The sequence below is a fragment of the Calliopsis andreniformis genome, unplaced genomic scaffold (genome assembly GCF_051401765.1).
Source record: "Calliopsis andreniformis isolate RMS-2024a unplaced genomic scaffold, iyCalAndr_principal scaffold0002, whole genome shotgun sequence".
Classification (NCBI taxonomy): domain Eukaryota; kingdom Metazoa; phylum Arthropoda; class Insecta; order Hymenoptera; family Andrenidae; genus Calliopsis; species Calliopsis andreniformis.
In genome coordinates this window covers 1331819-1475997 of record NW_027480423.1, presented here as the reverse complement: position 1 = coordinate 1475997, position 144179 = coordinate 1331819, and positions in this window count along the sequence as shown.

Genomic DNA, 144179 nt, shown 5'->3' with positions numbered 1-144179 from the left:
TCGGGCGTTGACTTCTAAGGCCCTAACAATTCGATCTAGTGGAGCAACGCCCTAGAGTGCAGCCTAGGTTGCACAGAACGTAGAAATGACCATAACTTTCACACTGGTTGCTATCATTCGTTTTATATGATGGAAAAACTGTTGTATTTATATTGTATTTTATGCTTCTGGCGTGCACTTCTTAGGCCCCAACTATTCGATCTGGTGGAACAACGCCATAGAGTGAAGCCTAGGTTGCCCGGAACGTAGAAACGACCATAACTTTCATACTGGTCGCAATTATTCGTTTTATATGATGGAAGAACTGTTGTATTTATATTGTATTTTATGCTGCTGGCGTTCACTTCTTAGGCCCTAACTAGTCGATCTGTTGGAGCAACGCCCTAGGGTGAAGCCTAGGTTGCCCGGAAAGTAGAAGTGACAATAACATTCACACTGGTTGCAATTATTCATTTTATACGATGGAAAAGCTGCTGCATCTTTATTGTATTTTATGCTTCAGTCGTTGACGTCTAAGGCCGTAGCTGTTAGATGTGGTGGAGCAACGCACTAGAGTGACGCCTAGGTTGCCCGGAACGTAGAAATGACCTCAACTTTCATACTGGTTGCAATTACTCGTTTTATATGATGGAAACACTGTTGTATTTATATTGTATTTTATGCTTCTGGCGTTCACTTCTTAGGCCCTAACTATTCGATCTGGTGGAGCAACGCCCTAGAGTGAAGCCGAGGTTGCCTGGCACGTACAAATGACCATCACTTTCACACGGGTTGCAATTATTCCTGTTATAGGATGGAAACGCTGTTGTATTTTTATTGTATTTTATGCTTCAGGCGTTGACTTCTGAGGCCGTAGCTATTCGATCTGGTGGAGCAACGCCCTAGAGTGAAACCTAGGTTGCTCGGAATGTAGAAATGACTTTAACTTTCACTCTGGTCCCAATTATTCGTTTTATACGATGGAAAAGTTGTTGTATTTTGTATCGTATTTTATGCTTCGGGCATTGACTTCTAAGGCCCTCACTATTCGATCTGGAGGAGCAACGCCCTAGAGTGAAACCTAGGTTGCCCGGAACGTAGAAATAACCACAACTTTCATACTTGTTGCAATTATTCTATTTATACGATGGAAAAACTGTTGTGTTTATATTGTTTTTTATGCTTCTGGCGTTGACATCTAAGGCCCTACCTATTCCATCTGTTGGAGCAACGCCCTATGGTGTAGCCTAGGTTGCCCGGAAAGTAGAAATGACCTCAACTTTCATACTGGTTGCAATTACTCGTTTTATATGGGGGAAAAACTGTTGTATTTATATTGTATTTTATGCTTCTGGCGTTCACTTCTTAGGCCCTAACTATTCGATCTGGTGGAGCAACGCCCTAGAGTGAAGCCTAGGTTGCCCGGAACGTAGAAATGACCATAACTTTCACACTGGATGCTATTATTCGTTCTAAACGATGGAAAGACTGTTATATTTATATTGTATCTTTTGCTTCTGGCGTTGACTTCTTAGGCCCTAACAATTCGATCTGGCGGAACAACGCCCTAGAGTGAAGCCTAGGTTGCCTGGAACGTACAAATGACCATCACTTTCACACGGGTTGCAATTATTCCGGTTATATGATGGAAAGACTGTTGTATATTTGTTGCATTTTATGCTTCGGGCATTGACTTCTAAGGCCCTAACTATTCAACCTGTTGGAGCAACGCCCTACAGTGACGCCTCGGTTGGCCGGAACGTAGGAATGACCATAACTTTCACACTGGTCGCTATTATTCGTTCTATACGATGGAAAAACTGTTATAATTATATTGTATCTTATGCTTCTTGCGTTGACTTCTTAGGCCCTATCAATTCGGTCTGGTGGGACAACGCCCTAGAGTGAAGCCTAGGTTGCCTGGAACGTACAAATGACCATCACTTTCACACGGGTTCCAATTATTCCTATTATAGGATGGAAAGACTGTTGTATTTTTATTGTATTTTATGCTTCAGGCGTTGACTTCTGAGGCCGCAGCTATTCGATGTGGTGGAAGAACGCCATAGAGTGAAGCCTAGGTTGCGCGGAACGTAGAAATGACCATAACTTTCATACTGGTTGCAATTATTCGTTTTATATGATGGAAAAACTGTTATATTTATATTGTATCTTATGCTCCTGGCGTTGACTTCTTAGGCCCTAACAATTCGGTCTGGTGGAACAACGCCCTAGAGTGAAGCCTAGGTTGCCTGTAACGTACAAATGACCATCACTTTCACACGGGTTGCAATTATTCCGGTTATATGATGGAAAGACTGTTGTATATTTGTTGCATTTTATGCTTCGGGCATTGACTTCTAAGGCCCTAACTATTCAACCTGTTGGATCAACGCCCTAGGGTGTAGCCTAGGTTGACCGGAACGTAGATATGACCATAACCTTCACACAGGTTGCAATTATTCGTTTTCTACGATGGAAATACTGTTGTATTTATATTGTATTTTATGCTTCCGGTGTTGACTTCTTAGACCCTAACTCTTCGATCTGGTGGAGCAACGCCTCAGAGTTAAGTCTAGGATGCCCGAAACGTCGAAATGATCGTTACTTTCGCACTGGTTGCAATTAGTCATGCTATACAATGGAAAAATTGTTGTATTTATACTGTATTTTATGCTTCTGGCGTTGACTTCTAAGGCCGTATCTATTCGATTTGGTGGAGCAACGCCGTAGGGTGAAGCCTAGGTTGCCCGGAACGTAGAAATGCCCATTACTTTCACACTGGTTGCAATTATTAGTTTTATACGATGGAAAAACTGTTCTATTTATTTTGTATTTTATGCTTCGGGCGTTGACTTCTAAGGCCCTAACTATTCAATCTGTTGGAGCAGCGACCTAGGGTGAAGCCTAGGTTGCCCGGAAAGTAGAAATGACCATACTTTCATACTGGTTGCAATTATTTGTTTTATATGATGGAAAAGCTGTTGTATTTATATCGTATTTTATGCTTCTGGCGTTGACTTCTTAGGCCCTAACTATTCCATCTGGTGGAACAACGCCCTAGGGTGATGTCTAGGTTGCCCCGAAAGTAGAAATGACCATAACTTTCACACTGGTAGCAATTAATCGTTTTATACGATGGAAAAAAAGTTCTATTTATTTTGTTTTTTATGCTTCGAACGTTGACTTCTAAGGGCCTAACTATTCGATCTGGTAGAGCAACGCCCTAGAGTGAAGCCTAGGTTGCCCGGTACGTAGAAATGACCATAAGTTTCATACTGGTTGCAATTATTCGTTTTATACGATGGAAAAACTGTTGTATTTATATTGTATTTTATGCTTCTGGCGTTCACTTCTTAGGCCCTAACTATTCGATCAGGTGGTACAACGCCTTAGGGTGAAGCCTAGCTTGCCCGGAACGTAGAAATGACCATAACTTTTACACTGGCAGCAATTATTCGTTTTATACAATGGAAAAACCGTTCTATTTATTTTGCATTTTATGCTTCGGGCGTTGACTTCTAAGGCCCTAACTGTTTGATCTGGTGGAGCATCGCCGTAGAGTGAATCCTAGGTTGCCCGGAACGTAGAAATGACCATAACTTTCACACTGGTTGCTATTATTCGTTTTATACGATGGAAAAACTGTTATATTTATATTGTATTTAAGCTTCTGGCGTTGACTTCCTAGGCCGTTGCTATTCGATGTGGTGGAAGAACGCCATACAGTGAAGCCTAGGTAGCCCGGATCGTAGAAATGTCCATATCTTTCACACTGTTTGCAATTTTTCGTTTTATACGATGGAAAAACTGTTTTATTTATTTTGTATTTTATGCTTCGGGCGTTGACTTCTAAGGCCCTAACAATTCGATCTATTGGAGCAACGCCCTAGAGTGCAGCCTAGGTTGCACAGAACGTAGAAATGACCATAACTTTCACACTGGTTGCTATCATTCGTTTTATATGATGGAAAAACTGTTGTATTTATATTGTATTTTATGCTTCTGGCGTGCACTTCTTAGGCCCTAACTATTCGATCTGGTGGAACAACGCCATAGAGTGAAGCCTAGGTTGCCCAGAACGTAGAAACGACCATAACTTTCATACTGGTCGCAATTATTCGTTTTATATGATGGAAGAACTGTTGTATTTATATTGTATTTTATGCTGCTGGCGTTCACTTCTTAGGCCCTAACTAGTCGATCTGTTGGAGCAACGCCCTAGGGTGAAGCCTGGGTTGCCCGGAAAGTAGAAGTGACAATAACATTCACACTGGTTGCAATTATTCATTTTATACGATGGAAAAGCTGCTGCACCTTTATTGTATTTTATGCTTCAGTCGTTGACGTCTAAGGCCGTAGCTGTTAGATGTGGTGGAGCAACGCACTAGAGTGACGCCTAGGTTGCCCGGAACGTAGAAATGACCATAACTTTCACACTGGTTGCTATTATTCGTTCTATACGATGGAAAAACTGTTATATTTATATTGTATCTTATGCTTCTGGCGTTGACTTCTTAGGCCCTAACAATTCGATCTGGTGGAACAACGCCCTAGAGTGAAGCCTAGGTTGCCTGGAACGTACAAATGACCATCACTTTCACACGGGTTGCAATTATTCCAGTTACAGGATGGAAAGACTGTTGTATTTTTATTGTATTTTATGCTTCAGGCGTCGACTTATGAGGCCGTAGCTATTCGATCTGGTGGAACAACGCCCTGGGGTGAAGCCTAGGTTGCCCGGAACGTAGAAATGACCATAACTTTCGCACTGGTTGCTATTATTCGTTTTATACGATGGAAAAACTGTTACATTTATATTGTATTCTATGCTTCTGGCGTTGCCTTCTTAGGCCCTAACTGTTCGATCTGGTGCAACAACGCCCTAGAGTGAAGCCTAGGTTACCCGGAACGTAGAAATGACCAGTACTTTCACATTGTTTGCAATTATTCATTTTATACGATGGAAAAGCTGTTGTATTTAAATTGTAATTTATGCTTCTGGCGCTGACTTCTAAGGCCCTAACTATTCGATCTGGTGGAGCAACGCCCTAGTGTGAAGCCTAGGTTGCCCGGTACGTAGAAATGACCATCACTATCGATCTTGTTGCAATTATTTGTTTTATACGATGGAAAAGCTGTTGTATTTATATCGTATTTTATGCTTCTGGCGTTGACTTCTTAGGCCCTAACTATTCGATCTGGTGGAGCAACGCCCTAGAGTGAAGCCAAGGTTGCTCGGAGCGTAGAAATGACCATCACTTTCAGACTGGATGCAATTAATCCTTTTATACGATGGAAAAACTGTTGTATTTTTATTGCATTTTATGCTTCCGGCGTTGACTTCTAAGGCCCTAACTATTCAATCTGTTGGAGCAACGCCCTAGGTTGAAGCCTAGGTTGCCCGGAAAGTAGAAATGACGTTAACCTTCATACTGGTTGCAATTATTCGTTTTATACGATGGAAAAACTGTTGTATTTATATTGTTTTTTATGCTTCTGGCGTTGACTTCTAAGGCACTAGCTATTCGATCTGGTGGAGCAACGCCCTAGAGTGAAGCCGAGGTTGCCCGGAACGTAGAAATGACCATCACTTTCAAACTGGTTGCAATTAATCCTTTTATACGATGGAAAAACTGTTGTATTTTTATTGCATTTTATGCTTCGGGCAATGACTTCTAAGGCCCTAGCTATTCAATCTGTAGGAGCAACGCCCTAGGGTGTGGCTTAGGTTGCCCGTAAAGTAGAAATGACCATAGCTTTCACACGGGTTGCAATTATTCCGGTTATATGATGGAAAGACTGTTGTATATTTGTTGCATTTTATGCTTCGGGCATTGACTTCTAAGGCCCTAACTATTCAACCTGTTGGATCAACGCCCTAGGGTGTAGCCTAGGTTGACCGGAACGTAGATATGACCATAACCTTCACACAGGTTGCAATTATTCGTTTTCTACGATGGAAATACTGTTGTATTTATATTGTATTTTATGCTTCCGGTGTTGACTTCTTAGACCCTAACTCTTCGATCTGGTGGAGCAACGCCTCAGAGTTAAGTCTAGGATGCCCGAAACGTCGAAATGATCGTTACTTTCGCACTGGTTGCAATTAGTCATGCTATACAATGGAAAAATTGTTGTATTTATACTGTATTTTATGCTTCTGGCGTTGACTTCTAAGGCCGTATCTATTCGATTTGGTGGAGCAACGCCGTAGGGTGAAGCCTAGGTTGCCCGGAACGTAGAAATGCCCATTACTTTCACACTGGTTGCAATTATTAGTTTTATACGATGGAAAAACTGTTCTATTTATTTTGTATTTTATGCTTCGGGCGTTGACTTCTAAGGCCCTAACTATTCAATCTGTTGGAGCAGCGACCTAGGGTGAAGCCTAGGTTGCCCGGAAAGTAGAAATGACCATACTTTCATACTGGTTGCAATTATTTGTTTTATATGATGGAAAAGCTGTTGTATTTATATCGTATTTTATGCTTCTGGCGTTGACTTCTTAGGCCCTAACTATTCCATCTGGTGGAACAACGCCCTAGGGTGATGTCTAGGTTGCCCCGAAAGTAGAAATGACCATAACTTTCACACTGGTAGCAATTAATCGTTTTATACGATGGAAAAAAAGTTCTATTTATTTTGTTTTTTATGCTTCGAACGTTGACTTCTAAGGGCCTAACTATTCGATCTGGTAGAGCAACGCCCTAGAGTGAAGCCTAGGTTGCCCGGTACGTAGAAATGACCATAAGTTTCATACTGGTTGCAATTATTCGTTTTATACGATGGAAAAACTGTTGTATTTATATTGTATTTTATGCTTCTGGCGTTCACTTCTTAGGCCCTAACTATTCGATCAGGTGGTACAACGCCTTAGGGTGAAGCCTAGCTTGCCCGGAACGTAGAAATGACCATAACTTTTACACTGGCAGCAATTATTCGTTTTATACAATGGAAAAACCGTTCTATTTATTTTGCATTTTATGCTTCGGGCGTTGACTTCTAAGGCCCTAACTGTTTGATCTGGTGGAGCATCGCCGTAGAGTGAATCCTAGGTTGCCCGGAACGTAGAAATGACCATAACTTTCACACTGGTTGCTATTATTCGTTTTATACGATGGAAAAACTGTTATATTTATATTGTATTTAAGCTTCTGGCGTTGACTTCCTAGGCCGTTGCTATTCGATGTGGTGGAAGAACGCCATACAGTGAAGCCTAGGTAGCCCGGATCGTAGAAATGTCCATATCTTTCACACTGTTTGCAATTTTTCGTTTTATACGATGGAAAAACTGTTTTATTTATTTTGTATTTTATGCTTCGGGCGTTGACTTCTAAGGCCCTAACAATTCGATCTAGTGGAGCAACGCCCTAGAGTGCAGCCTAGGTTGCACAGAACGTAGAAATGACCATAACTTTCACACTGGTTGCTATCATTCGTTTTATATGATGGAAAAACTGTTGTATTTATATTGTATTTTATGCTTCTGGCGTGCACTTCTTAGGCCCTAACTATTCGATCTGGTGGAACAACGCCATAGAGTGAAGCCTAGGTTGCCCAGAACGTAGAAACGACCATAACTTTCATACTGGTCGCAATTATTCGTTTTATATGATGGAAGAACTGTTGTATTTATATTGTATTTTATGCTGCTGGCGTTCACTTCTTAGGCCCTAACTAGTCGATCTGTTGGAGCAACGCCCTAGGGTGAAGCCTGGGTTGCCCGGAAAGTAGAAGTGACAATTACATTCACACTGGTTGCAATTATTCATTTTATACGATGGAAAAGCTGCTGCATCTTTATTGTATTTTATGCTTCAGTCGTTGACGTCTAAGGCCGTAGCTGTTAGATGTGGTGGAGCAACGCACTAGAGTGACGCCTAGGTTGCCCGGAACGTAGAAATGACCATAACTTTCACACTGGTTGCTATTATTCGTTCTATACGATGGAAAAACTGTTATATTTATATTGTATCTTATGCTTCTGGCGTTGACTTCTTAGGCCCTAACAATTCGATCTGGTGGAACAACGCCCTAGAGTGAAGCCTAGGTTGCCTGGAACGTACAAATGACCATCACTTTCACACGGGTTGCAATTATTCCAGTTACAGGATGGAAAGACTGTTGTATTTTTATTGTATTTTATGCTTCAGGCGTCGACTTATGAGGCCGTAGCTATTCGATCTGGTGGAACAACGCCCTGGGGTGAAGCCTAGGTTGCCCGGAACGTAGAAATGACCATAACTTTCGCACTGGTTGCTATTATTCGTTTTATACGATGGAAAAACTGTTACATTTATATTGTATTCTATGCTTCTGGCGTTGCCTTCTTAGGCCCTAACTGTTCGATCTGGTGCAACAACGCCCTAGAGTGAAGCCTAGGTTACCCGGAACGTAGAAATGACCAGTACTTTCACATTGTTTGCAATTATTCATTTTATACGATGGAAAAGCTGTTGTATTTAAATTGTAATTTATGCTTCTGGCGCTGACTTCTAAGGCCCTAACTATTCGATCTGGTGGAGCAACGCCCTAGTGTGAAGCCTAGGTTGCCCGGTACGTAGAAATGACCATCACTATCGATCTTGTTGCAATTATTTGTTTTATACGATGGAAAAGCTGTTGTATTTATATCGTATTTTATGCTTCTGGCGTTGACTTCTTAGGCCCTAACTATTCGATCTGGTGGAGCAACGCCCTAGAGTGAAGCCAAGGTTGCTCGGAGCGTAGAAATGACCATCACTTTCAGACTGGATGCAATTAATCCTTTTATACGATGGAAAAACTGTTGTATTTTTATTGCATTTTATGCTTCCGGCGTTGACTTCTAAGGCCCTAACTATTCAATCTGTTGGAGCAACGCCCTAGGTTGAAGCCTAGGTTGCCCGGAAAGTAGAAATGACGTTAACCTTCATACTGGTTGCAATTATTCGTTTTATACGATGGAAAAACTGTTGTATTTATATTGTTTTTTATGCTTCTGGCGTTGACTTCTAAGGCACTAGCTATTCGATCTGGTGGAGCAACGCCCTAGAGTGAAGCCGAGGTTGCCCGGAACGTAGAAATGACCATCACTTTCAAACTGGTTGCAATTAATCCTTTTATACGATGGAAAAACTGTTGTATTTTTATTGCATTTTATGCTTCGGGCAATGACTTCTAAGGCCCTAGCTATTCAATCTGTAGGAGCAACGCCCTAGGGTGTGGCTTAGGTTGCCCGTAAAGTAGAAATGACCATAGCTTTCATACTGGTTGCAATTATTCGTTTTATATGATGGAAAAACTGTTGTATTTATAATGTATTTTATGCTTCTGGCGTTGACATCTAACGCACTAACTATTCGATCTGGTGGAGCAACGTCCTGGAGTGAAGCCTAGGTTGCCCGGAACGTAGAAATGACCATAACTTTCACACTCGTTGCTATTGTTCGTTCTATACGACGGAAAAACTGTTGTATTTATATTGTATCTTATGCTTCTGGCGTTGCCTTCTTAGGCCCTAGCTGTTCGATCTGGTGGAACAACGCCCTAGAGAGAAGCCTAGGTTGCCCGGAACGTAGAAATGACCATAACTTTCACACTGGTTGCTATTATTCGTTCTATACGATGGAAAAACTGTTATATTTATATTGTATCTTATGCTTCTGGCGTTGACTTCTTAGGCCCTAACAATTCGATCTGGTGGAACAACGCCCTAGAGTGAAGCCTAGGTTGCCTGGAACGTACAAATGACCATCACTTTCACACGGGTTGCAATTATTCCAGTTACAGGATGGAAAGACTGTTGTATTTTTATTGTATTTTATGCTTCAGGCGTCGACTTATGAGGCCGTAGCTATTCGATCTGGTGGAACAACGCCCTGGGGTGAAGCCTAGGTTGCCCGGAACGTAGAAAAGACCATAACTTTCGCACTGGTTGCTATTATTCGTTTTATACGATGGAAAAACTGTTATATTTATATTGTACTTTATGCTTCTGGCGTTGCCTTCTTAGGCCCTAACTGTTCGATCTGGTAGAACAACGCCCTAGAGTGATGCCGAGGTTACCCGGTACGTAGAAATGACCAGTACTTTCACACTGTTTCCAATTATTCATTTTATACGATGGAAAAGCTGTTGTATTGATATTGTATTTTATGCTTCTGGCGTTGACTTCTAAGGCCGTAGCTATCAGCTGTGGTGGAGCAACGCCCTACAGTGACGCGTAGGCTGGCCGGAACGTAGGAATGACCTATAATTTCACAATGTTTGCAATTATTCATTTTATACAATGGAAAAACGGTTGTACTTATATTGTGTTTTATTCTTCTGGCGTTGAATTCCAAGTCCCTAGCTATTCGATCTGGTGGAGCAACGCCCTAGAGTGAAACCTAGGTTGCCCGGAACGTAGAAATGACCATAACTTTCTCACTGGTTGCTATTATTCGTTCTATACGATGGAAAAACTGTTATAATTATATTGTATCTTATGCTTCTTGCGTTGACTTCTTAGGCCCTAACAATTCGGTCTGGTGGAACAACGCCCTAGAGTGAAGCCTAGGTTGCCTGGAACGTACAAATGACCATCACTTTCACACGGGTTCCAATTATTCCTGTTATAGGATGGAAAGACTGTTGTATTTTTATTGTATTTTATTCTTCAGGCGTTGACTTCTGAGGCCGCAGCTATTCGATGTGGTGGAGGGACGCCATAGAGTGAAGCCTAGGTTGCCCGGAAAGTAGAAATGATCATAACTTTCACACTGGTTGCAATGATTCGTTTTACATGATGGAAGATCTGTTGTATTTATATTGTATTTTATGCTGCTGGCGTTCACTTCTTAGGCCCTAACTATTCGATCTGGTGGGACAGCGCCCTAGAGTGAAGCGTTGGTTGCCTGGCACGTACAAATGACCATCACTTTCACACGGGTTGCAATTATTCCTGTTATAGGATGGAAACGCTGTTGTATTTTTATTGTATTTTATGCTTCAGGCGTTGACTTCTGAGGCCGTAGCTATTCGATCTGGTGGAGCAACGCCCTAGAGTGAAACCTAGGTTGCTCGGAATGTAGAAATGACTTTAACTTTCACACTGGTCCCAATTATTCGTTTTATACGATGGAAAAGTTGTTGTATTTTGTATCGTATTTTATGCTTCGGGCGTTTACTTCTAAGGCCCTCACTATTCTATCTGGTTGAGCAACGCCCTAGAGTGAAGATTAGGTTGCCCGGAACGTAGAAATGATCATCACTTTCACACTGGTTGCAATTATGCCTGTTATACGATGGAAAAACTCTTGTATATTTATTGTATTTTATTCTTCGGGCGTTGACTTCTGTGGCTCCACCTATTCGATGTGTTGGAGCAACAGCCTACAGTGAAGCCTAGGTTGCCCGGTACGTAGAAATAAACATAACTTTCTCACTGGCAGCAATTATTCGCTTTATACAATGGAAAAACTGTTCTATTTATTTTGTATTTTATGCATCGGGCGATGACTTCTAAGTCCCTAACTATTCAATCTGTTGGAGCAGCGCCCGAGGGTGAAGCCTAGGTTGCCCGGAAAGTAGAAATGACGTTAACTTTCACACTGGTTGCTATTATTCGTTCTATACGATGGAAACACTGTTATATTTATATTGTATCTTATGCTTCTGGCGTTGACTTCTTAGGCCCTAACAATTCGATCTGGTGGAAAAACGACCTAGAGTGAGGCCTAGGTTGCCCGGAACGTAGAAGTGACCATAACTTTTACACTGGTAGCAATTATTCGTTTTATACAATGGAAAAACTGTTCTATTTATTTTGTATTTTATGCTTCGGGCGTTGACTTCTAAGGCCCTAGCTGTTTGATCTGGTGGAACAGCGCCCTAGGGTGAAGCCTAGGTTGCCCGGAACGTAGAAATGACCATAAGTTTCGTACTGGTTGCAATAATTCGTTTTATACAATGGAAAAACTGTTCTATTTATTTTGTATTTTATGCTTCGGGCATTGACTTCTAAGGCTCTAACTATTCAATCTGTTGGAGCAACGCCCTACAGTGAAGCCAAGGTTGCCCGGAACGTAGAAATGACCATAACATTCACACCCGTTGCAATTATTCCTGTTATACAATGGAAAAACTGTTGTATTTTTATTGTATTTTATGCTTCTGGCGTTTAATTCTAAGTCCCTAGCTATTCGATATGGTGGAGCAATGCCCTAGAGTGAAGCCCTGGTTGCCCGGATCGTAGAAATGGCCATTACTTTCACACTGGTTGCAATTATTCATTTTATACGATGGAATAACTCTTATATTTATATTGTATTTTATGCTTCTGGCGGTGCCTTCTAAGGCACTAACTATTCAATCTGGTGGAACAACGCCCTGGAGTGAAGCCTACGTTGCCCGGAACGTAGAAATGACCATCACTTTCACACTGGTTGCAATTATTCCTGATACAGGATGGAAAAACTCTTGTGCATTTATTGTATTTTATGCTTCGGGCGTAGACTTCTATGGCCCTACCTATTCGATCTGGTGGAGCAACACCCTACAGTGAAGCCAAGGTTGCCCGGAACGTAGATATGACCATAACCTTCACACAGGTTGCAATTATTCGTTTTCTACGATGGAAAAGCTGTTGCATTTATATTGTATTTTACGCTTCCGGAGTTGACTTCTTAGACCCTAACTCTTAGATCCGGTGGAGCAACGCCTCAGAGTTAAGTCTAGGATGCCCGAAACGTCGAAATGACGTTAACTTTCATACTGGTTGCAATTGCTCGTTTTATACGATTGAAAAACTGTTGTATTTATATTGTATTTTATGCTGCTGGCGTTGACTTCTTATGCCCTATCTATTCCATCTGGTGGAACAACGCCCTATGGTGAAGCCTAGGTTGCCCGGAACGTAGAAATGACCATAAATTTCACACTGGTTGCAATTATTCGTTTTATACGATGGAAAAGCTGTTGTATTTATACCGTATTTTATGCTTCTGGCGTTGACTTCTTATGCCCTAACTATTCCATCTGGTGGAACAACGCCCTAGGGTGAAGCCTAGGTTGCCCGGAACGTAGAAATGACCATAACTTTCACACCGGTAGCAATCATTCGTTTTATACGATGGAAAAGCTGTTGTATTTATATTGTACTTTATGCTTCTGGTGTTGACTTCTAAGGCCGTAGCTATTAGATGTGGTGGAGCAACGTCCTAGAGTGACGGCTAGGTTGCCCGGAACGTAGAAATGACCATAACATTCACACCCGTTGCAATTATTCATGCTATACGGTCGAAAAACTGTTGCATTTTTATTGTATTTTATGCTTCTAGCGTTGACTTCTAAGGCCGTAGCTATTAGATGTGGTGGAGTAGCGCCCTTTAGTGACGCCTAGGTTGCCTGGAACGTAGAAATGACCATTACTTTCACAATGTTTCCAATTATTCATTTTATGCGATGGAAAAACTGTTGTACGTATATTGTATTTTATTCTTATGGCGTTGAGTTCTAAGTCCCTAGCTATGCGATCTGGTGGAGCAACGCCATAGAGTGAAACCAAGGTTGCCCGGAACGTAGAAATTACCATAACTTTCAAACTGGTAGCAATTATTCGTTTTATACGATGGAACAACTGTTCTATTTATTTTGTATTTCATGCTTCGGGCGTTGACTTCTAAGGCCCTAACTATTCAATCTGTTGGAACAACGCCCTAGGGTGAAGCCTAGGTTGCCCGTGAAGTGCAAATGACCATAACTTTCGTACTGTTTGCAATTATCCGTTTTATACGATGGAAAAACTGTTGTACTTATTTTGTATTTTATGCTTCTGGCGCTGACTTCTAGGGAACTAACTATTCGTCCAGGTGAAGCAGCGCCCTAGGGTTAAGCCTAGGTTGCCCAGAACGTAGAAGTGACCATTACTTTTACACTGGTTTCAATTATTCGTTTTATACGATGGAAAAACTGTTGCATCTTTATTGAATTTTATGCTTCTGGCGTTGACTTCCTAGGCCGTAGCTATTCGATGTGGTGGAGCAACGCCCTAGAGTGAAGCCTAGGTTGCCCGGAACGTAGAAATGCCCATAACCTTCACACAGGTTGCAATTATTCGTTTTCGACGATGGAAAAGCTGTTGCATTTATATTGTATTTTATGCTTCCGGTGTTGACTTCTTAGACCCTAACTCTTAGATCCGGTGGAGCAACGCCTCAGAGTTAAGTCTAGGATGCCCGAAACGTCGAAATGACGTTAACTTTCATACTGGTTGCAATTGCTCGTTTTATACGATTGAAAAACTGTTGTATTTATATTGTATTTTATGCTGCTGGCGTTGACTTCTTATGCCCTATCTATTCCATCTGGTGGAACAACGCCCTATGGTGAAGCCTAGGTTGCCCGGAACGTAGAAATGACCATAGATTTCACACTGGTTGCAATTATTCGTTTTATACGATGGAAAAGCTGTTGTATTTATACCGTATTTTATGCTTCTGGCGTTGACTTCTTATGCCCTAACTATTCCATCTGGTGGAACAACGCCCTAGGGTGAAGCCTAGGTTGCCCGGAACGTAGAAATGACCATTACTTTTACACTGGTTTCAATTATTCGTTTTATAGGATGGAAAAACTGTTGCATCTTTATTGTATTTTATGCCTCTGGCGTTGACTTCTAAGGCCCTAACTATTCGATCTGGTGGAGCAACGCCCTAGAGTGAAGCCTAGTTTGCACGGCACGTAGAAATGAACATAACTTTCACACTGGTAGCAATTATTCGTTTTATACAGTGGAAAAACTGTTCTATTTATTTTGTATTTTATGCTTCGGACGTTGACTTCTAAGGCCCTAACTATTCGATCTGGTTTAGCAACACCCTAGGGTAAAGCCAAGCTTGCTCGGAACGTAGGACATACCATTACCTTCACACTGGTTGCAATTATTCCTGTTATACGATGGATAAACTGTTGCATCTTTATTGTATTTTATGCTTGTGGCGTTGACTTCTAAGGCTCTATCTATTCGATCTGGTGGAGCAACGCCCCAGAGTGAAGCCTAGGTTGCCCGGAACGTAGAAATGACCATAACTTTCACACTGGTTGCAATTATTCGTTTTATACGATGGAAAAACTGTTGTATTTATATTGTATTTTATGCTTCTGTCGCTGACTTCTAGGGCACTAACTATTCGATCTGGTGGAGCAGCGCCCTAGGGTGAAGCCTAGGTTGCCCGGAACGTAGAAATGACCATAGCTTTCACACCGGCAGCAATTATTCGTTTTATACAATGGAAAAACTGTTCTATTTATTTTGTATTTTATGCTTCGGGCGTTGTCTTCTAAGGAACTAACTGTTTGATCTGGTGGAGCAACGCCCTAGAGTGAAGCCTGGGTTGCCCGGAAAGTAGAAATGAGCACAACTTTCATACTGGTTGCAATTACTCGTTTTATATGATGGAAAAACTGTTGTATTTATATTGTATTTTATGCTTCTGGCGTTCACTTCTTTGGCCCTAACTATTCGATCTGGTGGAACAACGCCCTAGGGTGAAGCCTAGGTTGCCCGGAACGTAGAAATGACCATAACTTTTACACTCGTAGCATTTGTTCTTTTTATACAATGAAAAAACTGTTCTATTTATTTTGTATTTTATGCATCGGGCGTTGACTTCTAAGGCCCTAACTATTCAATCTGTTGGAGCAACGCCCTAAGGTGAAGCCTAGGTTGCCCGGAAAGTCGAAATGACGTTAACTTTCACACTGGTTGCTATTATTCGTTCTATACGATGGAAAAACTGTTATATTTATACCGTATTTTATGCTTCTGGCGTGGACTTTTTATGCCCTAACTATTCCATCTGGTGGAACAACGCCCTAGGGTGAAGCCTAGGTTGCCCGAAACGTAGAAATGTCCATAACTTTCACACCGGTAGCAATTATTCGTTTTATACGATGGAAAAGCTGTTGTATTTATATTGTATTTCATGCTTCTGGCGTTGACTTCTAAGGCCCTAGCTATTGGATCTGGTGGAGCAACGCCCTAGAGTGAAGCCTAGGCTGCCCGGAACGTAGAAATGACCATCACTTTCAAACTGGTTGCAATTAATCCTTTTATACGATGGAAAAACTGTTATATTTATATTGTATTTTATGCATCTGGCGGTGCCTTCTTAGCCCCTAAGTGTTCGATCTGGTGGAACAACGCCCTAGAGTGAAGCCTACGTTGCCCGGAACGTAGAAATGACCATCACTTTCATACTGGTTGCAATTATTCATTTTATATGATGGAAGAACTGTTGTATTTATATTGTATTTTATGCTGCTGGCGTTCACTTCTTAGGCCCTAACTATTCGATCTGGTGGAACAACGCCCTGGCATGAAGCCTAGGTTGCCGGAGCGCAGAAATGATCACAACTTTCAAACTGGTTGCTATTATTCGTTTTATACAATGGAAAAACTGTTCTATTTATTTTGTATTTTATGCTTCGGGCGTTGTCTTCTAAGGAACTAACTGTTTGATCTGGTGGAGCAACGCCCTAGAGTGAAGCCTGGGTTGCCCGGAAAGTAGAAATGACCACAACTTTCATACTGGTTGCAATTACTCGTTTTATATGATGGAAAAACTGTTGTATTTATATTGTATTTTATGCTTCTGGCGTTCACTTCTCTGGCCCTAACTATTCGATCTGGTGGAACAACGCCCTAGGGTGAAGCCTAGGTTGCCCGGAACGTAGAAATGACCATAACTTTTACACTGGTAGCAATTGTTCGTTTTATACAATGAAAAAACTGTTCTATTTATTTTGTATTTTATGCATCGGGCGTTGACTTCTAAGGCCCTAACTATTCAATCTGTTCGATCAACGCCCTAGAGTGAAGCCTAGGTTGCCCTGCACGTAGAAATGACGTTAACTTTCATACTGGTTGCAATTATTCGTTTTATACGATGGAAAAACAGTTCTATTTATTTTGTATTTTATGCTTCGGCCGTTGACTTCTAAGGCACTAACTATTCGATCTGTTGGAGCAACGCCCTAGGGTGTAGCCTAGGTTGCCCGGAAAGTAGAAATGGCCACAACTTTCATACTGGTTGCAATTACTCGTTTTATATGATGGAAAAACTGTTGTATTTATATTGTATTTTATGCTTCTGGCGTTCACTTCTAAGGCCCTAACTATTCTATCTGGTGGAACAACGCCCTAGGGTGATGCCTAGGTTGCCCGGAAAGTAGAAATGACCATAACATTTACACAGGTAGCAATTATTCGTTTTATACAATGGAGAAGCTGTTCTATTTATTTTGTATTTTATGTTTCGGGCGTTGACTTCTAAGGCCCTAACTGTTTGATCTGGTGGATCAACGCCCTAGGTGTGAAGCCTAGGTTTCCCGGAACGTAGAAATGACCATAAATATCACACTGGTTGCTATTATCCTTTCTATACGATGGAATAACTGTTATATATATATTGTATTTTATGCTTCTGGCGTTGCCTTCTTAGGCCCTAACTGTTCGATCTGGTGGAACAACGCCCTAGAGTGTAGCCTAGGTTACCCCGAACGTTGACATGACCAGTACTTTCACACTGTTTGCAGTTATTCCTGCTATACGATGGAAAAACTGTTGCATCTTTATTGAATTTTATGCTTCTGGCGTTGACTTCTAAGGCCCTAACTATTCTATCTGGTGGATCAACGCCCTAGAGTGAAGCCTAGGTTGCTCCGAATGTAGAAATGACCATAACATTCACACTGGTTGAAATTATTCGTTTTATACGATGGAAAAACTGTTGTATTTATATTGTATTTTATGCTTCTGGCGTTGACTTCTAAGGCACTAACTATTCGATCTGGTGGAGCAACGCTCTAGAGTGAAGCCTAGGTTGCCCGTAACGTAGAAATGACCATCACTTTCACACGGGTTGCAATTATTCCTGTTATAGGACGGAAAGACTGTTGTATTTTTATTGTATTTTATGCTTCAGGCGTTGACTTCTGAGGCCGTTGCTATTCGATGTAGTGGAAGAACGCCATAGAGTGAAGCCTAGGTTGAACGGAACGTAGAAATGACCATAACTTTCATACTGGTTGCAATTATTCGTTTTATACGATGGAAAAACTGTTGTATTTATATTGTATTTTATGCTTCTGGCGCTGACTTCTAAGGCACTAACTATTCAATCTGTTGGATCAACGCCCTAGTGTGAAGCCTAGGTTGCTCGGGATGTATAAATGACCATAACATTCACACTGGTTGAAATTATTCGTTTAATACGATGGTAAATCTGTTGCATCTTTATTGTATTTTGTGATTCTGGCGTTGACTTCTAAGGCCCTAACTATTCAATCTGGAGGAACAACGCCCTAGAGTGAGGCCTAGGTTGCCCGGAACGTAGAAATGACCATCAGTTTCAAACTGGTTGCAATTATTTCTGTTATAGGATGGAAAGACTGTTGTATTTTTATTGTATTTTATGCTTCAGGCGTTGGCTTCTGAGGCCGTAGCTATTCGTTGTGGTGGAAGAACGCCATAGAGTGAGGCCTGGGTTGCCCGGAACGTAGAAATGACCATACCTTTCATACTGGTTGCAATTATTCGTTTTATATGATGGAAAAACTGTTGTATTTATATTGTATTTTATGCTTCTGGCGTTGACTTCTAAGGCACTAACTATTCGATCTGGTGGAGCAACGCCCTAGGCGTGAAGCCTAGGTTGCCCGTAACGTAGAAATGACCATAACTTTCACACTGGATGCTATTATTCGTTCTATACTATGGAAGAACTGTTATATTTATATTGTATCTTATGCTTCTGGCGTTGACTTCTTAGGCCCTAACAATTCGACCTGGTGGTACAACGGCCTAGAGTGAAGCCTAGGGTTCCTGGAACGTACAAATGACCAAAACTTTCACAAGGGTTGCAATTATTCCTGTTATAGGATGGAAAAACTGTTGCATCTTTATTGAATTTTATGCTTCTGGCGTTGACTTCTAAGGCCCTAACTATTCTATCTGGTGGATCAACGCCATAGAGTGAAGCCTGGGTTGCCCGGAACGTAGAAATGACCATAAGTTTCATACTGGTTGCAATTATTCGTTTTATATGATGGAAAAACTGTTGGATTTATAATGCATTTTACGCTTCTGGCGTTCACTTCTTAGGCCCTAACTATTCGATCTGGTGGAGCAACGCTCTAGAGTGAAGCCTAGGTTGCCCGGAACGTAGATATGACCATTATCTTCAAACTGGTTGCAATTATTCCTGTTATAGGACGGAAAGACTGTTGTATTTTTATTGTATTTTATGCTTCAGGCGTTGACTTCTGAGGCCGCAGCTATTCGATGTGGTGGAACAACGCCCTAGAGTGAAGCCTAGGTTGCCTGGAACATACAAATGACCATCACTTTCACACGGGTTGCAATTATTCCTGTTATAAGACGGAAAGACTGTTGTATTTTTATTGTATTTTATGCTTCAGGCGTTGACTTCTGAGGCCGCAGCTATTCGATGTGGTGGAAGAACGCCATAGGGTGAAGCCTGGGTTTCCTGGAACGTAGAAATGACCATAACTTTCATACTGGTTGCAATTATTCGTTTTATATGATGGAAGAACTGTTGTATTTATATTGTATTTAATGCTGCTGGCGTTGTCTTCTTAGGCCGTAACTATTCGATCTGGTGGAGCAACGCCCTGGAGTGAAGCCTAGGTTGCCCGGAACGTAGCAATGACCATAACTTTCACCCTGGTTGCAACTGTTCGTTTTATACGATGGAAAAGCTGTTGTATTTATATCGCATTTTATGCTTCTGGCGTTGTCTTCTTAGGCCGTAACTATTCGATCTGGTGGAGCAACGCCCTGGAGTGAAGCCTAGGTTGCCCGGAACGTGGAATGACCATTACTTTCGCAATGTTTGCAATTATTCATTTTATACGATGGAAAAACTGTTGTACTTATATTGTATTTTATGCTTCTGGCGTTGACTTCTAAGGCCCTAACTATTCGATCTGGTGGAGCAACGCCCTAGAGTGAAGCCTAGGCTGCCCGGAACGTAGAAATGACCATCACTTTCAAACTGGTTGCAATTAATCCTTTTATACGATGGAAAAACTGTTATATTTATATTGTATTTTATGCATCTGGCGGTGCCTTCTTAGCCCCTAAGTGTTCGATCTGGTGGAACAACGCCCTAGAGTGAAGCCTACGTTGCCCGGAACGTAGAAATGACCATCACTTTCATACTGGTTGCAATTATTCATTTTATATGATGGAAGAACTGTTGTATTTATATTGTATTTTATGCTGCTGGCGTTCACTTCTTAGGCCCTAACTATTCGATCTGGTGGAACAACGCCCTGGCATGAAGCCTAGGTTGCCGGAGCGCAGAAATGATCACAACTTTCAAACTGGTTGCTATTATTCGTTTTATACAATGGAAAAACTGTTCTATTTATTTTGTATTTTATGCTTCGGGCGTTGTCTTCTAAGGAACTAACTGTTTGATCTGGTGGAGCAACGCCCTAGAGTGAAGCCTGGGTTGCCCGGAAAGTAGAAATGACCACAACTTTCATACTGGTTGCAATTACTCGTTTTATATGATGGAAAAACTGTTGTATTTATATTGTATTTTATGCTTCTGGCGTTCACTTCTTTGGCCCTAACTATTCGATCTGGTGGAACAACGCCCTAGGGTGAAGCCTAGGTTGCCCGGAACGTAGAAATGACCATAACATTCACACCCGTTGCAATTATTCATGCTATACGGTCGAAAAACTGTTGCATTTTTATTGTATTTTATGCTTCTAGCGTTGACTTCTAAGGCCGTAGCTATTAGATGTGGTGGAGTAGCGCCCTTTAGTGACGCCTAGGTTGCCTGGAACGTAGAAATGACCATTACTTTCACAATGTTTCCAATTATTCATTTTATGCGATGGAAAAACTGTTGTACGTATATTGTATTTTATTCTTATGGCGTTGAGTTCTAAGTCCCTAGCTATGCGATCTGGTGGAGCAACGCCATAGAGTGAAACCAAGGTTGCCCGGAACGTAGAAATTACCATAACTTTCAAACTGGTAGCAATTATTCGTTTTATACGATGGAACAACTGTTCTATTTATTTTGTATTTCATGCTTCGGGCGTGGACTTCTAAGGCCCTAACTATTCAATCTGTTGGAACAACGCCCTAGGGTGAAGCCTAGGTTGCCCGTAAAGTGCAAATGACCATAACTTTCGTACTGGTTGCAATTATTCGTTTTATACGATGGAAAAACTGTTGTACTTATTTTGTATTTTATGCTTCTGGCGCTGACTTCTAGGGAACTAACTATTCGTTCTGGTGCAGCAGCGCCCTAGTTTGAAGCCTAGGTTGCCCGGATCGTAGAAATGACCATTACTTTTACACTGGTTTCAATTATTCGTTTTATACGATGGAAAAACTGTTGCATCTTTATTGTATTTTATGCCTCTGGCGTTGACTTCTAAGGCCCTAACTATTCGATCTGGTGGAGCAACGCCCTAGAGTGAAGCCTAGTTTGCACGGCACGTAGAAATGAACATAACTTTCACACTGGTAGCAATTATTCGTTTTATACAGTGGAAAAACTGTTCTATTTATTTTGTATTTTATGCTTCGGACGTTGACTTCTAAGGCCCTAACTATTCGATCTGGTTTAGCAACACCCTAGGGTAAAGCCAAGCTTGCTCGGAACGTAGGACATACCATTACCTTCACACTGGTTGCAATTATTCCTGTTATACGATGGATAAACTGTTGCATCTTTATTGTATTTTATGCTTGTGGCGTTGACTTCTAAGGCTCTATCTATTCGATCTGGTGGAGCAAGGCCCCAGAGTGAAGCCTAGGTTGCCCGGAACGTAGAAATGACCATAACTTTCACACTGGTTGCAATTATTCGTTTTATACGATGGAAAAACTGTTGTATTTATATTGTATTTTATGCTTCTGTCGCTGACTTCTAGGGCACTAACTATTCGATCTGGTGGAGCAGCGCCCTAGGGTGAAGCCTAGGTTGCCCGGAACGTAGAAATGACCATAGCTTTCACACCGGCAGCAATTATTCGTTTTATACAATGGAAAAACTGTTCTATTTATTTTGTATTTTATGCTTCGGGCGTTGTCTTCTAAGGAACTAACTGTTTGATCTGGTGGAGCAACGCCCTAGAGTGAAGCCTGGGTTGCCCGGAAAGTAGAAATGAGCACAACTTTCATACTGGTTGCAATTACTCGTTTTATATGATGGAAAAACTGTTGTATTTATATTGTATTTTATGCTTCTGGCGTTCACTTCTTTGGCCCTAACTATTCGATCTGGTGGAACAACGCCCTAGGGTGAAGCCTAGGTTGCCCGGAACGTAGAAATGACCATAACTTTTACACTCGTAGCAATTGTTCGTTTTATACAATGAAAAAACTGTTCTATTTATTTTGTATTTTATGCATCGGGCGTTGACTTCTAAGGCCCTAACTATTCAATCTGTTGGAGCAACGCCCTAAGGTGAAGCCTAGGTTGCCCGGAAAGTCGAAATGACGTTAACTTTCACACTGGTTGCTATTATTCGTTCTATGCGATGGAAAAACTGTTATATTTATACCGTATTTTATGCTTCTGGCGTGGACTTCTTATGCCCTAACTATTCCATCTGGTGGAACAACGCCCTAGGGTGAAGCCTAGGTTGCCCGAAACGTAGAAATGTCCATAACTTTCACACCGGTAGCAATTATTCGTTTTATACGATGGAAAAGCTGTTGTATTTATATTGTATTTTATGCTTCGGCCGTTGACTTCTAAGGCACTAACTATTCGATCTGTTGGAGCAACGCCCTAGGGTGTAGCCTAGGTTGCCCGGAAAGTAGAAATGGCCACAACTTTCATACTGGTTGCAATTACTCGTTTTATATGATGGAAAAACTGTTGTATTTATATTGTATTTTATGCTTCTGGCGTTCACTTCTAAGGCCCTAACTATTCTATCTGGTGGAACAACGCCCTAGGGTGATGCCTAGGTTGCCCGGAAAGTAGAAATGACCATAACATTTACACAGGTAGCAATTATTCGTTTTATACAATGGAGAAGCTGTTCTATTTATTTTGTATTTTATGTTTCGGGCGTTGACTTCTAAGGCCCTAACTGTTTGATCTGGTGGATCAACGCCCTAGGTGTGAAGCCTAGGTTTCCCGGAACGTAGAAATGACCATAAATATCACACTGGTTGCTATTATCCTTTCTATACGATGGAATAACTGTTATATATATATTGTATTTTATGCTTCTGGCGTTGCCTTCTTAGGCCCTAACTGTTCGATCTGGTGGAACAACGCCCTAGAGTGTAGCCTAGGTTAACCCGAACGTTGACATGACCAGTACTTTCACACTGTTTGCAGTTATTCCTGCTATACGATGGAAAAACTGTTGCATCTTTATTGAATTTTATGCTTCTGGCGTTGACTTCTAAGGCCCTAACTATTCTATCTGGTGGATCAACGCCATAGAGTGAAGCCTAGGTTGCTCCGAATGTAGAAATGACCATAACATTCACACTGGTTGAAATTATTCGTTTTATACGATGGAAAAACTGTTGTATTTATATTGTATTTTATGCTTCTGGCGTTGACTTCTAAGGCACTAACTATTCGATCTGGTGGAGCAACGCTCTAGAGTGAAGCCTAGGTTGCCCGTAACGTAGAAATGACCATCACTTTCACACGGGTTGCAATTATTCCTGTTATAGGACGGAAAGACTGTTGTATTTTTATTGTATTTTATGCTTCAGGCGTTGACTTCTGAGGCCGTTGCTATTCGACGTAGTGGAAGAACGCCATAGAGTGAAGCCTAGGTTGAACGGAACGTAGAAATGACCATAACTTTCATACCGGTTGCAATTATTCGTTTTATACGATGGAAAAACTGTTGTATTTATATTGTATTTTATGCTTCTGGCGCTGACTTCTAAGGCACTAACTATTCAATCTGTTGGATCAACGCCCTAGAGTCAAGCCTAGGTTGCTCGGGATGTATAAATGACCATAACATTCACACTGGTTGAAATTATTCGTTTAATACGATGGTAAATCTGTTGCATCTTTATAGTATTTTGTGATTCTGGCGTTGACTTCTAAGGCCCTAACTATTCAATCTGGAGGAACAACGCCCTAGAGTGAGGCCTAGGTTGCCCGGAACGTAGAAATGACCATCAGTTTCAAACTGGTTGCAATTATTTCTGTTATAGGATGGAAAGACTGTTGTATTTTTATTGTATTTTATGCTTCAGGCGTTGGCTTCTGAGGCCGTAGCTATTCGTTGTGGTGGAAGAACGCCATAGAGTGAGGCCTGGGTTGCCCGGAACGTAGAAATGACCATACCTTTCATACTGGTTGCAATTATTCGTTTTATATGATGGAAAAACTGTTGTATTTATATTGTATTTTATGCTTCTGGCGTTGACTTCTAAGGCACTAACTATTCGATCTGGTGGAGCAACGCCCTAGGCGTGAAGCCTAGGTTGCCCGGAACGTAGAAATGACCATAACTTTCACACTGGATGCTATTATTCGTTCTATACTATGGAAGAACTGTTATATTTATATTGTATCTTATGCTTCTGGCGTTGACTTCTTAGGCCCTAACAATTCGACCTGGTGGTACAACGCCCTAGAGTGAAGCCTAGGTTTCCTGGAACGTATAAATGACCAAAACTTTCACAAGGGTTGCAATTATTCCTGTTATAGGATGGAAAGACTGTTGTATTTTTATTGTATTTTATGCTTCAGGCGTTGACTTCTGAGGCCGCAGCTATTCGACGTGGTGGAGGAACGCCATAGAGTGAAGCCTAGGTTGCCCGGAACGTAGAAATGACCATAACTTTCATACTGGTTGCAAATATTCGTTTTATATGATGGAAGAACTGTTGTATTTATATTGTACTTTATGCTGCTGGCGTTCACTTCTTAGGCCCTAACTATTCGAGCTGGTGGAACAACTACCTGGGGTGAAGCCTAGGTTTCCCAGAACGTAGAAATGACGATAACATTCACACTGGTTGAAATTATTCGTTTAATACGATGGAAAAGCTGTTGCATCTTTATTGTATTTTATGATTCTGGCGTTGACTTCTAAGGCCCTAACTATTCGATCTGGTGGAGCAACGCCCTAGAGTGAAGCGTAGGTTGCCCGGAACGTAGAAATGACGTTAACTTTCATACTGGTTGCAATTATTCGTTTTATACGATGGAAAAACAGTTCTATTTATTTTGTATTTTATGCTTCGGCCGTTGACTTCTAAGGCACTAACTATTCGATCTGTTGGAGCAACGCCCTAGGGTGTAGCCTAGGTTGCCCGGAAAGTAGAAATGACCACAACTTTCATACTGGATGCAATTACTCGTTTTATATGATGGAAAAACTGTTGTAATTATATTGTATTTTATGCTTCTGGCGTTCACTTCTTAGGCCCTAACTATTCGATCTGGTGGAACAACGCCCTGGGGTGAAGCCTAGGTTGCTGGAACGTAGAAATGACCATAACTTTCACACTGGTTGCTAGTATTCGTTTTATACGATGGAAAAACTGTTCTATTTATTTTGTATTTTATGCTTCGGGCGTTGCTTCTAAGGCCCTAACTGTTTGATATGGTGGAGCAACGCCCTAGGCGTGAAGCCTAGGTTGCCCGGAACGTAGAAGTGACCATAAATTTCACACTGGTTGCTATTATCCTTTCTATACGATGGAATAACTGTTATATTTATATTGTATCTTATGCTTCTGGCGTTGACTTCTTAGGCCCTAACAATTCGATCTGGTGGAACAACGCCCTAGAGTGATGCGTAGGTTGCCTGGAACGTACAAATGACCATCACTTTCACAAGGGTTGCAATTATTCCTGTTATAGGATGGAAAGACTGTTGTATTTTTATTGTATTTTATGCTTCAGGCGTTGACTTCTGAGGCCGCAGCTATTCGATGTGGTGGAACAACGCCCTAGAGTGAGGCCTAGGTTGCCCGGAACGTAGAAATGACCATCACTTCCATACAGGTAGCTATTATTCGTTTTATACGATGGAAAAACTGTTGTGTTTATATTGTATTTTATGTTTCTGGCGTTGACTTCTAAGGCACTAACTATTCGATCTGGTGGAGCAACGCCCTAGAGTGAAGCCTAGGTTCCCCGGAACGTAGAAATGACCATCACTTTCAAACTGGTTGCAATTATTCCTGTTATAGGATGGAAAGACTGTTGTATTTTTATTGTATTTTATGCTTCAGGCGTTGACTTCTGAGGCCGTAGCTATTCGATGAGGTGGAAGTACGCCACAGAGTGAAGCCTGGGTTGCCCGGAACGTAGAAATGACCATAAGTTTCATACTGGTTGCAATTATTCGTTTTATATGATGGAAAAACTGTTGGATTTATATTGCATTTTACGCTTCTGGCGTTCACTTCTTAGGCCCTAACTATTCGATCTGGTGGAGCAACGCTCTAGAGTGAAGCCTAGGTTGCCCGGAACGTAGAAATGACCATTATCTTCAAACTGGTTGCAATTATTCCTGTTATAGGACGGAAAGGCTGTTGTATTTTTATTGTATTTTATGCTTCAGGCGTTGACTTCTGAGGCCGCAGCTATACGATGTGGTGGAACAACGCCCTAGAGTGAAGCCTAGGTTGCCTGGAACATACAAATGACCATCACTTTCCCACGGGTTGCAATTATTCCTGTTATAAGACGGAAAGACTGTTGTATTTTTATTGTATTTTATGCTTCAGGCGTTGACTTCTGAGGCCGCAGCTATTCGATGTGGTGGAAGAACGCCATAGGGTGAAGCCTGGGTTTCCTGGAACGTAGAAATGACCATAACTTTCATACTGGTTGCAATTATTCGTTTTATATGATGGAAGAACTGTTGTATTTATATTGTATTTAATGCTGCTGGCGTTGTCTTCTTAGGCCGTAACTATTCGATCTGGTGGAGCAACGCCCTGGAGTGAAGCCTAGGTTGCCCGGAACGTAGCAATGACCATAACTTTCACCCTGGTTGCAACTGTTCGTTTTATACGATGGAAAAGCTGTTGTATTTATATCGCATTTTATGCTTCTGGCGTTGTCTTCTTAGGCCGTAACTATTCGATCTGGTGGAGCAACGCCCTGGAGTGAAGCCTAGGTTGCCCGGAACGTGGAATGACCATTACTTTCGCAATGTTTGCAATTATTCATTTTATACGATGGAAAAACTGTTGTACTTATATTGTATTTTATGCTTCTGGCGTTGACTTCTAAGGCCCTAACTATTCGATCTGGTGGAGCAACGCCCTAGAGTGAAGCCTAGGTTACCCGGAACGTAGAAATGACCATCACTTTCAAACTGGTTACAATTAATCCTTTTATACGATGGAAAAACTGTTGTATTTTTATTGCATTTTATGCTTCGGGCATTAACTTCTAAGGCCCTAACTATTCAATCTATAAGAGCAACGCCCAAATGTGTAGCCTAGGTTGCCCGTAAAGTAGAAATGACCCTAGCTTTCATACTGGTTGCAATTATTCGTTTTGTATGATGGAAAAACTGTTGTATTTATATTGTATTTTATGCTTCTGGCGTTCACTTCTTAGGCCCTAACTATTCGATCTGGTGGAATAACGCCCTATGGTGAAGCCTAGGTTGACCGGAGCGTAGAAATGACCATAACTTTCACACCGGTAGCAATTATTCGTTTTACACGATTGAAAAACTGTTCTGCTTATTTTGTATTTTATGCATCGGGCGTTGACTTCTAAGACCCTAACTATTCAATCTGTTGGAGCATCGCCCTGCGGTGAAGCCCAGGTTGCCCGGAAAGTAGAAATGACGTTAACTTTCACACTGGTTGCTATTATTCGTTCTATACGATGGAAAAACTGTTCTATTTATTTTGTATTTTATGCTTCGGGCGTTGACTTCTGAGGCCCTAACTATTCGATCTGGTGGAGCAACGCCCTAGAGTGAAGCCTAGGTTGCCCGGAACGTAGAAATGACGTTAACTTTCATACTGGTTGCAATTATTCGTTTTATACGATGGAAAAGCTGTTGTATTTATATCGTATTTTATGCTTCTGGCGTTGTCTTCTTAGGCCGTAACTATTCGATCTGGTGGAACAACGACCTGGGGTGAAGCCTAGGTTGCCCGGAACGTAGAAATGACCATAACTTTCACACTGGTTGCAATTATTCGTTTTATACGATGGAAAAGCTGTTGTATTTATATCGTATTTTATGCTTCTGGCTTTGTCTTCTTAGGCAGTAACTATTCGATCTGGTGGAGCAACGCCCTGGAGTGAAGCCTAGGTTGCGCGGAACGTAGAATTGGGCATCACTTTCAAACTGGTTGCAATTATTCCTGTTAGATGATGGAAACACTGTTGTATTTTTATTGCATTTTATGCTTCGGGCGTTGACTTCTAAGGCACTAACTATTCGATCTGGTGGAGCGCAGCCCTAGAGTGAAGCCTAGGTTGCCCGGAAAGTAGAAATGACCCTCACTTTCAAACTGGTTGCAATTATTCCTGTTATAGGATGGAAAGACTGTTGTATTTTTATTGTATTTTATGCTTCAGGCGTTGACTTCTGAGGCCGTAGCTATTCGATGTAGTGGAAGAACGCCATAGAGTGAAGCCTAGGTTGCCCGGAACGTAGAAATGACCATAACTTTCATACTGGTTGCAATTATTCGTTCTATACGATGGACAAACTGTTGTATTTTTATTGCATTTTATGCTTCCGGCGTTGACTACTAAGGCCCTAACTATTCAATCTGTTGGAACAACGCCCTAGGGTGAAGCCTGGGTTGACCGGAAAGTAGAAATGACGTTAACTTTCATACTGGTTGCACTTATTCGTTTTATACGATGGAAAAACTGTTGTATTTATATTGTATTTTATGCTTCTGGCGTTGACTTCTAAGGCCCTAACTATTCGATCTGGTGGAGCAACGCCCTAGAGTGAAGCCTAAGTTGCCCGGAACGTAGCAAGTACCATCACTTTCAAACTGGTTGCAAATATTACTGTTATATGATGGAAAAACTGTTGTATTTTTATTGCATTTTATGCTTCGGGCACTAACTTCTAAGGCCCTAACTATTCAATCTGTAAGAGCAACGCCCAAATGTGTAGCCTAGGTTGCCCGGAACGTAGAAATGACCATAACTTTCACACTGGTTGCTATTATTCGTTTTATACGATGGAAAAGCTGTTGTATTTATACCGTATTTTATGCTTCTGGCGTTGACTTCTTATGCCCTAACTATTCCATCTGGTGGAACAACGCCCTAGGGTGCAGCCTAGGTTGCTCGGAACGTAGAAATGACAATAACCTTCACACAGGTTGCAATTATTCGTTTTCTACGATGGAAAAGCTGTTGTTTTTATATTGTATTTTATGCTTCCGGTGTTGACTTCTTAGACCCTAACTCTTCGATCTGGTGGAGCAGCGCCTCAGAGTTAAGTCTAGGATGCCCGAAACGTCGAAATGATCGTTACTTTCGCACTGGTTGCAATTGGTCATGCTATACAATGGAAAAACTGTTGTATTTATACTGTGTTTTATGCTTCTGGCGTTGACATCTAAGGCCGTAGCTATTCGATGTGGTGGAGCAACGCCCTAGAGCGAAGCCTAGGTTGCCCGGAACGTAGAAATGCCCATTACTTCCACACTGGTTGAAATTATTAGTTTTACACGATGGAAAAACTCTTCTATTTATTTTGTATTTTATACTTCGGGCGTTGACTTCTAAGGCCCTAACTATTCCATCTGGTGGAACAACGACCTAGGGTGAAGCCTAGCTTGCCCGGAACGTGGAAATGACCATAACTTTCACACCGGTAGCAATTATACGTTTTATACAATGGAAAAACTGTACTATTTATTTTGTATTTTATGCTTCGGGCGTTGACTTCTAAGGCCCTAGCTATTCGATCTGGTGGAGCAACGCCCTAGAGTGAAGCCTAGGTTGCCCGGAAGGTAGAAGTGACCATCACATTCAAACTTGTTGCAATTAATCCTTTTATACGATGGAAAAACTGTTGTATTTTTATTGCATTTTATGGTTCCGGCGTTGACTTCTAAGGCCCTAACTATTCAATCTGTTGGAGCGACGCCCTAGGGTGAAGCCTAGGTTGCTCGGAAAGTAGAAATGACGTTAACTTTCATACTGGTTGCAATTATTCGTTTTATACGATGGAAAGACAGTTGTATTTATATTGTATTTTATGCTTCTGGCGTTCACTTCTTAGGCCCTAACTATTCGATCTGGTGGAACAACGCCCTGGGGTGAAGCCTAGGTTGCCGGAACGTAGAAATGACCATAACTTTCACACTGGTTGCTATTATTCGTTTTATACGATGGAAAAACTGTTCTATTTATTTTGTATTTTATGCTTCGGTCGCTGACTTCTAAATAACTAACTGATTGATCTGGTAGAGCAACGCCCTAGAGTGAAGCCTAGGTTGCCCGGAACGTAGAAATGACCATAACTTTCACACTGGATGCTATTATTCGTTCTATACGATGGAAAAACTGTTATATTTATATTGTATCTTATGCTGCTGGCGTTGACTTCATAGGCCCTAACAATTCGTTCTGGTGGAACAACGCCCTAGAGTGATGCCTAGGTTGCCTGGAACGTACAAATGACCATCACTTTCACACGGGTTGCAATTATTCCTGTTATAGGATGGAAAGACTGTTGTATTTTTATTGTATTTTATGCTTCAGGCGTTGACTTCTGAGGCCGTAGCCATTCGATGTGGTGGAAGAACGCCATAGAGTGAAGCCTCGGTTGCCCGGAACGTAGAAATGACCATAACTTTCATACTGGTTGAAATTATTCGTTTTATATGATGGAAGAACTGTTGTATTTATATTGTATTTTATGCTTCTGGCGTTGATTTCTTAGGCCCTAACTATTCCATCTGGTGGAACAACGCCCTAGAGTGAGGCCTAGGTTGCCCGGAACTTAGAAATGACCATAACTTTCACACTGATTGCTATTATTCGTTTTATACGATGGAAAAACTGTTATATTTATATTGTATCTTATGCTTCTCGCGTTGACTTCTTAGGCCCTAACAATTCGATCTGGTGGAACAACGCCCTAGAGTGATGCCTAGGTTGCCTGGAACGTACAAATGACCATCACTTTCACACGGGTTGCAATTATTCCTGTTATAGGACGGAAGGACTGTTGTATTTTTATTGTATTTTATGCTTCAGGCGTTGACTTCTGAGGCCGCAGCTATTCGATGTGGTGGAACAACGCCCTAGAGTGATGCCTAGGTTGCCTGGAACGTACAAATGACCATCACTTTCACACTGGTTGCAATTATTCGTTTTATACGATGGAAAAACTGTTGTATTTATATTGTATTTTATGCTTCTGGCGTTGACTTCTAAGGCACTAACTATTCGATCTGGTTCAGCAACGCTCTAGAGTGAAACCTACGTTGCCCGGAACGTAGAAATGACTATTACTTTCACACTGGTTGCAATTATTCGTTTTATACGATGGAAATGCTGTTCCATTTATTTTGTATTTTATGCTTCGGGCGTTGACTTCTAAGGGCCTAACTATTCGATCTGGTGGAACAACGCCCTGGGGTGAAACCTACGTTGCCCGGAACGTAGAAATGACTATTACTTTCACACTGGTTGCAATTATTCGTTTTATACGATGGAAAAGCTGTTCCATTTATTTTGTATTTTATGCTTCGGGCGTTGACTTCTAAGGGCCTAACTATTCGATCTGGTGGAACAACGCCCTAGGGTGAAGCCTAGGTTGCGCGGAACGTAGAAATGACCATAACTTTCACACTGGTAGCAATTATTCGTTTTATACGATGGAAAAACTGTTTTATTTATTTTGTATTTTATGCTTCTGGCGTTGACTTCTTATGCCCTAACTATTCCCTCTGGAGGATCAACGCCCTAGAGTGAAACCTACGTTGCCCAGAACGTAGAAATGACTATTACTTTCACACTGGTTGCAATTATTCGTTTTATACGATGGAAGAGCTGTTCCATTTATTTTGTATTTTATGCTTCGGGCGTTGACTTCTAAGGCCCTGACTATTCCATCTGGTGGAACAACGCCCTAAGGTGAAGCCTAGGTTGCCTGGAACGTAGAAATGACCATCACTTTCAGACGGGTTGCAATTATTCCTGTTATAGGATGGAAAGACTGTTGTATTTTTATTGTATTTTATACTTCAGGCGTTGACTTCTAAGGCCCTAGCTATTCGATCTGGTCGAGCAACGCCCTAGAGTGAAGCCTAGGTTGCCCGAAACGTAGAAATGACCATAACTTCCACACTGGTTCCAATTATTCGTTTTATACGATGGAAAAGCTGTTGTATTTATATCGTGTTTTATGCTTCTGGCGTTGACCTCTTAGGCGCTAGCTATTCCATGTGGTGGAACAACGCCGTCGGGTGAAGCCTAGGTTGCGCGGAACGTAGAAATGACCATAACTTTCACACTGGTAGCAATTATTCGTTTTATACGATGGTAAAACTGTTTTATTTATTTGGGATTTTATGCTTCCGGCGTTGACTTCTAAGGCCCTAACTATTTGATCTGGTGGAGCACCGCCCTAGAGTGAAGCCTAGGTTGCCCGGAACGTAGAAAAGACCATTACCTTCACACTGGTTGCAATTATTCGTTTTATACGATGGAAAAACTGATCTATTTATTTTGTATTTTATGCTTCTGGCGTTGACTTCTTAGGCCCCAACTGTTCGATCTGGTGGAACAACGTCCTAGGGTGAAGTCTAGGGTGCCCGGAAAGTAGAAATGACCATAACTTTCACACTGGTTGCAATTATTCGATTTATACGATGGAAAAGCTGTTGCACCTTTATTGTATTTTATTCATCTGGGGTTGACTGCTAAGGCCGTAGCTATTAGATGTGGAGGAGCAACGCCCTAGAGTGACGCCTAGGTGGCCCGGAACGTAGAAATGACAATAACTTCCACACTGGTTGCAATTATTCGTTTTATACGATGGAAAAGCTGTTGTATTTATATCGTATTTTATGCTTCTGGCGTTGACCTCTTAGGCCCTAACTATTCCATCTGGTGGAACAACGCCGTCGGGTGAAGCCTAGGTTGCGCGGAACGTAGAAATGACCTTAACTTTCACACTCGTAGCAATTATACGTTTTATACAATGGAAAAACTGTACTATTTATTTTGTATTTTATGCTTCGGGCGTTGACTTCTAAGGCCCTTGCTATTCGATCTGGTGGAGCAACGCCCTAGAGTGAAGCCTAGGTTGCCCGGAAGGTAGAAGTGACCATCACTTTCAAACTTGTTGCAATTAATCCTTTTATACGATGGAAAAACTGTTGTATTTTTATTGCATTTTATGGTTCCGGCGTTGACTTCTAAGGCCCTAACTATTCAATCTGTTGGAGCGACGCCCTAGGGTGAAGCCTAGGTTGCTCGGAAAGTAGAAATGACGTTAACTTTCATACTGGTTGCAATCACTCGTTTTATACGATTGAAAAACTGTTGTATTTATATTGTATTTTATGCTTCTGGCGTTGACTTGTTATGCCCTAACTATTCCATCTGGTGGAGCAACGCCCTATGGTGAAGCCTAGGTTGCCCGGAACGTAGAAATGACCATAACTTTCACACCGGTAGCAATTATTCGTTTTATACGATGGAAAAACTGTTCTCTTTATTTTGTATTTTATGCTTCGGGTGTTGACTTCTAAGGCCCTAACTATTCCATCTGGTGGAACAACGACCTAGGGTGAAGCCTAGCTTGCCCGGAACGTAGAAATGACCATAACTTTCACACCGGTAGCAATTATACGTTTTATAAATGGAAAAACTGTACTATTTATTTTGTATTTTATGCTTCGGGCGTTGACTTCTAAGGCCCTAGCTATTCGATCTGGTGGAGCAACGCCCTAGAGTGAAGCCTAGGTTGCCCGGAACGTAGAAGTGACCGTCACTTTCAAACTGGTTGAAATTAATCCTTTTATACGATGGAAAAACTGTTGTATTATTATTGCATTTTATGGTTCCGGCGTTGACTTCTAAGGCCCTAACTATTCAATCTGTTGGAGCGACGCCCTAGGGTGAAGCCTAGGTTGCTCGGAACGTAGAAATGACGTTAACTTTCATACTGGTTGCAATTACTCGTTTTATACGATTGAAAAACTTTTGTATTTATATTGTATTTTATGCTTCTGGCGTTGACTTCTTATGCCCTAACTATTCCATCTGGTGGAACAACGCCCTATGGTGAAGCCTAGGTTGCCCGGAACGTAAAAATGACCATAACTTTCACACCGGTAGCAATTATTCGTTTTATACGATGGAAAAACTGTTCTATTTATTTTGTATTTTATGCTTCTGGTGTTGACTTCTAAGGCCCTAACTATTCAATCTGTTGAAGCAACGCCCTAGGGTGAAGCCTAGGTTGCCCGGAAAGTAGAAATGACCATAACTTTCATACTGGTTGCAATTATTCGTTTTATACGATGGAAAAACAGTTGTATTTATATTGTATTTTATGCTTCTGGCGTTCACTTCTTAGGCCATAACTATTCGATCTGGTGGAACAACGCCCTGGGGTGAAGCCTAGGTTGCCGGAACGTAGAAATGACCATAACTTTCACACTGGTAGCTATTATTCGTTTTATACGATGGAAAAACTGTTCTATTTATTTTGTATTTTATGCTTCGGTCGCTGACTTCTAAATAACTAACTGATTGATCTGGTGGAGCAACGCCCTAGAGTGAAGCCTAGGTTGCCCGGAACGTAGAAATGACCATAACTTTCACACTGGATGCTATTATTCGTTCTATACGATGGAAAAACTGTTATATTTATATTGTATCTTATGCTGCTGGCGTTGACTTCATAGGCCCTAACAATTCGTTCTGGTGGAACAACGCCCTAGAGTGATGCCTAGGTTGCCTGGAACGTACAAATGACCATCACTTTCACACGGGTTGCAATTATTCCTGTTATAGGATGGAAAGACTGTTGTATTTTTATTGTATTTTATGCTTCAGGCGTTGACTTCTGAGGCCGTAGCTATTCGATGTGATGGATCAACGCTCTAGAGTGTAGCCTAGGTTGCTCGCAATGTAGAAATGACCATAACTTTCACACTGGATGCTATTATTCGTTCTATACGATGGAAAAACTGTTATATTTATATTGTATCTTATGCTGCTGGCGTTGACTTCATAGGCCCTAACAATTCGTTCTGGTGGAACAACGCCCTAGAGTGATGCCTAGGTTGCCTGGAACGTACAAATGACCATCACTTTCACCCGGGTTGCAATTATTCCTGTTATAGGATGGAAAGACTGTTGTATTTTTATTGTATTTTATGCTTCAGGCGTTGATTTCTAAGGCCCTAACTATTCGATCTGGTGGACCAACGCCCTAGAGTAAAGCCTAGGTTGCCCGGAACGTAGAAGTGACCACCACTTTCAAACTGGTTGCAATTAATCCTTTTATACGATGGAAAAACTGATGTATTTTTACTGCACTTTATGCTTCCGGCGTTGACTTCTAAGGCCCTAACTATTCAATCTGTTGGAGCAACGCGCTAGGGTGAAGCCTTGGTTGCACGGAACGTAGAAATGACGTTAAGTTTCATACTGGTTGCAATTACTCGTTTTATACGGTTGAAAAACTGTTGCATTTTTATTGCATTTTATGCTTCTGGCGTTGACTTCTAAGGCCCTAACTATTCAGTCTGTTGGAGCAACGCCCTAGTGTGAAGCCTAGGTTGCCCGGAACTTAGAAATGACCATAACTTTCACACTGATTGCTATTATTCGTTTTATACGATGGAAAAACTGTTATATTTATATTGTATCTTATGCTTCTCGCGTTGACTTCTTAGGCCCTAACAATTCCATCTGGTGGAACAACGCCCTAGAGTGATGCCTAGGTTGACTGGAACGTACAAATGACCATCACTTTCACACGGGTTGCAATTATTCCTGTTATAGGACGGAAGGACTGTTGTATTTTTATTCTATTTTATGCTTCAGGCGTTGACTTCTGAGGCCGCAGCTATTCGATGTGGTGGAACAACGCCCTAGAGTGATGCCTAGGTTGCCTGGAACGTACAAATGACCATCACTTTCACACTGGTTGCAATTATTCGTTTTATACGATGGAAAAACTGTTGTATTTATATTGTATTTTATGCTTCTGGCGTTGACTTCTAAGGCACTAACTATTCGATCTGGTTCAGCAACGCTCTAGAGTGAAACCTACGTTGCCCGGAACGTAGAAATGACTATTACTTTCACACTGGTTGCAATTATTCGTTTTATACGATGGAAAAGCTGTTCCATTTATTTTGTATTTTATGCTTCGGGCGTTGACTTCTAAGGGCCTAACTATTCGATCTGGTGGAACAACGCCCTAGGGTGAAACCTACGTTGCCCGGAACGTAGAAATGACTATTACTTTCACACTGGTTGCAATTATTCGTTTTATACGATGGAAAAGCTGTTCCATTTATTTTGTATTTTATGCTTCGGGCGTTGACTTCTAAGGGCCTAACTATTCGATCTGGTGGAACAACGCCCTAGGGTGAAGCCTAGGTTGCGCGGAACGTAGAAATGACCATAACTTTCACACTGGTAGCAATTATTCGTTTTATACGATGGAAAAACTGTTTTATTTATTTTGTATTTTATGCTTCTGGCGTTGACTTCTTATGCCCTAACTATTCCCTCTGGAGGATCAACGCCCTAGAGTGAAACCTACGTTGCTCGGAACGTAGAAATGACTATTACTTTCACACTGGTTGCAATTATTCGTTTTATACGATGGAAGAGCTGTTCCATTTATTTTGTATTTTATGCTTCTGGCGTTGACCTCTTAGGCCCTAGCTATTCCATTTGGTGGAACAACGCCCTAAGGTGAAGCCTAGGTTGCCTGGAACGTAGAAATGACCATCACTTTCACACGGGTTGCAATTATTCCTGTTATAGGATGGAAAGACTGTTGTATTTTTATTGTATTTTATACTTCAGGCGTTGACTTCTAAGGCCCTAGCTATTCGATCTGGTCGAGCAACGCCCTAGAGTGAAGCCTAGGTTGCCCGAAACGTAGAAATGACCATAACTTCCACACTGGTTGCAATTATTCGTTTTATACGATGGAAAAGCTGTTGTATTTATATCGTGTTTTATGCTTCTGGCATTGACCTCTTAGGCCCTAGCTATTCCATGTGGTGGAACAACGCCGTCGGGTGAAGCCTAGGTTGCGCGGAACGTAGAAATGACCATAACTTTCACACTGGTAGCAATTATTCGTTTTATACGATGGTAAAACTGTTTTATTTATTTGGGATTTTATGCTTCCGGCGTTGACTTCTAAGGCCCTAACTATTTGATCTGGTGGAGCAGCGCCCTAGAGTGAAGCCTAGGTTGCCCGGAACGTAGAAAAGACCATTACCTTCACACTGGTTGCAATTATTCGTTTTATACGATGGAAAAACTGATCTATTTATTTTGTATTTTATGCTTCTGGCGTTGACTTCTTAGGCCCCAACTGTTCGATCTGGTGGAACAACGTCCTAGGGTGAAGTCTAGGGTGCCCGGAAAGTAGAAATGACCATAACTTTGACACTGGATGCAATTATTCGATTTATACGATGGAAAAGCTGTTGCACCTTTATTGTATTTTATTCATCTGGGGTTGACTGCTAAGGCCGTAGCTATTAGATGTGGTGGAGCAACGCCCTAGAGTGACGCCTAGGTGGCCCGGAACGTAGAAATGACAATAACTTTCATACTGGTTGCAATTATTCGTTTTATACGATGGAAAAACAGTTGTATTTATATTGTATTTTATGCTTCTGGCGTTCACTTCTTAGGCCCTAACTATTCGATCTGGTGGAACAACGCCCTGGGGTGAAGCCTAGGTTGCCGGAACGTAGAAATGACCATAACTTTCACTCTGGTTGCTATTATTCGTTTTATACGATGGAAAAACTGTTCTATTTATTTTGTATTTTATGCTTCGGTCGCTGACTTCTAAATAACTAACTGATTGATCTGGTGGAGCAACGCCCTAGAGTGAAGCCTAGGTTGCCCGGAACGTAGAAATGACCATAACTTTCACACTGGATGCTATTATTCGTTCTATACGATGGAAAAACTGTTATATTTATATTGTATCTTATGCTGCTGGCGTTGACTTCATAGGCCCTAACAATTCGTTCTGGTGGAACAACGCCCTAGAGTGATGCCTAGGTTGCCTGGAACGTACAAATGACCATCACTTTCACACGGGTTGCAATTATTCCTGTTATAGGATGGAAAGACTGTTGTATTTTTATTGTATTTTATGCTTCAGGCGTTGACTTCTGAGGCCGTAGCCATTCGATGTGGTGGAAGAACGCCATAGAGTGAATCCTCGGTTGACCGGAACGTAGAAATGACCATAACTTTCATACTGGTTGAAATAATTCGTTTTATATGATGGAAGAACTGTTGTATTTATATTGTATTTTATGCTTCTGGCGTTGATTTCTTAGGCCCTAACTATTCCATCTGGTGGAACAACGCCCTAGAGTGAGGCCTAGGTTGCCCGGAACGTAGAAGTGACCATAACTTTCACACTGGTTGCTATTATTCGTTCCATACGATGGAAAAACTGTTATATTTATATTGTATTTTATGCTTCGGGCGTTGACTTCTAAGGCCCTAGCTGTTTGATCTGGTGGAGCAACGCCCTAGAGTGAAGCCCAGGTTCCCCGAACGTAGAAATGACCATAACGTTCACACTTGTTGCTATTATTCGTTTTATACAATGGAAGAACTGTTCTATTTATTTTGTATTTTATGCTTCGGTCGTTGACTTCTAAGGACCTAACTGTTTGATATGGTGGAGCAACGCCCTAGAGTGAAGCCTAGGTTGCCCGGAACGTAGAAGTGACCATAACTTTCACACTGGTTGCTATTATTCGTTCTATACGATGGAAAAACTGTTATATTTATATTGTATCTTATGCTTCTGGCGTTGACTTCTTAGGCCCTAACAATTCGATCTGGTGGAACAACGCCCTAGAGTGAAGCCTAGGTTGCCTGGAACGTACAAATGACCATCACTTCCACACGGGTTGCAATTATTCCTGTTATAGGATGGAAAGACTGTTGTATTTTTATTGTATTTTATGCTTCAGGCGTTGACTTCTGAGGCCGTAGCTATTCGATGTGATGGATCAACGCTCTAGAGTGTAGCCTAGGTTGCTCGGAATGTAGAAATGACCATAACTTTCACACTGGATGCTATTATTCGTTCTATACGATGGAAAAACTGTTATATTTATATTGTATCTTATGCTGCTGGCGTTGACTTCATAGGCCCTAACAATTCGTTCTGGTGGAACAACGCCCTAGAGTGATGCCTAGGTTGCCTGGAACGTACAAATGACCATCACTTTCACACGGGTTGCAATTATTCCTGTTATAGGATGGAAAGACTGTTGTATTTTTATTGTATTTTATGCTTCAGGCGTTGACTTCTAAGGCCCTAACTATTCGATCTGGTGGACCAACGCCCTAGAGTAAAGCCTAGGTTGCCCGGAACGTAGAAGTGACCACCACTTTCAAACTGGTTGCAATTAATTCTTTTATACGATGGAGAAACTGATGTATTTTTACTGCACTTTATGCTTCCGGCGTTGACTTCTAAGGCCCTAACTATTCAATCTGTTGGAGCAACGCCCTAGGGTGAAGCCTAGGTTGTCCGGAACGTAGAAATGACGTTAACTTTCGTACTGGATGCAATTACTCGTTTTATACGATTGAAAAACTGTTGTATTTATATTGTATTTTATGCTTCTGGCGTTGACTTCTTATGCCCTAACTATTCCATCTGGTGTAACAACGCCCTATGGTAAAGCCTAGGTTGCCCGGAACGTAGAAATGTCCATAACTTTCACACCGGTAGCAATTATTCGTTTTATACGATGGAAAAACTGTTGTTTTTATAATGCATTTTATGCTTCGGGCGTAGACTTCTATGGCCCTACCTATTCGATCTGGTGGAGCAACACCCTACAGTGAAGCCCAGTATGCCCGGAACGTAGATATGACCATAACCTTCACACAGGTTGCAATTATTCGTTTTCTACGATGGAAAAGCTGTTGCATTTATATTGTATTTTATGCTTCCGGTGTTGACTTCTTAGACCCTAACTCTTCGATCTGGTGGAGCAACACCCTAGAGTGAAGCCTAGGTTGCCCCGAACGTAGAAATGACGTTAACTTTCATACTGGTTGCAATTATTCGTTTTATACGATGGAAAAGCTGTTGTATTTATATCGTATTTTATGCTTCTGGCGTTGTCTTCTTAGGCCGTAACTATTCGATCTGGTGGAACAACGACCTGGGGTGAAGCGTAGGTTGCCCGGATCGTAGAAATGACCATAACTTTCACACTGGTTGCAATTATTCGTTTTATACGATGGAAAAGCTGTTGTATTTATATCGTATTTTATGCTTCTGGCGTTGTCTTCTTAGGCAGTAACTATTCGATCTGGTGGAGCAACGCCCTGGAGTGAAGCCTAGGTTGCGCGGAACGTAGAATTGGCCATCACTTTCAAACCGGTTGCAATTATTCCTGTTAGATGATGGAAACACTGTTGTATTTTTATTGCATTTTATGCTTCGGGCGTTGACTTCTAAGGCACTAACTATTCGATCTGGTGGAGCACCGCCCTAGAGTGAAGCCTAGGTTGCCCGGAACGTAGAAATGACCCTCACTTTCAAACTGGTTGCAATTATTCTTGTTATAGGATGGAAAGACTGTTGTATTTTTATTGTATTTTATGCTTCAGGCGTTGACTTCTGAGGCCGTAGCTATTTGGTGTGGTGGAAGAACGCCATAGAGTGAAGCCTGGGTTGCCCGGAACGTAGAAATGACCATAACTTTCATACTGGTTGCAATTATTCGTTTTATATAATGGAAAAACTGTTGTATTTATATTGTATCTTATGCTGCTGGCGTTGACTTCAAAGGCCCTAACAATTCGTTCTGGTGGAACAACGCCCTAGAGTGATGCCTAGGTTGCCTGGAACGTACAAATGACCATCACTTTCACACGGGTTGCAATTATTCCTGTTATAGGATGGAAAGACTGTTGTATTTTTATTGTATTTTATGCTTCAGGCGTTGACTTCTGAGGCCGTAGCCATTCGATGTGGTGGAAGAACGCCATAGAGTGAAGCCTAGGTTGCCCGGAACGTAGAAATGACCATAACTTTCATACTGGTGGAAATTATTCGTTTTATATGATGGAAGAACTGTTGTATTTATATTGTATTTTATGCTTCTGGCGTTGATTTCTTAGGCCTTAACTATTCAATCTGGTGGAACAACGCCCTAGTATGAGGCCTAGGTTGCCCGGAACGTAGAAGTGACGATAACTTTCACACTGGTTGCTATTATTCGTTCCATACGATGGAAAAACTGTTATATTTATATTGTATTTTATGCTTCGGGCGTTGACTTCTAAGGCCCTAGCTGTTTGATCTGGTGGAGCAACGCAATAGAGTGAGGCCTAGGTTGCCCGGAACGTACAATTGGCCATCACTTTCAAACTGGTTGCAATTATTCGTTTTATACGATGGAAAGACTGTTGTATTTTTATTGTATTTTATGCTTCAGGCGTTGACTTCTGAGGCCGTAGCTATTCGATGTGGTGGATCAACGCTCTAGAGTGTAGCCTAGGTTGCTCGGAATGTAGAAATGACCATAACATTCACACTGGTTGAAATTATTCGTTTTATATGATGGAAAGACTGTTGTATTTTTATTGTATTTTATGCTTCAGGCGTTGACATCTGAGGCCGTAGCTATTCGATGTGGTGGATCAACGCTCTAGAGTGTAGCCTAGGTTGCTCGGAATGTAGAAATGACGTTAACTTTCATACTGGTTGCAATTAATCCTTTTATACGATGGAAAAACTGTTGTATTTTTATTGCATTTTATGCTTCGGGCATTGACTTCTAAGGCTCTAACTATTCAATCTGCTCGAGCAACGCCCTATGGTGTAGCCTAGGTTGTCCGGAAAGTAGAAATGACCATAACTTTCATACTGGTTGCAATTATTCGTTTTATATGATGGAAAAACTGTTGTATTTATATTGCATTTTATGCTGCTGGCGTTCACTTATTAGGCCCTAACTATTCAATCTGGTGGAACAACGCTCTGTGGTGAACCCTAGGTTGCCCGGAACGTAGAAATGACCATAACTTTCACACTGGTTGCAATTATTCGTTTTATATGATGGAAAAACTGTTGTATTTATATTGTATCTTATGCTTCTGTCGTTGACTTCTTAGGCCCTAACAATTCGATCTGGTGGAACAGCGCCCTAGAGTGAAGCCTAGGTTGGCTGCAGCGTACAAATGACCATCACTTCCACACGGGTTGCAATTATTCCTGTTATAGGATGGAAAGACTGTTGTATTTTTATTGTATTTTATGCTTCAGGCGTTGACTTCTGAGGCCGTAGCTATTCGATGTGGTGGAAGAACGCCATAGAGTGAAGCCTAGGTTGCCCGGAACGTAGAAATGACCATAACTTTCATACTGGTTGCAATTATTCGTTTTATATGATGGAAGAACTGTTGTATTTATATTGTATTTTATGCTGCTGGCGTTCACTTCTTAGGCCCTAACTATTCGATCTGGTGGAACAACGGCCTGGGGTGAAGGCTAGGTTGCCCGGAACATAGAAATGACCAGTACTTTCACACTGTTTGCAATTATTCCTGCTATATGATGGAAAAACTGTTGTATTTATATTGTATTTTATGCTTCGGGCCTTGACTCCTAAGGCCCTAACTATTCAATGTGTTGGATCAACGCCCTAGAGTGAAGCCTAGGTTGCTCGGAATGTAGAAATGACAATAACATTCACACTGGTTGAAATTATTCGTTTTATACGATGGAAAAACTGTTATATTTATATTGTATTTTATGCTTCTGGCGTTGATTTCTTAGGCCCTAACTATTCAATCTGGTGGAACAACGCCCTAGAGAGAGGCCTAGGTTGGCCGGAACGTAGAAATGACCATCACTTCCATACTGGTAGCAATTATTCGTTTTATACGATGGAAAAACTGTTGTGTTTATATTGTTTTTTATGCTTCTGGCGTTGACTTCTAAGGCACTGACTATTCGATCTGGTGGAGCAACGCCCTAGAGTAAAGCCTAGGTTGCCCGTAAAGTAGAAATGACCATAGCTTTCATACTGGTTGCAATTATTCGTTTTGTATGATGGAAAAACTGTTGTATTTATATTGTATTTTATGCTTCTGGCGTTCACTTCTTAGGCCCTAACTATTCGATCTGGTGGAACAACGCCCTATGGTGAAGCCTAGGTTGACCGGAACGTAGAAATGACCATAACTTTCACACCGGTAGCAATTATTCGTTTTACACGATGGAAAAACTGTTCTATCTATTTTGTATTTTATGCATCGGGCGATGACTTCTAAGTCCCTAACTATTCAATCTGTTGGAGCAACGCCCGAGGGTGAAGCCTAGGTTGCCCGGAAAGTAGAAATGACGTTAACTTTCACACTGGTTGCTATTATTCGTTCTATACGATGGAAAAACTGTTATATTTATATTGTATCTTATGCTTCTGGCGTTGACTTCTTAGGCCCTAACAATTCGATCTGGTGGAAAAACGACCTAGAGTGAGGCCTAGGTTGCCCGGAACGTAGAACTGACCATAACTTTTACACTGGTAGCAATTATTCGTATTATACAATGGAAAAACTGTTCTAGTTATTTTGTATTTTATGCTTCGGGCGTTGACTTCTAAGGCCCTAGCTGTTTGATTTGATGGAGCAACGCCCTAGAGTGAAGCCCAGGTTGCCCGGAAAGAAGAAATGACGTTAACTTTCATACTGGTTGCAATTATTCGTTTTATACGATGGATAAACTGTTGTATTTATATTGCATTTTATGCTTCGGGCATTGACTTCTAAGGCCCTAACTATTCAATCTGTTGGAGCAACGCCCTAGGGTGTAGCCTAGGTTGACCGGAACGTAGAAATGACCATCACTTTCAAACTGGTTGCAATTATTCCGGTTATATGATGGAAAAACTGTTGTATCTTTATTGCATTTGATGCTTCGGGCATTGACTTCCAAGGCCCTAACAATTCAATCTGTAGGAGCAACGCCCTAGGGTGTAGCCTAAGTTGCCCGTAAAGTAGAAATGACCATAGCTTTCATACTGGTTGCAATTATTCGTTTTATATGATGGAAAAACTGTTGCATCTTTATTGAATTTTATGCTTCTGGCGTTGACTTCTAAGGCCCTCACTATTCTATCTGGTGCAACAGCGCCCTAGAGTGAAGCCTAGGTTGCCTGCAGCGTACAAATGACCATCACTTCCACACGGGTTGCAATTATTCCTATTACAGGATGGAAAGACTGTTGTATTTTTATTGTATTTTATGCTTCAGGCGTTGACTTCTGATGCCGTAGCTATGCGATGTGGTGGAAGAACGCCATACAGTGAAGCCTAGGTTGCCCGGACCGTAGAAATGTCCATCTCTTTCAAACTGGTTGCAATTAATCCTTTTATACGATGGAAAAACTGTTGCATTTTTATTGCATTTTATGCATCGGGCGTTGACTTCTAAGGCCCTAACTATTCAATCTGTTAGAGCGACGCCCTATGGTGAAGCCTAGGTTGACCGGAACGTAGAAATGACCATAACTTTCACACCGGTAGCAATTATTCGTTTTACACGATGGAAAAACTGTTATATTTATTTTGTATTTTATGCATCGGGCGTTGACTTCTTATTCCCTAACTATTCCATCTGGTGGAACCACGCCCTAGGGTGAAGCCTAGGTTGCCCGGAACGTAGAAATGACCATAACTTTCACACCGGTAGCAATTATTCGTTTTACACGATGGAAAAACTGTTATACTTATTTTGTATTTTATGCATCGGGCGTTGACTTCTAAGGCCCTAACTATTCAATCTGTTGGAGCAACGCCCTAGGGTGTAGCCTAGGTTGCCCGGAAAGTAGAAATGACGTTATCTTTCATACTGGTTGCTATTATTCGTTTTATACGATGGAAAAACTGTTGTATTTATATTGTATCTTATGCTTCTGGCGTTGACTTCTAAGGCCCTAACTATTCAATCTGTTGGAGCAACGCCCGAGGGTGAAGCCTAGGTTGCCCGGAACGTAGAAATGACCATCACTTTCAATCTGGTTGCAATTAATCCTTTTATACGATGGAAAAACTGTTGCATTTTTATCGCATTCTATGCGTCGGGCGTTGACTTCTAAGGCCCTGTCTATTCAATCTGTTGGAGCGACGCCCTAGCGTGAAGCCTAGGTTGCCCGGAACTTAGAAATGACCATAACTTTCACACTCATTGCTATTATTCGTTTTATATGATGGAAAAACTGTTGTATTTTTATTGCATTTTATGCTTCGGGCATTGACTTCTAAGGCCCTAACTATTCAATCTGTAGGAGCGACGCCCTAGGGTGTAGCCTAGGTTGCCCGTAAAGTAGAAATGACCATAGCTTTCATACTGGTTGCAATTATTCGTTTTATATGATGGAAAAACTGTACTATTTATTCTGTATTTTATGCTTCGGGCGCTGACTTCTAAGGCCCTAGCTATTCGATCTGGTGGAGCAACGCCCTAGAGGGAAGCCTAGGTTGCCCGGAACGTAGAAGTGACCATCACTTTCAAACTGGTTGCAAATATTCCTGTTATATGATGGAAAAACTGTTGTATCTTTATTGCATTTGATGCTTCGGGCATTGACTTCCAAGGCCCTAACTATTCAATCTGTAGGAGCAACGCCCTAGGGTGTAGCCTAAGTTGCCCGTAAAGTAGAAATGACCATAGCTTTCATACTGGTTGCAATTATTCGTTTTATATGATGGAAAAACTGTTGCATCTTTATTGAATTTTATGCTTCTGGCGTTGACTTCTAAGGCCCTCACTATTCTATGTGGTGCAACAGCGCCCTAGAGTGAAGCCTAGGTTGCCTGCAGCGTACAAATGACCATCACTTCCACACGGGTTGCAATTATTCCTATTATAGGATGGAAAGACTGTTGTATTTTTATTGTATTTTATGCTTCAGGCGTTGACTTCTGAGTCCGTAGCAATTCGATGTGGTGGAAGAACGCCATACAGTGAAGCCTAGGTTGCCCGGAACGTAGAAATGTCCATCACTTTCAAACTGGTTGCAATTAATCCTTTTATACGATGGAAAAACTGTTGCATTTTTATTGCATTTTATGCGTCGGGCGTTGACTTCTAAGGCCCTAACTATTCAATCTGTTGGAGCGACGCCCTAGGGTGTAGCCTAGGTTGCCCGGAAAGTAGAAATGACGTTATCTTTCATACTGGTTGCTATTATTCGTTTTATACGATGGAAAAACTGTTGTATTTATATTGTATCTTATGCTTCCGGCGTTGACTTCTAAGGCACTAACTATTCGATCTGGTGGAGCAACGCCCTAGAGTGAACCCTAAGTTGCCCGGAACGTAGCAATTAACATCACTTTCAAACTGGTTGCAAATATTCCTGTTATATGATGGAAAAAATGTTGTATTTTTATTGCATTTTATGCTTCGGGCATTGACTTCTAAGGCCCTAACTATTCAATCTGTAGGAGCAACGCCCTAGGGTGTACCCTAGGTTGCCCGTAAAGCAGAAATGACCATAGCCTTCATACTGGTTGCAATTATTCGTTTTATATGATGGAAAAACTGGTGTATTTATATTGTATTTTATGCTTCTGGCGTTGACTTCTTATGCCCTAACTATTCCATCTGGTGGAACCACGCCCTAGGGTGAAGCCTAGGTTGCCCCGAACGTAGAAATGACCATCACTTTCAAACTGGTTGCAATTAATCCTTTTATACGATGGAAAAACTGTTGCATTTTTATCGCATTCTATGCGTCGGGCGTTGACTTCTAAGGCCCTATCTATTCAATCTGTTGGAGCGACGCCCTAGGGTGAAGCCTAGGTTGCCCGGAACTTAGAAATGACCATAACTTTCACACTCAATGCTATTATTCGTTTTATATGATGGAAAAACTGTTGTATTTTTATTGCATTTTATGCTTCGGGCATTGACTTCCAAGTCCCTAACTATTCAATCTGTAGGAGCAACGCCCAAGGGTGTAGCCTAAGTTGCCCGTAAAGTAGAAATGACCATAGCTTTCATACTGGTTGCAATTATTCGTTTTATATGATGGAAAAACTGTTGTATTTATATTGTATTTTATGCTTCTGGCGTTCACTTCTTAGGCCCTAACTATTCGATCTGGTGGAACAACGCCCTATGGTGAAGCCTAGGTTGACCGGAACGTAGAAATGACCGTAACTTTCACACCGGTAGCAATTATTCGTTTTACACGATGGAAAAACTGTTCTATCTATTTTGTATTTTATGCATCGGGCGATGACTTCTAAGTCCCTAACTATTCAATCTGTTGGAGCAACGCCCGAGGGTGAAGCCTAGGTTGCCCGGAAAGTAGAAATGACGTTAACTTTCATACTGGTTGCTATTATTCGTTCTATACGATGGAAAAACTGTTCTATTTAATTTGTATTTTATGCTTCGGGCATTGACTTCTAAGGCCCTAGCTGTTTGGTCTGGTGGAGCAACGCCCTAGGGTGTAGCCTAAGTTGCCCGTAAAGTAGAAATGACCATAGCTTTCATACTGGTTGCAATTATTCGTTTTATATGATGGAAAAACTGTTGTATTTATATTGTATTTTATGCTTCTGGCGTTCACTTCTTAGGCCCTAACTATTCGATCTGGTGGAACAACGCCCTATGGTGAAGCCTAGGTTCACCGGAACGTAGAAATGACCGTAACTTTCACACCGGTAGCAATTATTCGTTTTACACGATGGAAAAACTGTTCTATCTATTTTGTATTTTATGCATCGGGCGATGACTTCTAAGTCCCTAACTATTCAATCTGTTGGAGCAACGCCCGAGGGTGAAGCCTAGGTTGCCCGGAAAGTAGAAATGACGTTAACTTTCATACTGGTTGCTATTATTCGTTCTATACGATGGAAAAACTGTTCTATTTAATTTGTATTTTATGCTTCGGGCATTGACTTCTAAGGCCCTAGCTGTTTGGTCTGGTGGAGCAACGCCCTAGAGTGAAGCCTAGGTTGCCCGGAACGTAGAAATGACCATAAGTTTCATACTGGTTGCAATAATTCGTTTTATACGATGGAAAAACTGTTGTATTTATATTGTATTTTAAGCTTCTGGCGTCGACTTCTAAGGCACTAACTATTCGATCTGGTGGAGCAACGCAATAGAGTGAAGCCTAGGTTGCCCGGAACGTAGAATTGGCCATCACTTTCAAACTGGTTGCAATTATTCCTGTTATATGATGGTAACACTGTTGTATTTTTTTTGCATTTTATGGTTCGGGCGTTGACTTCTACGGCCCTAACTATTCAATCTGTTGGAGCAACGCCCTAGGGTGAAGCCTAGGTTGCTCGGAAAGTAGAAATGACCATAAGTTTCATACTGGTTGCAATTATTCGTTTTATACGATGGAAGCACTGTTGTATTTTTATTGCATTTTATGCTTCGGGCGTTGACTTCTAAGGCCCTAACTATTCAATCTGTTGGTGCAACGCCCTAGGGTTGAAGCCTAGATTGCTCGGAAAGTAGAAATGACCATAAGTTTCATACTGGTTGCAATTATTCGTTTTATACGATGGAAAAACTGTTGTATTTTTATTGTATTTTATGCTCCTGGCGTTGACTTCTAAGGCACTATCTATTCGATCTGGTGGAGCAACGCCCTACGGTGTAGCCTAGCTTGCCCGTAAAGTAGAAATGACCATAGCTTTCATACTGGTTGCAATTATTCGTTTTATATGATGGAAAAACTGTTGTATTTATATTGTATTTTATGCTTCTGGCGTTCACTTCTGAGGCCCTAACTATTCGATCTGGTGGAAGAACGCCCTATGGTGAAGCCTAGGTTGACCGGAACGTAGAAATGACCATAACTTTCACACCGGTAGCAATTATTCGTTTTACACGATGGAAAAACTGTTCTATTTATTTTGTATTTTATGCGTCGGGCGTTGACTTCTAAGTCCCTAACTATTCAATCTGTTGGAGCAACGCCCGAGGATGAAGCCTAGGTTGCCCGGAAAGTAGAAATTACGTTAACTTTCACACTGGTTGCTATTATTCGTTCTATACGATGGAAAAACTGTTGTATTTATATTGTATTTTATGCTTCTGGCGTTGACTTCTAAGGCCCTAACTATTCGATCTGGTGGAGCAACGCAATAGAGTGAGGCCTAGGTTGCCCGGAACGTACAATTGGCCATCACTTTCAAACTGGTTGCAATTATTCCTGTTATATGACGGAAACACTCTTGTATTTTTATTGCATTTTATGCTTCGGGCGTTGACTTCTAAGGCCCTAACTATTCAATCTGCTGGAGCAACGCCCTAGGGTGAAGCCTAGGTTGTTCGGAAAGTAGAAATGACCATAAGTTTCATACTGGTTGCAATTATTCGTTTTATACGATGGAAAAACTGTTGTATTTATATTGTATTTTATGCTTCTGGCGTTCACTTCTTAGGCCCTAACTGTTCGATCTGGTGGAACAACGCCCTAGAGTGAAGCCTAGGTTACCCGGAACGTAGAAATGGCCATCACTTTCAAACTGTTTGCAATTATTCCCGTTATATGATGGAAAAACTGTTGTATTTTTATTGCATTTTATGCTTCGGGCATTGATTTGAAAGGCCCTAACCATTCAATCTGTTGGAGCAGCGCCCTAGAGTGAATCCTAGGTTGCCCGGAACGTAGAAATGACCATTACATTCAAACTGGTTGTAATTATTCCTGTTATACGATGGAAAAACTGTTGTATTTTTATTGTATTCTATGCTTCTGGCGTTTAATTCTAATTCGCTAGCTATTTGATCTGGTGGAGCAACGCCCTCGAGTGAAGCGTAGGTTGCCCGGAACGTAGAAATGACCATAACTTTAACGCTGGTTGCTATTATTCGTTTTATACGATGGAAAAACTGTTATATTTATATTGTATTTTATACTTCTGGCGTTCACTTCTTAGGACCTAACTATTCGATCTGGTGGAACAACACCGTAGAGTGAAGCCTAGGTTGCCCGGAACGTAGAAATAACGATTACTTTCACACTGTTTGCAATTGTTCCTTTTATACAATGGAAAAGCTGTTCTATTTATATCGTATTTTATGCTTCTGGCGTTGACATCTAAGGACCTAACTATTCGATCTGGTGGAGCAGCGCCCTAGAGTGAAGCCTAGGTTGCTCGGAATGTAGAAATGTCCATTACTTTCACACTGGTTGCAATCATTCGTTTTATACGATGGAAAAGCTGTTGTATTTATATTGTATTTTATGCCTCTGGCGTTGACTTCTAAGGCCGTAGCTATAAGATGTGGTGGAGCAACGCCATAGAGTGACGCCTAGGGTGCTCGGAACGTAGAAATGACCATTACTTTCACACTGGTTGCAATTATTCGTTTTATACGATGGAAAAACTGTTGTATTTATATTGTATTTTATGCGTCTGGCGTTGACTTCTTAGGGCCTAACTGTTCGATCTGGTGGAACAACGCCCTAGAGTGAAGCCTAGGTTACCCGGAACGTAGAAATGGCCATCACTTTCAAACTGTTTGCAATTATTCCCGTTATATGATGGAAAAACTGTTGTATTTTTATTGCATTTTATGCTTCGGGCATTGATTTGAAAGGCCCTAACCATTCAATCTGTTGGAGCAGCGCCCTAGAGTGAATCCTAGGTGGCCCGGAACGTAGAAATGACCATTACATTCAAACTGGTTGTAATTATTCCTGTTATACGATGGAAAACTGTTGTATTTTTATTGTATTCTATGCTTCTGGCGTTTAATTCTAATTCGCTAGCTATTTGATCTGGTGGAGCAACGCCCTCGAGTGAAGCGTAGGTTGCCCGGAACGTAGAAATGACCATAACTTTAACGCTGGTTGCTATTATTCGTTTTATACGATGGAAAAACTGTTATATTTATATTGTATTTTATACTTCTGGCGTTCACTTCTTAGGCCCTAACTATTCGATCTGGTGGAACAACACCGTAGAGTGAAGCCTAGGTTGCCCGGAACGTAGAAATGACGATTACTTTCACACTGTTTGCAATTATTCCTTTTATACAATGGAAAAGCTGTTGTATTTATATCGTATTTTATCCTTCTGGCGTTGACATCTAAGGACCTAACTATTCGATCTGGTGGAGCAGCGCCCTAGAGTGAAGCCTAGGTTGCTCGGAATGTAGAAATGTCCATTACTTTCACACTGGTTGCAATTATTCGTTTTATACAATGGAAAAACTGTTCAATTTATATTGTATTTTATGCTTCGGGCGTTGACTTCTAAGGCCCTAACTGTTTGATCTGGTGGAGCAACGCCCTAGAGTGAAGGCTAGGTTGCCCGGTACGTAGAAATGACCATCACTTTCAAACTGGTTGCAATTATTCGTATTATACGATGGAAAAGCTGTTGTATTTATATCGCATTTTATGCTTCTGGCGTTGACTTCTTAGGCCCTAACTATGCCATCAGGTGGAACAACGCCCCAGGGTGAAGCCTAGGTTGCCCGGAAAGGAGAAATGACCATCACTTTCAAACTGGTTGCAATTATTCCTGTTATATGATGGAAACTCTGTTGTATTTTTTTTGTATTTTAAGGTTCGGGCGTTAACTTCTAAGGCCCTAACTGTTTGATCTAGTGGAGCAACGCCCTAGAGTGAAGCCCAGCTTGCCCGGAACGTAGAAATGACCATAACTTTAACACTGGTTTCTATTATTCGTTTTATACTATGGAAAAACTGTTATATTTATATTGTATTTTATGCTTCTGGCGTTCACTTCTTAGGCCCTACCTATTCGATCTGGTGGAACAACATCGTAGAGTGAAGCCTAGGTGGCCCGGAACGTAGAAATCACCATTACTTTCACACTGTTTGCAATTATTCATTTAATACGATGGAAATGCTGTTGTATTTATATCGTATTTTATGCTTCGGGCGTTGACTTCTTAGGCCCTAACTATTCGATCTGGTGGAACAACGGCCTAGGGTGAAGCCTAGGTTGCCCGGAACGTAGAAATGACCATAACTTTTACACTGGAAGCAATTATTCGTTTTATACAATGGAAAAACTGTTCTATTTGTTTTGTATTTAATGCTTCGGGCGTTGACTTCTAAGGCCCTAACTGTTTGATCTGGTGGAGCAACGCCCTAGAGTGAAGCCTATGTTGCCCGGAACGTAGAAATGACCATAACTTTCATACTGGCTGCAATTATTCGTTTTATACAATGGAAAAACTGTTCTATTTATTTTGTATTTAATGCTTCGGGCGTTGGCTTCTAAGGCCCTAACTGTTTGATCTGGTGGAGCAACGCCCTAGAGTGAATCCTAGGCTGCTCGGGATGTAGAAATGACCATAACTTTCACACTGGTTGCAATTATTCGTTTTATACGATGGAAAAGCTGTTGTATTTATATTGTATTTTATGCTTCTGGCGTTGACTTCTAAGGCACTAACTATTCGATCTGTTGGAGCAACGCCCTAGAGTGAAGCCTAGGTTGCCCGGAACGTAGAATTGGCCATCACTTTCAAACTGGTCGCAATTATTCCTGTTATATGGTGGAAACACTGTTGTATTTTTTTTGCATTTTATGGCTCGGGCGTAGAGTTCTAAGGCCCTAACTATTCAATCTGTTGGAGCAACGCCCTAGTGTGAAGCCTAGGTTGCTAGGAAAGTAGAAATGACCATAAGTTTCATACTGGTTGCAATTACTCGTTTTATACGATGGAAAAGCTGTTGTATTTATATTGTATTTTATGCTTCTGGCGTTGACTTCCAAGGCACTAACTATTCCATATGGTGGAGCAACGCCCTAGAGTGAATCCTAGGTTGCTCGGAATGTAGAAATGACCATAACTTTCACACTGGTTGCAATTATTCGTTTTATACGATGGAAACGCCGTTGTATATATATTGTACGATTATGCCTCTGGCGTTGACTTCTAAGGCCGTAGCTATTAGATGTGGTGGAGGAACGCCCTAGAGTGACGCCTAGGGTGCTCGGAACGTAGAAATGACCATAACTTTCACACTGGTTGCAATTATTCGTTTTATACGATGGAAACGCCGTTGTATATATATTGTACTTTATGCCTCTGGCGTTGACTTCTAATGCCGTAGCTATTAGATGTGGTGGAGGAACGCCCTGGAGTGACGCCTAGGTTGCCCGGAACGTAGAATTGGCCATCACTTTCAAACTGGTTGCAATTATTCCTGTTATATGATGGAAACGCTGTTGTATTTTTTTTGCATTTTATGGTTCGGGCATTGACTTCTAAGGCCTTAACTATTCAATCCGTTGGAGCAACGCCCTAGGGTGAAGCTTAGGTTGCTCGGAACGTAGAAATGACCATAGGTTTCATACTGATAGCAATTATTTGTTTCATGCGATGGAAAAACTGTTGTATTTATATTGTATTTTATGCTTCTGACGTTGACTTCTACGGCATTAACTATTCGATCTAGTGGAGCAACGCCCTAGAGTGAAGCCTAGGTTGCCCGGAAAGGAGAAACGACCATCACGTTCAAACTGGTTGCAATTAATCCTTTTATACGATGGAAAAGCTGTTGTATTTATATCGTATTTTATGCTTCTGGCGTTGACTTCTAAGGCACTAACTATTCGATCTGGTGGAGCAACGCCCTAGAGTGAAGCCTAGGTTGCCCGGAACGTAGAATTGGCCATCACTTTCAAACTGGTCGAAATTATTCCTGTTATATGATGGAAACACTCTTGTATTTTTTTTGCATTTTAAGGTTCGGGCGTTCACTTCTAAGGTCCTAACTATTCAATCTGTTGGAGCAACGCCCTAGAGTGAAGCCTAGGTTGCCCGGAACGTAGAATTGGCCATCACTTTCCTAATTGGTCGCAATTATTCCTGTTATATGATGGAAACACTGTTGTATTTTTTTTGCATTTTATGGTTCGGGCGTTGACTTCTAAGGCCCTAACTATTCAATCTGTTGGAGCAAGGCCCTAGGGTGAAGCCTAGGCTGCTCGGAAAGTAGAAATGACCATAAGTTTCATACTGGTTGCAATTATTCGTTTTATACGATGGAAAAACTGTTGTATTTATATTGTATTTTATGCTTCTGGCGTTGACTTCTAAGGCACTATCTATTCGATCTGGTGGAGCAACGCCCTAGATAGAAGCCTAGTTTGCCCGGAACGTAGAATTGGCCATCACTTTCAAACTGGTTGCAATTATTCCTGTTATATGATGGAAACACTGTTGTATTTTTTTTGCACTTTATGGTTCGGGCGTTCACTTCTAAGGTCCTAACTATTCAATCTGTTGGAGCAACGCCCTAGGGTGAAGCCTAGCTTGCTCGGAAAGTAGGAATGACCATAAGTTTCATACTGGTTGCAATTATTCGTTTTATACGATGGAAACACTGTTGTATTTTTATTACATTTTATGATTCGGGCGCTGACTTCTAAGGCCCTAACTATTCAATCAGTGGGATCAACGCCCTAGGGTGAAGCCTAGGTTGCTCGGAAAGTAGAAATGACCATAAGTTTCATACTGGTTGCAATTATTCGTTTTATACGATGGAAAAGCTGTTGTATTTATATTGTATTTTATGCTTCTGGCGTTGACCTCTGGGGCACTAACTATTCGATCTGGTGGAGCAACGCCCTAGAGTGAAGCCTAGATTGCTCGGAATGTAGAAATGACCATAACTTTCACACTTGTTGCAATTATTCGTTTTATACGATGGAAACGCTGTTGTATTTTTTTTGCATTTTATGGTTCGGGCGTTGACTTCTAAGGCCCTAACTATTCAATCCGTTGGAGCAACGCACTAGGGTGAAGCCTAGGTTGCTCGGAAAGTAGAAATGACCATAGGATTCATACTGGTTGCAATTATTTGTTTTATACGATGGAAACACTGTTGTATTCTTATTGCATTTTATGCTTCGGGCGTTGACTTCTATGGCACTAACTATTCTATCTGGTGGAGCAACGTCCTATGGTGAAGCCTAGCTTGCTCGGAAAGTAGAAATGACCATAAGTTTCATACTGGTTGCAATTATTCGTTTTATACGATGGAAACACTGTTGTATTCTTATTGCATTTTATGCTTCGGGCGTTGACTTCTTAGGCCCTAACCATTCAATCTGTTGGAGCAACGCCCTAGGGTGAAGCTTAACATGCTCGGAAAGTAGAAATGACCATAAGTTTCATACTGGTTGCAATTATTCGTTTTATACGATCGAAACACTGTTGTATTTTTATTGCATTTTATGCTTCGGGCGTTGACTTCTAAGGCCCTAACCATTCAATCTGTTGGAGCAACGCCCTAGGGTGAAGCCTAATTTGCTCGGAAAGTAGAAATGACCATAAGTTTCATACTGGTTGCAATTATTCGTTTTATACGATGGAAAAACTGTTGTATTTATATTGTATTTTATGCTTCTGGCGTTTACTTCTAAGGACCTAACTATTCGATCTGGTGGAGCAACGCCCTAGAGTGAATCCTAGGTTGCTCGGAATGTAGAAATGACCATAACTTTCACACTGGTTGCAATTATTCGTTTTATACGATGGAAACGCCGTTGTATATATATTGTACGATTATGCCTCTGGCGTTGACTTCTAAGGCCGTAGCTATTAGATGTGGTGGAGGAACGCCCTAGAGTGACGCCTAGGGTGCTCGGAACGTAGGAATGACCATTACTTTCACACTGGTTGCAATTATTCGTTCTACACGATGGAAGAGCTGTTGTATTTACATCGTATTTTATGCTTCTGGCGTTGACTTCTAAGGCACTAACTATTCGATCTGGTGGAGCAACGCCCTAGAGTGAAGCCTAGGTTGCTCGGAACGTAGAATTGGCCATCACTTTCAAACTGGTTGCAATTATTCCTGTTATATGATGGAAACGCTGTTGTATTTTTTTTGCATTTTATGGTTCGGGCATTGACTTCTAAGGCCCTAACTATTCAATCCGTTGGAGCAACGCCCCAGGGTGAAGCTTAGGTTGCTCGGAACGTAGAAATGACCATAAGTTTCATACTGATTGCAATTATTTGTTTCATGCGATGGAAAAACTGTTGTATTTATATTGTATTTTATGCTTCTGGCGTTGACTTCTACGGCATTAACTATTCGATCTAGTGGAGCAACGCCCTAGAGTGAAGCCTAGGTTGCCCGGAAAGGAGAAATGACCATCACGTTCAAACTGGTTGCAATTAATCCTTTTATACGATGGAAAAGCTGTTGTATTTATATCGTATTTTATGCTTCTGGCGTTGACTTCTAAGGCACTAACTATTCGATCTGGTGGAGCAACGCCCTAGAGTGAAGCCTAGGTTTCCCGGAACGTAGAATTGGCCATCACTTTCAAACTGGTCGAAATTATTCCTGTTATATGATGGAAACACTGTTGTATTTTTTTTGCATTTTATGGTTCGTGCGTTCACTTCTAAGGTCCTAACTATTCAATCTGTTGGAGCAACGCCCTAGAGTGAAGCCTAGGTTGCCCGGAACGTAGAATTGGCCATCACTTTCCTAATTGGTCGCAATTATTCCTGTTATATGATGGAAACACTGTTGTATTTTTTTTGCATTTTATGGTTCGGGCGTTGACTTCTAAGGCCCTAACTATTCAATCTGTTGGAGCAAGGCCCTAGGGTGAAGCCTAGGCTGCTCGGAAAGTAGAAATGACCATAAGTTTCATACTGGTTGCAATTATTCGTTTTATACGATGGAAAAACTGTTGTATTTATATCGTATTTTATCCTTCTGGCGTTGACATCTAAGGACCTAACTATTCGATCTGGTGGAGCAGCGCCCTAGAGTGAAGCCTAGGTTGCTCGGAATGTAGAAATGTCCATTACTTTCACACTGGTTGCAATTATTCGTTTTATACAATGGAAAAACTGTTCAATTTATATTGTATTTTATGCTTCGGGCGTTGACTTCTAAGGCCCTAACTGTTTGATCTGGTGGAGCAACGCCCTAGAGTGAAGGCTAGGTTGCCCGGTACGTAGAAATGACCATCACTTTCAAACTGGTTGCAATTATTCGTTTTATACGATGGAAAAGCTGTTGTATTTATATCGTATTTTATGCTTCTGGCGTTGACTTCTTAGGCCCTAACTATGCCATCAGGTGGAACAACGCCCCAGGGTGAAGCCTAGGTTGCCCGGAAAGGAGAAATGACCATCACTTTCAAACTGGTTGCAATTATTCCTGTTATATGATGGAAACTCTGTTGTATTTTTTTTGTATTTTAAGGTTCGGGCGTTAACTTCTAAGGCCCTAACTGTTTGATCTAGTGGAGCAACGCCCTAGAGTGAAGCCCAGCTTGCCCGGAACGTAGAAATGACCATAACTTTAACACTGGTTTCTATTATTCGTTTTATACTATGGAAAAACTGTTATATTTATATTGTATTTTATGCTTCTGGCGTTCACTTCTTAGGCCCTACCTATTCGATCTGGTGGAACAACATCGTAGAGTGAAGCCTAGGTGGCCCGGAACGTAGAAATCACCATTACTTTCACACTGTTTGCAATTATTCATTTAATACGATGGAAATGCTGTTGTATTTATATCGTATTTTATGCTTCGGGCGTTGACTTCTTAGGCCCTAACTATTCGATCTGGTGGAACAACGGCCTAGGGTGAAGCCTAGGTTGCCCGGAACGTAGAAATGACCATAACTTTTACACTGGAAGCAATTATTCGTTTTATACAATGGAAAAACTGTTCTATTTGTTTTGTATTTAATGCTTCGGGCGTTGACTTCTAAGGCCCTAACTGTTTGATCTGGTGGAGCAACGCCCTAGAGTGAAGCCTATGTTGCCCGGAACGTAGAAATGACCATAACTTGCACACTGGTTGCTATTATTCGCTTTAGACGATGGAAGAACTGTTGTACTTATATTGTATTTTATTCTTATGGCGTTGAATTTTAAGTCCCTAGCTATTCGATCTGGTGGAGCAACGCCGTAGAGTGAAACCTATGTTACTCGGAACGTAGAAATGACCACTACTATCACACTGGTTACAAATTATTCGTGCTATACGATGGAAAAACTGTAGTATTTTTATTGCATTTTATGCTTCGGGCATTGACTTCTAAGGCTCCAACTATTCAATCTGTTAGTGCAACGCCCTAGGGTGAAGCCTAAGTTACCCGGAACGTAGAAATGACCATAACTTTCACACTGGTTGCAATTATTCGTTTTATACGATGGAAAAGCGTTTGCATCTTTATTGTATTTTATTCATCTGGGGTTGACTTCTAAGGCCGTAGCTATTAGATGTGGTGGAGCAACGCCCTAGACTAACGCCTAGGTTGCCCGGAACGTAGAAATGACCATTACTTTCACAATGTTTGCATTCAATTTATACGATGGAAAAACTGTTGTACTTATATTGTATTTTATTCTTCTGGCGCTGCCTTCTTAGGCCCTAACTATTCGACCTTGTGGAACAACGCCCTAGAGTGAAGCCTAGGTTGCCTGGAACGTAGAAATGACCATCACCTTCACACGGGTTGCAATTAGTCCTGTTATAGGATGGAAATACTGTTGTATTTTTATTGTATTTTATACTTCAGGCGTTGACTTCTGAGGCTGCAGCTGTTCGATGTGGTGGAAGAACGCCATACAGTGAAGCCTAGGTTGCCCGGAACGTAGAAATGACCATCAGTTTCATACTGGTTGCAATTATTCGTTTTATACGATGGAAAAACTGTTGTATTTATATTGTATTTTATGCTTCTGGCGTTGACTTCTTAGGCCCTAACTGTTCGATCTGGTGGAGCAACGCCCTCGAGTGAAGCCTAGGTTGCCCGGAACGTAGAAATGACCATCACTTTCAAACTGGTTGCAATTAATCCTGTTATACGATGGAAAAACTGTTGTATATTTATTGCATTTTATGCCTCGACCATTGACTTCTAAGGCCCTAACTATTCGATCTGTTGGAGCAACTCCCTAGTGTGAGCCTAGGTTGCCCGGAAAGTAGAAATGACCATAACTTTCATACTGGCTGCAATTATTCGTTTTATACAATGGAAAAACTGTTCTATTTATTTTGTATTTAATGCTTCGGGCGTTGGCTTCTAAGGCCCTAACTGTTTGATCTGGTGGAGCAACGCCCTAGAGTGAATCCTAGGCTGCTCGGAATGTAGAAATGACCATAACTTTCACACTGGTTGCAATTATTCGTTTTATACGATGGAAAAGCTGTTGTATTTATATTGTATTTTATGCTTCTGGCGTTGACTTCTAAGGCACTAACTATTCGATCTGTTGGAGCAACGCCCTAGAGTGAAGCCTAGGTTGCCCGGAACGTAGAATTGGCCATCACTTTCAAACTGGTCGCAATTATTCCTGTTATATGGTGGAAACACTGTTGTATTTTTTTTGCATTTTATGGCTCGGGCGTAGAGTTCTAAGGCCCTAACTATTCAATCTGTTGACGCAACGCCCTAGTGTGAAGCCTAGGTTGCTAGGAAAGTAGAAATGACCATAAGTTTCATACTGGTTGCAATTACTCGTTTTATACGATGGAAAAGCTGTTGTATTTATATTGTATTTTATGCTTCTGGCGTTGACTTCTAAGGCACTAACTATTCCATATGGTGGAGCAACGCCCTAGAGTGAATCCTAGGTTGCTCGGAATGTAGAAATGACCATAACTTTCACACTGGTTGCAATTATTCGTTTTATACGATGGAAACGCCGTTGTATATATATTGTACGATTATGCCTCTGGCGTTGACTTCTAAGGCCGTAGCTATTAGATGTGGTGGAGGAACGCCCTAGAGTGACGCCTAGGGTGCTCGGAACGTAGAAATGACCATAACTTTCACACTGGTTGCAATTATTCGTTTTATACGATGGAAACGCCGTTGTATATATATTGTACTTTATGCCTCTGGCGTTGACTTCTAATGCCGTAGCTATTAGATGTGGTGGAGGAACGCCCTAGAGTGACGCCTGGGTTGCCCGGAACGTAGAATTGGCCATCACTTTCAAACTGGTTGCAATTATTCCTGTTATATGATGGAAACGCTGTTGTATTTTTTTTGCATTTTATGGTTCGGGCATTGACTTCTAAGGCCCTAACTATTCAATCCGTTGGAGCAACGCCCTAGGGTGAAGCTTAGGTTGCTCGGAACGTAGAAATGACCATAGGTTTCATACTGATAGCAATTATTTGTTTCATGCGATGGAAAAACTGTTGTATTTATATTGTATTTTATGCTTCTGGCGTTGACTTCTACGGCATTAACTATTCGATCTAGTGGAGCAACGCCCTAGAGTGAAGCCTAGGTTGCCCGGAAAGGAGAAACGACCATCACGTTCAAACTGGTTGCAATTAATCCTTTTATACGATGGAAAAGCTGTTGTATTTATATCGTATTTTATGCTTCTGGCGTTGACTTCTAAGGCACTAACTATTCGATCTGGTAGTGCAACGCCCTAGAGTGAAGCCTAGGTTGCCCGGAACGTAGAATTGGCCATCACTTTCAAACTGGTCGAAATTATTCCTGTTATATGATGGAAACACTGTTGTATTTTTTTTGCATTTTATGGTTCGGGCGTTCACTTCTAAGGTCCTAACTATTCAATCTGTTGGAGCAACGCCCTAGAGTGAAGCCTAGGTTGCCCGGAACGTAGAATTGGCCATCACTTTCCTAATTGGTCGCAATTATTCCTGTTATATGATGGAAACACTGTTGTATTTTTTTTGCATTTTATGGTTCGGGCGTTGACTTCTAAGGCCCTAACTATTCAATCTGTTGGAGCAAGGCCCTAGGGTGAAGCCTAGGTTGCTCGGAAAGTAGAAATGACCATAAGTTTCATACTGGTTGCAATTATTCGTTTTATACGATGGAAAAACTGTTGTATTTATATTGTATTTTATGCTTCTGGCGTTGACTTCTAAGGCACTATCTATTCGATCTGGTGGAGCAACGCCCTAGATAGAAGCCTAGTTTGCCCGGAACGTAGAATTGGCCATCACTTTCAAACTGGTTGCAATTATTCCTGTTATATGATGGAAACACTGTTGTATTTTTTTTGCACTTTATGGTTCGGGCGTTCACTTCTAAGGTCCTAACTATTCAATCTGTTGGAGCAACGCCCTAGGGTGAAGCCTAGCTTGCTCGGAAAGTAGGAATGACCATAAGTTTCATACTGGTTGCAATTATTCGTTTTATACGATGGAAACACTGTTGTATTTTTATTACATTTTATGCTTCGGGCGCTGACTTCTAAGGCCCTAACTATTCAATCAGTGGGATCAACGCCCTAGGGTGAAGCCTAGGTTGCTCGGAAAGTAGAAATGACCATAAGTTTCATACTGGTTGCAATTATTCGTTTTATACGATGGAAAAGCTGTTGTATTTATATTGTATTTTATGCTTCTGGCGTTGACCTCTGGGGCACTAACTATTCGATCTGGTGGAGCAACGCCCTAGAGTGAAGCCTAGATTGCTCGGAATGTAGAAATGACCATAACTTTCACACTTGTTGCAATTATTCGTTTTATACGATGGAAACGCTGTTGTATTTTTTTTGCATTTTATGGTTCGGGCGTTGACTTCTAAGGCCCTAACTATTCAATCCGTTGGAGCAACGCACTAGGGTGAAGCCTAGGTTGCTCGGAAAGTAGAAATGACCATAGGATTCATACTGGTTGCAATTATTTGTTTTATACGATGGAAAAACTGTTGTATTTATATTGTATTTTATGCTTCTGGCGTTGACTTCTAAGGCACTAACTATTCGATCTGGTGGAGCAACGCCCTAGAGTGAAGCCTAGGTTGCCCGGAAGGTAGAATTGGCCATCACTTTCAAACTGGTTGCAATTATTCGTTTTATACGATGGAAAAACTGTTGTATTTATATTGTATTTTATGCTCCTGGCGTTGACTTCTATGGCACTAACTATTCTATCTGGTGGAGCAACGTCCTATGGTGAAGCCTAGCTTGCTCGGAAAGTAGAAATGACCATAAGTTTCATACTGGTTGCAATTATTCTTTTTATACGATGGAAACACTGTTGTATTCTTATTGCATTTTATGCTTCGGGCGTTGACTTCTTAGGCCCTAACCATTCAATCTGTTGGAGCAACGCCCTAGGGTGAAGCCTAACATGCTCGGAAAGTAGAAATGACCATAAGTTTCATACTGGTTGCAATTATTCGTTTTATACGATCGAAACACTGTTGTATTTTTATTGCATTTTATGCTTCGGGCGTTGACTTCTAAGGCCCTAACCATTCAATCTGTTGGAGCAACGCCCTAGGGTGAAGCCTAATTTGCTCGGAAAGTAGAAATGACCATAAGTTTCATACTGGTTGCAATTATTCGTTTTATACGATGGAAAAACTGTTGTATTTATATTGTATTTTATGCTTCTGGCGTTTACTTCTAAGGACCTAACTATTCGATCTGGTGGAGCAACGCCCTAGAGTGAATCCTAGGTTGCTCGGAATGTAGAAATGACCATAACTTTCACACTGGTTGCAATTATTCGTTTTATACGATGGAAACGCCGTTGTATATATATTGTACGATTATGCCTCTGGCGTTGACTTCTAAGGCCGTAGCTATTAGATGTGGTGGAGGAACGCCCTAGAGTGACGCCTAGGGTGCTCGGAACGTAGGAATGACCATTACTTTCACACTGGTTGCAATTATTCGTTCTACACGATGGAAGAGCTGTTGTATTTACATCGTATTTTATGCTTCTGGCGTTGACTTCTAAGGCACTAACTATTCGATCTGGTGGAGCAACGCCCTAGAGTGAAGCCTAGGTTGCTCGGAACGTAGAATTGGCCATCACTTTCAAACTGGTTGCAATTATTCCTGTTATATGATGGAAACGCTGTTGTATTTTTTTTGCATTTTATGGTTCGGGCATTGACTTCTAAGGCCCTAACTATTCAATCCGTTGGAGCAACGCCCCAGGGTGAAGCTTAGGTTGCTCGGAACGTAGAAATGACCATGAGTTTCATACTGATTGCAATTATTTGTTTCATGCGATGGAAAAACTGTTGTATTTATATTGTATTTTATGCTTCTGGCGTTGACTTCTACGGCATTAACTATTCGATCTAGTGGAGCAACGCCCTAGAGTGAAGCCTAGGTTGCCCGGAAAGGAGAAATGACCATCACGTTCAAACTGGTTGCAATTAATCCTTTTATACGATGGAAAAGCTGTTGTATTTATATCGTATGTTATGCTTCTGGCGTTGACTTCTAAGGCACTAACTATTCGATCTGGTGGAGCAACGCCCTAGAGTGAAGCCTAGGTTTCCCGGAACGTAGAATTGGCCATCACTTTCCTAATTGGTCGCAATTATTCCTGTTATATGATGGAAACACTGTTGTATTTTTTTTGCATTTTATGGTTCGGGCGTTGACTTCTAAGGCCCTAACTATTCAATCTGTTGGAGCAAGGCCCTAGGGTGAAGCCTAGGCTGCTCGGAAAGTAGAAATGACCATAAGTTTCATACTGGTTGCAATTATTCGTTTTATACGATGGAAAAACTGTTGTATTTATATTGTATTTTATGCTTCTGGCGTTGACTTCTAAGGCACTATCTATTCGATCTGGTGGAGTAACGCCCTAGATAGAAGCCTAGTTTGCCCGGAACGTAGAATTGGCCATCACTTTCAAACTGGTTGCAATTATTCCTGTTATATGATGGAAACACTGTTGTATTTTTTTTGCACTTTATGGTTCGGGCGTTCACTTCTAAGGTCCTAACTATTCAATCTGTTGGAGCAACGCCCTAGGGTGAAGCCTAGCTTGCTCGGAAAGTAGGAATGACCATAAGTTTCATACTGGTTGCAATTATTCGTTTTATACGATGGAAACACTGTTGTATTCTTATTGCATTTTATGCTTCGGGCGTTGACTTCTTAGGCCCTAACCATTCAATCTGTTGGAGCAACGCCCTAGGGTGAAACCTAACATGCTCAATAAGTAGAAATGACCATAAGTTTCATACTGGTTGCAATTATTCGTTTTATACGATCGAAACACTGTTGTATTTTTATTGCATTTTATGCTTCGGGCGTTGACTTCTAAGGCCCTAACCATTCAATCTGTTGGAGCAACGCCCTAGGGTGAAGCCTAATTTGCTGGGAAAGTAGAAATGACCATAAGTTTCATACTGGTTGCAATTATTCGTTTTATACGATGGAAAAACTGTTGTATTTATATTGTATTTTATGGTTCGGGCGTTGACTTCTAAGGCCCTAACTATTCAATCCGTTGGAGCAACGCCCTAGAGTGAATCCTAGGTTGCTCGGAATGTAGAAATGACCATAACTTTCACACTGGTTGCAATTATTCGTTTTATACGATGGAAACGCCGTTGTATATATATTGTACGATTATGCCTCTGGCGTTGACTTCTAAGGCCGTAGCTATTAGATGTGGTGGAGGAACGCCCTAGAGTGACGCCTAGGGTGCTCGGAACGTAGGAATGACCATTACTTTCACACTGGTTGCAATTATTCGTTCTACACGATGGAAGAGCTGTTGTATTTACATCGTATTTTATGCTTCTGGCGTTGACTTCTAAGGCACTAACTATTCGATCTGGTGGAGCAACGCCCTAGAGTGAAGCCTAGGTTGCTCGGAACGTAGAATTGGCCATCACTTTCAAACTGGTTGCAATTATTCCTGTTATATGATGGAAACGCTGTTGTATTTTTTTTGCATTTTATGGTTCGGGCATTGACTTCTAAGGCCCTAACTATTCAATCCGTTGGAGCAACGCCCCAGGGTGAAGCTTAGGTTGCTCGGAACGTAGAAATGACCATAAGTTTCATACTGATTGCAATTATTTGTTTCATGCGATGGAAAAACTGTTGTGTTTATATTGTATTTTATGCTTCTGGCGTTGACTTCTACGGCATTAACTATTCGATCTAGTGGAGCAACGCCCTAGAGTGAGGCCTAGGTTGCCCGGAAAGGAGAAATGACCATCACGTTCAAACTGGTTGCAATTAATCCTTTTATACGATGGAAAAGCTGTTGTATTTATATCGTATTTTATGCTTCTGGCGTTGACTTCTAAGGCACTAACTATTCGATCTGGTGGAGCAACGCCCTAGAGTGAAGCCTAGGTTTCCCGGAACGTAGAATTGGCCATCACTTTCAAACTGGTTGCAATTATTCCTGTTATATGATGGAAACACTGTTGTATTTTAATTGCATTTTATGCTTCGGGCGTTGTCTTCTAAGGCCCTAACTAATCAATCTGTTGGAGCAACGCCCTAGAGTGAAGCCTAGCTTGCTCGGAAAGTAGAAATGAACATAAGTTTCATACTGGTTGCAATTATTCGTTTTATACGATGGAAAAGCTGTTGTGTTTATATCGTATTTTATGCTTCTGGCGTTGAGTTCTTAGGCCGTAACCATTCGGCCTGGTGGAGCAACGCACTGGAGTGAAACCTAGGTTGCCCGGGACGTAGAATTGGCCATCACTTTCAAACTGGTTGCAATTATTTTTGTTATATGATGGAAACACTGTTGTATTTTTTTTGCATTTTATGGTTCGGGCGTTGACTTCTAAGGCCCTAACTATTCAATCCGTTGGACGAACGCCCTAGGGTGAAGCCCAGGTTGCTCGGAAAGAAGAAATGACCATATGTTTCATACTGGTTGCAATTATTTGTTTCATACGATGGAAAAACTGTTGTATTTATATTGTATTTTATGCTTCTGGCGTTGACTTCTAAGGCACTAACTATTCGATCTGGTGGAGCAACGCCCAAGAGTGAAGCCTAGGTTGCCCGGAACGTAGAATTGGCCATCACTTTCAAACTGGTCGAAATTATTCCTGTTATATGATGGAAACACTGTTGTATTTTTTTTGCATTTTATGGTTCGTGCGTTCACTTCTAAGGTCCTAACTATTCAATCTGTTGGAGCAACGCCCTAGAGTGAAGCCTAGGTTGCCCGGAACGTAGAATTGGCCATCACTTTCCTAATTGGTCGCAATTATTCCTGTTATATGATGGAAACACTGTTGTATTTTTTTTGCATTTTATGGTTCGGGCGTTGACTTCTAAGGCCCTAACTATTCAATCTGTTGGAGCAAGGCCCTAGGGTGAAGCCTAGGTTGCTCGGAAAGTAGAAATGACCATAAGTTTCATACTGGTTGCAATTATTCGTTTTATACGATGGAAAAACTGTTGTATTTATATTGTATTTTATGCTTCTGGCGTTGACTTCTAAGGCACTATCTATTCGATCTGGTGGAGCAACGCCCTAGATAGAAGCCTAGTTTGCCCGGAACGTAGAATTGGCCATCACTTTCAAACTGGTTGCAATTATTCCTGTTATATGATGGAAACACTGTTGTATTTTTTTTGCATTTTATGGTTCGGGCGTTCACTTCTAAGGTCCTAACTATTCAATCTGTCGGAGTAACGCCCTAGGGTGAAGCCTAGCTTGCTCGGAAAGTAGGAATGACCATAAGTTTCATACTGGTTGCAATTATTCGTTTTATACGATGGAAAAACTGTTGTATTTATATTGTATTTTATGCTCCTGGCGTTGACTTCTATGGCACTAACTATTCTATCTGGTGGAGCAACGCCCTATGGTGAAGCCTAGATTGCTCGGAAAGTAGAAATGACCATAAGTTTCATACTGGTTGCAATTATTCGTTTTATACGATGGAAACACTGTTGTATTCTTATTGCATTTTATGCTTCGGGCGTTGACTTCTTAGGCCCTAACTATTCAATCTGTTGGAGCAACGCCCTAGGGTGAAGCCTAACATGCTCGGAAAGTAGAAATGACCATAAGTTTCATACTGGTTGCAATTATTCGTTTTATACGATGGAAAAACTGTTGTATTTATATTGTATTTTATGCTTCTGGCGTTGACTTCTAAGGCACTAACTATTCGATCTGGTGGAGCAACGCCCTAGAGTGAAGCCTAGGTTTCCCGGAACGTAGAATTGGCCATCACTTTCAAACTGGTCGAAATTATTCCTGTTATATGATGGAAACACTGTTGTATTTGTTTGCATTTTATGGTTCGTGCGTTCACTTCTAAGGTCCTAACTATTCAATCTGTTGGAGCAACGCCCTAGAGTGAAGCCTAGGTTGCCCGGAACGTAGAATTGGCCATCACTTTCCTAATTGGTCGCAATTATTCCTGTTATATGATGGTGACACTGTTGTATTTTTTTTGCATTTTATGGTTCGGGCGTTGACTTCTAAGGCCCTAACTATTCAATCTGTTGGAGCAAGGCCCTAGGGTGAAGCCTAGGTTGCCCGGAACGTAGAATTGGCCATCACTTTCAAACTGGTTGCAATTATTCCTGTTATATGATGGAAACACTGTTGTATTTTAATTGCATTTTATGCTTCGGGCGTTGTCTTCTAAGGCCCTAACTAATCAATCTGTTGGAGCAACGCCCTAGGGTGAAGGCTAACTTGCTCGGAAAGTAGAAATGAACATAAGTTTCATACTGGTTGCAATTATTCGTTTTATACGATGGAAAAGCTGTTGTATTTATATCGTGTTTTATGCTTCTGGCGTTGACTTCTTAGGCCGTAACCATTCGGTCTGGTGGAGCAACGCACTGGAGTGAAACCTAGGTTGCCCGGAACGTAGAATTGGCCATCACTTTCAAACTGGTTGCAATTATTTTTGTTATATGATGGAAACACTGTTGTATTTTTTTTGCATTTTATGGTTCGGGCGTTGACTTCTAAGGCCCTAACTATTCAATCCGTTGGACGAACGCCCTAGGGTGAAGCCTAGGTTGCTGGGAAAGTAGAAATGACCATATGTTTCATACTGGTTGCAATTATTTGTTTCATACGATGGAAAAACTGTTGTATTTATATTGTATTTTATGCTTCTGGCGTTGACTTCTAAGGCACTAACTATTCGATCTGGTAGAGCAACGCCCTAGAGTGAAGCCTAGGTTGCCCGGAACGTAGAATTGGCCATTACTTTCAAACTGGTCGAAATTATTCCTGTTATATGATGGAAACACTGTTGTATTTTTTTTGCATTTTATGGTTCGGGCGTTCACTTCTAAGGTCCTAACTATTCAATCTGTTGGAGCAACGCCCTAGAGTGAAGCCTAGGTTGCCCGGAACGTAGAATTGGCCATCACTTTCCTAATTGGTCGCAATTATTCCTGTTATATGATGGAAACACTGTTGTATTTTTTTTGCATTTTGTGGTTCGGGCGTTGACTTCTAAGGCCCTAACTATTCAATCTGTTGGAGCAAGGCCCTAGGGTGAAGCCTAGGTTGCTCGGAAAGTAGAAATGACCATAAGTTTCATACTGGTTGCAATTATTCGTTTTATACGATGGAAAAACTGTTGTATTTATATTGTATTTTATGCTTCTGGCGTTGACTTCTAAGGCACTATCTATTCGATCTGGTGGAGCAACGCCCTAGATAGAAGCCTAGTTTGCCCGGAACGTAGAATTGGCCATCAGTTTCAAACTGGTTGCAATTATTCCTGTTATATGATGGAAACACTGTTGTATTTTTTTTGCATTTTATGGTTCGGGCGTTCACTTCTAAGGTCCTAACTATTCAATCTGTTGGAGCAACGCCCTAGGGTGAAGCCTAGCTTGCTCGGAAAGTAGGAATGACCATAAGTTTCATACTGGTTGCAATTATTCGTTTTATACGATGGAAACACTGTTGTATTTTTATTGCATTTTATGCTTTGGGCGTTGACTTCTAAGGCCCTAACTATTCAATCAGTTGGAGCAACGCCCTAGGGTCAAGCCTAGGTTGCTCGGAAAGTAGAAATGACCATAAGTTTCATACTGGTTGCAATTATTCGTTTTATACGATGGAAAAGCTGTTGTATTTATATTGTATTTTATGCTTCTGGCGTTGACCTCTGAGGCACTAACTATTCGATCTGGTGGAGCAACGCCCTAGAGTGAAGCCTAGGTTGCTCGGAATGTAGAAATGACCATAACTTTCACACTTGTTGCAATTATTCGTTTTATACGATGGAAACGCTGTTGTATTTTTTTTGCATTTTATGGTTCGGGCGTTGACTTCTAAGGCCCTAACTATTCAATCCGTTGGAGCAACGCACTAGGGTGAAGCCTAGGTTGCTCGGAAAGTAGAAATGACCATAGGATTCATACTGGTTGCAATTATTTGTTTTATACGATGGAAAAACTGTTGTATTTATATTGTATTTTATGCTTCTGGCGTTGACTTCTAAGGCACTAACTATTCGATCTGGTGGAGCAACGCCCTAGAGTGAAGCCTAGGTTGCCCGGAAAGGACAAATTACCATCACTTTCAAACTGGTTGCAATTAATCTTGTTATACGATGGAAAAACTGTTGTATTTTTATTGCATTTTATGCTTCTGGCGTTCACTTCTTAGGCCCTAACTATTTGATCTGGTGGAACAACAGCCTAGGGTGAAGCCTAGCTTGCCCGGAACGTAGAAATGACCATTACTTTCACACTGTTTGCAATTATTCCTTTTATACGATGGAAAAGCTGTTGTATTTATATCGTATTTTATGCTGCTGGCGTTTACTTCTAAGGACCTAACTATTCGATCTGGTGGAGCAACGCCCTAGAGTGAATCCTAGGTTGCTCGGAATGTAGAAATGACCATAACTTTCACACGGGTTGCAATTATTCGTCTTATACGATGGAAACGCTGTTGTAGTTATATCGTATTTTATGCTTCTGGCGTTTACTTCTAAGGACCTAACTATTCGATCTGGTGGAGCAACGCCCTAAAGTGAATCCTAGGTTACTCGGAATGTAGAAATGACCATAACTTTCACACTGGTTGCAATTATTCGTTTTATACGATGGAAACGCTGTTGTATTTATATTGTACTTTATGCCTCTGGCGTTGACTTCTAAGGCCATAGCTATTAGATGTGGTGGAGCAACGCCCTAGAGTGACGCCTAGGGTGCTCGGAACGTAGAAATGACCATTACTTTCACACTGGTTGCAATTATTCGTTTTATACGATGGAAAAGCTGTTGTATTTATATCGTATTTTATGCTTCTGGCGTTTACATCTAAGGACCTAACTATTCGATCTGGTGGAGCAACGCCCTAGAGTGAATCCTAGGTTGCTCGGAATGTAGAAATGACCATAACTTTCACACTGGTTGCAATTATTCGTTTTAGACGATGGAAACGCTGTTGTATTTATATTGTACTTTATGCCTCTGGCGTTGACTTCTAAGGCACTAACTATTCTATCTGGTGGAGCAACGCCCTATGGTGAAGCCTAGCTTGCTCGGAAAGTAGAAATGACCATAAGTTTCATACTGGTTGCAATTATTCGTTTTATACGATCGAAACACTGTTGTATTTTTATTGCATTTTATGCTTCGGGCGTTGACTTCTAAGGCCCTAACCATTCAATCTGTTGGAGCAACGCCCTAGGGTGAAGCCTAACTTGCTCGGAAAGTAGAAATGACCATAAGTTTCATACTGGTTGCAATTATTCGTTTTATACGATGGAAAAACTGTTGTATTTATATTGTATTTTATGCTTCTGGCGTTTACTTCTAAGGACCTAACTATTCGATCTGGTGGAGCAACGCCCTAGAGTGAATCCTAGGTTGCTGGGAATGTAGAAATGACCATAACTTTCACACTGGTTGCAATTATTCGTTTTATACGATGGAAACGCCGTTGTATATATATTGTACGATTATGCCTCTGGCGTTGACTTTTAAGGCCGTAGCTATTAGATGTGGTGGAGGAACGCCCTAGAGTGACGCCTAGGGTGCTCGGAACGTAGGAATGACCATTACTTTCACACTGGTTGCAATTATTCGTTCTATACGATGGAAGAGCTGTTGTATTTACATCGTATTTTATGCTTCTGGCGTTGACTTCTAAGGCACTAACTATTCGATCTGGTGGAGCAACGCCCTAGAGTGAAGCCTAGGTTGCCCGGAACGTAGAATTGGCCATCACTTTCAAACTGGTTGCAATTATTCCTGTTATATGATGGAAACGCTGTTGTATTTTTTTTGCATTTTATGGTTCGGGCGTTGACTTCTAAGGCCCTAACTATTCAATCCGTTGGAGCAACGCACTAGGGTGAAGCCTAGGTTGCTCGGAAAGTAGAAATGATCATAGGATTCATACTGGTTGCAATTATTTGTTTTATACGATGGAAAAACTGTTGTATTTATATTGTATTTTATGCTTCTGGCGTTGACTTCTAAGGCACTAACTATTCGATCTGGTGGAGCAACGCCCTAGAGTGAAGCCTAGGTTGCCCGGAAAGGACAAATTACCATCACTTTCAAACTGGTTGCAATTAATCTTGTTATACGATGGAAAAACTGTTGTATTTTTATTGCATTTTATGCTTCTGGCGTTCACTTCTTAGGCCCTAACTATTTGATCTGGTGGAACAACAGCCTAGGGTGAAGCCTAGCTTGCCCGGAACGTAGAAATGACCATTACTTTCACACTGTTTGCAATTATTCCTTTTATACGATGGAAAAGCTGTTGTATTTATATCGTATTTTATGCTGCTGGCGTTTACTTCTAAGGACCTAACTATTCGATCTGGTGGAGCAACGCCCTAAAGTGAATCCTAGGTTGCTCGGAATGTAGAAATGACCATAACTTTCACACTGGTTGCAATTATTCGTTTTATACGATGGAAACGCTGTTGTATTTATATTGTACTTTATGCCTCTGGCGTTGACTTCTAAGGCCATAGCTATTAGATGTGGTGGAGCAACGCCCTAGAGTGACGCCTAGGGTGCTCGGAACGTAGAAATGACCATAACTTTCACACTGGTTGCAATTATTCGTTTTAGACGATGGAAACGCTGTTGTATTTATATTGTACTTTATGCCTCTGGCGTTGACTTCTAAGGCACTAACTATTCTATCTGGTGGAGCAACGCCCTATGGTGAAGCCTAGCTTGCTCGGAAAGTAGAAATGACCATAAGTTTCATACTGGTTGCAATTATTCGTTTTATACGATCGAAACACTGTTGTATTTTTATTGCATTTTATGCTTCGGGCGTTGACTTCTAAGGCCCTAACCATTCAATCTGTTGGAGCAACGCCCTAGGGTGAAGCCTAACTTGCTCGGAAAGTAGAAATGACCATAAGTTTCATACTGGTTGCAATTATTCGTTTTATACGATGGAAAAACTGTTGTATTTATATTGTATTTTATGCTTCTGGCGTTTACTTCTAAGGACCTAACTATTCGATCTGGTGGAGCAACGCCCTAGAGTGAATCCTAGGTAGCTGGGAATGTAGAAATGACCATAACTTTCACACTGGTTGCAATTATTCGTTTTATACGATGGAAACGCCGTTGTATATATATTGTACGATTATGCTTCTGGCGTTGACTTTTAAGGCCGTAGCTATTAGATGTGGTGGAGGAACGCCCTAGAGTGACGCCTAGGGTGCTCGGAACGTAGGAATGACCATTACTTTCACACTGGTTGCAATTATTCGTTCTATACGATGGAAGAGCTGTTGTATTTACATCGTATTTTATGCTTCTGGCGTTGACTTCTAAGGCACTAACTATTCGATCTGGTGGAGCAACGCCCTAGAGTGAAGCCTAGGTTGCCCGGAACGTAGAATTGGCCATCACTTTCAAACTGGTTGCAATTATTCCTGTTATATGATGGAAACGCTGTTGTATTTTTTTTGCATTTTATGGTTCGGGCATTGACTTCTAAGGCCCTAACTATTCAATCCGTTGGAGCAACGCCCCAGGGTGAAGCTTAGGTTGCTCGGAACGTAGAAATGACCATAAGTTTCATACTGATTGCAATTATTTGTTTCATGCGATGGAAAAACTGTTGTATTTATATTGTATTTTATGCTTCTGGCGTTGACTTCTACGGCATTAACTATTCGATCTAGTGGAGCAACGCCCTAGAGTGAAGCCTAGGTTGCCCGGAAAGGAGAAATGACCATCACGTTCAAACTGGTTGCAATTAATCCTTTTATACGATGGAAAAGCTGTTGTATTTATATCGTATTTTATGCTTCTGGCGTTGACTTCTAAGGCACTAACTATTCGATCTGGTGGAGCAACGCCCTAGAGTGAAGCCTAGGTTTCCCGGAACGTAGAATTGGCCATCACTTTCAAACTGGTTGCAATTATTCCTGTTATATGATGGAAACACTGTTGTATTTTAATTGCATTTTATGCTTCGGGCGTTGTCTTCTAAGGCCCTAACTAATCAATCTGTTGGAGCAACGCCCTAGGGTGAAGCCTAGCTTGCTCGGAACGTAGAAATGACCATAAGTTTCATACTGATTGCAATTATTTGTTTCATGCGATGGAAAAACTGTTGTATTTATATTGTATTTTATGCTTCTGGCGTTGACTTCTACGGCATTAACTATTCGATCTAGTGGAGCAACGCCCTAGAGTGAAGCCTAGGTTGCCCGGAAAGGAGAAATGACCATCACGTTCAAACTGGTTGCAATTAATCCTTTTATACGATGGAAAAGCTGTTGTATTTATATTGTATTTTATGCTTCTGGCGTTGACTTCTAAGGCACTATCTATTCGATCTGGTGGAGCAACGCCCTAGATAGAAGCCTAGTTTGCCCGGAACGTAGAATTGGCCATCACTTTCAAACTGGTCGAAATTATTCCTGTTATATGATGGAAACACTGTTGTATTTTTTTTGCATTTTATGGTTCGGGCGTTCACTTCTAAGGTCCTAACTATTCAATCTGTTGGAGCAACGCCCTAGAGTGAAGCCTAGGTTGCCCGGAACGTAGAATTGGCCATCACTTTCCTAATTGGTCGCAATTATTCCTGTTATATGATGGAAACACTGTTGTATTTTTTTTGCATTTTATGGTTCGGGCGTTGACTTCTAAGGCCCTAACTATTCAATCTGTTGGAGCAAGGCCCTAGGGTGAAGCCTAGGTTGCTCGGAAAGTAGAAATGACCATAAGTTTCATACTGGTTGCAATTATTCGTTTCATACGATGGAAAAACTGTTGTATTTATATTGTATTTTATGCTTCTGGCGTTGACTTCTAAGGCACTATCTATTCGATCTGGTGGAGCAACGCCCTAGATAGAAGCCTAGTTTGCCCGGAACGTAGAATTGGCCATCACTTTCAAACTGGTTGCAATTATTCCTGTTATATGATGGAAACACTGTTGTATTTTTTTTGCATTTTATGGTTCGGGCGTTCACTTCTAAGGTCCTAACTATTCAATCTGTTGGAGCAACGCCCTAGGGTGAAGCCTAGCTTGCTCGGAAAGTAGGAATGACCATAAGTTTCATACTGGTTGCAAATATTCGTTTTATACGATGGAAACACTGTTGTATTTTTATTGCATTTTATGCTTTGGGCGTTGACTTCTAAGGCCCTAACTATTCAATCAGTTGGAGCAACGCCCTAGGGTGAAGCCTAGGTTGCTCGGAAAGTAGAAATGACCATAAGTTTCATACTGGTTGCAATTATTCGTTTTATACGATGGAAAAGCTGTTGTATTTATATTGTATTTTATGCTTCTGGCGTTGACCTCTGAGGCACTAACTATTCGATCTGGTGGAGCAACGCCCTAGAGTGAAGCCTAGGTTGCTCGGAATGTAGAAATGACCATAACTTTCACACTTGTTGCAATTATTCGTTTTATACGATGGAAACGCTGTTGTATTTTTTTTGCATTTTATGGTTCGGGCATTGACTTCTAAGGCCCTAACTATTCAATCCGTTGGAGCAACGCACTAGGGTGAAGCCTAGGTTGCTCGGAAAGTAGAAATGACCATAGGATTCATACTGGTTGCAATTATTTGTTTTATACGATGGAAAAACTGTTGTATTTATATTGTATTTTATGCTTCTGGCGTTGACTTCTAAGGCACTAACTATTCGATCTGGTGGAGCAACGCCCTAGAGTGAAGCCTAGGTTGCCCGGAAAGGACAAATTACCATCACTTTCAAACTGGTTGCAATTAATCTTGTTATACGATGGAAAAACTGTTGTATTTTTATTGCATTTTATGCTTCTGGCGTTCACTTCTTAGGCCCTAACTATTTGATCTGGTGGAACAACAGCCTAGGGTGAAGCCTAGCTTGCCCGGAACGTAGAAATGACCATTACTTTCACACTGTTTGCAATTATTCCTTTTATACGATGGAAAAGCTGTTGTATTTATATCGTATTTTATGCTGCTGGCGTTTACTTCTAAGGACCTAACTATTCGATCTGGTGGAGCAACGCCCTAAAGTGAATCCTAGGTTGCTCGGAATGTAGAAATGACCATAACTTTCACACTGGTTGCAATTATTCGTTTTATACGATGGAAACGCTGTTGTATTTATATTGTACTTTATGCCTCTGGCGTTGACTTCTAAGGCCATAGCTATTAGATGTGGTGGAGCAACGCCCTAGAGTGACGCCTAGGGTGCTCGGAACGTAGAAATGACCATTACTTTCACACTGGTTGCAATTATTCGTTTTATACGATGGAAAAGCTGTTGTATTTATATCGTATTTTATGCTTCTGGCGTTTACATCTAAGGACCTAACTATTCGATCTGGTGGAGCAACGCCCTAGAGTGAATCCTAGGTTGCTCGGAATGTAGAAATGACCATAACTTTCACACTGGTTGCAATTATTGGTTTTAGACGATGGAAACGCTGTTGTATTTATATTGTACTTTATGCCTCTGGCGTTGACTTCTAAGGCACTAACTATTCTATCTGGTGGAGCAACGCCCTATGGTGAAGCCTAGCTTGCTCGGAAAGTAGAAATGACCATAAGTTTCATACTGGTTGCAATTATTCGTTTTATACGATCGAAACACTGTTGTATTTTTATTGCATTTTATGCTTCGGGCGTTGACTTCTAAGGCCCTAACCATTGAATCTGTTGGAGCAACGCCCTAGGGTGAAGCCTAACTTGCTCGGAAAGTAGAAATGACCATAAGTTTCATACTGGTTGCAATTATTCGTTTTATACGATGGAAAAACTGTTGTATTTATATTGTATTTTATGCTTCTGGCGTTTACTTCTAAGGACCTAACTATTCGATCTGGTGGAGCAACGCCCTAGAGTGAATCCTAGGTTGCTGGGAATGTAGAAATGACCATAACTTTCACACTGGTTGCAATTATTCGTTTTATACGATGGAAACGCCGTTGTATATATATTGTACGATTATGCCTCTGGCGTTGACTTTTAAGGCCGTAGCTATTAGATGTGGTGGAGGAACGCCCTAGAGTGACGCCTAGGGTGCTCGGAACGTAGGAATGACCATTACTTTCACACTGGTTGCAATTATTCGTTCTATACGATGGAAGAGCTGTTGTATTTACATCGTATTTTATGCTTCTGGCGTTGACTTCTAAGGCACTAACTATTCGATCTGGTGGAGCAACGCCCTAGAGTGAAGCCTAGGTTGCCCGGAACGTAGAATTGGCCATCACTTTCAAACTGGTTGCAATTATTCCTGTTATATGATGGAAACGCTGTTGTATTTTTTTTGCATTTTATGGTTCGGGCATTGACTTCTAAGGCCCTAACTATTCAATCCGTTGGAGCAACGCACCAGGGTGAAGCTTAGGTTGCTCGGAACGTAGAAATGACCATAAGTTTCATACTGATTGCAATTATTTGTTTCATGCGATGGAAAAACTGTTGTATTTATATTGTATTTTATGCTTCTGGCGTTGACTTCTACGGCATTAACTATTCGATCTAGTGGAGCAACGCCCTAGAGTGAAGCCTAGGTTGCCCGGAAAGGAGAAATGACCATCACGTTCAAACTGGTTGCAATTAATCCTTTTATACGATGGAAAAGCTGTTGTATTTATATCGTATTTTATGCTTCTGGCGTTGACTTCTAAGGCACTAACTATTCGATCTGGTGGAGCAACGCCCTAGAGTGAAGCCTAGGTTGCCCGGAACGTAGAATTGGCCATCACTTTCAAACTGGTCGAAATTATTCCTGTTATATGATGGAAACACTGTTGTATTTTTTTTGCATTTTATGGTTCGGCCGTTCACTTCTAAGGTCCTAACTATTCAATCTGTTGGAGCAACGCCCTAGAGTGAAGCCTAGGTTGCCCGGAACGTAGAATTGGCCATCACTTTCCTAATTGGTCGCAATTATTCCTGTTATATGACGGTAACACTGTTGTATTTTTTTGCATTTTATGGTTCGGGCTTTGACTTCTAAGGCCCTAACTATTCAATCTGTTGGAGCAAGGCCCTAGGGTGAAGCCTAGGTTGCTCGGAAAGTAGAAATGACCATAAGTTTCATACTGGTTGCAATTATTCGTTTTATACGATGGAAAAACTGTTGTATTTATATTGTATTTTATGCTTCTGGCGTTGACTTCTAAGGCACTATCTATTCGATCTGGTGGAGCAACGCCCTAGAGTGAAGCCTAGGTTGCCCGGAACGTAGAATTGGCCATCATCTTCAAACAGGTCGAAATTATTCCTGTTATATGATGGAAACACTGTTGCATTTTTTTTGTATTTTATGGTTCGGTCGTAGACTTCTAAGGCCCTAACTATTCAATATGTTGGAGCAACGCCCTAGGGTGAAGCCTAGGCTGCTCGGAAAGTAGAAATGACAATAAGTTTCATACTGGTTGCAATTATTCGTTTTATACGATGGAAAAGCTGTTGTATTTATATTGTATTTTATGCTTCTGGTGTTGACTTCTAAGGCACTAACTATTCGATCTGGTGGAGCAACGCCCTAGAGTGAAGCCTAGGTTTTTCGGAATGTAGAAGTGACCATAACATTCACACTTGTTGCAATTATTCGTTTTATACGATGGAAACGCTGTTGTATTTGTTTTGCATTTTATGGTTCGGGCGTTGAGTGCTAAGGCCCTAACTATTCAATCCGTTGGAGCAACGCCCTAGGGTGAAGCCTAGCTTGCTCGGAAAGTAGAAATGAACATAAGTTTCATACTGGTTGCAATTATTCGTTTTATACGATGGAAAAGCTGTTGTGTTTATATCGTATTTTATGCTTCTGGCGTTGAGTTCTTAGGCCGTAACCATTCGGCCTGGTGGAGCAATGCACTGGAGTGAAACCTAGGTTGCCCGGAACGTAGAATTGGCCATCACTTTCAAACTGGTTGCAATTATTTTTGTTATATGATGGAAACACTGATGTATTTTTTTTGCATTTTATGGTTCGGGCGTTGACTTCTAAGGCCCTAACTATTCAATCCGTTGGACGAACGCCCTAGGGTGAAGCCTAGGTTGCTCGGAAAGTAGAAATAACCATATGTTTCATACTGGTTGCAATTATTTGTTTCATACGATGGAAAAACTGTTGTATTTATATTGTATTTTATGCTTCTGGCGTTGACTTCTAAGGCACTAACTATTCGATCTGGTGGAGCAACGCCCTAGAGTGAAGCCTAGGTTGCCCGGAACGTAGAATTGGCCATCACTTTCAAACTGGTCGAAATTATTCCTGTTATATGATGGAAACACTGTTGTATTTTTTTTGCATTTTATGGTTCGGCCGTTCACTTCTAAGGTCCTAACTATTCAATCTGTTGGAGCAACGCCCTAGAGTGAAGCCTAGGTTGCCCGGAACGTAGAATTGGCCATCACTTTCCTAATTGGTCGCAATTATTCCTGTTATATGATGGTAACGCTGTTGTATTTTTTTTGCATTTTATGGTTCGGGCTTTGACTTCTAAGGCCCTAACTATTCAATCTGTTGGAGCAAGGCCCTAGGGTGAAGCCTAGGTTGCTCGGAAAGTAGAAATGACCATAAGTTTCATACTGGTTGCAATTATTCGTTTTACACGATGGAAAAACTGTTGTATTTATATTGTATTTTATGCTTCTGGCGTTGACTTCTAAGGCACTATCTATTCGATCTGGTGGAGCAACGCCCTAGATAGAAGCCTAGTTTGCCCGGAACGTAGAATTGTCCATCACTTTCAAACTGGTTGCAATTATTCCTGTTATATGATGGAAACACTGTTGTATTTTTTTTGCATTTTATGGTTCGGGCGTTCACTTCTAAGGTCCTAACTATTCAATCTGTTTGAGGAACGCCCTAGGGTGAAGCCTAGCTTGCTCGGAAAGTAGAAATGACCATAAGTTTCATACTGGTTGCAATTATTCGTTTTATACGATGGAAACACTGTTGTATTTTTATTGCATTTTATGCTTCGGGCGTTGACTTCTAAGGCCCTAACTATTCAATCAGTTGGAGCAACGCCCTAGGGTGAAGCCTAGCTTGCCTGGAACGTAGAAATGACCATTAATTTCACACTGTTTGCAATTATTCCTTTTATACAATGGAAAAGCTGTTGTATTTATATCGTATTTTATGCTTCTGGCGTTTACTTCTAAGGACCTAACTATTCGATCTGGTGGAGCAACGCCCTAGAGTGAATCCTAGGTTGCTCGGAATGTAGAAATGACCATAACTTTCACACTGGTTGCAATTATTCGTTTTATACGATGGAAACGCCGTTGTATATATATTGTACTTTATGCCTCTGGCGTTGACTTCTAAGGCCGTAGCTATTAGATGTGGTGAAGGAACGCCCTAGAGTGACGCCTAGGGTGCTCGGAACGTAGGAATGACCATTACTTTCACACTGGTTGCAATTATTCGTTTTATACGATGGAAGAGCTGTTGTATTTACATCGTATTTTATGCTTCTGGCGTTGACTTCTAAGGCACTAACTATTCGATCTGGTGGAGCAACGCCCTAGAGTGAAGCCTAGGTTGCCCGGAACGTAGAATTGGCCATCATCTTCAAACAGGTCGAAATTATTCCTGTTATATGATGGAAACACTGTTGCATTTTTTTTGTATTTTATGGTTCGGTCGTAGACTTCTAAGGCCCTAACTATTCAATATGTTGGAGCAACGCCCTAGGGTGAAGCCTAGGCTGCTCGGAAAGTAGAAATGACAATAAGTTTCATACTGGTTGCAATTATTCGTTTTATACGATGGAAAAGCTGTTGTATTTATATTGTATTTTATGCTTCTGGTGTTGACTTCTAAGGCACTAACTATTCGATCTGGTGGAGCAACGCCCTAGAGTGAAGCCTAGGTTTTTCGGAATGTAGAAGTGACCATAACATTCACACTTGTTGCAATTATTCGTTTTATACGATGGAAACGCTGTTGTATTTTTTTTGCATTTTATGGTTCGGGCTTTGACTTCTAAGGCCCTAACTATTCAATCTGTTGGAGCAAGGCCCTAGGGTGAAGCCTAGGTTGCTCGGAAAGTAGAAATGACCATAAGTTTCATACTGGTTGCAATTATTCGTTTTACACGATGGAAAAACTGTTGTATTTATATTGTATTTTATGCTTCTGGCGTTGACTTCTAAGGCACTATCTATTCGATCTGGTGGAGCAACGCCCTAGATAGAAGCCTAGTTTGCCCGGAACGTAGAATTGTCCATCACTTTCAAACTGGTTGCAATTATTCCTGTTATATGATGGAAACACTGTTGTATTTTTTTTGCATTTTATGGTTCGGGCGTTCACTTCTAAGGTCCTAACTATTCAATCTGTTTGAGGAACGCCCTAGGGTGAAGCCTAGCTTGCTCGGAAAGTAGAAATGACCATAAGTTTCATACTGGTTGCAATTATTCGTTTTATACGATGGAAACACTGTTGTATTTTTATTGCATTTTATGCTTCGGGCGTTGACTTCTAAGGCCCTAACTATTCAATCAGTTGGAGCAACGCCCTAGGGTGAAGCCTAGCTTGCCTGGAACGTAGAAATGACCATTACTTTCACACTGTTTGCAATTATTCCTTTTATACAATGGAAAAGCTGTTGTATTTATATCGTATTTTATGCTTCTGGCGTTTACTTCTAAGGACCTAACTATTCGATCTGGTGGAGCAACGCCCTAGAGTGAATCCTAGGTTGCTCGGAATGTAGAAATGACCATAACTTTCACACTGGTTGCAATTATTCGTTTTATACGATGGAAACGCCGTTGTATATATATTGTACTTTATGCCTCTGGCGTTGACTTCTAAGGCCGTAGCTATTAGATGTGGTGAAGGAACGCCCTAGAGTGACGCCTAGGGTGCTCGGAACGTAGGAATGACCATTACTTTCACACTGGTTGCAATTATTCGTTTTATACGATGGAAGAGCTGTTGTATTTACATCGTATTTTATGCTTCTGGCGTTGACTTCTAAGGCACTAACTATTCGATCTGGTGGAGCAACGCCCTAGAGTGAAGCCTAGGTTGCCCGGAACGTAGAATTGGCCATCATCTTCAAACAGGTCGAAATTATTCCTGTTATATGATGGAAACACTGTTGCATTTTTTTTGTATTTTATGGTTCGGTCGTAGACTTCTAAGGCCCTAACTATTCAATATGTTGGAGCAACGCCCTAGGGTGAAGCCTAGGCTGCTCGGAAAGTAGAAATGACAATAAGTTTCATACTGGTTGCAATTATTCGTTTTATACGATGGAAAAGCTGTTGTATTTATATTGTATTTTATGCTTCTGGTGTTGACTTCTAAGGCACTAACTATTCGATCTGGTGGAGCAACGCCCTAGAGTGAAGCCTAGGTTTTTCGGAATGTAGAAGTGACCATAACATTCACACTTGTTGCAATTATTCGTTTTATACGATGGAAACGCTGTTGTATTTGTTTTGCATTTTATGGTTCGGGCGTTGAGTTCTAAGGCCCTAACTATTCAATCCGTTGGAGCAACGCCCTAGGGTGAAGCCTAGGTTGCTCGGAAAGTAGAAATGACCATAAGTTTCATACTGGTTGCAATTATTTGTTTTATACGATGGAAAAACTGTTGTATTTATATTGTATTTTATGCATCTGGCGTTGACTTCTAAGGCACTAAATATTCGATCTGGTGGAGCAACGCAATAGTGTGAAGCCAAGGTTGCCCGGAACGTAGAATTGGCCATCACTTTCAAAGTGGTTGCAATTATTCCTGTTATATGATGGAAGCAGTGTTGTATTTTTTTTGCATTTTATGGTTCGGGCGTTGACTTCTAAGGCCCTAACTATTCAATCTGTTGGAGCAGCGCCCTAGGGTGAAGCCTAGGTTGCTCGGAAAGTAGAAATGACCATAAGTTTCATACTGGTTGCAATTATTCGTTTTATACGATCGAAACACTGTTGTATTTTTATTGCATTTTATGGTTCGGGCGTTGACTTCTAAGGCCCTAACCATTCAATCTGTTGGAGCAACGCCCTAGGGTGAAGCCTAACTTGCTCGGAAAGTAGAAATGACCATAAGTTTCATACTGGTTGCAATTATTCGTTTTATACGATGGAAAAACTGTTGTATTTATATTGTATTTTATGCTTCTGGCGTTTACTTCTAAGGACCTAACTATTCGATCTGGTGGAGCAACGCCCTAGAGTGAATCCTAGGTTGCTCGGAATGTAGAAATGACCATAACTTTCACACTGGTCGCAATTATTCGTTTTATACGATGGAAACGCTGTTGTATATATATTGTACTTTATGCCTCTGGCGTTGACTTCTAAGGCCGTAGCTATTAGATGTGGTGGAACAACGCCCTAGAGTGACGCCTAGGGTGCTCGGAACGTAGGAATGACCATTACTTTCACACTGGTTGCAATTATTCGTTTTATACGATGGAAGAGCTGTTGTATTTACATCGTATTTTATGCTTCTGGCGTTGACTTCTAAGGCACTAACTATTCAATCTGTTGGAGCAGCGCCCTAGGGTGAAGCCTAGGTTGCTCGGAAAGTAGAAATGACCATAAGTTTCATACTGGTTGCAATTATTCGTTTTATACGATGGAAATGCTGTTGTATTTATATCGTATTTTATGCTTCTGTCGTTTACTTCTAAGGCACTAACTATTCTATCTGGTGGAGCAAAGCACTAGAGGGAATCCTAGGTTGCTCGGAATGTAGAAATGACCATAACTTTCACACTGGATGCAATTATTCGTTTTATACGATGGAAATGCTGTTGTATATATATCGTATTTTATGCTTCTGTCGTTTACGTCTAAGGACCTAAATATTCGATCTGGTGGAGCAACGCCCTAGAGTGAATCCTAGGTTGCTCGGAATGTAGAAATGACCATAACTTTCACACTGGTTGCAATTATTCGTTTTATACGATGTGAAACGCTGTTGTATTTATATTGTACTTTATGCCTCTGGCGTTGACTTCTAAGGCCATTGCTATTAGATGTGGTGGAGCAACGCCCTAGAGTGACGCCTAGGGTGCTCGGAACGTAGAAATGACCATTACTTTCACACTGGTTGCAATTATTCGTTTTATACGATGGAAAAGCTGTTGTATTTATATTGTATTTTATGCTTCTGGCGTTGACTTCTAAGGACCTAACTATTCGATCTGGTGGAGCAACGCACTAGAGTGAATCCTAGGTTGCTCGGAATGTAGAAATGACCATAACTTTCACACTGGTTGCAATTATTCGTTTTAGACGATGGAAACGCTGTTGTATTTATATTGTACTTTATGCCTCTGGCGTTGACTTCTAAGGCACTAACTATTCTATCTGGTGGAGCAACGCCCTATGGTGAAGCCTAGCTTGCACGGAAAGTAGAAATGACCATAAGTTTCATACTGGTTGCAATTATTCGTTTTATACGATCGAAACACTGTTGTATTTTTATTGCATTTTATGGTTCGGGCGTTGACTTCTAAGGCCCTAACCATTCAATCTGTTGGAGCAACGCCCTTGGGTGGTGCCTAACTTGCTCGGAAAGTAGAAATGACCATAAGTTTCATACTGGTTGCAAGTATTCGTTTTATACGATGGACAAACTGTTGTATTTATATTGTATTTTATGCTTCTGGCGTTTACTTCTAAGGACCTAACTATTCGATCTGGTGGAGCAACGCCCTAGAGTGAATCCTAGGTTGCTCGGAATGTAGAAATGACCATAACTTTCACACTGGTTGCAATTATTCGTTTCATACGATGGAAACGCTGTTGTATATATATTGTACTTTATGCCTCTGGCGTTGACTTCTAAGGCCGTAGCTATTAGATGTGGTGGAGCAACGCCCTAGAGTGACGCCTAGGGTGCTCGGAACGTAGGAATGACCATTACTTTCACACTGGTTGCAATTATTCGTTTTATACGATGGAAGAGCTGTTGTATTTACATCGTATTTTATGCTTCTGGCGTTGACTTCTAAGGCACTAACTATTCGATCTGGTGGAGCAACGCCCTAGAGTGACGCCTAGGGTGCTCGGAACGTAGGAATGACCATTACTTTCACACTGGTTGCAATTATTCGTTTTATACGATGGAAGAGCTGTTGTATTTACATCGTATTTTATGCTTCTGGCGTTGACTTCTAAGGCACTAACTATTCGATCTGGTGGAGCAACGCCCTAGAGTGAAGCCTAGGTTGCCCGGAACGTAGAATTGGCCATCACTTTCAAACTGGTCGAAATTATTCCTGTTATATGATGGAAACAGTGTTGTATTTTTTTTGCATTTTATGGTTCGGGCGTTGACTTCTAAGGCCCTAACTATTCAATCTGTTGGAGCAGCGCCCTAGGGTGAAGCCTAGGTTGCTCGGAAAGTAGAAATGACCATAAGTTTCATACTGGTTGCAATTATTCGTTTTATACGATGGAAATGCTGTTGTATTTATATCGTATTTTATGCTTCTGTCGTTTACTTCTAAGGACCTAACTATTCGATCTGGTGGAGCAACGCCCTAGAGTGAATCCTAGGTTGCTCGGAATGTAGAAATGACCATAACTTTCACACTGGTTGCAATTATTCGTTTTATACCATGGAAACGCTGTTGTATTTATATTGTACTTTATACCTCTGGCGTTGACTTCTAAGGCCATAGCTATTAGATGTGGTGGAGCAACGCCCTAGAGTGACGCCTAGGGTGCTCGGAACGTAGCAATGACCATTACTTTCACACTGGTTGCAATTATTCGTTTTATACGATGGAAAAGCTGTTGTATTTATATCGTATTTTATGCTTCTGGCGTTTACTTCTAAGGACCTAACTATTCGATCTGGTGGAGCAACGCCCTAGAGTGAATCCTAGGTTGCTCGGAATATAGAAATGACCATAACTTTCACACTGGTTGCAATTATTCGTTTTAGACAATGGAAACGCTGTTGTATTTATGTTGTACTTTATGCCTCTGGCGTTGACTTCTAAGGCACTAACTATTCTATCTGGTGGAGCAACGCCCTATGGTGAATCCTAGCTTGCTCGGAAAGTAGAAATGACCATAAGTTTCATACTGGTTGCAATTATTCGTTTTATACGATGGAAACACTGTTGTATTTTTATTGCATTTTATGCTTCGGGCGTTGACTTCTAAGGCCCTAACCATTCAATCTGTTGGAGCAACGCCCTAGGGTGAAGCCTAACTTGCTCGAAAAGTAGAAATGACCATAAGTTTCATACTGGTTGCAATTATTCGTTTTATACGATGGAAAGACTGTTGTATTTATATTGTATTTTATGCCTCTGGCGTTGACTTCTAAGGCACTAACTATTCTATCTGGTGGAGCAACGCACTAGAGGGAATCCTAGGTTGCTCGGAATGTAGAAATGACCATAACTTTCACACTGGATGCAATTAATCCTTTTATACGATGGAAAAGCTGTTGTATTTATATCGTATTTTATGCTTCTGGCGTTGACTTCTAAGGCACTAACTATTCGATCTGGTGGAGCAACGCCCTAGAGTGAAGCCTAGGTTGCCCGGAAAGGAGAAATGACCATCACGTTCAAACTGGTTGCAATTAATCCTTTTATACGATGGAAAAGCTGTTGTATTTATATCGTATTTTATGCTTCTGGCGTTGACTTCTAAGGCACTAACTATTCGATCTGGTGGAGCAACGCCCTAGGGTGAAGCCTAGGTTTCCCGGAACGTAGAATTGGCCATCACTTTCAAACTGGTTGCAATTATTCCTGTTATATGATGGAAACACTGTTGTATTTTAATTGCATTTTATGGTTCGGGCGTTCACTTCTAAGGTCCTAACTATTCAATCTGTTGGAGCAACGCCCTAGAGTGAAGCCTAGGTTGCCCGGAACGTAGAATTGGCCATCACTTTCCTAATTGGTCGCAATTATTCCTGTTATATGATGGTAACACTGTTGTATTTTTTTTGCATTTTATGGTTCGGGCGTTGACTTCTAAGGCCCTAACTATTCAATCTGTTGGAGCAAGGCCCTAGGGTGAAGCCTAGGTTGCTCGGAAAGTAGAAATGACCATAAGTTTCATACTGGTTGCAATTATTCGTTTTATACGATGGAAAAACTGTTGTATTTATATTGTATTTTATGCTTCTGGCGTGGACTTCTAAGGCACTATCTATTCGATCTGGAGGAGCAACGCCCTAGATAGAAGCCTAGTTTGCCCGGAACGTAGAATTGTCCATCACTTTCAAACTGGTTGCAATTATTCCTGTTATATGATGGAAACGCTGTTGTATTTATATTGTATTTTATGCTGCTGGCGTTTACTTCTAAGGACCTAACTATTCGATCTGGTGGAGCAACGCCCTAGGGTGAAGCCTAGCTTGCTCGGAACGTAGAAATGACCATAACTTTCACACTGGTTGCAATTATTCGTTTTATACGATGGAAAAGCTGTTGTATTTATATTGTACTTTATGCTTCTGGCGTTGACTTCTAAGGCGGTAACTATTCGATCTGGTGGAGAAACGCACTATAGTGAAGCCTAGGTTGCCCGGAACGTAGAATTGGCCATCACTTTCAATCTGGTAGCAATTATTCCTGTTATACGATGGAAACACTGTTGTATTTTTTTTGCATTTTATGTCTCGGGCGTAGAGTCTAAGGCCCTAACTATTTAACCTATTGGAGCAACGCCCTAGGGTGAAGCCTAGGTTGCTAGGAAAGTAGAAATGACCATAAGTTTCATACTGGTTGCAATTATTCGTTTTATACGATGGAAAAGCTGTTGTATTTATATTGTACTTTATGCCTCTGGCGTTGACTTCTAAGGCACTAACTATTCTATCTGGTGGAGCAACGCCCTATGGTGAAGCCTAGCTTGCTCGGAAAGTAGAAATGACCATAAGTTTCATACTGGTTGCAATTATTCGTTTTATACGATCGAAACACTGTTGTATTTTTATTGCATTTTATGCTTCGGGCGTTGACTTCTAAGGCCCTAACCATTCAATCTGTTGGAGCAACGCCCTAGGGTGAAGCCTAACTTGCTCGGAAAGTAGAAATGACCATAAGTTTCATACTGGTTGCAATTATTCGTTTTATACGATGGAAAAACTGTTGTATTTATATTGTATTTTATGCTTCTGGCGTTTACTTCTAAGGACCTAACTATTCGATCTGGTGGAGCAACGCCCTAGAGTGAATCCTAGGTTGCTGGGAATGTAGAAATGACCATAACTTTCACACTGGTTGCAATTATTCGTTTTATACGATGGAAACGCCGTTGTATATATATTGTACGATTATGCCTCTGGCGTTGACTTTTAAGGCCGTAGCTATTAGATGTGGTGGAGGAACGCCCTAGAGTGACGCCTAGGGTGCTCGGAACGTAGGAATGACCATTACTTTCACACTGGTTGCAATTATTCGTTCTATACGATGGAAGAGCTGTTGTATTTACATCGTATTTTATGCTTCTGGCGTTGACTTCTAAGGCACTAACTATTCGATCTGGTGGAGCAACGCCCTAGAGTGAAGCCTAGGTTGCCCGGAACGTAGAATTGGCCATCACTTTCAAACTGGTTGCAATTATTCCTGTTATATGATGGAAACGGTGTTGTATTTTTTTTGCATTTTATGGTTCGGGCATTGACTTCTAAGGCCCTAACTAATCAATCTGTTGGAGCAACGCCCTAGGGTGAAGCCTAGCTTGCTCGGAACGTAGAAATGACCATAAGTTTCATACTGATTGCAATTATTTGTTTCATGCGATGGAAAAACTGTTGTATTTATATTGTATTTTATGCTTCTGGCGTTGACTTCTACGGCATTAACTATTCGATCTAGTGGAGCAACGCCCTAGAGTGAAGCCTAGGTTGCCCGGAAAGGAGAAATGACCATCACGTTCAAACTGGTTGCAATTAATCCTTTTATACGATGGAAAAGCTGTTGTATTTATATTGTATTTTATGCTTCTGGCGTTGACTTCTAAGGCACTATCTATTCGATCTGGAGGAGCAACGCCCTAGATAGAAGCCTAGTTTGCCCGGAACGTAGAATTGGCCATCACTTTCAAACTGGTCGAAATTATTCCTGTTATATGATGGAAACACTGTTGTATTTTTTTTGCATTTTATGGTTCGGGCGTTCACTTCTAAGGTCCTAACTATTCAATCTGTTGGAGCAACGCCCTAGAGTGAAGCCTAGGTTGCCCGGAACGTAGAATTGGCCATCACTTTCCTAATTGGTCGCAATTATTCCTGTTATATGATGGAAACACTGTTGTATTTTTTTTGCATTTTATGGTTCGGGCGTTGACTTCTAAGGCCCTAACTATTCAATCTGTTGGAGCAAGGCCCTAGGGTGAAGCCTAGGTTGCTCGGAAAGTAGAAATGACCATAAGTTTCATACTGGTTGCAATTATTCGTTTCATACGATGGAAAAACTGTTGTATTTATATTGTATTTTATGCTTCTGGCGTTGACTTCTAAGGCACTATCTATTCGATCTGGTGGAGCAACGCCCTAGATAGAAGCCTAGTTTGCCCGGAACGTAGAATTGGCCATCACTTTCAAACTGGTTGCAATTATTCCTGTTATATGATGGAAACACTGTTGTATTTTTTTTGCATTTTATGGTTCGGGCGTTCACTTCTAAGGTCCTAACTATTCAATCTGTTGGAGCAACGCCCTAGGGTGAAGCCTAGCTTGCTCGGAAAGTAGGAATGACCATAAGTTTCATACTGGTTGCAATTATTCGTTTTATACGATGGAAACACTGTTGTATTTTTATTGCATTTTATGCTTTGGGCGTTGACTTCTAAGGCCCTAACTATTCAATCAGTTGGAGCAACGCCCTAGGGTGAAGCCTAGGTTGCTCGGAAAGTAGAAATGACCATAAGTTTCATACTGGTTGCAATTATTCGTTTTATACGATGGAAAAGCTGTTGTATTTTTATTGCATTTTATGCTTCTGGCGTTCACTTCTTAGGCCCTAACTATTTGATCTGGTGGAACAACAGCCTAGGGTGAAGCCTAGCTTGCCCGGAACGTAGAAATGACCATTACTTTCACACTGTTTGCAATTATTCCTTTTATATGATGGAAAAGCTGTTGTATTTATATCGTATTTTATGCTGCTGGCGTTTACTTCTAAGGACCTAACTATTCGATCTGGTGGAGCAACGCCCTAAAGTGAATCCTAGGTTGCTCGGAATGTAGAAATGACCATAACTTTCACACTGGTTGCAATTATTCGTTTTATACGATGGAAACGCTGTTGTATTTATATTGTACTTTATGCCTCTGGCGTTGACTTCTAAGGCCATAGCTATTAGATGTGGTGGAGCAACGCCCTAGAGTGACGCCTAGGGTGCTCGGAACGTAGAAATGACCATTACTTTCACACTGGTTGCAATTATTCGTTTTATACGATGGAAAAGCTGTTGTATTTATATCGTATTTTATGCTTCTGGCGCTTACATCTAAGGACCTAACTATTCGATCTGGTGGAGCAACGCCCTAGAGTGAATCCTAGGTTGCTCGGAATGTAGAAATGACCATAACTTTCACACTGGTTGCAATTATTCGTTTTAGACGATGGAAACGCTGTTGTATTTATATTGTACTTTATGCCTCTGGCGTTGACTTCTAAGGCACTAACTATTCTATCTGGTGGAGCAACGCCCTATGGTGAAGCCTAGCTTGCTCGGAAAGTAGAAATGACCATAAGTTTCATACTGGTTGCAATTATTCGTTTTATACGATCGAAACACTGTTGTATTTTTATTGCATTTTATGCTTCGGGCGTTGACTTCTAAGGCCCTAACCATTCAATCTGTTGGAGCAACGCCCTAGGGTGAAGCCTAACTTGCTCGGAAAGTAGAAATGACCATAAGTTTCATACTGGTTGCAATTATTCGTTTTATACGATGGAAAAACTGTTGTATTTATATTGTATTTTATGCTTCTGGCGTTTACTTCTAAGGACCTAACTATTCGATCTGGTGGAGCAACGCCCTAGAGTGAATCCTAGGTTGCTGGGAATGTAGAAATGACCATAACTTTCACACTGGTTGCAATTATTCGTTTTATACGATGGAAACGCCGTTGTATATATATTGTACGATTATGCCTCTGGCGTTGACTTTTAAGGCCGTAGCTATTAGATGTGGTGGAGGAACGCCCTAGAGTGACGCCTAGGGTGCTCGGAACGTAGGAATGACTATTACTTTCACACTGGTTGCAATTATTCGTTCTATACGATGGAAGAGCTGTTGTATTTACATCGTATTTTATGCTTCTGGCGTTGACTTCTAAGGCACTAACTATTCGATCTGGTGGAGCAACGCCCTAGAGTGAAGCCTAGGTTGCCCGGAACGTAGAATTGGCCATCACTTTCAAACTGGTTGCAATTATTCCTGTTATATGATGGAAACGCTGTTGTATTTTTTTTGCATTTTATGGTTCGGGCATTGACTTCTAAGGCCCTAACTAATCAATCTGTTGGAGCAACGCCCTAGGGTGAAGCCTAGCTTGCTCGGAACGTAGAAATGACCATAAGTTTCATACTGATTGCAATTATTTGTTTCATGCGATGGAAAAACTGTTGTATTTATATTGTATTTTATGCTTCTGGCGTTGACTTCTACGGCATTAACTATTCGATCTAGTGGAGCAACGCCCTAGAGTGAAGCCTAGGTTGCCCGGAAAGGAGAAATGACCATCACGTTCAAACTGGTTGCAATTAATCCTTTTATACGATGGAAAAGCTGTTGTATTTATATTGTATTTTATGCTTCTGGCGTTGACTTCTAAGGCACTATCTATTCGATCTGGTGGAGCAACGCTCTAGATAGAAGCCTAGTTTGCCCGGAACGTAGAATTGGCCATCACTTTCAAACTGGTCGAAATTATTCCTGTTATATGATGGAAACACTGTTGTATTTTTTTTGCATTTTATGGTTCGGGCGTTCACTTCTAAGGTCCTAACTATTCAATCTGTTGGAGCAACGCCCTAGAGTGAAGCCTAGGTTGCCCGGAACGTAGAATTGGCCATCACTTTCCTAATTGGTCGCAATTATTCCTGTTATATGATGGAAACACTGTTGTATTTTTTTTGCATTTTATGGTTCGGGCGTTGACTTCTAAGGCCCTAACTATTCAATCTGTTGGAGCAAGGCCCTAGGGTGAAGCCTAGGTTGCTCGGAAAGTAGAAATGACCATAAGTTTCATACTGGTTGCAATTATTCGTTTCATACGATGGAAAAACTGTTGTATTTATATTGTATTTTATGCTTCTGGCGTTGACTTCTAAGGCACTATCTATTCGATCTGGTGGAGCAACGCCCTAGATAGAAGCCTAGTTTGCCCGGAACGTAGAATTGGCCATCACTTTCAAACTGGTTGCAATTATTCCTGTTATATGATGGAAACACTGTTGTATTTTTTTTGCATGTTATGGTTCGGGCGTTCACTTCTAAGGTCCTAACTATTCAATCTGTTGGAGCAACGCCCTAGGGTGAAGCCTAGCTTGCTCGGAAAGTAGGAATGACCATAAGTTTCATACTGGTTGCAATTATTCGTTTTATACGATGGAAACACTGTTGTATTTTTATTGCATTTTATGCTTTGGGCGTTGACTTCTAAGGCCCTAACTATTCAATCAGTTGGAGCAACGCCCTAGGGTGAAGCCTAGGTTGCTCGGAAAGTAGAAATGACCATAAGTTTCATACTGGTTGCAATTATTCGTTTTATACGATGGAAAAGCTGTTGTATTTTTATTGCATTTTATGCTTCTGGCGTTCACTTCTTAGGCCCTAACTATTTGATCTGGTGGAACAACAGCCTAGGGTGAAGCCTAGCTTGCCCGGAACGTAGAAATGACCATTACTTTCACACTGTTTGCAATTATTCCTTTTATATGATGGAAAAGCTGTTGTATTTATATCGTATTTTATGCTGCTGGCGTTTACTTGTAAGGACCTAACTATTCGATCTGGTGGAGCAACGCCCTAAAGTGAATCCTAGGTTGCTCGGAATGTAGAAATGACCATAACTTTCACACTGGTTGCAATTATTCGTTTTATACGATGGAAACGCTGTTGTATTTATATTGTACTTTATGCCTCTGGCGTTGACTTCTAAGGCCATAGCTATTAGATGTGGTGGAGCAACGCCCTAGAGTGACGCCTAGGGTGCTCGGAACGTAGAAATGACCATTACTTTCACACTGGTTGCAATTATTCGTTTTATACGATGGAAAAGCTGTTGTATTTATATCGTATTTTATGCTTCTGGCGTTTACATCTAAGGACCTAACTATTCGATCTGGTGGAGCAACGCCCTAGAGTGAATCCTAGGTTGCTCGGAATGTAGAAATGACCATAACTTTCACACTGGTTGCAATTATTCGTTTTAGACGATGGAAACGCTGTTGTATTTATATTGTACTTTATGCCTCTGGCGTTGACTTCTAAGGCACTAACTATTCTATCTGGTGGAGCAACGCCCTATGGTGAAGCCTAGCTTGCTCGGAAAGTAGAAATGACCATAAGTTTCATACTGGTTGCAATTATTCGTTTTATACGATCGAAACACTGTTGTATTTTTATTGCATTTTATGCTTCGGGCGTTGACTTCTAAGGCCCTAACCATTCAATCTGTTGGAGCAACGCCCTAGGGTGAAGCCTAACTTGCTCGGAAAGTAGAAATGACCATAAGTTTCATACTGGTTGCAATTATTCGTTTTATACGATGGAAAAACTGTTGTATTTATATTGTATTTTATGCTTCTGGCGTTTACTTCTAAGGACCTAACTATTCGATCTGGTGGAGCAACGCCCTAGAGTGAATCCTAGGTTGCTGGTAATGTAGAAATGACCATAACTTTCACACTGGTTGCAATTATTCGTTTTATACGATGGAAACGCCGTTGTATATATATTGTACGATTATGCCTCTGGCGTTGACTTTTAAGGCCGTAGCTATTAGATGTGGTGGAGGAACGCCCTAGAGTGACGCCTAGGGTGCTCGGAACGTAGGAATGACCATTACTTTCACACTGGTTGCAATTATTCGTTCTATACGATGGAAGAGCTGTTGTATTTACATCGTATTTTATGCTTCTGGCGTTGACTTCTAAGGCACTAACTATTCGATCTGGTGGAGCAACGCCCTAGAGTGAAGCCTAGGTTGCCCGGAACGTAGAATTGGCCATCACTTTCAAACTGGTTGCAATTATTCCTGTTATATGATGGAAACGCTGTTGTATTTTTTTTGCATTTTATGGTTCGGGCATTGACTTCTAAGGCCCTAACTATTCAATCCGTTGGAGCAACGCACCAGGGTGAAGCTTAGGTTGCTCGGAACGTAGAAATGACCATAAGTTTCATACTGATTGCAATTATTTGTTTCATGCGATGGAAAAACTGTTGTATTTATATTGTATTTTATGCTTCTGGCGTTGACTTCTACGGCATTAACTATTCGATCTAGTGGAGCAACGCCCTAGAGTGAAGCCTAGGTTGCCCGGAAAGGAGAAATGACCATCACGTTCAAACTGGTTGCAATTAATCCTTTTATACGATGGAAAAGCTGTTGTATTTATATCGTATTTTATGCTTCTGGCGTTGACTTCTAAGGCACTAACTATTCGATCTGGTGGAGCAACGCCCTAGAGTGAAGCCTAGGTTTCCCGGAACGTAGAATTGGCCATCACTTTCAAACTGGTTGCAATTATTCCTGTTATATGATGGAAACACTGTTGTATTTTAATTGCATTTTATGCTTCGGGCGTTGTCTTCTAAGGCCCTAACTAATCAATCTGTTGGAGCAACGCCCTAGGGTGAAGCCTAGCTTGCTCGGAAAGTAGAAATGAACATAAGTTTCATACTGGTTGCAATTATTCGTTTTATACGATGGAAAAGCTGTTGTGTTTATATCGTATTTTATGCTTCTGGCGTTGAGTTCTTAGGCCGTAACCATTCGGCCTGGTGGAGCAACGCACTGGAGTGAAACCTAGGTTGCCCGGAACGTAGAATTGGCCATCACTTTCAAACTGGTTGCAATTATTTTTGTTATATGATGGAAACACTGATGTATTTTTTTTGCATTTTATGGTTCGGGCGTTGACTTCTAAGGCCCTAACTATTCAATCCGTTGGTCGAACGCCCTAGGGTGAAGCCTAGGTTGCTCGGAAAGTAGAAATGACCATATGTTTCATACTGGTTGCAATTATTTGTTTCATACGAAGGAAAAACTGTTGTATTTATATTGTATTTTATGCTTCTGGCGTTGACTTCTAAGGCACTAACTATTCGATCTGGTGGAGCAACGCCCTAGAGTGAAGCCTAGGTTGCCCGGAACGTAGAATTGGCCATCACTTTCAAACTGGTCGAAATTATTCCTGTTATATGATGGAAACACTGTTGTATTTTTTTTGCATTTTATGGTTCGGCCGTTCACTTCTAAGGTCCTAACTATTCAATCTGTTGGAGCAACGCCCTAGAGTGAAGCCTAGGTTGCCCGGAACGTAGAATTGGCCATCACTTTCCTAATTGGTCGCAATTATTCCTGTTATATGATGGTAACACTGTTGTATTTTTTTGCATTTTATGGTTCGGGCTTTGACTTCTAAGGCCCTAACTATTCAATCTGTTGGAGCAAGGCCCTAGGGTGAAGCCTAGGTTGCTCGGAAAGTAGAAATGACCATAAGTTTCATACTGGTTGCAATTATTCGTTTTATACGATGGAAAAACTGTTGTATTTATATTGTATTTTATGCTTCTGGCGTTGACTTCTAAGGCACTATCTATTCGATCTGGTGGAGCAACGCCCTAGATAGAAGCCTAGTTTGCCCGGAACGTAGAATTGTCCATCACTTTCAAACTGGTTGCAATTATTCCTGTTATATGATGGAAACACTGTTGTATTTTTTTTGCATTTTATGGTTCGGGCGTTCACTTCTAAGGTCCTAACTATTCAATCTGTTGGAGGAACGCCCTAGGGTGAAGCCTAGCTTGCTCGGAAAGTAGAAATGACCATAAGTTTCATACTGGTTGCAATTATTCGTTTTATACGATGGAAACACTGTTGTATTTTTATTGCATTTTATGCTTCGGGCGTTGACTTCTAAGGCCCTAACTATTCAATCAGTTGGAGCAACGCCCTAGGGTGAAGCCTAGCTTGCCTGGAACGTAGAAATGACCATTACTTTCACACTGTTTGCAATTATTCCTTTTATACAATGGAAAAGCTGTTGTATTTATATCGTATTTTATGCTTCTGGCGTTTACTTCTAAGGACCTAACTATTCGATCTGGTGGAGCAACGCCCTAGAGTGAATCCTAGGTTGCTCGGATTGTAGAAATGACCATAACTTTCACACTGGTTGCAATTATTCGTTTTATACGATGGAAACGCCGTTGTATATATATTGTACTTTATGCCTCTGGCGTTGACTTCTAAGGCCGTAGCTATTAGATGTGGTGGAGGAACGCCCTAGAGTGACGCCTAGGGTGCTCGGAACGTAGGAATGACCATTACTTTCACACTGGTTGCAATTATTCGTTTTATACGATGGAAGAGCTGTTGTATTTACATCGTATTTTATGCTTCTGGCGTTGACTTCTAAGGCACTAACTATTCGATCTGGTGGAGCAACGCCCTAGAGTGAAGCCTAGGTTGCCCGGAACGTAGAATTGGCCATCATCTTCAAACAGGTCGAAATTATTCCTGTTATATGATGAAAACACTGTTGCATTTTTTTTGTATTTTATGGTTCGGTCGTAGACTTCTAAGGCCCTAACTATTCAATATGTTGGAGCAACGCCCTAGGGTGAAGCCTAGGCTGCTCGGAAAGTAGAAATGACAATATGTTCCATACTGGTTGCAATTATTCGTTTTATACGATGGAAAAGCTGTTGTATTTATATTGTATTTTATGCTTCTGGTGTTGACTTCTAAGGCACTAACTATTCGATCTGGTGGAGCAACGCCCTAGAGTGAAGCCTAGGTTTTTCGGAATGTAGAAGTGACCATAACATTCACACTTGTTGCAATTATTCGTTTTATACGATGGAAACGCTGTTGTATTTGTTTTGCATTTTATGGTTCGGGCGTTGAGTTCTAAGGCCCTAACTATTCAATCCGTTGGAGCAACGCCCTAGGGTGAAGCCTAGCTTGCTCGGAAAGTAGAAATGAACATAAGTTTCATACTGGTTGCAATTATTCGTTTTATACGATGGAAAAGCTGTTGTGTTTATATCGTATTTTATGCTTCTGGCGTTGAGTTCTTAGGCCGTAACCATTCGGCCTGGTGGAGCAACGCACTGGAGTGAAACCTAGGTTGCCCGGAACGTAGAATTGGCCATCACTTTCAAACTGGTTGCAATTATTTTTGTTATATGATGGAAACACTGATGTATTTTTTTTGCATTTTATGGTTCGGGCGTTGACTTCTAAGGCCCTAACTATTCAATCCGTTGGACGAACGCCCTAGGGTGAAGCCTAGGTTGCTCGGAAAGTAGAAATAACCATATGTTTCATACTGGTTGCAATTATTTGTTTCATACGATGGAAAAACTGTTGTATTTATATTGTATTTTATGCTTCTGGCGTTGACTTCTAAGGCACTAACTATTCGATCTGGTGGAGCAACGCCCTAGAGTGAAGCCTAGGTTGCCCGGAACGTAGAATTGGCCATCACTTTCAAACTGGTCGAAATTATTCCTGTTATATGATGGAAACACTGTTGTATTTTTTTTGCATTTTATGGTTCGGCCGTTCACTTCTAAGGTCCTAACTATTCAATCTGTTGGAGCAACGCCCTAGAGTGAAGCCTAGGTTGCCCGGAACGTAGAATTGGCCATCACTTTCCTAATTGGTCGCAATTATTCCTGTTATATGATGGTAACGCTGTTGTATTTTTTTTGCATTTTATGGTTCGGGCTTTGACTTCTAAGGCCCTAACTATTCAATCTGTTGGAGCAAGGCCCTAGGGTGAAGCCTAGGTTGCTCGGAAAGTAGAAATGACCATAAGTTTCATACTGGTTGCAATTATTCGTTTTATACGATGGAAAAACTGTTGTATTTATATTGTATTTTATGCTTCTGGCGTTGACTTCTAAGGCACTATCTATTCGATCTGGTGGAGCAACGCCCTAGATAGAAGCCTAGTTTGCCCGGAACGTAGAATTGTCCATCACTTTCAAACTGGTTGCAATTATTCCTGTTATATGATCGAAACACTGTTGTATTTTTTTTGCATTTTATGGTTCGGGCGTTCACTTCTAAGGTCCTAACTATTCAATCTGTTGGAGGAACGCCCTAGGGTGAAGCCTAGCTTGCTCGGAAAGTAGAAATGACCATAAGTTTCATACTGGTTGCAATTATTCGTTTTATACGATGGAAACACTGTTGTATTTTTATTGCATTTTATGCTTCGGGCGTTGACTTCTAAGGCCCTAACTATTCAATCAGTTGGAGCAACGCCCTAGGGTGAAGCCTAGCTTGCCTGGAACGTAGAAATGACCATTACTTTCACACTGTTTGCAATTATTCCTTTTATACAATGGAAAAGCTGTTGTATTTATATCGTATTTTATGCTTCTGGCGTTTACTTCTAAGGACCTAACTATTCGATCTGGTGGAGCAACGCCCTAGAGTGAATCCTAGGTTGCTCGGAATGTAGAAATGACCATAACTTTCACACTGGTTGCAATTATTCGTTTTATACGATGGAAACGCCGTTGTATATATATTGTACTTTATGCCTCTGGCGTTGACTTCTAAGGCCGTAGCTATTAGATGTGGTGGAGGAACGCCCTAGAGTGACGCCTAGGGTGCTCGGAACGTAGGAATGACCATTACTTTCACACTGGTTGCAATTATTCGTTTTATACGATGGAAGAGCTGTTGTATTTACATCGTATTTTATGCTTCTGGCGTTGACTTCTAAGGCACTAACTATTCGATCTGGTGGAGCAACGCCCTAGAGTGAATCCTAGGTTGCTCGGAATGTAGAAATGACCATAACTTTCACACTGGTCGCAATTATTCGTTTTATACGATGGAAACGCTGTTGTATATATATTGTACTTTATGCCTCTGGCGTTGACTTCTAAGGCCGTAGCTATTAGATGTGGTGGAACAACGCCCTAGAGTGACGCCTAGGGTGCTCGGAACGTAGGAATGACCATTACTTTCACACTGGTTGCAATTATTCGTTTTATACGATGGAAGAGCTGTTGTATTTACATCGTATTTTATGCTTCTGGCGTTGACTTCTAAGGCACTAACTATTCAATCTGTTGGAGCAGCGCCCTAGGGTGAAGCCTAGGTTGCTCGGAAAGTAGAAATGACCATAAGTTTCATACTGGTTGCAATTATTCGTTTTATACGATGGAAATGCTGTTGTATTTATATCGTATTTTATGCTTCTGTCGTTTACTTCTAAGGCACTAACTATTCTATCTGGTGGAGCAAAGCACTAGAGGGAATCCTAGGTTGCTCGGAATGTAGAAATGACCATAACTTTCACACTGGATGCAATTATTCGTTTTATACGATGGAAATGCTGTTGTATATATATCGTATTTTATGCTTCTGTCGTTTACGTCTAAGGACCTAAATATTCGATCTGGTGGAGCAACGCCCTAGAGTGAATCCTAGGTTGCTCGGAATGTAGAAATGACCATAACTTTCACACTGGTTGCAATTATTCGTTTTATACGATGTGAAACGCTGTTGTATTTATATTGTACTTTATGCCTCTGGCGTTGACTTCTAAGGCCATTGCTATTAGATGTGGTGGAGCAACGCCCTAGAGTGACGCCTAGGGTGCTCGGAACGTAGAAATGACCATTACTTTCACACTGGTTGCAATTATTCGTTTTATACGATGGAAAAGCTGTTGTATTTATATTGTATTTTATGCTTCTGGCGTTGACTTCTAAGGACCTAACTATTCGATCTGGTGGAGCAACGCACTAGAGTGAATCCTAGGTTGCTCGGAATGTAGAAATGACCATAACTTTCACACTGGTTGCAATTATTCGTTTTAGACGATGGAAACGCTGTTGTATTTATATTGTACTTTATGCCTCTGGCGTTGACTTCTAAGGCACTAACTATTCTATCTGGTGGAGCAACGCCCTATGGTGAAGCCTAGCTTGCACGGAAAGTAGAAATGACCATAAGTTTCATACTGGTTGCAATTATTCGTTTTATACGATCGAAACACTGTTGTATTTTTATTGCATTTTATGGTTCGGGCGTTGACTTCTAAGGCCCTAACCATTCAATCTGTTGGAGCAACGCCCTTGGGTGGTGCCTAACTTGCTCGGAAAGTAGAAATGACCATAAGTTTCATACTGGTTGCAAGTATTCGTTTTATACGATGGACAAACTGTTGTATTTATATTGTATTTTATGCTTCTGGCGTTTACTTCTAAGGACCTAACTATTCGATCTGGTGGAGCAACGCCCTAGAGTGAATCCTAGGTTGCTCGGAATGTAGAAATGACCATAACTTTCACACTGGTTGCAATTATTCGTTTCATACGATGGAAACGCTGTTGTATATATATTGTACTTTATGCCTCTGGCGTTGACTTCTAAGGCCGTAGCTATTAGATGTGGTGGAGCAACGCCCTAGAGTGACGCCTAGGGTGCTCGGAACGTAGGAATGACCATTACTTTCACACTGGTTGCAATTATTCGTTTTATACGATGGAAGAGCTGTTGTATTTACATCGTATTTTATGCTTCTGGCGTTGACTTCTAAGGCACTAACTATTCGATCTGGTGGAGCAACGCCCTAGAGTGACGCCTAGGGTGCTCGGAACGTAGGAATGACCATTACTTTCACACTGGTTGCAATTATTCGTTTTATACGATGGAAGAGCTGTTGTATTTACATCGTATTTTATGCTTCTGGCGTTGACTTCTAAGGCACTAACTATTCGATCTGGTGGAGCAACGCCCTAGAGTGAAGCCTAGGTTGCCCGGAACGTAGAATTGGCCATCACTTTCAAACTGGTCGAAATTATTCCTGTTATATGATGGAAACAGTGTTGTATTTTTTTTGCATTTTATGGTTCGGGCGTTGACTTCTAAGGCCCTAACTATTCAATCTGTTGGAGCAGCGCCCTAGGGTGAAGCCTAGGTTGCTCGGAAAGTAGAAATGACCATAAGTTTCATACTGGTTGCAATTATTCGTTTTATACGATGGAAATGCTGTTGTATTTATATCGTATTTTATGCTTCTGTCGTTTACTTCTAAGGACCTAACTATTCGATCTGGTGGAGCAACGCCCTAGAGTGAATCCTAGGTTGCTCGGAATGTAGAAATGACCATAACTTTCACACTGGTTGCAATTATTCGTTTTATACCATGGAAACGCTGTTGTATTTATATTGTACTTTATACCTCTGGCGTTGACTTCTAAGGCCATAGCTATTAGATGTGGTGGAGCAACGCCCTAGAGTGACGCCTAGGGTGCTCGGAACGTAGCAATGACCATTACTTTCACACTGGTTGCAATTATTCGTTTTATACGATGGAAAAGCTGTTGTATTTATATCGTATTTTATGCTTCTGGCGTTTACTTCTAAGGACCTAACTATTCGATCTGGTGGAGCAACGCCCTAGAGTGAATCCTAGGTTGCTCGGAATATAGAAATGACCATAACTTTCACACTGGTTGCAATTATTCGTTTTAGACAATGGAAACGCTGTTGTATTTATGTTGTACTTTATGCCTCTGGCGTTGACTTCTAAGGCACTAACTATTCTATCTGGTGGAGCAACGCCCTATGGTGAATCCTAGCTTGCTCGGAAAGTAGAAATGACCATAAGTTTCATACTGGTTGCAATTATTCGTTTTATACGATGGAAACACTGTTGTATTTTTATTGCATTTTATGCTTCGGGCGTTGACTTCTAAGGCCCTAACCATTCAATCTGTTGGAGCAACGCCCTAGGGTGAAGCCTAACTTGCTCGAAAAGTAGAAATGACCATAAGTTTCATACTGGTTGCAATTATTCGTTTTATACGATGGAAAGACTGTTGTATTTATATTGTATTTTATGCCTCTGGCGTTGACTTCTAAGGCACTAACTATTCTATCTGGTGGAGCAACGCACTAGAGGGAATCCTAGGTTGCTCGGAATGTAGAAATGACCATAACTTTCACACTGGATGCAATTAATCCTTTTATACGATGGAAAAGCTGTTGTATTTATATCGTATTTTATGCTTCTGGCGTTGACTTCTAAGGCACTAACTATTCGATCTGGTGGAGCAACGCCCTAGAGTGAAGCCTAGGTTGCCCGGAAAGGAGAAATGACCATCACGTTCAAACTGGTTGCAATTAATCCTTTTATACGATGGAAAAGCTGTTGTATTTATATCGTATTTTATGCTTCTGGCGTTGACTTCTAAGGCACTAACTATTCGATCTGGTGGAGCAACGCCCTAGGGTGAAGCCTAGGTTTCCCGGAACGTAGAATTGGCCATCACTTTCAAACTGGTTGCAATTATTCCTGTTATATGATGGAAACACTGTTGTATTTTAATTGCATTTTATGCTTCGGGCGTTGTCTTCTAAGGCCCTAACTAATCAATCTGTTGGAGCAACGCCCTAGGGTGAAGCCTAGCTTGCTCGGAAAGTAGAAATGAACATAAGTTTCATACTGGTTGCAATTATTCGTTTTATACGATGGAAAAGCTGTTGTGTTTATATCGTATTTTATGCTTCTGGCGTTGAGTTCTTAGGCCGTAACCATTCGGCCTGGTGGAGCAACGCACTGGAGTGAAACCTAGGTTGCCCGGAACGTAGAATTGGCCATCACTTTCAAACTGGTTGCAATTATTTTTGTTATATGATGGAAACACTGTTGTATTTTTTTTGCATTTTATGGTTCGGGCGTTGACTTCTAAGGCCCTAACTATTCAATCCGTTGGACGAACGCCCTAGGGTGAAGCCTAGGTTGGTCGGAAAGTAGAAATGACCATATGTTTCATACTGGTTGCAATTATTGGTTTCATACGATGGAAAAACTGTTGTATTTATATTGTATTTTATGCTTCTGGCGTTGACTTCTAATGCACTAACTATTCGATCTGGTGGAGCAACGCCCTAGAGTGAAGCCTAGGTTTCCCGGAACGTAGAATTGGCCATCACTTTCAAACTGGTCGAAATTATTCCTGTTATATGATGGAAACACTGTTGTATTTTTTTTGCATTTTATGGTTCGGGCGTTCACTTCTAAGGTCCTAACTATTCAATCTGTTGGAGCAACGCCCTAGAGTGAAGCCTAGGTTGCCCGGAACGTAGAATTGGCCATCACTTTCCTAATTGGTCGCAATTATTCCTGTTATATGATGGTAACACTGTTGTATTTTTTTTGCATTTTATGGTTCGGGCGTTGACTTCTAAGGCCCTAACTATTCAATCTGTTGGAGCAAGGCCCTAGGGTGAAGCCTAGGTTGCTCGGAAAGTAGAAATGACCATAAGTTTCATACTGGTTGCAATTATTCGTTTTATACGATGGAAAAACTGTTGTATTTATATTGTATTTTATGCTTCTGGCGTGGACTTCTAAGGCACTATCTATTCGATCTGGAGGAGCAACGCCCTAGATAGAAGCCTAGTTTGCCCGGAACGTAGAATTGTCCATCACTTTCAAACTGGTTGCAATTATTCCTGTTATATGATGGAAACGCTGTTGTATTTATATTGTATTTTATGCTGCTGGCGTTTACTTCTAAGGACCTAACTATTCGATCTGGTGGAGCAACGCCCTAGGGTGAAGCCTAGCTTGCTCGGAACGTAGAAATGACCATAACTTTCACACTGGTTGCAATTATTCGTTTTATACGATGGAAAAGCTGTTGTATTTATATTGTACTTTATGCTTCTGGCGTTGACTTCTAAGGCGGTAACTATTCGATCTGGTGGAGAAACGCACTATAGTGAAGCCTAGGTTGCCCGGAACGTAGAATTGGCCATCACTTTCAATCTGGTAGCAATTATTCCTGTTATACGATGGAAACACTGTTGTATTTTTTTTGCATTTTATGTCTCGGGCGTAGAGTCTAAGGCCCTAACTATTTAACCTATTGGAGCAACGCCCTAGGGTGAAGCCTAGGTTGCTAGGAAAGTAGAAATGACCATAAGTTTCATACTGGTTGCAATTATTCGTTTTATACGATGGAAAAGCTGTTGTATTTATATTGTACTTTATGCCTCTGGCGTTGACTTCTAAGGCACTAACTATTCTATCTGGTGGAGCAACGCCCTATGGTGAAGCCTAGCTTGCTCGGAAAGTAGAAATGACCATAAGTTTCATACTGGTTGCAATTATTCGTTTTATACGATCGAAACACTGTTGTATTTTTATTGCATTTTATGCTTCGGGCGTTGACTTCTAAGGCCCTAACCATTCAATCTGTTGGAGCAACGCCCTAGGGTGAAGCCTAACTTGCTCGGAAAGTAGAAATGACCATAAGTTTCATACTGGTTGCAATTATTCGTTTTATACGATGGAAAAACTGTTGTATTTATATTGTATTTTATGCTTCTGGCGTTTACTTCTAAGGACCTAACTATTCGATCTGGTGGAGCAACGCCCTAGAGTGAATCCTAGGTTGCTGGGAATGTAGAAATGACCATAACTTTCACACTGGTTGCAATTATTCGTTTTATACGATGGAAACGCCGTTGTATATATATTGTACGATTATGCCTCTGGCGTTGACTTTTAAGGCCGTAGCTATTAGATGTGGTGGAGGAACGCCCTAGAGTGACGCCTAGGGTGCTCGGAACGTAGGAATGACCATTACTTTCACACTGGTTGCAATTATTCGTTCTATACGATGGAAGAGCTGTTGTATTTACATCGTATTTTATGCTTCTGGCGTTGACTTCTAAGGCACTAACTATTCGATCTGGTGGAGCAACGCCCTAGAGTGAAGCCTAGGTTGCCCGGAACGTAGAATTGGCCATCACTTTCAAACTGGTTGCAATTATTCCTGTTATATGATGGAAACGCTGTTGTATTTTTTTTGCATTTTATGGTTCGGGCATTGACTTCTAAGGCCCTAACTAATCAATCTGTTGGAGCAACGCCCTAGGGTGAAGCCTAGCTTGCTCGGAACGTAGAAATGACCATAAGTTTCATACTGATTGCAATTATTTGTTTCATGCGATGGAAAAACTGTTGTATTTATATTGTATTTTATGCTTCTGGCGTTGACTTCTACGGCATTAACTATTCGATCTAGTGGAGCAACGCCCTAGAGTGAAGCCTAGGTTGCCCGGAAAGGAGAAATGACCATCACGTTCAAACTGGTTGCAATTAATCCTTTTATACGATGGAAAAGCTGTTGTATTTATATTGTATTTTATGCTTCTGGCGTTGACTTCTAAGGCACTATCTATTCGATCTGGAGGAGCAACGCCCTAGATAGAAGCCTAGTTTGCCCGGAACGTAGAATTGGCCATCACTTTCAAACTGGTCGAAATTATTCCTGTTATATGATGGAAACACTGTTGTATTTTTTTTGCATTTTATGGTTCGGGCGTTCACTTCTAAGGTCCTAACTATTCAATCTGTTGGAGCAACGCCCTAGAGTGAAGCCTAGGTTGCCCGGAACGTAGAATTGGCCATCACTTTCCTAATTGGTCGCAATTATTCCTGTTATATGATGGAAACACTGTTGTATTTTTTTTGCATTTTATGGTTCGGGCGTTGACTTCTAAGGCCCTAACTATTCAATCTGTTGGAGCAAGGCCCTAGGGTGAAGCCTAGGTTGCTCGGAAAGTAGAAATGACCATAAGTTTCATACTGGTTGCAATTATTCGTTTCATACGATGGAAAAACTGTTGTATTTATATTGTATTTTATGCTTCTGGCGTTGACTTCTAAGGCACTATCTATTCGATCTGGTGGAGCAACGCCCTAGATAGAAGCCTAGTTTGCCCGGAACGTAGAATTGGCCATCACTTTCAAACTGGTTGCAATTATTCCTGTTATATGATGGAAACACTGTTGTATTTTTTTTGCATTTTATGGTTCGGGCGTTCACTTCTAAGGTCCTAACTATTCAATCTGTTGGAGCAACGCCCTAGGGTGAAGCCTAGCTTGCTCGGAAAGTAGGAATGACCATAAGTTTCATACTGGTTGCAATTATTCGTTTTATACGATGGAAACACTGTTGTATTTTTATTGCATTTTATGCTTTGGGCGTTGACTTCTAAGGCCCTAACTATTCAATCAGTTGGAGCAACGCCCTAGGGTGAAGCCTAGGTTGCTCGGAAAGTAGAAATGACCATAAGTTTCATACTGGTTGCAATTATTCGTTTTATACGATGGAAAAGCTGTTGTATTTTTATTGCATTTTATGCTTCTGGCGTTCACTTCTTAGGCCCTAACTATTTGATCTGGTGGAACAACAGCCTAGGGTGAAGCCTAGCTTGCCCGGAACGTAGAAATGACCATTACTTTCACACTGTTTGCAATTATTCCTTTTATATGATGGAAAAGCTGTTGTATTTATATCGTATTTTATGCTGCTGGCGTTTACTTCTAAGGACCTAACTATTCGATCTGGTGGAGCAACGCCCTAAAGTGAATCCTAGGTTGCTCGGAATGTAGAAATGACCATAACTTTCACACTGGTTGCAATTATTCGTTTTATACGATGGAAACGCTGTTGTATTTATATTGTACTTTATGCCTCTGGCGTTGACTTCTAAGGCCATAGCTATTAGATGTGGTGGAGCAACGCCCTAGAGTGACGCCTAGGGTGCTCGGAACGTAGAAATGACCATTACTTTCACACTGGTTGCAATTATTCGTTTTATACGATGGAAAAGCTGTTGTATTTATATCGTATTTTATGCTTCTGGCGCTTACATCTAAGGACCTAACTATTCGATCTGGTGGAGCAACGCCCTAGAGTGAATCCTAGGTTGCTCGGAATGTAGAAATGACCATAACTTTCACACTGGTTGCAATTATTCGTTTTAGACGATGGAAACGCTGTTGTATTTATATTGTACTTTATGCCTCTGGCGTTGACTTCTAAGGCACTAACTATTCTATCTGGTGGAGCAACGCCCTATGGTGAAGCCTAGCTTGCTCGGAAAGTAGAAATGACCATAAGTTTCATACTGGTTGCAATTATTCGTTTTATACGATCGAAACACTGTTGTATTTTTATTGCATTTTATGCTTCGGGCGTTGACTTCTAAGGCCCTAACCATTCAATCTGTTGGAGCAACGCCCTAGGGTGAAGCCTAACTTGCTCGGAAAGTAGAAATGACCATAAGTTTCATACTGGTTGCAATTATTCGTTTTATACGATGGAAAAACTGTTGTATTTATATTGTATTTTATGCTTCTGGCGTTTACTTCTAAGGACCTAACTATTCGATCTGGTGGAGCAACGCCCTAGAGTGAATCCTAGGTTGCTGGGAATGTAGAAATGACCATAACTTTCACACTGGTTGCAATTATTCGTTTTATACGATGGAAACGCCGTTGTATATATATTGTACGATTATGCCTCTGGCGTTGACTTTTAAGGCCGTAGCTATTAGATGTGGTGGAGGAACGCCCTAGAGTGACGCCTAGGGTGCTCGGAACGTAGGAATGACTATTACTTTCACACTGGTTGCAATTATTCGTTCTATACGATGGAAGAGCTGTTGTATTTACATCGTATTTTATGCTTCTGGCGTTGACTTCTAAGGCACTAACTATTCGATCTGGTGGAGCAACGCCCTAGAGTGAAGCCTAGGTTGCCCGGAACGTAGAATTGGCCATCACTTTCAAACTGGTTGCAATTATTCCTGTTATATGATGGAAACGCTGTTGTATTTTTTTTGCATTTTATGGTTCGGGCATTGACTTCTAAGGCCCTAACTAATCAATCTGTTGGAGCAACGCCCTAGGGTGAAGCCTAGCTTGCTCGGAACGTAGAAATGACCATAAGTTTCATACTGATTGCAATTATTTGTTTCATGCGATGGAAAAACTGTTGTATTTATATTGTATTTTATGCTTCTGGCGTTGACTTCTACGGCATTAACTATTCGATCTAGTGGAGCAACGCCCTAGAGTGAAGCCTAGGTTGCCCGGAAAGGAGAAATGACCATCACGTTCAAACTGGTTGCAATTAATCCTTTTATACGATGGAAAAGCTGTTGTATTTATATTGTATTTTATGCTTCTGGCGTTGACTTCTAAGGCACTATCTATTCGATCTGGTGGAGCAACGCTCTAGATAGAAGCCTAGTTTGCCCGGAACGTAGAATTGGCCATCACTTTCAAACTGGTCGAAATTATTCCTGTTATATGATGGAAACACTGTTGTATTTTTTTTGCATTTTATGGTTCGGGCGTTCACTTCTAAGGCACTATCTATTCGATCTGGTGGAGCAACGCCCTAGATAGAAGCCTAGTTTGCCCGGAACGTAGAATTGGCCATCACTTTCAAACTGGTTGCAATTATTCCTGTTATATGATGGAAACACTGTTGTATTTTTTTTGCATGTTATGGTTCGGGCGTTCACTTCTAAGGTCCTAACTATTCAATCTGTTGGAGCAACGCCCTAGGGTGAAGCCTAGCTTGCTCGGAAAGTAGGAATGACCATAAGTTTCATACTGGTTGCAATTATTCGTTTTATACGATGGAAACACTGTTGTATTTTTATTGCATTTTATGCTTTGGGCGTTGACTTCTAAGGCCCTAACTATTCAATCAGTTGGAGCAACGCCCTAGGGTGAAGCCTAGGTTGCTCGGAAAGTAGAAATGACCATAAGTTTCATACTGGTTGCAATTATTCGTTTTATACGATGGAAAAGCTGTTGTATTTTTATTGCATTTTATGCTTCTGGCGTTCACTTCTTAGGCCCTAACTATTTGATCTGGTGGAACAACAGCCTAGGGTGAAGCCTAGCTTGCCCGGAACGTAGAAATGACCATTACTTTCACACTGTTTGCAATTATTCCTTTTATATGATGGAAAAGCTGTTGTATTTATATCGTATTTTATGCTGCTGGCGTTTACTTGTAAGGACCTAACTATTCGATCTGGTGGAGCAACGCCCTAAAGTGAATCCTAGGTTGCTCGGAATGTAGAAATGACCATAACTTTCACACTGGTTGCAATTATTCGTTTTATACGATGGAAACGCTGTTGTATTTATATTGTACTTTATGCCTCTGGCGTTGACTTCTAAGGCCATAGCTATTAGATGTGGTGGAGCAACGCCCTAGAGTGACGCCTAGGGTGCTCGGAACGTAGAAATGACCATTACTTTCACACTGGTTGCAATTATTCGTTTTATACGATGGAAAAGCTGTTGTATTTATATCGTATTTTATGCTTCTGGCGTTTACATCTAAGGACCTAACTATTCGATCTGGTGGAGCAACGCCCTAGAGTGAATCCTAGGTTGCTCGGAATGTAGAAATGACCATAACTTTCACACTGGTTGCAATTATTCGTTTTAGACGATGGAAACGCTGTTGTATTTATATTGTACTTTATGCCTCTGGCGTTGACTTCTAAGGCACTAACTATTCTATCTGGTGGAGCAACGCCCTATGGTGAAGCCTAGCTTGCTCGGAAAGTAGAAATGACCATAAGTTTCATACTGGTTGCAATTATTCGTTTTATACGATCGAAACACTGTTGTATTTTTATTGCATTTTATGCTTCGGGCGTTGACTTCTAAGGCCCTAACCATTCAATCTGTTGGAGCAACGCCCTAGGGTGAAGCCTAACTTGCTCGGAAAGTAGAAATGACCATAAGTTTCATACTGGTTGCAATTATTCGTTTTATACGATGGAAAAACTGTTGTATTTATATTGTATTTTATGCTTCTGGCGTTTACTTCTAAGGACCTAACTATTCGATCTGGTGGAGCAACGCCCTAGAGTGAATCCTAGGTTGCTGGTAATGTAGAAATGACCATAACTTTCACACTGGTTGCAATTATTCGTTTTATACGATGGAAACGCCGTTGTATATATATTGTACGATTATGCCTCTGGCGTTGACTTTTAAGGCCGTAGCTATTAGATGTGGTGGAGGAACGCCCTAGAGTGACGCCTAGGGTGCTCGGAACGTAGGAATGACCATTACTTTCACACTGGTTGCAATTATTCGTTCTATACGATGGAAGAGCTGTTGTATTTACATCGTATTTTATGCTTCTGGCGTTGACTTCTAAGGCACTAACTATTCGATCTGGTGGAGCAACGCCCTAGAGTGAAGCCTAGGTTGCCCGGAACGTAGAATTGGCCATCACTTTCAAACTGGTTGCAATTATTCCTGTTATATGATGGAAACGCTGTTGTATTTTTTTTGCATTTTATGGTTCGGGCATTGACTTCTAAGGCCCTAACTATTCAATCCGTTGGAGCAACGCACCAGGGTGAAGCTTAGGTTGCTCGGAACGTAGAAATGACCATAAGTTTCATACTGATTGCAATTATTTGTTTCATGCGATGGAAAAACTGTTGTATTTATATTGTATTTTATGCTTCTGGCGTTGACTTCTACGGCATTAACTATTCGATCTAGTGGAGCAACGCCCTAGAGTGAAGCCTAGGTTGCCCGGAAAGGAGAAATGACCATCACGTTCAAACTGGTTGCAATTAATCCTTTTATACGATGGAAAAGCTGTTGTATTTATATCGTATTTTATGCTTCTGGCGTTGACTTCTAAGGCACTAACTATTCGATCTGGTGGAGCAACGCCCTAGAGTGAAGCCTAGGTTTCCCGGAACGTAGAATTGGCCATCACTTTCAAACTGGTTGCAATTATTCCTGTTATATGATGGAAACACTGTTGTATTTTAATTGCATTTTATGCTTCGGGCGTTGTCTTCTAAGGCCCTAACTAATCAATCTGTTGGAGCAACGCCCTAGGGTGAAGCCTAGCTTGCTCGGAAAGTAGAAATGAACATAAGTTTCATACTGGTTGCAATTATTCGTTTTATACGATGGAAAAGCTGTTGTGTTTATATCGTATTTTATGCTTCTGGCGTTGAGTTCTTAGGCCGTAACCATTCGGCCTGGTGGAGCAACGCACTGGAGTGAAACCTAGGTTGCCCGGAACGTAGAATTGGCCATCACTTTCAAACTGGTTGCAATTATTTTTGTTATATGATGGAAACACTGATGTATTTTTTTTGCATTTTATGGTTCGGGCGTTGACTTCTAAGGCCCTAACTATTCAATCCGTTGGTCGAACGCCCTAGGGTGAAGCCTAGGTTGCTCGGAAAGTAGAAATGACCATATGTTTCATACTGGTTGCAATTATTTGTTTCATACGAAGGAAAAACTGTTGTATTTATATTGTATTTTATGCTTCTGGCGTTGACTTCTAAGGCACTAACTATTCGATCTGGTGGAGCAACGCCCTAGAGTGAAGCCTAGGTTGCCCGGAACGTAGAATTGGCCATCACTTTCAAACTGGTCGAAATTATTCCTGTTATATGATGGAAACACTGTTGTATTTTTTTTGCATTTTATGGTTCGGCCGTTCACTTCTAAGGTCCTAACTATTCAATCTGTTGGAGCAACGCCCTAGAGTGAAGCCTAGGTTGCCCGGAACGTAGAATTGGCCATCACTTTCCTAATTGGTCGCAATTATTCCTGTTATATGATGGTAACACTGTTGTATTTTTTTGCATTTTATGGTTCGGGCTTTGACTTCTAAGGCCCTAACTATTCAATCTGTTGGAGCAAGGCCCTAGGGTGAAGCCTAGGTTGCTCGGAAAGTAGAAATGACCATAAGTTTCATACTGGTTGCAATTATTCGTTTTATACGATGGAAAAACTGTTGTATTTATATTGTATTTTATGCTTCTGGCGTTGACTTCTAAGGCACTATCTATTCGATCTGGTGGAGCAACGCCCTAGATAGAAGCCTAGTTTGCCCGGAACGTAGAATTGTCCATCACTTTCAAACTGGTTGCAATTATTCCTGTTATATGATGGAAACACTGTTGTATTTTTTTTGCATTTTATGGTTCGGGCGTTCACTTCTAAGGTCCTAACTATTCAATCTGTTGGAGGAACGCCCTAGGGTGAAGCCTAGCTTGCTCGGAAAGTAGAAATGACCATAAGTTTCATACTGGTTGCAATTATTCGTTTTATACGATGGAAACACTGTTGTATTTTTATTGCATTTTATGCTTCGGGCGTTGACTTCTAAGGCCCTAACTATTCAATCAGTTGGAGCAACGCCCTAGGGTGAAGCCTAGCTTGCCTGGAACGTAGAAATGACCATTACTTTCACACTGTTTGCAATTATTCCTTTTATACAATGGAAAAGCTGTTGTATTTATATCGTATTTTATGCTTCTGGCGTTTACTTCTAAGGACCTAACTATTCGATCTGGTGGAGCAACGCCCTAGAGTGAATCCTAGGTTGCTCGGATTGTAGAAATGACCATAACTTTCACACTGGTTGCAATTATTCGTTTTATACGATGGAAACGCCGTTGTATATATATTGTACTTTATGCCTCTGGCGTTGACTTCTAAGGCCGTAGCTATTAGATGTGGTGGAGGAACGCCCTAGAGTGACGCCTAGGGTGCTCGGAACGTAGGAATGACCATTACTTTCACACTGGTTGCAATTATTCGTTTTATACGATGGAAGAGCTGTTGTATTTACATCGTATTTTATGCTTCTGGCGTTGACTTCTAAGGCACTAACTATTCGATCTGGTGGAGCAACGCCCTAGAGTGAAGCCTAGGTTGCCCGGAACGTAGAATTGGCCATCATCTTCAAACAGGTCGAAATTATTCCTGTTATATGATGAAAACACTGTTGCATTTTTTTTGTATTTTATGGTTCGGTCGTAGACTTCTAAGGCCCTAACTATTCAATATGTTGGAGCAACGCCCTAGGGTGAAGCCTAGGCTGCTCGGAAAGTAGAAATGACAATATGTTCCATACTGGTTGCAATTATTCGTTTTATACGATGGAAAAGCTGTTGTATTTATATTGTATTTTATGCTTCTGGTGTTGACTTCTAAGGCACTAACTATTCGATCTGGTGGAGCAACGCCCTAGAGTGAAGCCTAGGTTTTTCGGAATGTAGAAGTGACCATAACATTCACACTTGTTGCAATTATTCGTTTTATACGATGGAAACGCTGTTGTATTTGTTTTGCATTTTATGGTTCGGGCGTTGAGTTCTAAGGCCCTAACTATTCAATCCGTTGGAGCAACGCCCTAGGGTGAAGCCTAGCTTGCTCGGAAAGTAGAAATGAACATAAGTTTCATACTGGTTGCAATTATTCGTTTTATACGATGGAAAAGCTGTTGTGTTTATATCGTATTTTATGCTTCTGGCGTTGAGTTCTTAGGCCGTAACCATTCGGCCTGGTGGAGCAACGCACTGGAGTGAAACCTAGGTTGCCCGGAACGTAGAATTGGCCATCACTTTCAAACTGGTTGCAATTATTTTTGTTATATGATGGAAACACTGATGTATTTTTTTTGCATTTTATGGTTCGGGCGTTGACTTCTAAGGCCCTAACTATTCAATCCGTTGGACGAACGCCCTAGGGTGAAGCCTAGGTTGCTCGGAAAGTAGAAATAACCATATGTTTCATACTGGTTGCAATTATTTGTTTCATACGATGGAAAAACTGTTGTATTTATATTGTATTTTATGCTTCTGGCGTTGACTTCTAAGGCACTAACTATTCGATCTGGTGGAGCAACGCCCTAGAGTGAAGCCTAGGTTGCCCGGAACGTAGAATTGGCCATCACTTTCAAACTGGTCGAAATTATTCCTGTTATATGATGGAAACACTGTTGTATTTTTTTTGCATTTTATGGTTCGGCCGTTCACTTCTAAGGTCCTAACTATTCAATCTGTTGGAGCAACGCCCTAGAGTGAAGCCTAGGTTGCCCGGAACGTAGAATTGGCCATCACTTTCCTAATTGGTCGCAATTATTCCTGTTATATGATGGTAACGCTGTTGTATTTTTTTTGCATTTTATGGTTCGGGCTTTGACTTCTAAGGCCCTAACTATTCAATCTGTTGGAGCAAGGCCCTAGGGTGAAGCCTAGGTTGCTCGGAAAGTAGAAATGACCATAAGTTTCATACTGGTTGCAATTATTCGTTTTATACGATGGAAAAACTGTTGTATTTATATTGTATTTTATGCTTCTGGCGTTGACTTCTAAGGCACTATCTATTCGATCTGGTGGAGCAACGCCCTAGATAGAAGCCTAGTTTGCCCGGAACGTAGAATTGTCCATCACTTTCAAACTGGTTGCAATTATTCCTGTTATATGATCGAAACACTGTTGTATTTTTTTTGCATTTTATGGTTCGGGCGTTCACTTCTAAGGTCCTAACTATTCAATCTGTTGGAGGAACGCCCTAGGGTGAAGCCTAGCTTGCTCGGAAAGTAGAAATGACCATAAGTTTCATACTGGTTGCAATTATTCGTTTTATACGATGGAAACACTGTTGTATTTTTATTGCATTTTATGCTTCGGGCGTTGACTTCTAAGGCCCTAACTATTCAATCAGTTGGAGCAACGCCCTAGGGTGAAGCCTAGCTTGCCTGGAACGTAGAAATGACCATTACTTTCACACTGTTTGCAATTATTCCTTTTATACAATGGAAAAGCTGTTGTATTTATATCGTATTTTATGCTTCTGGCGTTTACTTCTAAGGACCTAACTATTCGATCTGGTGGAGCAACGCCCTAGAGTGAATCCTAGGTTGCTCGGAATGTAGAAATGACCATAACTTTCACACTGGTTGCAATTATTCGTTTTATACGATGGAAACGCCGTTGTATATATATTGTACTTTATGCCTCTGGCGTTGACTTCTAAGGCCGTAGCTATTAGATGTGGTGGAGGAACGCCCTAGAGTGACGCCTAGGGTGCTCGGAACGTAGGAATGACCATTACTTTCACACTGGTTGCAATTATTCGTTTTATACGATGGAAGAGCTGTTGTATTTACATCGTATTTTATGCTTCTGGCGTTGACTTCTAAGGCACTAACTATTCGATCTGGTGGAGCAACGCCCTAGAGTGAAGCCTAGGTTGCCCGGAACGTAGAATTGGCCATCATCTTCAAACAGGTCGAAATTATTCCTGTTATATGATGGAAACACTGTTGCATTTTTTTTGTATTTTATGGTTCGGTCGTAGACTTCTAAGGCCCTAACTATTCAATATGTTGGAGCAACGCCCTAGGGTGAAGCCTAGGCTGCTCGGAAAGTAGAAATGACAATAAGTTTCATACTGGTTGCAATTATTCGTTTTATACGATGGAAAAGCTGTTGTATTTTTATTGCATTTTATGCTTTGGGCGTTGACTTCTAAGGCCCTAACTATTCAATCAGTTGGAGCAACGCCCTAGGGTGAAGCCTAGGTTGCTCGGAAAGTAGAAATGACCATAAGTTTCATACTGGTTGCAATTATTCGTTTTATACGATGGAAAAGCTGTTGTATTTTTATTGCATTTTATGCTTCTGGCGTTCACTTCTTAGGCCCTAACTATTTGATCTGGTGGAACAACAGCCTAGGGTGAAGCCTAGCTTGCCCGGAACGTAGAAATGACCATTACTTTCACACTGTTTGCAATTATTCCTTTTATACGATGGAAAAGCTGTTGTATTTATATCGTATTTTATGCTGCTGGCGTTTACTTCTAAGGACCTAACTATTCGACCTGGTGGAGCAACGCCCTAAAGTGAATCCTAGGTTGCTCGGAATGTAGAAATGACCATAACTTTCACACTGGTTGCAATTATTCGTTTTATACGATGGAAACGCTGTTGTATTTATATTGTACTTTATGCCTCTGGCGTTGACTTCTAAGGCCATAGCTATTAGATGTGGTGGAGCAACGCCCTAGAGTGACGCCTAGGGTGCTCGGAACGTAGAAATGACCATTACTTTCACACTGGTTGCAATTATTCGTTTTATACGATGGAAAAGCTGTTGTATTTATATCGTATTTTATGCTTCTGTCGTTTACTTCTAAGGCACTAACTATTCTATCTGGTGGAGCAAAGCACTAGAGGGAATCCTAGGTTGCTCGGAATGTAGAAATGACCATAACTTTCACACTGGATGCAATTATTCGTTTTATACGATGGAAATGCTGTTGTATATATATCGTATTTTATGCTTCTGTCGTTTACGTCTAAGGACCTAAATATTCGATCTGGTGGAGCAACGCCCTAGAGTGAATCCTAGGTTGCTCGGAATGTAGAAATGACCATAACTTTCACACTGGTTGCAATTATTCGTTTTATACGATGTGAAACGCTGTTGTATTTATATTGTACTTTATGCCTCTGGCGTTGACTTCTAAGGCCATTGCTATTAGATGTGGTGGAGCAACGCCCTAGAGTGACGCCTAGGGTGCTCGGAACGTAGAAATGACCATTACTTTCACACTGGTTGCAATTATTCGTTTTATACGATGCAAAAGCTGTTGTATTTATATCGTATTTTATGCTTCTGGCGTTTACTTCTAAGGACCTAACTATTCGATCTGGTGGAGCAACGCCCTAGAGTGAGTCCTAGGTTGCTCGGAATGTAGAAATGACCATAACTTTCACACTGGTTGCAATTATTCGTTTTAGACGATGGAAACGCTGGTGTATTTATATTGTACTTTATGCCTCTGGCGTTGACTTCTAAGGCACTAACTATTCTATCTGGTGGAGCAACGCCCTAGAGTGAAGCCTAGGTTTTCCGGAATGTAGAAATGACCATAACATTCACACTTGTTGCAATTATTCGTTTTATACGATGGAAACGCTGTTGTATTTGTTTTGCATTTTATGGTTCGGGCGTTGACTTCTAAGGCCCTAACTATTCAATCCGTTGGAGCAACGCCCTAGGGTGAGCCCTAGGTTGCTCGGAAAGTAGAAATGACCATAAGTTTCATACTGGTTGCAATTATTTGTTTTATACGATGCAAAAACTGTTGTATTTATATTGTATTTTATGCATCTGGCGTTGACTTCTAAGGCACTAACTATTCGATCTGGTGGAGCAACGCAATAGTGTGAAGCCAAGGTTGCCCGGAACGTAGAATTGGCCATCACTTTCAAAGTGGTTGCAATTATTCCTGTTATATGATGGAAGCAGTGTTGTATTTTTTTTGTATTTTATGGTTCGGGCGTTGACTTCTAAGGCCCTAGCTATTCAATCTGTTGGAGCAGCGCCCTAGCGTGAAGCCTAGGTTGCTCGGAAAGTAGAAATGACCATAAGTTTCATACTGGTTGCAGTTATCCGTTTTATACGATGGAAAAGCTGTTGTATTTATATTGTATTTTATGCTTCTGGCGTTGACTTCTAAGGACCTAACTATTCGATCTGGTGGAGCAACGCACTAGAGTGAATCCTAGGTTGCTCGGAATGTAGAAATGACCATAACTTTCACACTGGTTGCAATTATTCGTTTTAGACGATGGAAACGCTGTTGTATTTATATTGTACTTTATGCCTCTGGCGGTGACTTCTAAGGCACTAACTATTCTATCTGGTGGAGCAACGCCCTATGGTGAAGCCTAGCTTGCACGGAAAGTAGAAATGACCATAAGTTTCATACTGGTTGCAATTATTCGTTTTATACGATCGAAACACTGTTGTATTTTTATTGCATTTTATGGTTCGGGCGTTGACTTCTAAGGCCCTAACCATTCAATCTGTTGGAGCAACGCCCTTGGGTGGTGCCTAACTTGCTCGGAAAGTAGAAATGACCATAAGTTTCATACTGGTTGCAAGTATTCGTTTTATACGATGGACAAACTGTTGTATTTATATTGTATTTTATGCTTCTGGCGTTTACTTCTAAGGACCTAACTATTCGATCTGGTGGAGCAACGCCCTAGAGTGAATCCTAGGTTGCTCGGAATGTAGAAATGACCATAACTTTCACACTGGTTGCAATTATTCGTTTTATACGATGGAAACGCTGTTGTATATATATTGTACTTTATGCCTCTGGCGTTGACTTCTAAGGCCGTAGCTATTAGATGTGGTGGAGCAACGCCCTAGAGTGACGCCTAGGGTGCTCGGAACGTAGGAATGACCATTACTTTCACACTGGTTGCAATTATTCGTTTTATACGATGGAAGAGCTGTTGTATTTACATCGTATTTTATGCTTCTGGCGTTGACTTCTAAGGCACTAACTATTCGATCTGGTGGAGCAACGCCCTAGAGTGACGCCTAGGGTGCTCGGAACGTAGGAATGACCATTACTTTCACACTGGTTGCAATTATTCGTTTTATACGATGGAAGAGCTGTTGTATTTACATCGTATTTTATGCTTCTGGCGTTGACTTCTAAGGCACTAACTATTCGATCTGGTGGAGCAACGCCCTAGAGTGAAGCCTAGGTTGCCCGGAACGTAGAATTGGCCATCACTTTCAAACTGGTCGAAATTATTCCTGTTATATGATGGAAACAGTGTTGTATTTTTTTTGCATTTTATGGTTCGGGCGTTGACTTCTAAGGCCCTAACTATTCAATCTGTTGGAGCAGCGCCCTAGGGTGAAGCCTAGGTTGCTCGGAAAGTAGAAATGACCATAAGTTTCATACTGGTTGCAATTATTCGTTTTATACGATGGAAATGCTGTTGTATTTATATCGTATTTTATGCTTCTGTCGTTTACTTCTAAGGACCTAACTATTCGATCTGGTGGAGCAACGCCCTAGAGTGAATCCTAGGTTGCTCGGAATGTAGAAATGACCATAACCTTCACACTGGTTGCAATTATTCGTTTTATACCATGGAAACGCTGTTGTATTTATATTGTACTTTATGCCTCTGGCGTTGACTTCTAAGGCCATAGCTATTAGATGTGGTGGAGCAACGCCCTAGAGTGACGCCTAGGGTGCTCGGAACGTAGCAATGACCATTACTTTCACACTGGTTGCAATTATTCGTTTTATACGATGGAAAAGCTGTTGTATTTATATCGTATTTTATGCTTCTGGCGTTTACTTCTAAGGACCTAACTATTCGATCTGGTGGAGCAACGCCCTAGAGTGAATCCTAGGTTGCTCGGAATATAGAAATGACCATAACTTTCACACTGGTTGCAATTATTCGTTTTAGACAATGGAAACGCTGTTGTATTTATGTTGTACTTTATGCCTCTGGCGTTGACTTCTAAGGCACTAACTATTCTATCTGGTGGAGCAACGCCCTATGGTGAATCCTAGCTTGCTCGGAAAGTAGAAATGACCATAAGTTTCATACTGGTTGCAATTATTCGTTTTATACGATGGAAACACTGTTGTATTTTTATTGCATTTTATGCTTCGGGCGTTGACTTCTAAGGCCCTAACCATTCAATCTGTTGGAGCAACGCCCTAGGGTGAAGCCTAACTTGCTCGAAAAGTAGAAATGACCATAAGTTTCATACTGGTTGCAATTATTCGTTTTATACGATGGAAAGACTGTTGTATTTATATTGTATTTTATGCCTCTGGCGTTGACTTCTAAGGCACTAACTATTCTATCTGGTGGAGCAACGCACTAGAGGGAATCGTAGGTTGCTCGGAATGTAGAAATGACCATAACTTTCACACTGGATGCAATTAATCCTTTTATACGATGGAAAAGCTGTTGTATTTATATCGTATTTTATGCTTCTGGCGTTGACTTCTAAGGCACTAACTATTCGATCTGGTGGAGCAACGCCCTAGAGTGAAGCCTAGGTTGCCCGGAAAGGAGAAATGACCATCACGTTCAAACTGGTTGCAATTAATCCTTTTATACGATGGAAAAGCTGTTGTATTTATATCGTATTTTATGCTTCTGGCGTTGACTTCTAAGGCACTAACTATTCGATCTGGTGGAGCAACGCCCTAGAGTGAAGCCTAGGTTTCCCGGAACGTAGAATTGGCCATCACTTTCAAACTGGTTGCAATTATTCCTGTTATATGATGGAAACACTGTTGTATTTTAATTGCATTTTATGCTTCGGGCGTTGTCTTCTAAGGCCCTAACTAATCAATCTGTTGGAGCAACGCCCTAGGGTGAAGCCTAGCTTGCTCGGAAAGTAGAAATGAACATAAGTTTCATACTGGTTGCAATTATTCGTTTTATACGATGGAAAAGCTGTTGTGTTTATATCGTATTTTATGCTTCTGGCGTTGAGTTCTTAGGCCGTAACCATTCGGCCTGGTGGAGCAACGCACTGGAGTGAAACCTAGGTTGCCCGGAACGTAGAATTGGCCATCACTTTCAAACTGGTTGCAATTATTTTTGTTATATGATGGAAACACTGTTGTATTTTTTTTGCATTTTATGGTTCGGGCGTTGACTTCTAAGGCCGTAGCTATTCAATCCGTTGGACGAACGCCCTAGGGTGAAGCCTAGGTTGCTCGGAAAGTAGAAATAACCATATGTTTCATACTGGTTGCAATTATTTGTTTCATACGATGGAAAAACTGTTGTATTTATATTGTATTTTATGCTTCTGGCGTTGACTTCTAAGGCACTAACTATTCGATCTGGTGGAGCAACGCCCTAGAGTGAAGCCTAGGTTGCCCGGAACGTAGAATTGGCCATCACTTTCAAACTGGTCGAAATTATTCCTGTTATATGATGGAAACACTGTTGTATTTTTTTTGCATTTTATGGTTCGGCCGTTCACTTCTAAGGTCCTAACTATTCAATCTGTTGGAGCAACGCCCTAGAGTGAAGCCTAGGTTGCCCGGAACGTAGAATTGGCCATCACTTTCCTAATTGGTCGCAATTATTCCTGTTATATGATGGTAACGCTGTTGTATTTTTTTTGCATTTTATGGTTCGGGCTTTGACTTCTAAGGCCCTAACTATTCAATCTGTTGGAGCAAGGCCCTAGGGTGAAGCCTAGGTTGCTCGGAAAGTAGAAATGACCATAAGTTTCATACTGGTTGCAATTATTCGTTTTATACGATGGAAAAACTGTTGTATTTATATTGTATTTTATGCTTCTGGCGTTGACTTCTAAGGCACTATCTATTCGATCTGGTGGAGCAACGCCCTAGATAGAAGCCTAGTTTGCCCGGAACGTAGAATTGTCCATCACTTTCAAACTGGTTGCAATTATTCCTGTTATATGATGGAAACACTGTTGTATTTTTTTTGCATTTTATGGTTCGGGCGTTCACTTCTAAGGTCCTAACTATTCAATCTGTTGGAGGAACGCCCTAGGGTGAAGCCTAGCTTGCTCGGAAAGTAGAAATGACCATAAGTTTCATACTGGTTGCAATTATTCGTTTTATACGATGGAAACACTGTTGTATTTTTATTGCATTTTATGCTTCGGGCGTTGACTTCTAAGGCCCTAACTATTCAATCAGTTGGAGCAACGCCCTAGGGTGAAGCCTAGCTTGCCTGGAACGTAGAAATGACCATTACTTTCACACTGTTTGCAATTATTCCTTTTATACAATGGAAAAGCTGTTGTATTTATATCGTATTTTATGCTTCTGGCGTTTACTTCTAAGGACCTAACTATTCGATCTGGTGGAGCAACGCCCTAGAGTGAATCCTAGGTTGCTCGGAATGTAGAAATGACCATAACTTTCACACTGGTTGCAATTATTCGTTTTATACGATGGAAACGCCGTTGTATATATATTGTACTTTATGCCTCTGGCGTTGACTTCTAAGGCCGTAGCTATTAGATGTGGTGGAGGAACGCCCTAGAGTGACGCCTAGGGTGCTCGGAACGTAGGAATGACCATTACTTTCACACTGGTTGCAATTATTCGTTTTATACGATGGAAGAGCTGTTGTATTTACATCGTATTTTATGCTTCTGGCGTTGACTTCTAAGGCACTAACTATTCGATCTGGTGGAGCAACGCCCTAGAGTGAAGCCTAGGTTGCCCGGAACGTAGAATTGGCCATCATCTTCAAACAGGTCGAAATTATTCCTGTTATATGATGGAAACACTGTTGCATTTTTTTTGTATTTTATGGTTCGGTCGTAGACTTCTAAGGCCCTAACTATTCAATATGTTGGAGCAACGCCCTAGGGTGAAGCCTAGGCTGCTCGGAAAGTAGAAATGACAATAAGTTTCATACTGGTTGCAATTATTCGTTTTATACGATGGAAAAGCTGTTGTATTTTTATTGCATTTTATGCTTTGGGCGTTGACTTCTAAGGCCCTAACTATTCAATCAGTTGGAGCAACGCCCTAGGGTGAAGCCTAGGTTGCTCGGAAAGTAGAAATGACCATAAGTTTCATACTGGTTGCAATTATTCGTTTTATACGATGGAAAAGCTGTTGTATTTTTATTGCATTTTATGCTTCTGGCGTTCACTTCTTAGGCCCTAACTATTTGATCTGGTGGAACAACAGCCTAGGGTGAAGCCTAGCTTGCCCGGAACGTAGAAATGACCATTACTTTCACACTGTTTGCAATTATTCCTTTTATACGATGGAAAAGCTGTTGTATTTATATCGTATTTTATGCTGCTGGCGTTTACTTCTAAGGACCTAACTATTCGACCTGGTGGAGCAACGCCCTAAAGTGAATCCTAGGTTGCTCGGAATGTAGAAATGACCATAACTTTCACACTGGTTGCAATTATTCGTTTTATACGATGGAAACGCTGTTGTATTTATATTGTACTTTATGCCTCTGGCGTTGACTTCTAAGGCCATAGCTATTAGATGTGGTGGAGCAACGCCCTAGAGTGACGCCTAGGGTGCTCGGAACGTAGAAATGACCATTACTTTCACACTGGTTGCAATTATTCGTTTTATACGATGGAAAAGCTGTTGTATTTATATCGTATTTTATGCTTCTGTCGTTTACTTCTAAGGCACTAACTATTCTATCTGGTGGAGCAAAGCACTAGAGGGAATCCTAGGTTGCTCGGAATGTAGAAATGACCATAACTTTCACACTGGATGCAATTATTCGTTTTATACGATGGAAATGCTGTTGTATATATATCGTATTTTATGCTTCTGTCGTTTACGTCTAAGGACCTAAATATTCGATCTGGTGGAGCAACGCCCTAGAGTGAATCCTAGGTTGCTCGGAATGTAGAAATGACCATAGCTTTCACACTGGTTGCAATTATTCGTTTTATACGATGTGAAACGCTGTTGTATTTATATTGTACTTTATGCCTCTGGCGTTGACTTCTAAGGCCATTGCTATTAGATGTGGTGGAGCAACGCCCTAGAGTGACGCCTAGGGTGCTCGGAACGTAGAAATGACCATTACTTTCACACTGGTTGCAATTATTCGTTTTATACGATGCAAAAGCTGTTGTATTTATATCGTATTTTATGCTTCTGGCGTTTACTTCTAAGGACCTAACTATTCGATCTGGTGGAGCAACGCCCTAGAGTGAGTCCTAGGTTGCTCGGAATGTAGAAATGACCATAACTTTCACACTGGTTGCAATTATTCGTTTTAGACGATGGAAACGCTGTTGTATTTATATTGTACTTTATGCCTCTGGCGTTGACTTCTAAGGCACTAACTATTCTATCTGGTGGAGCAACGCCCTAGAGTGAAGCCTAGGTTTTCCGGAATGTAGAAATGACCATAACATTCACACTTGTTGCAATTATTCGTTTTATACGATGGAAACGCTGTTGTATTTGTTTTGCATTTTATGGTTCGGGCGTTGACTTCTAAGGCCCTAACTATTCAATCCGTTGGAGCAACGCCCTAGGGTGAGCCCTAGGTTGCTCGGAAAGTAGAAATGACCATAAGTTTCATACTGGTTGCAATTATTTGTTTTATACGATGCAAAAACTGTTGTATTTATATTGTATTTTATGCATCTGGCGTTGACTTCTAAGGCACTAACTATTCGATCTGGTGGAGCAACGCAATAGTGTGAAGCCAAGGTTGCCCGGAACGTAGAATTGGCCATCACTTTCAAAGTGGTTGCAATTATTCCTGTTATATGATGGAAGCAGTGTTGTATTTTTTTTGTATTTTATGGTTCGGGCGTTGACTTCTAAGGCCCTAGCTATTCAATCTGTTGGAGCAGCGCCCTAGCGTGAAGCCTAGGTTGCTCGGAAAGTAGAAATGACCATAAGTTTCATACTGGTTGCAGTTATCCGTTTTATACGATGGAAAAGCTGTTGTATTTATATTGTATTTTATGCTTCTGGCGTTGACTTCTAAGGACCTAACTATTCGATCTGGTGGAGCAACGCACTAGAGTGAATCCTAGGTTGCTCGGAATGTAGAAATGACCATAACTTTCACACTGGTTGCAATTATTCGTTTTAGACGATGGAAACGCTGTTGTATTTATATTGTACTTTATGCCTCTGGCGTTGACTTCTAAGGCACTAACTATTCTATCTGGTGGAGCAACGCCCTATGGTGAAGCCTAGCTTGCACGGAAAGTAGAAATGACCATAAGTTTCATACTGGTTGCAATTATTCGTTTTATACGATCGAAACACTGTTGTATTTTTATTGCATTTTATGGTTCGGGCGTTGACTTCTAAGGCCCTAACCATTCAATCTGTTGGAGCAACGCCCTTGGGTGGTGCCTAACTTGCTCGGAAAGTAGAAATGACCATAAGTTTCATACTGGTTGCAAGTATTCGTTTTATACGATGGACAAACTGTTGTATTTATATTGTATTTTATGCTTCTGGCGTTTACTTCTAAGGACCTAACTATTCGATCTGGTGGAGCAACGCCCTAGAGTGAATCCTAGGTTGCTCGGAATGTAGAAATGACCATAACTTTCACACTGGTTGCAATTATTCGTTTTATACGATGGAAACGCTGTTGTATATATATTGTACTTTATGCCTCTGGCGTTGACTTCTAAGGCCGTAGCTATTAGATGTGGTGGAGCAACGCCCTAGAGTGACGCCTAGGGTGCTCGGAACGTAGGAATGACCATTACTTTCACACTGGTTGCAATTATTCGTTTTATACGATGGAAGAGCTGTTGTATTTACATCGTATTTTATGCTTCTGGCGTTGACTTCTAAGGCACTAACTATTCGATCTGGTGGAGCAACGCCCTAGAGTGACGCCTAGGGTGCTCGGAACGTAGGAATGACCATTACTTTCACACTGGTTGCAATTATTCGTTTTATACGATGGAAGAGCTGTTGTATTTACATCGTATTTTATGCTTCTGGCGTTGACTTCTAAGGCACTAACTATTCGATCTGGTGGAGCAACGCCCTAGAGTGAAGCCTAGGTTGCCCGGAACGTAGAATTGGCCATCACTTTCAAACTGGTCGAAATTATTCCTGTTATATGATGGAAACAGTGTTGTATTTTTTTTGCATTTTATGGTTCGGGCGTTGACTTCTAAGGCCCTAACTATTCAATCTGTTGGAGCAGCGCCCTAGGGTGAAGCCTAGGTTGCTCGGAAAGTAGAAATGACCATAAGTTTCATACTGGTTGCAATTATTCGTTTTATACGATGGAAATGCTGTTGTATTTATATCGTATTTTATGCTTCTGTCGTTTACTTCTAAGGACCTAACTATTCGATCTGGTGGAGCAACGCCCTAGAGTGAATCCTAGGTTGCTCGGAATGTAGAAATGACCATAACCTTCACACTGGTTGCAATTATTCGTTTTATACCATGGAAACGCTGTTGTATTTATATTGTACTTTATGCCTCTGGCGTTGACTTCTAAGGCCATAGCTATTAGATGTGGTGGAGCAACGCCCTAGAGTGACGCCTAGGGTGCTGGGAACGTTGCAATGACCATTACTTTCACACTGGTTGCAATTATTCGTTTTATACGATGGAAAAGCTGTTGTATTTATATCGTATTTTATGCTTCTGGCGTTTACTTCTAAGGACCTAACTATTCGATCTGGTGGAGCAACGCCCTAGAGTGAATCCTAGGTTGCTCGGAATATAGAAATGACCATAACTTTCACACTGGTTGCAATTATTCGTTTTAGACAATGGAAACGCTGTTGTATTTATGTTGTACTTTATGCCTCTGGCGTTGACTTCTAAGGCACTAACTATTCTATCTGGTGGAGCAACGCCCTATGGTGAATCCTAGCTTGCTCGGAAAGTAGAAATGACCATAAGTTTCATACTGGTTGCAATTATTCGTTTTATACGATGGAAACACTGTTGTATTTTTATTGCATTTTATGCTTCGGGCGTTGACTTCTAAGGCCCTAACCATTCAATCTGTTGGAGCAACGCCCTAGGGTGAAGCCTAACTTGCTCGAAAAGTAGAAATGACCATAAGTTTCATACTGGTTGCAATTATTCGTTTTATACGATGGAAAGACTGTTGTATTTATATTGTATTTTATGCCTCTGGCGTTGACTTCTAAGGCACTAACTATTCTATCTGGTGGAGCAACGCACTAGAGGGAATCGTAGGTTGCTCGGAATGTAGAAATGACCATAACTTTCACACTGGATGCAATTAATCCTTTTATACGATGGAAAAGCTGTTGTATTTATATCGTATTTTATGCTTCTGGCGTTGACTTCTAAGGCACTAACTATTCGATCTGGTGGAGCAACGCCCTAGAGTGAAGCCTAGGTTGCCCGGAAAGGAGAAATGACCATCACGTTCAAACTGGTTGCAATTAATCCTTTTATACGATGGAAAAGCTGTTGTATTTATATCGTATTTTATGCTTCTGGCGTTGACTTCTAAGGCACTAACTATTCGATCTGGTGGAGCAACGCCCTAGAGTGAAGCCTAGGTTTCCCGGAACGTAGAATTGGCCATCACTTTCAAACTGGTTGCAATTATTCCTGTTATATGATGGAAACACTGTTGTATTTTAATTGCATTTTATGCTTCGGGCGTTGTCTTCTAAGGCCCTAACTAATCAATCTGTTGGAGCAACGCCCTAGGGTGAAGCCTAGCTTGCTCGGAAAGTAGAAATGAACATAAGTTTCATACTGGTTGCAATTATTCGTTTTATACGATGGAAAAGCTGTTGTGTTTATATCGTATTTTATGCTTCTGGCGTTGAGTTCTTAGGCCGTAACCATTCGGCCTGGTGGAGCAACGCACTGGAGTGAAACCTAGGTTGCCCGGAACGTAGAATTGGCCATCACTTTCAAACTGGTTGCAATTATTTTTGTTATATGATGGAAACACTGTTGTATTTTTTTTGCATTTTATGGTTCGGGCGTTGACTTCTAAGGCCCTAACTATTCAATCCGTTGGACGAACGCCCTAGGGTGAAGCCTAGGTTGGTCGGAAAGTAGAAATGACCATATGTTTCATACTGGTTGCAATTATTGGTTTCATACGATGGAAAAACTGTTGTATTTATATTGTATTTTATGCTTCTGGCGTTGACTTCTAATGCACTAACTATTCGATCTGGTGGAGCAACGCCCTAGAGTGAAGCCTAGGTTGCCCGGAACGTAGAATTGGCCATCACTTTCAAACTGGTCGAAATTATTCCTGTTATATGATGGAAACACTGTTGTATTTTTTTTGCATTTTATGGTTCGGGCGTTCACTTCTAAGGTCCTAACTATTCAATCTGTTGGAGCAACGCCCTAGAGTGAAGCCTAGGTTGCCCGGAACGTAGAATTGGCCATCACTTTCCTAATTGGTCGCAATTATTCCTGTTATATGATGGTAACACTGTTGTATTTTTTTTGCATTTTATGGTTCGGGCGTTGACTTCTAAGGCCCTAACTATTCAATCTGTTGGAGCAAGGCCCTAGGGTGAAGCCTAGGTTGCTCGGAAAGTAGAAATGACCATAAGTTTCATACTGGTTGCAATTATTCGTTTTATACGATGGAAAAACTGTTGTATTTATATTGTATTTTATGCTTCTGGCGTTGACTTCTAAGGCACTATCTATTCGATCTGGAGGAGCAACGCCCTAGATAGAAGCCTAGTTTGCCCGGAACGTAGAATTGTCCATCACTTTCAAACTGGTTGCAATTATTCCTGTTATATGATGGAAACACTGTTGTATTTTTTTTGCATTTTATGTTTCGGGCGTTCACTTCTAAGGTCCTAACTATTCAATCTGTTGGAGGAACGCCCTAGGGTGAAGCCTAGCTTGCTGGGAAAGTAGAAATGACCATAAGTTTCATACTGGTTGCAATTATTCGTTTTATACGATGGAAACACTGTTGTATTTATATCGTATTTTATGCTTCTGGCGTTTACTTCTAAGGACCTAACTATTCGATCTGGTGGAGCAACGCCCTAGAGTGAATCCTAGGTTGCTCGGAATGTAGAAATGACCATAACTTTCACACGGGTTGCAATTATTCGTCTTATACGATGGAAACGCTGTTGTAGTTATATCGTATTTTATGCTTCTGGCGTTTACTTCTAAGGACCTAACTATTCGATCTGGTGGAGCAACGCCCTAGAGTGAATTCTAGGTTGCTCGGAATGTAGCAATGACCATAACTTTCACACTGGTTGCAATTATTCGTTTTATACGATGGAAAAGCTGTTGTATTTATATTGTACTTTATGCTTCTGGCGTTGACTTCTAAGGCGGTAACTATTCGATCTGGTGGAGAAACGCACTATAGTGAAGCCTAGGTTGCCCGGAACGTAGAATTGGCCATCACTTTCAATCTGGTAGCAATTATTCCTGTTATACGATGGAAACACTGTTGTATTTTTTTTGCATTTTATGTCTCGGGCGTAGAGTCTAAGGCCCTAACTATTTAATCTATTGGAGCAACGCCCTAGGGTGAAGCCTAGGTTGCTAGGAAAGTAGAAATGACCATAAGTTTCATACTGGTTGCAATTATTCGTTTTATACGATGGAAAAGCTGTTGTATTTATATTGTATTTTATGCTTCTGGCGTTGACTTCTAAGGCACTAACTATTCGATATGGTGGAGCAACGCCCTAGAGTGACGCCTAGGTTGCCCGGAACGCAGAATTGGCCATCACTTTCCAAATTGGTTGCAATTATTCCTGTTATATGATGGAAACTCTGTTGTATTTATATTTTATTTTATGCTCCTGGCGTTGACTTCTAAGGCGCTAACTATTCGATCTGGTGGAGCAACGCCCTAGAGTGAATCCTAGGCTGCTCGGAATGTAGAAATGACCATAAGTTTCATACTGGTTGCAATTATTCGTTGTATACGATGGAAAAACTGTTGTATTTATATTGTATTTTATGCTTCTGGCGTTTACTTCTAAGGACCTAACTATTCGATCTGGTGGAGCAACGCCCTAGAGTGAATCCTAGGTTGCTCGGAATGTAGAAATGACCATAACTTTCACACTGGTTGCACTTATTCGTTTTATACGATGGAAACGCCGTTGTATATATATTGTACTTTATGCCTCTGGCGTTGACTTCTAAGGCCGTAGCAATTAGATGTGGTGGAGGAACGCCCTAGAGTGACGCCTAGGGTGCTCGGGACGTAGGAATGACCATTACTTTCACACTGGTTGCAATTATTCGTTTTATACGATGGAAGAGCTGTTGTATTTACATCGTATTTTATGCTTCTGGCGTTGACTTCTAAGGCACTAACTATTCGAACTGGTGGAGCAACGCCCTAGAGTGAAGCCTAGGTTGCCCGGAACGTAGAATTGGCCATCATCTTCAAACTGGTCGAAATTATTCCTGTTATATGATGGAAACACTGTTGCATTTTTTTTGTATTTTATGGTTCGGGCGTTGACTTCTAAGGCCCTAACCATTCAATCTGTTGGAGCAACGCCCTAGGGTGAAGCCTAACTTGCTCGCAAAGTAGAAATGACCATAAGTTTCATACTGGTTGCAATTATTCGTTTTATACGATGGAAAAACTGTTGTATTTATATTGTATTTTATGCTTCTGGCGTTTACTTCTAAGGACCTAACTATTCGATCTGGTGGAGCAACGCCCTAGAGTGAATCCTAGGTTGCTCGGAATGTAGAAATGACCATAACTTTCACACTGGTTGCAATTATTCGTTTTATACGATGGAAACGCTGTTGTATATATATTGTACTTTATGCCTCTGGCGTTGACTTCTAAGGCCGTAGCTATTAGATGTGGTGGAGCAACGCCCTAGAGTGACGCCTAGGGTGCTCGGAACGTAGGAATGACCATTACTTTCACACTGGTTGCAATTATTCGTTTTATACGATGGAAGAGCTGTTGTATTTACATCGTATTTTATGCTTCTGGCGTTGACTTCTAAGGCACCAACTATTCGATCTGGTGGAGAAACGCCCTAGAGTGAAGCCTAGGTTGCCCGGAACGTAGAATTGGCCATCACTTTCAAACTGGTCGAAATTATTCCTGTTATATGATGGAAACAGTGTTGTATTTTTTTTGCATTTTATGGTTCGGGCGTTGACTTCTAAGGCCCTAACTATTCAATCTGTTGGAGCAGCGCCCTAGGGTGAAGCCTAGGTTGCTCGGAAAGTAGAAATGACCATAAGTTTCATACTGGTTGCAATTATTCGTTTTATACGATGGAAATGCTGTTGTATTTATATCGTATTTTATGCTTCTGTCGTTTACTTCTAAGCACCTAACTATTCGATCTGGTGGAGCAACGCCCTAGAGTGAATCCTAGGTTGCTCGGAATGTAGAAATGACCATAACTTTCACACTGGTTGCAATTATTCGTTTTATACCATGGAAACGCTGTTGTATTTATATTGTACTTTATGCCTCTGGCGTTGACTTCTAAGGCCATAGCTATTCGATGTGGTGGAGCAACGCCCTAGAGTGACGCCTAGGGTGCTCGGAACGTAGCAATGACCATTACTTTCACACTGGTTGCAATTATTCGTTTTATACGATGGAAAAGCTGTTGTATTTATATCGTATTTTATGCTTCTGGCGTTTACTTCTAAGGACCTAACTATTCGATCTGGTGGAGCAACGCCCTAGAGTGAATCCTAGGTTGCTCGGAATATAGAAATGACCATAACTTTCACACTGGTTGCAATTATTCGTTTTAGACGATGGAAACGCTGTTGTATTTATATTGTACTTTATGCCTCTGGCGTTGACTTCTAAGGCACTAACTATTCTATCTGGTGGAGCAACGCCCTATGGTGAATCCTAGCTTGCTCGGAAAGTAGAAATGACCATAAGTTTCATACTGGTTGCAATTATTCGTTTTATACGATGGAAACACTGTTGTATTTTTATTGCATTTTATGCTTCGGGCGTTGACTTCTAAGGCCCTAACCATTCAATCTGTTGGAGCAACGCCCTAGGGTGAAGCCTAACTTGCTCGAAAAGTAGAAATGACCATAAGTTTCATACTGGTTGCAATTATTCGTTTTATACGATGGAAAAACTGTTGGATTTATACTGTATTTTATGCCTCTGGCGTTGACTTCTAAGGCACTAACTATTCTATCTGGTGGAGCAACGCACAAGAGGGAATCCTAGGTTGCTCGGAATGTAGAAATGACCATAACTTTCACACTGGATGCAATTATTCGTTTTATACGATGGAAATGCTGTTGTATTTATATCGTATTTTATGCTTCTGTTGTTTACGTCTAAGGACCTAAATATTCGATCTGGTGGAGCAACGCCCTAGAGTGAAGCCTAGGTTGCCCGGAAAGGACAAATTACCATCACTTTCAAACTGGTTGCATTTAATCTTGTTATACGATGGAAAAACTGTTGTATTTTTATTGCATTTTATGCTTCTGGCGTTCACTTCTTAGGCCCTAACTATTTGATCTGGTGGAACAACAGCCTAGGGTGAAGCCTAGCTTGCCCGGAACGTAGAAATGACCATTACTTTCACACTGTTTGCAATTATTCCTTTTATACGATGGAAAAGCTGTTGTATTTATATCGTATTTTATGCTGCTGGCGTTTACTTCTAAGGACCTAACTATTCGATCTGGTGGAGCAACGCCCTAAAGTGAATCCTAGGTTGCTCGGAATGTAGAAATGACCATAACTTTCACACTGGTTGCAATTATTCGTTTTATACGATGGAAACGCTGTTGTATTTATATTGTACTTTATGCCTCTGGCGTTGACTTCTAAGGCCATAGCTATTAGATGTGGTGGAGCAACGCCCTAGAGTGACGCCTAGGGTGCTCGGAACGTAGAAATGACCATTACTTTCACACGGGTTGCAATTATTCGTTTTATACGATGGAAAAGCTGTTGTATTTATATCGTATTTTATGCTTCTGGCGTTTATATCTAAGGACCTAACTATTCGATCTGGTGGAGCAACGCCCTAGAGTGAATCCTAGGTTGCTCGGAATGTAGAAATGACCATAACTTTCACACTGGTTGCAATTATTCGTTTTAGACGATGGAAACGCTGTTGTATTTATATTGTACTTTATGCCTCTGGCGTTGACTTCTAAGGCACTAACTATTCTATCTGGTGGAGCAACGCCCTATGGTGAAGCCTAGCTTGCTCGGAAAGTAGAAATGACCATAAGTTTCATACTGGTTGCAATTATTCGTTTTATACGATCGAAACACTGTTGTATTTTTATTGCATTTTATGCTTCGGGCGTTGACTTCTAAGGCCCTAACCATTCAATCTGTTGGAGCAACGCCCTAGGGGGAAGCCTAACTTGCTCGGAAAGTAGAAATGACCATAAGTTTCATACTGGTTGCAATTATTCGTTTTATACGATGGAAAAACTGTTGTATTTATATTGTATTTTATGCTTCTGGCGTTTACTTCTAAGGACCTAACTATTCGATCTGGTGGAGCAACGCCCTAGAGTGAATCCTAGGTTGCTGGGAATGTAGAAATGACCATAACTTTCACACTGGTTGCAATTATTCGTTTTATACGATGGAAACGCCGTTGTATATATATTGTACGATTATGCCTCTGGCGTTGACTTTTAAGGCCGTAGCTATTAGATGTGGTGGAGGAACGCCCTAGAGTGACGCCTAGGGTGCTCGGAACGTAGGAATGACCATTACTTTCACACTGGTTGCAATTATTCGTTCTATACGATGGAAGAGCTGTTGTATTTACATCGTATTTTATGCTTCTGGCGTTGACTTCTAAGGCACTAACTATTCGATCTGGTGGAGCAACGCCCTAGAGTAAAGCCTAGGTTGCCCGGAACGTAGAATTGGCCATCACTTTCAAACTGGTTGCAATTATTCCTGTTATATGATGGAAACGCTGTTGTATTTTTTTTGCATTTTATGGTTCGGGCATTGACTTCTAAGGCCCTAACTATTCAATCCGTTGGAGCAACGCCCCAGGGTGAAGCTTAGGTTGCTCGGAACGTAGAAATGACCATAAGTTTCATACTGATTGCAATTATTTGTTTCATGCGATGTAAAAACTGTTGTATTTATATTGTATTTTATGCTTCTGGCGTTGACTTCTACGGCATTAACTATTCGATCTAGTGGAGCAACGCCCTAGAGTGAAGCCTAGGTTGCCCGGAAAGGAGAAATGACCATCACGTTCAAACTGGTTGCAATTAATCCTTTTATACGATGGAAAAGCTGTTGTATTTATATTGTATTTTATGCTTCTGGCGTTGACTTCTAAGGCACTAACTATTCGATCTGGTGGAGCAACGCCCTAGAGTGAAGCCTAGGTTGCCCGGAACGTAGAATTGGCCATCACTTTCAAACTGGTCGAAATTATTCCTGTTATATGATGGAAACACTGTTGTATTTTTTTTGCATTTTATGGTTCGGCCGTTCACTTCTAAGGTCCTAACCATTCAATCTGTTGGAGCAACGCCCTAGAGTGAAGCCTAGGTTGCTCGGAAAGTAGAAATGACCATAAGTTTCATACTGGTTGCAATTATTCGTTTTATACGATGGAAACACTGTTGTATTTTTATTGCATTTTATGCTTCGGGCTTTGACTTCTAAGGCCCTAACTATTCAATCAGTTGGAGCAACGCCCTAGGGTGAAGCCTAGCTTGCCTGGAACGTAGAAATGACCATTACTTTCACACTGTTTGCAATTATTCCTTTTATACAATGGAAAAGCTGTTGTATTTATATCGTATTTTATGCTTCTGGCGTTTACTTCTAAGGACCTAACTATTCGATCTGGTGGAGCAACGCCCTAGAGTGAATCCTAGGTTGCTCGGAATGTAGAAATGACCATAACTTTCACACTGGTTGCAATTATTCGTTTTATACGATGGAAACGCCGTTGTATATATATTGTACTTTATGCCTCTGGCGTTGACTTCTAAGGCCGTAGCTATTAGATGTGGTGGAGGAACGCCCTAGAGTGACGCCTAGGGTGCTCGGAACGTAGGAATGACCATTACTTTCACACTGGTTGCAATTATTCGTTTTATACGATGGAAGAGCTGTTGTATTTACATCGTATTTTATGCTTCTGGCGTTGACTTCTAAGGCACTAACTATTCGATCTGGTGGAGCAACGCCCTAGAGTGAAGCCTAGGTTGCCCGGAACGTAGAATTGGCCATCATCTTCAAACAGGTCGAAATTATTCCTGTTATATGATGGAAACACTGTTGCATTTTGTTTGTATTTTATGGTTCGGTCGTAGACTTCTAAGGCCCTAACTATTCAATATGTTGGAGCAACGCCCTAGGGTGAAGCCTAGGCTGCTCGGAAAGTAGAAATGACAATAAGTTTCATACTGGTTGCAATTATTCGTTTTATACGATGGAAAAGCTGTTGTATTTATATTGTATTTTATGCTTCTGGTGTTGACTTCTAAGGCACTAACTATTCGATCTGGTGGAGCAACGCCCTAGAGTGAAGCCTAGGTTTTTCGGAATGTAGAAGTGACCTTAACATTCACACTTGTTGCAATTATTCGTTTTATACGATGGAAACGCTGTTGTATTTGTTTTGCATTTTATGGTTCGGGCGTTGAGTTCTAAGGCCCTAACTATTCAATCCGTTGGAGCAACGCCCTAGGGTGAAGCCTAGCTTGCTCGGAAAGTAGAAATGAACATAAGTTTCATACTGGTTGCAATTATTCGTTTTATACGATGGAAAAGCTGTTGTGTTTATATCGTATTTTATGCTTCTGGCGTTGAGTTCTTAGGCCGTAACCATTCGGCCTGGTGGAGCAACGCACTGGAGTGAAACCTAGGTTGCCCGGAACGTAGAATTGGCCATCACTTTCAAACTGGTTGCAATTATTTTTGTTATATGATGGAAACACTGATGTATTTTTTTTGCATTTTATGGTTCGGGCGTTGACTTCTAAGGCCCTAACTATTCAATCCGTTGGACGAACGCCCTAGGGTGAAGCCTAGGTTGCTCGGAAAGTAGAAATAACCATATGTTTCATACTGGTTGCAATTATTTGTTTCATACGATGGAAAAACTGTTGTATTTATATTGTATTTTATGCTTCTGGCGTTGATTTCTAAGGCACTAACTATTCGATCTGGTGGAGCAACGCCCTAGAGTGAAGCCTAGGTTGCCCGGAACGTAGAATTGGCCATCACTTTCAAACTGGTCGAAATTATTCCTGTTATATGATGGAAACACTGTTGTATTTTTTTTGCATTTTATGGTTCGGCCGTTCACTTCTAAGGTCCTAACTATTCAATCTGTTGGAGCAACGCCCTAGAGTGAAGCCTAGGTTGCCCGGAACGTAGAATTGGCCATCACTTTCCTAATTGGTCGCAATTATTCCTGTTATATGATGGTAACACTGTTGTATTTTTTTTGCATTTTATGGTTCGGGCTTTGACTTCTAAGGCCCTAACTATTCAATCTGTTGGAGCAAGGCCCTAGGGTGAAGCCTAGGTTGCTCGGAAAGTAGAAATGACCATAAGTTTCATACTGGTTGCAATTATTCGTTTTATACGATGGAAAAACTGTTGTATTTATATTGTGTTTTATGCTTCTGGCGTTGACTTCTAAGGCACTATCTATTCGATCTGGTGGAGCAACGCCCTAGATAGAAGCCTAGTTTGCCCGGAACGTAGAATTGTCCATCACTTTCAAACCGGTTGCAATTATTCCTGTTATATGCTGGAAACACTGTTGTATTTTTTTTGCATTTTATGGTTCGGGCGTTCACTTCTAAGGTCCTAACTATTCAATCTGTTGGAGGAACGCCCTAGGGTGAAGCCTAGCTTGCTCGGAAAGTAGAAATGACCATAAGTTTCATACTGGTTGCAATTATTCGTTTTATACGATGGAAACACTGTTGTATTTTTATTGCATTTTATGCTTCGGGCTTTGACTTCTAAGGCCCTAACTATTCAATCAGTTGGAGCAACGCCCTAGGGTGAAGCCTAGCTTGCCTGGAACGTAGAAATGACCATTACTTTCACACTGTTTGCAATTATTCCTTTTATACAATGGAAAAGCTGTTGTATTTATATCGTATTTTATGCTTCTGGCGTTTACTTCTAAGGACCTAACTATTCGATCTGGTGGAGCAACGCCCTAGAGTGAATCCTAGGTTGCTCGGAATGTAGAAATGACCATAACTTTCACACTGGTTGCAATTATTCGTTTTATACGATGGAAACGCCGTTGTATATATATTGTACTTTATGCCTCTGGCGTTGACTTCTAAGGCCGTAGCTATTAGATGTGGTGGAGGAACGCCCTAGAGTGACGCCTAGGGTGCTCGGAACGTAGGAATGACCATTACTTTCACACTGGTTGCAATTATTCGTTTTATACGATGGAAGAGCTGTTGTATTTACATCGTATTTTATGCTTCTGGCGTTGACTTCTAAGGCACTAACTATTCGATCTGGTGGAGCAACGCCCTAGAGTGAAGCCTAGGTTGCCCGGAACGTAGAATTGGCCATCATCTTCAAACAGGTCGAAATTATTCCTGTTATATGATGGAAACACTGTTGCATTTTGTTTGTATTTTATGGTTCGGTCGTAGACTTCTAAGGCCCTAACTATTCAATATGTTGGAGCAACGCCCTAGGGTGAAGCCTAGGCTGCTCGGAAAGTAGAAATGACAATAAGTTTCATACTGGTTGCAATTATTCGTTTTATACGATGGAAAAGCTGTTGTATTTATATTGTATTTTATGCTTCTGGTGTTGACTTCTAAGGCACTAACTATTCGATCTGGTGGAGCAACGCCCTAGAGTGAAGCCTAGGTTTTTCGGAATGTAGAAGTGACCTTAACATTCACACTTGTTGCAATTATTCGTTTTATACGATGGAAACGCTGTTGTATTTGTTTTGCATTTTATGGTTCGGGCGTTGAGTTCTAAGGCCCTAACTATTCAATCCGTTGGAGCAACGCCCTAGGGTGAAGCCTAGCTTGCTCGGAAAGTAGAAATGAACATAAGTTTCATACTGGTTGCAATTATTCGTTTTATACGATGGAAAAGCTGTTGTGTTTATATCGTATTTTATGCTTCTGGCGTTGAGTTCTTAGGCCGTAACCATTCGGCCTGGTGGAGCAACGCACTGGAGTGAAACCTAGGGTGCCCGGAACGTAGAATTGGCCATCACTTTCAAACTGGTTGCAATTATTTTTGTTATATGATGGAAACACTGATGTATTTTTTTTGCATTTTATGGTTCGGGCGTTGACTTCTAAGGCCCTAACTATTCAATCCGTTGGACGAACGCCCTAGGGTGAAGCCTAGGTTGCTCGGAAAGTAGAAATAACCATATGTTTCATACTGGTTGCAATTATTTGTTTCATACGATGGAAAAACTGTTGTATTTATATTGTATTTTATGCTTCTGGCGTTGACTTCTAAGGCACTAACTATTCGATCTGGTGGAGCAACGCCCTAGAGTGAAGCCTAGGTTGCCCGGAACGTAGAATTGGCCATCACTTTCAAACTGGTCGAAATTATTCCTGTTATATGATGGAAACATTGTTGTATTTTTTTTGCATTTTATGGTTCGGCCGTTCACTTCTAAGGTCCTAACTATTCAATCTGTTGGAGCAACGCCCTAGAGTGAAGCCTAGGTTGCCCGGAACGTAGAATTGGCCATCACTTTCCTAATTGGTCGCAATTATTCCTGTTATATGATGGTAACACTGTTGTATTTTTTTTGCATTTTATGGTTCGGGCTTTGACTTCTAAGGCCCTAACTATTCAATCTGTTGGAGCAAGGCCCTAGGGTGAAGCCTAGGTTGCTCGGAAAGTAGAAATGACCATAAGTTTCATACTGGTTGCAATTATTCGTTTTATACGATGGAAAAACTGTTGTATTTATATTGTGTTTTATGCTTCTGGCGTTGACTTCTAAGGCACTATCTATTCGATCTGGTGGAGCAACGCCCTAGATAGAAGCCTAGTTTGCCCGGAACGTAGAATTGTCCATCACTTTCAAACTGGTTGCAATTATTCCTGTTATATGATGGAAACACTGTTGTATTTTTTTTGCATTTTATGGTTCGGGCGTTCACTTCTAAGGTCCTAACTATTCAATCTGTTGGAGGAACGCCCTAGGGTGAAGCCTAGCTTGCTCGGAAAGTAGAAATGACCATAAGTTTCATACTGGTTGCAATTATTCGTTTTATACGATGGAAACACTGTTGTATTTTTATTGCATTTTATGCTTCGGGCGTTGACTTCTAAGGCCCTAACTATTCAATCAGTTGGAGCAACGCCCTAGGGTGAAGCCTAGCTTGCCTGGAACGTAGAAATGACCATTACTTTCACACTGTTTGCAATTATTCCTTTTATACAATGGAAAAGCTGTTGTATTTATATCGTATTTTATGCTTCTGGCGTTTACTTCTAAGGACCTAACTATTCGATCTGGTGGAGCAACGCCCTAGAGTGAATCCTAGGTTGCTCGGAATGTAGAAATGACCATAACTTTCACACTGGTTGCAATTATTCGTTTTATACGATGGAAGAGCTGTTGTATTTACATCGTATTTTATGCTTCTGGCGTTGACTTCTAAGGCACTAACTATTCGATCTGGTGGAGCAACGCCCTAGAGTGAAGCCTAGGTTGCCCGGAACGTAGAATTGGCCATCACTTTCAAACTGGTCGAAATTATTCCTGTTATATGATGGAAACAGTGTTGTATTTTTTTTGCATTTTATGGTTCGGGCGTTGACTTCTAAGGCCCTAACTATTCAATCTGTTGGAGCAGCGCCCTAGGGTGAAGCCTAGGTTGCTCGGAAAGTAGAAATGACCATAAGTTTCATACTGGTTGCAAATATTCGTTTTATACGATGGAAATGCTGTTGTATTTATATCGTATTTTATGCTTCTGTCGTTTACTTCTAAGGACCTAACTATTCGATCTGGTGGAGCAACGCCCTAGAGTGAATCCTAGGTTGCTCGGAATGTAGAAATGACCATAACTTTCACACTGGTTGCAATTATTCGTTTTATATCATGGAAACGCTGTTGTATTTATATTGTACTTTATGCCTCTGGCGTTGACTTCTAAGGCCATAGCTATTAGATGTGGTGGAGCAACGCCCTAGAGTGACGCCTAGGGTGCTCGGAACGTAGCAATGACCATTACTTTCACACTGGTTGCAATTATTCGTTTTATACGATGGAAAAGCTGTTGTATTTATATCGTATTTTATGCTTCTGGCGTTTACTTCTAAGGACCTAACTATTCGATCTGGTGGAGCAACGCCCTAGAGTGAATCCTAGGTTGCTCGGAATATAGAAATGACCATAACTTTCACACTGGTTGCAATTATTCGTTTTAGACGATGGAAACGCTGTTGTATTTATGTTGTACTTTATGCCTCTGGCGTTGACTTCTAAGGCACTAACTCTTCTATCTGGTGGAGCAACGCCCTATGGTGAATCCTAGCTTGCTCGGAAAGTAGAAATGACCATAAGTTTCATACTGGTTGCAATTATTCGTTTTATACGATGGAAACACTGTTGTATTTTTATTGCATTTTATGCTTCGGGCGTTGACTTCTAAGGCCCTAACCATTCAATCTGTTGGAGCAACGCCCTAGGGTGAAGCCTAACTTGCTCGAAAAGTAGAAATGACCATAAGTTTCATACTGGTTGCAATTATTCGTTTTATACGATGGAAAGACTGTTGTATTTATATTGTATTTTATGCCTCTGGCGTTGACTTCTAAGGCACTAACTATTCTATCTGGTGGAGCAACGCACTAGAGGGAATCCTAGGTTGCTCGGAATGTAGAAATGACCATAACTTTCACACTGGATGCAATTATTCGTTTTATACGATGGAAATGCTGTTGTATTTATATCGTATTTTATGCTTCTCTCGTTTACGTCTAAGGACCTAAATATTCGATCTGGTGGAGCAACGCCCTAGAGTGAATCCTAGGTTGCTCGGAATGTAGAAATGACCATAACTTTCACACTGGTTGCAATTATTCGTTTTATACGATGTGAAACGCTGTTGTATTTATATTGTACTTTATGCCTCTGGCGTTGACTTCTAAGGCCATTGCTATTAGATGTGGTGGAGCAACGCCCTAGAGTGACGCCTAAGGTGCTCGGAACGTAGAAATGACCATTACTTTCACACTGGTTGCAATTATTCGTTTTATACGATGGAAAAGCTGTTGTATTTATATCGTATTTTATGCTTCTGGCGTTTACTTCTAAGGACCTAACTATTCGATCTGGTGGAGCAACGCCCTAGAGTGAATCCTAGGTTGCTCGGAATGTAGAAATGACCATAACTTTCACACTCGTTGCAATTATTCGTTTTAGACGATGGAAACGCTGTTGTATTTATATTGTACTTTATGCCTCTGGCGTTGACTTCTAAGGCACTAACTATTCTATCTGGTGGAGCAACGCCCTATGGTGAATCCTAGCTTGCTCGGAAAGTAGAAATGACCATAAGTTTCATACTGTTTGCAATTATTCGTTTTATACGATGGAAACACTGTTGTATTTTTATTGCATTTTATGCTTTGGGCGTTGACTTCTAAGGCCCTAACCATTCAATCTGTTGGAGCAACGCCCTAGGGTGAAGCCTAACTTGCTCGAAAAGTAGAAATGACCATAAGTTTCATACTGGTTGCAAATATTCGTTTTATACGATGGAAAAACTGTTGTATTTATATTGTATTTTATGCCTCTGGCGTTGACTTCTAAGGCACTAACTATTCTATCTGGTGGAGCAACGCACTAGAGGGAATCCTAGGTTGCTCGAAATGTAGAAATGACCATAACTTTCACACTGGATGCAATTATTCGTTTTATACGATGGAAATGCTGTTGTATATATATCGTATTTTATGCTTCTGTCGTTTACGTCTAAGGACCTAAATATTCGATCTGGTGGAGCAACGCCCTAGAGTGAATCCTAGGTTGCTCGGAATGTAGAAATGACCATAACTTTCACACTGGTTGCAATTATTCGTTTTATACGATGTGAAACGCTGTTGTATTTATATTGTACTTTATGCCACTGGCGTTGACTTCTAAGGCCATTGCTATTAGATGTGGTGGAGCAACGCCCTAGAGTGACGCCTAGGGTGCTCGGAACGTAGAAATGACCATTACTTTCACACTGGTTGCAATTATTCGTTTTATACGATGGAAAAGCTGTTGTATTTATATCGTATTTTATGCTTCTGGCGTTTACTTCTAAGGACCTAACTATTCGATCTGGTGGAGCAACGCCCTAGAGTGAATCCTAGGTTGCTCGGAATGTAGAAATGACCATAACTTTCACACTGGTTGCAATTATTCGTTTTAGACGATGGAAACGCTGTTGTATTTATATTGTACTTTATGCCTCTGGCGTTGACTTCTAAGGCACTAACTATTCTATCTGGTGGAGCAACGCCCTAGAGTGAAGCCTAGGTTTTTCGGAATGTAGAAATGACCATAACATTCACACTTGTTGCAATTATTCGTTTTATACGATGGAAACACTGTTGCATTTTTTTTGTATTTTATGGTTCGGTCGTAGACTTCTAAGGCCCTAACTATTCAATATGTTGGAGCAACGCCCTAGGGTGAAGCCTAGGCTGCTCGGAAAGTAGAAATGACAATAAGTTTCATACTGGTTGCAATTATTCGTTTTATACGTTGGAAAAGCTGTTGTATTTATATTGTATTTTATGCTTCTGGTTTTGACTTCTAAGGCACTAACTATTCGATCTGGTGGAGCAACGCCCTAGAGTGAAGCCTAGGTTTTTCGGGATGTAGAAATGACCATAACATTCACACTTGTTGCAATTATTCGTTTTATACGATGGAAACGCTGTTGTATTTGTTTTGCATTTTATGGTTCGGGCGTTGACTTCTAAGGCCCTAACTATTCAATCCGTTGGAGCAACGCCCTAGGGTGAACCCTAGGTTGCTCGGAAAGTAGAAATGACCATAAGTTTCATACTGGTTGCAATTATTTGTTTTATACGATGGAAAAACTGTTGTATTTATATTGTATTTTATGCATCTGGCGTTGACTTCTAAGGCACTAACTATTCGATCTGGTGGAGCAACGCAATACTGTGAAGCCAAGGTTGCCCGGAACGTAGAATTGGCCATCACTTTCAAAGTGGTTGCAATTATTCCTGTTATATGATGGAAGCAGTGTTGTATTTTTTTTGTATTTTATGGTTCGGGCGTTGACTTCTAAGGCCCTAGCTATTCAATCTGTTGGAGCAGCGCCCTAGGGTGAAGCCTAGGTTGCTCGGAAAGTAGAAATGACCATAAGTTTCATACTGGTTGCAGTTATCCGTTTTATACGATGGAAAAGCTGTTGTATTTATATTGTATTTTATGCTTCTGGCGTTGAATTCGAAGGACCTAACTATTCGATCTGGTGGAGCAACGCACTAGAGTGAATCCTAGGTTGCTCGGAATGTAGAAATGATCATAACTTTCACACTGGTTGCAATTATTCGTTTTAGACGATGGAAACGCTGTTGTATTTATATTGTACTTTATGCCTCTGGTGTTGACTTCTAAGGCACTAACTATTCTATCTGGTGGAGCAACGCCCTATGGTAAAGCCTAGCTTGCTCGGAAAGTAGAAATGACCATAAGTTTCATACTGGTTGCAATTATTCGTTTTATACGATCGAAACACTGTTGTACTTTTATTGCATTTTATGGTTCGGGCGTTGACTTCTAAGGCCCTAACCATTCAATCTGTTGGAGCAACGCCCTTGGGTGAAGCCTAACTTGCTCGGAAAGTAGAAATGACCATAAGTTTCACACTGGTTGCAATTATTCGTTTTATACGATGGAAAAGCTGTTGTATTTATATCGTATTTTATGCTTCTGGCGTTTACTTCTAAGGACCTAACTATTCGATCTGGTGGAGCAACGCCCTAGAGTGAATCCTAGGTTGCTCGGAATGTAGAAATGACCATAACTTTCACACTGGTTGCAATTATTCGTTTTAGACGATGGAAACGCTGTTGTATTTATATTGTACTTTATGCCTCTGGCGTTGACTTCTAAGGCACTAACTATTCTATCTGGTGGAGCAACGCCCTAGAGTGAAGCCTAGGTTTTTCGGAATGTAGAAATGACCATAACATTCACACTTGTTGCAATTATTCGTTTTATACGATGGAAACACTGTTGCATTTTTTTTGTATTTTATGGTTCGGTCGTAGACTTCTAAGGCCCTAACTATTCAATATGTTGGAGCAACGCCCTAGGGTGAAGCCTAGGCTGCTCGGAAAGTAGAAATGACAATAAGTTTCATACTGGTTGCAATTATTCGTTTTATACGTTGGAAAAGCTGTTGTATTTATATTGTATTTTATGCTTCTGGTTTTGACTTCTAAGGCACTAACTATTCGATCTGGTGGAGCAACGCCCTAGAGTGAAGCCTAGGTTTTTCGGAATGTAGAAATGACCATAACATTCACACTTGTTGCAATTATTCGTTTTATACGATGGAAACGCTGTTGTATTTGTTTTGCATTTTATGGTTCGGGCGTTTACTTCTAAGGCCCTAACTATTCAATCCGTTGGAGCAACGCCCTAGGGTGCACCCTAGGTTGCTCGGAAAGTAGAAATGACCATAAGTTTCATACTGGTTGCAATTATTTGTTTTATACGATGGAAAAACTGTTGTATTTATATTGTATTTTATGCATCTGGCGTTGACTTCTAAGGCACTAACTATTCGATCTGGTGGAGCAACGCAATACTGTGAAGCCAAGGTTGCCCGGAACGTAGAATTGGCCATCACTTTCGAAGTGATTGCAATTATTCCTGTTATATGATGGAAGCAGTGTTGTATTTTTTTTGTATTTTATGGTTCGGGCGTTGACTTCTAAGGCCCTAGCTATTCAATCTGTTGGAGCAGCGCCCTAGGGTGAAGCCTAGGTTGCTCGGAAAGTAGAAATGACCATAAGTTTCATACTGGTTGCAATTATTCGTTTTATACGATGGAAATGCTGTTGTATTTATATCGTATTTTATGCTTCTGTCGTTTACTTCTAAGGACCTAACTATTCGATCTGGTGGAGCAACGCCCTAGAGTGAATCCTAGGTTGCTCGGAATGTAGAAATGACCATAACTTTCACACTGGTTGCAATTATTCGTTTTATACCATGGAAACGCTGTTGTATTTATATTGTACTTTATGCCTCTGGCGTTGACTTCTAAGGCCATAGCTATTAGATGTGGTGGAGCAACGCCCTAGAGTGACGCCTAGGGTGCTCGGAACGTAGCAATGACCATTACTTTCACACTGGTTGCAATTATTCGTTTTATACGATGGAAAAGCTGTTGTATTTATATCGTATTTTATGCTTCTGGCGTTTACTTCTAAGGACCTAACTATTCGATCTGGTGGAGCAACGCCCTAGAGTGAATCCTAGGTTGCTCGGAATATAGAAATGACCATAACTTTCACACTGGTTGCAATTATTCGTTTTAGACGATGGAAACGCTGTTGTATTTATGTTGTACTTTATGCCTCTGGCGTTGACTTCTAAGGCACTAACTATTCTATCTGGTGGAGCAACGCCCTATGGTGAATCCT